The sequence below is a fragment of the Narcine bancroftii genome, chromosome 1, assembly GCF_036971445.1.
Source record: "Narcine bancroftii isolate sNarBan1 chromosome 1, sNarBan1.hap1, whole genome shotgun sequence".
Taxonomy (NCBI): Eukaryota; Metazoa; Chordata; class Chondrichthyes; order Torpediniformes; family Narcinidae; genus Narcine; species Narcine bancroftii.
Window position 1 is genome coordinate 196,449,250 of NC_091469.1, and position 103,272 is coordinate 196,552,521.

General features: G+C 41.0%; 1 protein-coding gene across 5 annotated transcripts; it reads right to left on the reverse strand.

Annotated features, from left to right (window-relative positions):
• Positions 1-7,121: 7,121 nt before the first annotated feature.
• On the reverse strand, positions 7,122-72,945 carry gsna (gelsolin a). 5 transcript variants are annotated; one of them, XM_069887409.1, is made up of 19 exons: positions 72,839-72,939; positions 72,189-72,254; positions 48,594-48,796; positions 46,358-46,512; positions 45,017-45,178; positions 37,509-37,658; positions 36,564-36,653; positions 35,102-35,234; positions 33,867-33,955; positions 33,368-33,583; positions 32,116-32,249; positions 30,634-30,724; positions 27,464-27,493; positions 22,747-22,917; positions 19,667-19,841; positions 19,048-19,169; positions 16,009-16,086; positions 14,099-14,159; positions 7,122-7,488 (listed from the first exon to the last, which is right to left on the reverse strand). In XM_069887409.1, exons 3-19 carry the CDS (start codon positions 48,784-48,786, stop codon positions 7,316-7,318), a joined length of 2,223 nt encoding a protein of 740 aa, XP_069743510.1. In that variant the 5' UTR covers positions 48,787-48,796; positions 72,189-72,254; positions 72,839-72,939; the 3' UTR covers positions 7,122-7,315. The 5 variants fall into 5 exon arrangements, with proteins under 5 accessions (XP_069743510.1, XP_069743500.1, XP_069743521.1 ...); XM_069887399.1 differs by lacking the exon at positions 72,189-72,254 and having other exon boundaries at positions 72,839-72,945; XM_069887420.1 differs by lacking the exons at positions 72,189-72,254; positions 72,839-72,939 and adding an exon at positions 71,954-71,975.
• Positions 72,946-103,272: the final 30,327 nt, after the last annotated feature.

Genomic DNA, 103,272 nt, shown 5'->3' on the forward strand with positions numbered 1-103,272 from the left:
TCCATGATTTAATGGACCCAAAATATCTACCAGAGGGCAGCAGGTCAAACAGATGATGACCAGGATGGTAAGGGGTCTTTCAGGATTTTGGCTGCTACTGAGGCAGCGAGATCTGTATAAATCCCTCAGAGGGGGCAGTGTGCAGCCATATTGTTAACCATCTGAAGGTCCCTCTTGTCTGCTGCCGAGCAGCTGGCAAACCAGTCAGAATGCAGTAGGCTAACACACTCTCGATGGCGCAGCAATAGGACACCAGCAATTTCTCCTGCAGTTTGATTTTCCTGAGAATCCTCAGGACATGGAGTCGTTGCTGGGCTTTTTTAACTACTGCAATGGTATTGGTAGTCCAGGAGAGATCTTCAGTAAAGTGCAGACCCAGAAACCTGAAAACAGTGACCCAATATATTTTTCCTGCCTCAACCACCTGCTCCAACAGTCCATTCCATACACCCACCATACTCTGTGCAAAACAAAATTATGATGCCAAATTTATGGTTATAAATCAGATCAAAAGTGAATATTCAAAATTATCATTTAGGTATTAAGGGTGAATTAAGAGTAGATTTAGAATTAGAATTTAAGAAGTCAGTTGATATTAATGACAAACATTCAAAGAATTTATCAGCATCCTCAATGAGTGTGTGAACAATTGAAAAATAATAATGGGACAAATGATTCACTCATGACGAACTAGGGAGATTAAGGACAGTATTAGATTGAAAGCAATTTGTAACATTGCCAAGATAAATAATCAGCCATAGAAATGGCTGGGTAATATTTCACAAATGAATATTTGTAATTATATAACTGAGTTTTTACTATTGTCTCAAATAGAGAACAAAAAATGTCCCATGGAGAAAATAATAGGAGAAATTCAAGTGCAGCACAAAGAACTGGCTGCAGCTTTAAACAAATATTTTGTAATGGTCTTCACTGTAGAAGCAAAATGGTAGAAGTCAAACAAGGGTCAAATGACAGCGAGGAACAAATCAGATACTTTGGATTGCCAAGTTTATGTTTACCATTAAACATCCATTGACACTAAATCTACTCAGAAGAACACAATGCCTGCACTGATCTCCACCTGCACATTCCTATCAGCTAACTATTCCTCCCCCCACTCACCCCCCCACCCCCCCACCCACCCCCCTACATGCTGGGGGCAAATCAATGGCCAATTCATTTCCCAACCTATCTTGGGTAGTATGCATTTGTGTGGCGGGGGCTTAAAAGAGATGTGCAGGAAAGGATTACCCCCTACCCAAGTACTATGTCCCAGGAATGGGCTGCCAGGGTTATTGGCAGAAGTGACAATAAATATTATAGAAATATTTAAAATGCCCTTAGCCATGGGTGAGGTGCTGGAGGATTGGAGAGTAGCTCATGTTGTTCCATTTTTTTAAAAAAAGGCTCCAAAAGTCACCCTAGAACCGACAGATACAATAGCAGCATTTAAAGGGTTTCTAGACAGACAAACAAATATGTGGAGAATAGAGGGATATGGACTAAGTAAAGCAGCAGAGCTTTAGATTCATTTGACCATTGTGTTTAGAGCTGACCTTTTAGGCCAAGAGTACTGTTCCACAAGTACACCAAGAGGAAATGCAAGCATGCAAACTCCACACAGACAGCAAATAAAGTCAGGATTCAGCCAGGTCACTGGCAATGTGAGATGGAAGCTCCACCTGCCATCAGGACAGTTTTCCAATTATCACCAAGGATTAGCCCAAATTGTGGAAAGAAGCCAAAATACTTGTGGCTGAGTTGTGGACAATGTCAAGTTGTACAGCAATAATATTTGCAATCCTCCGTCAACTTGTTCATTGTGGGGAAATTGCTTCAGCCACATACCCACTTGCAATTTTTATTTTTAAATGACATCTGGATTACTGTATGCAGGCAGGACAGAGGCACAATGAAGGGGATGCAGTGCAGACTTACTGGTTGATGAAAGAATATTGAAATGGCAGGTAACAGGATAGCCAGGGTAACTCTTGTGAACCAAATGCATGTTAGTCTTGTAATTTGACACAAAGTGAGCACTGACTCACTGGATCTTCCAATTTTACATGGCGTCATCTTTGACTAACAGCGAGGAGGATGCTCCCTTCTCACTCCACATATCTAACCTATTACATTCTGGTTCCATTGAGAAATGCCACCAAGTATCCTAAACTCTGTGCAGGATATGAATATCAGTGACTTTTCCCAAAAATCAGTCTTAAGTGGTATGATGGCCCATCATAGAAGGCAGTGAAGAAGATCCCATATTGTTGTGGCTCTGTAGTCACTGTAGACCCAAGCAGGTTTGTTTGACATCCAGCTGAGACAGCATTGCCAAGGTTGTGTAGACATCATGGGAAAACTGCAGTTGGGTCCATTTTAAAAATGCACCATCAGAAAGGAGAAAAAACCTTGCTATAACCTTTAGAAATTGAACCTAATCTGAGTGTTTGTTTCAGTGGCCTATGTTTGTAATACACCATTGTGTTACAATGGTTATTGCATGTGTTATTGCATGTGTCCAATAACAATGTGTTATTGTACCATCTTTGGTACAATAAAAGATCTCAAGTAAAAGAGAAGGCACTCCCCCATCTCCTTCCTTCGGACTCCCCAGCCCCTTCCCTTCTGTCTCTTATCAGATCTTTACCCTTCTTGGTCCCTCTGCCCTCACCCTATCATTTCTCAGTTTCTTTCTCCTCCCCTTCCACATGGATCCACCTATTATCTTACATTTTATCCTGTGTTCCTCTCCCCACCTTGTTATTCAGACAATTACCCACTTGTTTTTTTTTAAAAAGGGAAGGCCAGAGTTTAGAAATCACCCCTTCCTCAATTCCATACACAATATGGATCCACCAGGAGTCCTGACAAAGAGCATTAGACTGGTATGGTTTCTTTCCACAGCTGCTGCCTGCCCTGCACCTCATTTCAGATGGGGCACCACCTGCAGTTTTGGTTTTCAGCTATGCCTCTCCCCCATCCAAGAGCATCTCAGCCCACCACATGTGGGAATGGGAAGGCAAAATATCATCAGGGTGGGTCAGTATGGTGCTCCCTCAACAGAATGGACACTGCACCTAACTGACAGGTAGACCCACAAAATAAAAACATCCAGCCACTTGATTCAAAACTAAGAATGCCAGCTCATACCTTTGGATTATTTTGCTAAACAATGCTCACTTGTTGACATTAGGTTTGGGATATGGTACCTACACAGCTGAGGCCAGCTAAGCAAATAGGAGACGATTATCCCGCAGCCAGAATCACAAGGTACAAGAGAACTAGGTCCATTAGCCCATCGCATCTGCTCCACCATTCTAATCAAGAGGTGATCCCACCCACTCCCCAGCTTTCTCCCTGTAACCCTTGATGCCCCAACTGATCAAATACCAGTCAATTTCTGCCTTAAGTACACCCATCTCACTTCCACAGCTGCCTGTGGCAACGTTCCATAGACTCACGACCCTCTGATTAGAGAATTCTCGGCATTTGTTTTAAATTGACTCCCTTTTATCCTGAAAATTTTCCCCCTTGTCCTAGATTTGCCTACCATGGGAAATATCCTTGCCAAATCTACTCTGTCCAGGCTGTTCAGCACTTGAAATGCCTCCTTGAGATCCTCCCCATCCTTCTGTACTCCAACGAATGCAGTCCAAGAACCAGCAAATATTCCTCATATACTAACCCTTACATTCCTGGTAGTATTCCAGTAGATCTTCCCTGAACCCTCTCCAGTGCCAGCACGTCTTTTCTCAAAGATAGCTGTTACAAGTCCAGGGGACCCCAAAACCCAGCAGCAATAGAAATTCACCAAGACAAATGGTTACTCATTTAATTTTCTTTAAATATTAAAATAGGATCAAACTTTAACATTAACATAACCTAACTTAACCCCCTTCTAATTCTAAGTGCACGTGTATGTAATGTGTACATGTTCAGGAAAGTTATTTGCTTTAATAGTCCAGTCATTCACTTCTCCAAGTTCACCGGTATCAGGCAATTCTTACATTGTGCAGAGAATTTAACATTTATGAATCTTCACCAGGCTCTGGTGTTTAAAGGTAAATGGTTACTGCTCAGGAAGGTTCTTGTTGGTTTCAGAGAGATATTTGTTGCTCATTGGACACACACAAACTGATACCCTCCAGTCACTTCACTGTCTTGCCAAAGAAACCTGCCCCATCATGGGTTTTCCAAATGATAACCTCTTCTTCCTTGTTTCCCTTATTTCAGGAGAAAAATTCTACCCAGCCATTTCCTTTTGTAATGACTACAAGGGCTTTCAACAGGCTGAACTCAGAACCTATCTTGTCATGTTGCAGCCTCCAAAAGCCACCGCAAAACTCTCTCAGAGAAACTCTGTTTTGTCTTTTTATTTCTCTCTCTAGCAAATTCCCCACTTATAAAGCCGCATATTATGCCAATATGCGGCTGTTGGGAGGCCACTTGAATGTGCAGGAGGTTCCTGTGAGGCGAACTTTGTAACCCTCCTCTGACGGATAATCGTCGCAGCACAGTGGTACCCCCAGCCATCTGAAAGTGGCTGCTAAGGGGATGACAGTCAGCTGGCAGCGCCTGACAGTTCCCCTCCCAGCTGCCCCTGCCCCCGGTGCGGGACGTCAGGGTAGGGGCAGCCAGCGTGGCCTGTCAGCACGGGGATGTACCCACACTGATCCCGCTGACCTGCTCTCTCCCAACAGCCCGATATCAGTCCCCACACCGTAGGGAGACTGGTGCGGACATTAGTAGTTGGAATGGCCTGCACGGGCTGTAGCGGTTTGGGCTGGCCACCCCGACCTCTGCATCCCGCGTCGCCCACCCCAACCCAAGCAGCCCGCCCCAACCCCTGCAGCCCGCACCGCCCGCTCCAACCCCTGCAGCCCGCACCGCCCGCTCCAACCCCTGCAGCCCGCACCGCCCGCTCCAACCCCTGCAGCCCGCACCGCCCGCTCCAACCCCTGCAGCCCGCACCGCCCGCTCCAACCCCTGCAGCCCGCACCGCCCGCTCCAACCCCTGCAGCCCGCACCGCCCGCTCCAACCCCTGCAGCCCACGCCACAGTGTGGGGACTGATATCAGGCTGTTGGGAAACTGGAGCAATAGGATCAGTGTGGGGATGTCCATGCAGCTATCCCAACTCTGACAGCCAGCCATCCCAAACCTGACAGCCTGAAGAGACAGGAGCCGGAGTATGCTCAGAGGTGCATCCCGTGCAGCTGTCCTTTCAGGTGGCTAGCGCTGCGCTTTTAGCGCTGCCACCTGAACGACAATTCAATGGGCCGCTTCCTCTACAGGCGCATTCTTAGCGGAGAATGCAGCTGAAGAAGCCTTCTGTCTGCAAAACCACATTACCCCTCTTAGAACAGCAAACTGCAACCAGACAGATTGCTGGCACCAGAATCAGTTTCTGCCTGGCCATCTGTTGTTTTAAAGACAACAGTCCATTTACTCCACAACATCAGTCCAATTAACACCTATTTATGAAGTCTCCATAGACATTCTTCAAAGTTTCTGTAAACACACTGTGGACAGGAAGTCTCTCTTTCAGCAAAGCTCTTGCATTTTAAATGAGATGTCTTTTGTGAAGTGTTACTGTCTGTTTGTGAAGTGACCTACACTAAACCCCCACAATATATCTCTTTTAAAGACAAATTCATATATATAAAATATAATATAACCTGTAACACAGCACCAAAAACTACACATTACTTCGTGAGGTCTCACCAGTGCTTTATAGAGTTTCAACACTACATCCCTGGTCTAGTATGCTATCCTTCTGGAAGTGAAACATTCACCTTCTTCACCACTGACTCAACCTCGGAATTTTGAATTTTCTCCCCCATCTAAATAATAGTTTGCCCTTTTATTCCTTCTATCAAAGTGCATGACCGTACACTGCCAACATTATATTTCATCTGCCACCCCTTTGCCCATTCTCCTAATCTATCAGTCTCTCTGCAACCTTTCATTGTCCTCAGCACCCACCTCCTCTACCACACAATTTTGGCATCATCTGAAAATTTAGCCACAAAGCCATCTATTCCCTAATCCAAATCATTTAGATTCAACGTTAAAAAGAGCAGACACAACACTGATCCCTGCGGAACACCATTGGTAACTGGTAGCCAATCAGAACAGGATCCCTTTTACTGTTTCCTTTCTGACCAGCCAATGCTCTGGTTATGCGAGTATCCTTCCTGTAATTCCCTGGGCTCTCATCTTGTTCAACAGCCTTATGTGTGACACCTTGTTGAAGGCCTTTTGAAAGTCCAAATACACAACATCCACTGCATCTACCCTGTCTGTCCTACTTGAGATCTTTACAAAAACATTTACAATAGGTTTATCAGGCATGATTTTCCTTTAAGGAAACCTTGCTGACTTGGGCCCATCTTTTCATGCACCTCCAGGTATTCCCTAAACTCATCTTTCAATCGACTCCAGCACTAATGTCAGGCTAATAGGTCTACAATTTCCTTTCTACTGCCTTTCTCCCTTATTAAACAGCGGAGTGACATTTGTGATCCGCCCGTCCACCACAACCATGCCAGATTCTTTACCAATGCCTCCACAATCTCTAGTTTTTAAAAACTTCCCAGTTCTCCATCTTCCCACTAATTTCTGCTTCTTTGAATGGTGTCAGGTGCTGCTTGGTAGCTAACCCTCTTGCCTTCAGTTTCAGAATCTGCTCAGAGACAATAGCAAATCCTGGGCTAGTATCTTCAACTCCATTGCTGTTTCCCCACCACAATGTGAAGATTTATCCCTTGAAAAGGACCAAAAAAATCATTTCATCAACTTGTGTTAGTTTGTGATAATTGGTAGTCTCATTCAGTGACTATATATTGTTTTTAAAAACTTATTTTTATATATAAAGTCATAGTAGCGAGACATCCCAAAACTATGTGCTTCCATAGTCATCATTCAACCAATCATTTATGGGAGCTTTCTGTTCACATATTGGCTGCCAGATTTCTTGATTGACACCACTAATACTCAACTTGATTGGCCAGAATGTGTTTTTGGATGTCACAGGTGATAGAAGCTGCATTCTTGTTTTAGTGAAAACTAACACCAAGTTCAAATTAATCCAACAGAAAAAAGACCCCACTCTGCTCCAGACATGTCAACCTTTATTTGGGAAGCTCACTACACCGTTAAACAAGTGACAATGCATGTCCTAAACATTGCACAACAAAAAAGAAAATCACATGGAGGTGTCAGCAGTGCTCGTTGCTGAAGGAGCCATTTCTACAAAGCCCCGTAAAGCGAGAAGGAAAGTGCAATCCACGGGCAACATGCCCAGTAGTTTATGCCACCTCAAGGTCAGCCATGGACCGCTGGAGGGGATCAACACTCCAATAATCGTTATCCCATCCCAGGAACCAGCCAGTAAATGTGGGTGGTTCGAAGTCCTGCTTGACAATGATAATTGGTGTCCGCTTGTCCCTGTTGGCTGGGTCAGTCTCGATATACGCTTTGGCTAGAAAGTTAAAACAAGAAAGACAGTTACCAAACACATTTCACATCAATACTACTCAGCATGGAAGAGATAACAGGGATGTAGCTCCTGGAGAGGAGCACCAACTTCACTGAAACAAGGGGGTGACTGATCATTTAGAGATGGATTGTAAGAGCATACTCTTCACCTCCACTTCACAGAGTTGAGCTTCTGGATTTATCAGCTGTTGCAAACTTCTGTAGATGGTGTTCTCCATCATGATTTAATTGTAGCAATTTGAATCAAAAAGTTTCAAATTTAAACCTCAATTCACTTCAAAATTCAAACCTTGGAACAGGCATGCTAAAGCTAGCCCAAGCCAATCTACAATGTTAAATGGTGCATTTGACCACATCATTAATCTTGGTTCCAGTGAATGATGAACCATCAACTCAAGTTTGCACTCGTCTCCATCATAACAGATTTTATGCTACAAAGCTTGTATTAAAGTGACCACAAAAACCCTGCTGACGCTCACTCAAAATGCCCAATTCCTGTACATGGGGACACAACAGAATTTAAAAACTCTTTCACATTACTGCAAACAATATCCTCAAATGGAGTTTGAAATTACAATAGGAACAGAACCCAGAGGGGGGTGTGGCAAGATGGCATAGAAGAAAGATGTGTATTCCACTTCTCCCCAGCTAGATGATTAAATACCTGCTTTTTCAATAGTATAAAAGTGGTTAAAAATAAGATTTACGGTTATTTAAATAACCGTGCTTTATGATGGCATCCAATGTGAAAAAACTGAAACCTCCGTTTCAGAAAAAACTACCATATAAAAGTGCAGAAGAATTGAGGCCTACCTGCATAGCTGACCCCACGGATTCGTCGCTGGGAGTCTCCAAACCTCAAAGGACTCCAGCCCGTTCGAGTCTGACTCCGGCGCTGATCCTGCATCCGCAAGATGGCGCCGGCACATTGGTGAGCTCGGCCGTTGCCGACCCGCGTTCACGTGAAGCCGTGAGCGCAGGCGGCATGGCCAATAAGGGTACCCGCGAACTCGCTGGGCTGCCCAGTGACACGCAGTGTAGCGTCGGAGGACACTTCTGCACGTCCGATGGCTTTGCCTGGCCTGCGTGGGGGATCGCGGGTCCGAGAGCTGCTGGAGAAAGTCTGGGCTGTGGGGGAGCCCGAATGCCGCCGTCCCAAAGAGGTCGGGGTGCCGGCATTGGGTGTCCAGATCCGCAGCCGTTCAGCCAAAGGACCTACGATGATTGAGGAAGAAGAGGAACTTACCTTATTAGAATTCGTCCAGGAGGAGCTTGCAGTTAAAGAAGGTGGATCTCAAAAAATGTAAGTGGAATCTGGACTGGATTTAGTCTTTACTGTTTTGGAAGGGATTGCTTGACAAATGCATAATATGTCAAAACAAATATCAATTCAAATGAATCAAGGATTTATGGAGATGAAAATAAAAATGAATACTTTGTGTGATGAAATGTCAACTGTGAAACAGGAAATGACTGTAGTTAAAAGTGATATTAATAAATGTATAAAATCAGTTGATGCTGTGCAAGATAATTTTAAGAAAATTGAAACCTTTCTCTGAGTGTCAAACTCAGGTAGAACGTAATAGAGAAAAAATGGAAAAAGTGGAAGGTTCTTTTGTAGATTTGGGGATTCAGAAAAGAGATTTAATGAAGAAGATTGATTCATTGGAAAATCAAAGTCGAAGGAATAATGTGAAAATAGTTGGTCTCCCAGAGGACATTGAAGGTGCTGACCCTATAAAATCTTTCAAGCACTGGATCCCAGAGGTGCTGGGTAAAGAACTTTTCCCTTAAGGTTTGGAATTGGATAGGCCTCACAGAGCTCTGAGAAGAAGACCACTTCCAGGACAAACACCGAGAGTTGTTTAAAATATCAAGTTCGAGAAATGATTTTATGTACAGCAGTGCAGAATGCAAGGCAGAATTGATCTCCATTAATGGTTCAACATAATAGTGTTTTTTAATGCTGATTTGAGTCAAGAGGTTATTAGAAGACGACGAGAATTCAATACAGCTAAAGAGGTTTTGTGGCGAAAAGGCTACAAGTTTGCTTTTCGTTATCCTGCAATTTTGAATGTTTTCTATGGAAATTTTCAATCTCAATTTTTTGAGAATGATCATGAATCTTTGGTTTTTGCTAATTCTTTGCCGGAATTGCGAAGAAATGGGTGTTCTCCTCCGTTATCTCCTAAGAGGAGAGTAAATGGAAATGGACATGGGAATGGAAAGAATGGAAAGAAAGAAGAGTTGACACAAAATCTTCTTGATGTTGAAGATCCGGAGCAGTCGTTGGGCTTGGAATCATTGGGCTGAATATATGGATTATATTCGATTGTGTTTGATTAAATAATAAATATGTATCTGGCTGGGGCGGGGGGGGGGGTGGATGACACTGAAAACTTTGATAGTCATCTGCCGCTAGTGGGTTCACCACACCCAGATTTTTAGGGTATTACGACCTTTGGGTGGTTTTTAAAAAAAATTTTGAGGGGATTTTTCTTTTTTGGAAGTATTATAGAGGGGAGCATTATTTTGTAGTGTGTAAATATATTAGTAGTTTAAAAAGATGTCTAAATTGAATTTTGCAACTTTTAATGTGCAGGGGTTATATTGGCTTATATTAAAAAATGAAAATTGATATTGCTTTTTTAGAAGAAACACATTTGACTGAGAAAGAACATCTGAAATTGAAACGAGATTGGGTTGGTCATGTTTTTTCTTCTTCTGTTAATTTTAAGGCAAGAGGAGTAGCGATTTTGATTCATAAAAATTTCCCATTTGAATTGGAATCTTCAGAGGGGTATGCTGGCAGAGTATTAAGAGTGAGCTGTAAAATTTTTGCTGAATCTTGGACTTTGTTGAATCTTTATGCCCCTAATATAGATGATGAGCGGTTTATTTCAGAAGCTTTTTTATTGTTAACTCAAACTAATGAAAATGTTTTAGTTGGTGGTGATTTTAACTGTGTTCTTGACCCTTTACTGGACAGAAATCCAAAAAGTACAAGGAAATCAAAGATGGAAACACAAATTAATGCCTTAATGAAAGATTTAAATTAGGTGGATATTTGGAGAAAAGTTAATCCTACAGAGAAAGATTTCTCTTTTTATTCTTCGAGCCATGATTCGTTTTCTAGAATTGATTTATTTTTGTATCATCACATTTACAAGGTAGAGTATTACGAGCTGAATATAAAAGTAGAGTTATATCAGATCATTCATTATTACTTTTTTCCTGTAAAAGTTCGGAGGTAGTACGTCCGTCGTTTAGATAGAGGTTTAATGTAATGTTATTGAATAAACCAGAGTTTGTTACTTTTGTTAAAGGAACAGAACCCAGAGGTGGGATTGGGGAGTCCTTCAGCTGCCATTCTTAAAGTGAATGCAAATTAACTGGTACAAAAGTTGTTGCCAAATTCTTCAAATTCCCCAAGTGAAATTTAGGGAATTAAAACAGAAACAAAAATCCCCACAAAACTGCAGGGGGTCCTTCTGCAATGATAATGACTGGTTTGCAGCGAGGATCGAACATACAACACACTCCTAGCAATCCCTGTCTACACCAGTGCCCAAGGTCCAAAGCCTGTCAAATAATCCACAACTTTATGCCCCCTTCCTCCCCCCCCCCCCCCCAAAAGGAAATGGGCAATAGGCATTGACAATTATTTTTATATAAGGTACTTGGAACACACCAACTATTGTTGTTCTAGAAGTCAGAGACAGTAATTAGTTGGTTAACCCTGCACCTCTCAATTAAAATTCAATTTAAACACAAAGCAGTGGCCATGACACCAGATTGCTGCAAAGACCCAAATTGCTGATATCCTTCAAAACGTCGGTCACAATGGTCTAGGTCTAGGAAGACATTCTATGAAGAACCAATGGCCACATTGACGGATGAAAAAAATAAATTGTCAGCCTCATCACCCACTGGGATGAGAATTACAGGGACAACAACATGGCCACTGTACACCAAGGTTTACAGCAAGAGAAAAAAGAAGCTGCTCCAACAGATCTAGGATTGGTTGGGCCCAATATCACACTGGGCAATAGAGCATTAACCCATCACAGTAATGCTTACAGGATCATCAATTCCATGGTATTAATCTCAATAAAAATGGAAAACAAATCAGCAATGTTAATGTGCAAATGTAAAGGAACCTCTCTGAGCTACGCTGCAGGGTGCTAATCATTCCGATGAGATAAATGCCAAGCTGCACTGGTGACCCCAAATCAACAACTAAAACCAAAGCCACAAAACATCAATAATTTAAAAACGACAACTACCAGTCATCTACAATCACTATATTATGAAAAAGGCCAAGTTCACACATTAAGACATCTCCAGTAGCAGTGATCTGCTACACCACAATGAAGTGGAGGTGAAGAGTATGCTCTGGCATTCCATCTCTGTGCAGCCCAGTGGCAAACCTTATATCCTGCTCAAAAACCACCTGCTGCCAAAACAAGTTGCATTCATTTTCAGTGCCAAATGTGTCATTTATTCACTTTTGATCCTATTCAGAATCGATGGCCATCAAACCCTATCACAGTTCATTTCCAGTATCTAAAAGCATTTAAAACCCACCTAAAAATTCACCAGTCTCTCTGGCCAATTCAATCTCTGTTTAAAAGCAAAACTACTGAAGTGTCAGAACACAGATGCTGTTCAGTACAAAATGATACATTTACCCACATCTGCCAGATCATCCAGTTCGATAAAAATCTCAGCCACCCTAACATTGAACACTTGAGTTCAATAACAAGGGAGGAGGCTATCTCAGCACCCTCTCCCAAGTGTCAATACTGTACACATCTCTAGAACCCAAATAAAATCGACTGCGTCTGATGGAGCTTTGAGTTGGCGCTCATTCTGCACTTGATATTTGCAGTCAAATCAGAGAACTCAAATACACTACAGCAAGAAAGAATCTTTCAGGTTGCTTGGAAAACTAAAAAAAAAATCAATCCTTTTCAAATTTTAATGATGCCACATGGGGTAGAAGATTGATGAAAACTGTGCCTTCCCAATTACTCAATCAATCCTCTACATTTTGGAGGCTGGGAGGAAATGAGAACGCCCAGAGAAAGCCCACGCAGATCACAGAGAGAACGTACAAACTCGCTACAAACTGCACCGGATTTGAACCCAGGTCCTTGATGTAATAGAGTGTTAAACTACCAGAAGCTGCAGGAGCCACTGAAGCTGTTTCAATGGCTTACATTTAACATACAATGTTGTGCTGTATGGAGAGAGAGAGAGTGAAAAGCTTTACTGTGGGTGCTATCCAGGCAAGTCAACTTGTACTTCACACAGCAGGGAGTACAATAACAAAATAAAGTGGAGTGCTCTCTCACAGCTCCCATGACCCAGATTTAATCCCAACTTTTATTCCAATATGTGGAAGGTGCACATTTTTCCTGTGTCTACACAAATTTCCTCCCATCTCCCCATGAAACATTGGTTGTTTAATTACCACTAAATTACCCCTGATGTTAATGGCAGTGGGCATACATCAGTGTGAGAGAGATTGAGATTATAGGGCAAACAGCTTTATTGTGTACCATCATAGACTGAAATGGAGTCTTATTTTGAAGGAAATAACACAAGACAAATGGAGAGAGAGAAAAAAAAATCAACTCAAACTCAGTGGATTCCAACAAGTCTGTGGAGATATAATAGTATGTATGCATTTCCCATCACTTCTGCCATAGGTTTTACAAAGGTTTCATAGCTTTCATGCCCACCAAAACACAGCCATTGTTCGGAAATCCTCCCTCAGGTCTATCATGGACACACATCACTGGTTAAACGCCAGTGGATTTCTGAGGGTTGGATGCATCCACACAGAAGGCTCCTTCCCGGACATTGCTTCTGCTCAGAATAGAGTATCACAGGATGGAGCCACGCAGTCCATCGGATGTGAACCACATCCTGTTTAGTCTCACCCACTCAACAGCCTGCCCATCCTGTTTGCTTTTTGCAGAGGGATCATTTTCTTCATACTTACAGACGGCAAGATTCAGGCTAGAACCATCATACTAAGAAGTTCGGAACAGCTCTCCCCTCACTCCTGGGATGAAATAAAGGCCCCCACCATGCAGATATTTCAACTGGGCAGGCACAAAACCCATTTCAGCCAGGCATCACTTCGACGGTATCCCAATCAGTGATGGAAGAACATCCAACTGATCACTACACACACACACACACACACACACACACACACACACACACTAATAATAAATTTATAGTGCCAACACATCTTTAGGATTTGGGAAGAAGCCAGATCATCGAGAGGAAACCCATGCAGTCACAGGGGAATTTGCAAATTCCACTGAGTAAATGCAAATCCCTGGATTATTAAAATGTTGGAAGTGGCTGCACATTCCCAAGGGCAGCAGAGCCAGTGATTAGACTCCTGGATTTCTCCTCCATGGCATTGAGTGTTCAGTGCTGATAGACACCTCATTCCCCAATGCCCGCCACCTTCCCCACAGTGACCATCACCACACACTAAGTCAATCTCTCCAGAAGGACAATGACAAAAGGAGGATGGAAAAGCAAACTGGAGTCAAAGGTGGAGTCCTCACCTGACGTCAGGGCCTCGGTCTTTTCCTCCTCGTGTGCATCCTTACCGATCCAGACGAAGACCTGGAGACAGGAGAGCAGAGAGGAGATTACAACTAAATCAGGGAGACTCCTGCAGCCCCATACCTACTCCAGACAGACCAACTCAAAATAAAATGCAGACAGTACAGCCTGGTCTATCCAATTTTGTGCAATACAGAGTTTCTCCAGCCCTTGTGTGTTGTGCACTACAACAATGGTTCTCAACCTTTTTCTTTCCACTCACACATCACTTTAAGTCATCCCTATCCCATCAGTGCTCTGTGATTAGTAAGGGATGGCTTAAGGTAGTATGTGAGTGGGAAGGGAAGGATGAGAATCACTGCTCTAGACCCAATTGTTACTGAGATATTTTGCTTGAGAAAAATGGTCATTGGCCCATTTCCTTTGGAGTTATGAAACCATGCACATAATGAACCATTTAGGGACGATTAAAACAATGGTTTTCAAACTTTTTCTTTCCACCCACATACCACCTTAAGCCATCCCTTACTAATCACAGAGCACCTAAGGCATAGGGATTACTTAAGGTGGTATGTGAGTGAAAAAAAAATTGAGAACCTTAAGCCCTACAATCATAGCTTCTGCAGACTTTTCAGTGTAACTCCCTGACTTCTTTGCTGGATGTTTAACCAAGATGTTGTTGCAGCCAAGTACAGCGTCAATTATCTGCATCACTTCAATGTGAAAATGCAGTTCTAAATTAGGATACAAACCCCTTCCAAAAGGAACAGGAAAAGATTACAGAGGGTGGTGAACTCCATCAGCGCCATCACACGCATCGGTTTGCACTCCATCGAGGACATCTACAAGAGCCAGTGTCTTAAGAAAGCAACCTCAATCCTCAAGGACCCTCACCACCCAGGCCATGCCCTCTTCTCACTGCTACCATTGAGGTGGTCCAGGAGCCTGTAAGCAAACACCCAGTGGCACAAAGACATCATCTTCCCCTCTACCATCAGATTTCTGAATGGAAAATGAACCACAGATATTACTTCGCTTTCTCTTATTTTTGCACGGATTTACTTATTTTTTAAATGTAATTTTTAGCAGTATTTGCACTGTGATACTGCTGCAAAAAAAATTTCATCACATGTTCAATAAATTCTAATTCTAACACAGCATTGCAAAAAACACAGGGTCATTTCATTTGTGAGCCAGCTTTAAACGGACAGTAGTAAGGTTCTATTATTGTATGTCTTTCCCAAATTATTTCTATTTAGTGGGCTTGTGATATCATGTGACACCACTATATATCAAATCACCATCCCAATACTACAAAGGCTCCAAGGAGAGCAGCCCTCATCACCCACTCCTCCCCAAAGGTCCTCTCTCAAGTACCCTCCAAAACCTTTTGATACTGGCAACTTCCATTTCTACCAGCCCTGTAGGCAGCTCGTTCGAATGAGAGGTTTCTTCCCCAACATCCTCCATTGGACAATTACCTCCATCTTCAAGTCAGGATCTCAACCTTAACCAATGAGAAGAATCCCCACAGCCAAAATGCCCCACCCTCGAATCATATTTAAGGGATAGAAAACATGGCAGTGGATACACTGATACAAATTCTACAGCCCACTGAACTTGCAAACAGAAGATCTTTTGATGTAAAAACTATTTAAACCAAGTTCTCAGATTCACTGCCAAGTTCTGATGCAAATACAGCTCCTTCCACGTTGGTTTCCAAAATGTCTTGCACAAATAGCTTGCAACAGCTTTGTTGGTGAGTATAGATCAGATCCTGTTCATTCCCATTCCAATGTTGGTGCACCTCCTCCTCAAAGCAAGTCCACTCACTTCCAGATGGGGGCACTTTCAAACTCTGTCCCACATGGGGAACAAATGCGCCTCAAGAATCAACAGTGAAACTCACCTGGTCCCACGTATCAAGAATCATGACATCATCAGTGGCCAAGTCATCCTGGGTCTGCTCACCAGGAACCTCCTCGATCTGAGGGAGCAAACAAAAATCGGGTGAGATGTTACAGGCCAATCAAGCACAGATGTTTTTCCACTGCTGTCTAAAGCTTCTTGCACTCCTCTAATGGAAAGACCATCCTCAAGTGTATTACTGTATTATATCACATGGGATAACCTTATGCCCATATACAGTAAAGCTGCTTTTATCTGGAATTCAAGCAACTGGCAACCTGGAGCAGCCAGCAGTTGCTCGAATTCCAGATAAAAGCAGTTTTACTGTATGTGGTCATAAAGTTAAAATATGGAAATTTAAAATCAGCATGCATTCACCAGAAAATTCACTTCTCTGCATCTAACAATCCCTATAGATGCCAGATATCAAGGGTTTTACTGTACTGGTCAATAAACTTCAAGCAGATACACAGGGTGAGACTGCTGGCACCACCACCAGAGAGCACAAGAGACTGCAGACATTGGGAACAAAAATTGCAGAAGAAACTCAGCATATCAGCTGACTTCTGGGGTGGGGGGGGGGGGGGGGGGAGGGCAGTCAATAGTCAACTCTTCAGGCCGAGATTTTACATCAGGGCTATCCTGAGCTACCGAGTTCTTCCAGCACATGTCAGATCCTCCATTACGACACAATTCCTGTTCCCTTCAAATTCATTGATCAAAGTCACTTCAAATTTATTTGCTGCAATTGTTGAATTGTCAGGCAAGTTCCAAATACACCCACTTTATTCCAACAGGAGAGGAATTTAAACCCCCGGCCTCAAACTAACACCAATACGCAACAACATTCACAAATCACTTACAAAACTCTTCTTGAATAGAAAAATCGAGATGTGTAGATAAGGTAAATGCAAGGAGGCTTTTTCCACTGAGGTTGGGAGAGACACAAACTAGAGGTCATGGGTTAAGGGTGAAAGGTAAAACGTTTAAAGGGAACACAAGGTTCCTTACTTGAGGAAGGATGCAATGGCTTTGGAGGCAGTGCAGAGGAGGTTCACCAGGTTGATTCTCGGGTTAGCCTATGAGGAGAGATTGATACATCTGGGACTATACTCACTGCAATTTAGAAGAATGAGAGGGATCTTATAGTAACATAAAATTATGAAAGGTATAGATTAGATAGAGGTAGGCAAGATGTCTCCATTGGTAAGGAAGTTCAGAACTAGGGAACATAGCCTCAAGATTCAAGGTAGTAGATTTAGGACCAAGAGGAGGAGGAGCTGCTTTTCCTAGACTGTGGTAGACCTATGGAATTCGCTGCCCATTGAAGCAGTGATGGCGACCTCAGTAAATATATTTAGGACAAGGTTGGATAGAATTTTACAAAGTAGGGGAAATTAAGGGATATGAGGAAAAGGCAGGCAGATGGTGATGAGCCTATAATCAGATCACCCATGACCTCATTGAATGGTGGAGCAGGCTGATGGCCTACTCCTGCTCCTATTTCTTATGTTTATAACTTCTTCATTGAGTGTGGAAAAAGCTGCCAGCACAGGTATTGGAAGTGGGCTCGATTTCAACATTTAAGAGTTTGGATAGGTGCATGGAAGGGGATGGTCCAGGTCAATGGGACTAGGTTGGATAAATAGTTTGGACAGATTAGATGGGTGGAGGAGAATGTTCTAAGTTTCTGAACCAAGTATGGATTCAATCATACAGCATGGGACAACGATAGCTGGGAGTCTGATATCCCTCCTCAGCCAAGCTCTCATTAGGGCCAATGACTTCACAAGGCAGTTTTTTTTAAAAAAAACACTGGGTATCAGTTTCTACCCAACATGAAGGTGAAACTGAAAGTATCCGCTAATTACATGTTAGTATCCAAAATAAACTTTCAATCAAATTTTCAAATCCTCAATTGTCAAATTGAGAGAACCACTATTAAAAGCAATTGACTACTATATTAGTCAAGACTCTTTGGGGCTGCACATCAGAAATAAAAACAGAAAATGCTCAACAGATCAGGCAGCGTCTGTGAAGAGAACCCGAACAAGGGTTCGACATGGACAGCTGCTCATTTTCAATTCCTCAAGCAGCTGTTTTTACTTGTTCCATAAATATGACATGAGAAGACAGACAAGAGATGTAGACAACACTTATTTAAAGAACAGTAAACATATCCAAATACGACTCTCTACTGGCATCAGCTTATCACACTGGGCTCACCTCTCGCACCAAGTTCCAAGAGGCAGAGTTTAACTATTCCCAGTGAACATGAGAAGTTTAAAGGGAAGCAGGTACCTGGAGCCTCAGGGAGTGGACAAAACATAACCCAGTGATTTTGATACTGAACCAAATAGTTGGATAATGGATAATCAGAGATTTATTGAACACTGAATGGAAATAGAGTGAAAATTTACTTTCCACAATTTCTTTCGAGTTCTCTTCTAATTTACACTCCCGTTCATTTGAGCCATTCAGATTAAAATTTCCCATCCAAGTCAGAGCGCCTCAGTGGAGAGGTTCATTACTCCCCTCAGTGAACCCTCACACACTAGACTCTGCACCAGTCCTGCTGCCTGCTTAATATCAGTTGCTTAGTTTTTTTTAAAAAATTGGTTATTATCATCTGACTTTAAGTATATAACCAGATGAAATAACATTTCTCTCGATCACAGTGTACACACACACACACACAATAATTACATATCCAGATAAAGATAAAACAAAATAAATATTTTGGGATTATTTATTCGGTTACAGGATACCATTCAATCTCACAACCTGTGGGAAGAAGCTATTTCCCAGCCTGGCAGTCCAGATTTTGATGCTCCTGTACCTCCTTCTTGAGGGTAGTGGGTTAGAGATACTGTGTGCAGGATGGAAGGGTCCTCAATAATTCTTTAAGCAAAGCTCCTGGTGAATGTCAACAAAAGAGGGAAGGGAGACCCCAGTGATGTTCTCGGTCCTCAGTATTGACTCTTACAGCAGACACAGAATTCACAGAACCCCCAAAAGGAGCAACGCAGGTCAAACTTACAATGAAATGGCCAGTTTTGTTAGAACAGGCAAAGAGACGAGGAGGATGGACATCCAATTTGTTCTGTAGTCGTGGCGATGTGCGATAATCTGCTTTCCCTCCTAAAGTATCCCAAAATTCATCTGCCGTCAAAAGAAAAACACCAGGAATATAAAACGGTGAGAGAGGGAGAAAAAGAGGCACTCAAACAGCCTCAACCACTTCCTGGGGAAGACGCACCCACAAGCTAGGGGTTGGTCATTAGTGATGGAGAAAGGTCGAGATTTTAGAATCCCCAGCTCTGAGGCCACTGGATTATCCTGTTGACAAGCAGTTTCAGAGCCAAGATTGAAAACTGATGGACATGTGGCTGAGAGAATACAAGAGTTGGACCAGTAGCAGTATTCATGGCAATATCTGTTAAAAGGCCTTAAAACCCTATTTCTGCTCCTATATTATACTTACATACAAATATAAAACAGCCTGGATGTTCTGCTTACAGAAAGTTAATTCACCTTATTGAGCCTCAAAACAAACCAATCACCACCAGTATCTATATTCTTAAAGGTGGGGTGAGGACCACAGCACGGTAACCGTCAATGGTGGAGCCAGCAGTAGGCCCAGTTTGCCTGCACCTTACCTGTCTCGCTGCCCTCAGCTATTTCAGACACATCCACGCCTAGGATGTCGAGGAGCTGCTGAGCCCCCTGTTTCTCCATGTCCGTGGCTCCCTGACCGACCCACATGAGGGAGAAAGCAGGAGTCTTCAGGACAAAAACATCATTGGAATTCAGGTTGGAGGCAGTAGCGTCGACCTGTAGGGGAAACTGAAGTCAGTCATGGCAATCAGCCCCAACCCAGCCCACGCACACATTTCCTGAGACACCTGTCTTTTTCAATATTTTTATTGGATTTTTACAGAAAGAGTACACAAGTAGAAGCTATTAATCAGATATAAGGAAAATACAGAAATCATACAAATAAAACGTACAAATTCGTAAACACTTAAATAATTACAACATATGGCTAATTGAAAAAGATAAAGTAACTATTACACTAGACTACAAATCCTTCCCTTCTGAGGTTTTAAAAAAAAAACCACAAACTCACAAAGCAAGATCCAAGTGCCAATCACCTTTGACTGGGTTCCTGCTCCTCCAGCGGAGGACATGCCTCACTGCATGAATGGACAACTATGACCCACTTGCGTTCAATGGAAAGTAGAACTCAAGCAATAACCTTGAGTCGCTCAATCAGTGATATCCTGGAGATTAACTTCCAATTTACAGCCGGTTAATAACCCTGAGTCACCTTGAGGAATATAGATAAACTGTATCTATAAGTATTTATTGTGCTTGTTACGAGCCCAGAGGAGCCCAAAAATCCAGCAGCAATAGAAATTCATCAAGACAAATGGTTATTTAAACAAAAGTTACTTTTAATTTTCTTTAAACATAAAAACAGGTTCAAACTTTAACTTATTACTATTAACATAACCCCCTTCTAATTCTAAGTGCAAGTGTATGTAATGTGTTTATGTTCGGGAAAGTTCTTTGCTTTAATAGTCCAGTCATTCACTTCTCTAAGTTCACCACTGACAGGCAATTCTTATACTGTGCACAGAATTTAACATTTATGAATTTTCACCAGGCTGAGAAGTAAACGGTTACCACTCAGGAAGGTTCTTGTTGGTTTCGGAGATAGGTTTGTTGCTCGTTGGACACTGAAGTGACTGATTCCCTCCAATCAGTCACTTCAGTGTTCTGCCGAAGAAACCTGCCCCACATTGGGTTTCCCAAATGGTAATCTCTTCTTCCAGGTCATCGGTCACCAGAGTTCCTCTTGTTCACCTTATTTGAGGAGAAACACTCTAGCCAGCCATTTCCTCTTGTAAGGACTGCAAGGGTTTACAACAGGCTGAACTCACAACCAGTCTTCAAAATGGGGTTTTCAACAAGCCTGCCAGCTTACCATGTTGAAGCCTCAATTGCAGAACCGACTTCTCTCCCTTACTCAGAGAAGAAACCGGTTTGTTCCTTCCTCTGATCATAAAAACCAGAACCCCTTCCAAGGCTCCAAATCCAATCCTTGAAAGATCTTTATCAGCACTTGAGCCTGGACTTTGTTCCATTTGCACCTTCTTCTGAAGTTCCTTCCAAAGCAGTTTCATTGTCTTGCAAAACCACTGGTGCCTGAATGCCTGGCTTCAGCAAAGCTCTTGCATTTTAAATGAGATGTAAATTGTAAATATCTGTTTGTGAAGTGACCTATATTAAACCCCCCACCCCCCACAATCTCTTTTAAAAACATATTTAAATATACTATAAAATATGCTATAACCTGTAACAGGCTGAAATCTCCCAAACATGGCACCATAGTTTGATGTCTTTTCTTTCAACTTTTATTGGGGGAGAAAAAAATGAACACAAATAAATAACTTGCTCCAAGACAACAACTTTTTCTCAGTGCCCCAAACAGGAGGAAGTGCCCCTCCATAGGGGATCATAAGCAGGGCACGGCAATGGCCATGGTTTGGATTAAATGCCCGCACACACAATTCCAACAAAGCAGAGGTGAATCTGGGGCTTGGGGAAGAGATGGGGATATCCATACAGTGGACAGAAGGGAAAGCGGCAATGATGAGATTTCAACATGTTTTCTGTTGGGGGACCTTGTGGTCAGCTGATTGGTTCACACCAGGAGTAACACCTGAGGATGGACAAGGTTAGGCATCCAAGGATAAAGACCTGTAAATATTTCTTACCTTTCAGGACCCCCTAGAGTAATTTAAACTACTGAATAAACATTGTATCCAATGTACACACAGGAAGCTTGTACAGAGAAGAATTCAGTTGTGAGACAAATCCCTTCAGTGATGCTGATGGAGGCGAGATTGGACACCAGGCAAGATTCTTCTACAAATAGTGCAAACATCACAGTATAGTGCAAGATTCATTCAGAAGAACTGAATTGTTTGTTGTTATGTGTATCAGGGCACAGTAAAAACAAGTTTGTTTCCTGCTATACAGGCAAGTCAACCTCTGCACAGTGCAGGTAGATATTGTGTCAGAGAGAAAAAGTACTGTTCAACAAAGAACACATCATCTGGGTTTATTCAAGTGTCTGAAAACAAAAAACAGGAAAGAAATGGTCTTTGAATTGGGTGGAGTGCACAGTTTTCAAACTAGCTTATATATCTTCTGCCTGAGGAAGGGAAGGGGATGAAGAAAGGGAGTGACCAGAGTGGGATGTGCCCTTTAATACACTGGTACTCTTAAGGCAGTGGGAGGTGAAGATGGAGTTGATGGAAGAGAAGTTGATTTATGCAACAGCCTGAGCTACATTCAGAGCTCTAGTCCACTCGAACATTTGAACCATCACACCATCTGAACCCTATCAGACATCAATTTGATGCTAAGCTAACAGGGTTGGGCTGGTGTCCACATGGGAACCAGCATCCTTTGGAGAGGCTTAGATGTCCCACCAAGACATCTCATGAGTGGCGAAGCATTAGCCAAGCACTGCTACAACTCAAAATCAGTCAAATTGCTTGTAGCAAAATCAGCTGTTTTAGAGAGAATAATATTTTCAACATACTAACAGAAAAAAAATAAGTTTCTTACCAAATTAAACAGAAGCTAAGATCACTGCTCCTCCCCTCCACTTTCTGAGAGTGCCCTCTCCAGCAAATCAGGAAGGTAGAAGCAAACATTAACCAACCTCCACTGCTCTGGTGGATCCACAGCGGCTAGCCCGAACTTGGAACAAGCGATTGTCTGCTGGGGTACTCTGGCCTCCATCCCTGGAAGTCCCACCTTGGTATACAACCAAAGGCTTCCCGCCAAACATGCTCATCAGGTGAGCGGGCTCCTTCCCCTGCACCACACGCACCTGTTCAGGAGAGAAACAGAGCTTACTGGACACAGGGAAGAGACCAAACTAGGTATGGGGAACTGACTACAAATTTGCCGATGACACCACGGTTGTCGGCAGAATCACAAGCAGGAATGAAGAAGTGTACAGGAGGGAGATAGATCAGCCTGTTCAGTGGTGTCATGCTAACAACCTTACTGTCATCATGAGCAAAACCAAGGAAATTATTGTGGTCTGTAGGAGAACACCAATCAGTCTTCATCAAGGGTGTCAGCAGAGGAGAGGGTCAAGAACTTTAAATTCCTGGGTATCAACATCTCCATGGATCTGTCCTGGAGTCTCCATGCCGATGAAATCACAAAGGCAGCTAGCTCACCAGTGGCTATAATTTGTGAGGTGTTTGAGAAGATTCAGTAGGTCACCAAAGACTCTAAAAACTTCTACAGGTGTACCATGGAGAGCATTCTGGCTGCTTGCATCACTGCCAACTGGGATGCCAACTCTCAGAAAAAGAAACAACTCCAGAGGGTAGTTAATTTGGCCTGCAACATCACGGGCACCAGAACACTCCATCGAGGAAATCTACAAGGGGCAGAGTCTTAAAAAAAAAAAGCAGACTCTATCCTCAAGGACCCCCAACCACCCAGGCCATGCCCTCTTCACTCTGCTACCATCGGGAAAAAAGTACAAGAGCATAAAGACAAGCACTCAACAGCACAAGGACAACTTCTTCCCCACTGCTATCAGATTCTTGAATGATCAATGAACCAAAGACACTGCCTTACGTTGACTTTTCATGCACTATTTTTATTTAGGAAAAAGGTGGTTTATATGAATGTTTACACTGTGTCGCTGCTGCAAAACAATAAATTTTGTGACTTGTTCATGACAATAAATTCTGATTCAGATTCTGATCTTGACCATATACATTTCAACCCATAGACCCAATTTGTCCCACTATTAAAAAATGCGCCATATGCATTTGTGAATATTTGGGTATATATTTATATTTCTCCTCTTCCACTCACCCCCCCCCCCAAAAATCCCCGACCGCCCCACCTCAAGGCGGTAACTTATACTTTGTTGATGCATCTCACCATCTGGGTAGCTGCAATAAGAATTTCAGTGCATTTGTAGATTATACTTGTGTGCAACAAACTCTCATGAATCAGATATTTGGCTGCACCACTCCATCCCATTCCTCCAACTCTTGGAACTGGGTGCCTTGAGCTGCATTGTGCTTTGTTAGTTAAGGTTTAATCAAAAATCGAATGCACAGGATCTCAGGTGAAACAACTACGGTCACTAGGCAGATTCAACTACTTTTAGGAACCCACTGCCACCCACAAAGACAATGAAGCAATCAATCTATCTCGACAAACACCCACACATCTTGGGGGGGGGGGAATGATGCAGGATGAAAACAGAGTACACCAGAGTGACAGCGAGAATGTGCAAACTCCACACAGACAGTACTGCTGGTCAGAATTGAACCCAGGGCACTGGAAAATGAAAAGCAGATGCTCCACTGGCTGCAGCTCTGAACTCCAAGATCTGTTCCTATCAACCAAGGCTCAGGTTTACAAATCATAAAGTATGAGATCCAATTGATTGGAGGCCAATTAATTCAATGCACAAATTTTCTATTGCAAATTCAACCAAAGCCTTGGGTTCTGTAACTAAAGGGGAAACAGCACGTCAGTTTCCTTGTATGAAAATTAGAGTTTTGATGGACCCTCCATCACCCTCTGCTGGAATAAAATGGCAAAGAAGTCTGCAACATTTGTTGGAATCTTTATCAGAAATCAATCAGAGAACTTTAAAATGCATAAAAAATGCAGGAGAAACTCAGCTGGTCCCACAGCATCCACAGGAAATAAAAGACAGTCAACGCATCAGACCCTTAATAAAAAGGTGCCCCTTTCTCCAATTCATGTTCCTCTCCTTCCTCTCTCCCCCTTTTTATTCGTGTATCTATCCATTTTTCCACATGCCCAACAAAAGATTCATGCTTGAAATGCCGACTGCCTTTTACTTCCTGTGGATGCTATGTGACCTGCTGAGCTTCTTCGGCACCTTTGTGGATTGCACTCGACCCCAGCAGCTGCAAATTTTCTCGTTTCCCTCTAAAATGAAGCCAGTTTTCCACATTTTATTGAAATGGATGATGGCGCAGTCACTGGTTTCTGCTCATTTTCATTTTCCCACAAAATCACAAACAGATGCAGCGCCCCAGTTTTTGCATACGTTGGAGTTCATGCAGTTTATCTACGGGTCTGTGTGATGGCCTGACTTCATGGATTCAAAATACTCCATGCTCCATCTAGTGGAAATAGCATACAATTGCAGGCATTGGACAAGCGACGCTTATACAAGGCCATCCCTGCAGAAAGGAGGATTTACTGCAATACGATTAATTATGTGCAGACATAGTGATGCTATTGGGCAACACAGCCACACTAGCCCATTTCTCAACACAAGTCAGAATCACATGTCATGAAATTTGTTTTGCGGCAGCAGTATCGTGCATTACAAGTACTGCACAAAAATGCAATGGTTTATAAATACAATATTTAAAAATAATTAGTGCAAAAAGAGAAAAAAAGTGAGGCAGCATCTACAGCTCATGGTCTGTTCAAAAATCTGATGGCAGAAAGGAAGAAGCTGCTTTTGCAACGTTGAGTGTTAGTCTTCAGATTCCTTTGGCCTCCTTCCTGATGGTAGCAGTGAGAAAAGGACATGGTGTGGGTGGTAAGGGTTTTTGATGAGAGAGGCATGCCTCACTCTGTCTCACTCTTGAGACATGTCTCTTAAATATGTCCCTTATGTCCTAATTGTAAAGGAACCAACATTCAGAGGCATTTGCAAAACAAACTCTGATCAAAACTCAAATTAGAAAAGCAACTATACTTCTAATGCAAGGGTGGTCACAGCATTGGGCAAATCCTCTGGAATTTTAAGAGTGGTATGCGCATAAAAAGGGAGGTGTAAAAGCTCAAAAAGGAGGACAAATCTCCAAATCCTTCTTGCTTCATTTCTTTAATTCCTGTGGTATTAAAAGCAAAATTAGTATGTTCAGTAAATAAAGTTTCCCATTTGAGTAACCAGGAGGAAGATGAAGTTGTGTTCTACACTAAAACACTGGTGGATTCCAGATGGAACCTCCAAACACCAGACATCCCAGCCAGTAACATTTGAGGGAATTACATGCAAGTAAATAAAAGTCTCCTGGCATTAACTCCTGAGAAATCAGCCGTTGCAACAACCTGAATATCAATAGTGCCTTTAACCTGGCAGAATGCACCAAGTTGGAGTGTTACTCAAACAGCCAACTGTTGTCCTAAACACCACAGTTAGCACAACGTTATTACAGAGCCAGCAAGCCAGGTTCGATTCTGTCACAAGTTGGTACGTTCTCCCCATGACCTACACTCCAGTTTCCTCTCACCCTCCAAATACGTTAGGGTCGGCAGGTGAACGGTGCAGCCAGATAAAGCAAGTAAGCCTTGTCAGTAATGTGGATATTCAGGAGTCAGAGTGGATTAGGTTGCCAATTCCAGGGACTGGGGCCAAGCAGAGGAAAGCCGAACCAGTAACTGTGGTGTGATAAAAGCTCAGAATATATAGGGACTGAAAGTGGGACTGCAGAGCGAATGATCAAGGAGATAGTGAGCGAGAAAACTCATGAAGAGAAAGGCAAGAATTTTGCAACGATTCGTACAAGTCAGTGAGTGTAGGGGTTATGAGGGAAATTTTATTTACAACACGGTAGAAGCAGATTCTGCCACTGAAACCTGAGCCATCCAAATACAAACCCTGTATGTTTAAAAGGTGGAAGGAAATTAGAGAATCTGGGGAAAACCCACGCAGACAATGGGGGAGAATGTACAAACTCCTTACAGAGAGTGCCAGATTCGAACCCGGGTTGCTGGTGCTATGATAGCATTGCACTAACTGCCAAGTTAACCATGCCACCCTGAGGGGTCGGGTCATGGGCAGTAGGAAAGAGGAGACCACCATCAATCTGCTGGAAACTCAAGGCATGAGTGAGGTTTTTGGCTGGAAATTAGAGAGGGTGGGGAGGTGGGAAGATCAAACAAATCAGGTCAATTCAGGAATGGCCAGCAGTCAGACATGCTCAGATGCTTAAAATATTTCAGGGGTCGAGTCCAGAGTTGGAGATGGCAGACTAATCATGGAGGCAAACTAGGGCAATGGAGGGGATGGGGTCATTGCCAAGGAGAGGGAGCAGTCAAGAGAGAGATGGAATCTTGGGGCAGAGGGAGGAGTCACAGGTACAAGTGGGTTGACGGCATCTCTGCTCAGTCTCGCCAAAGAACCCATGGAAAGGCAAGAGGTGGAAGAGAAATTCATTCTTCTTCCATGACACAGGCAGAAATCGGAGAGAGGCATGCAGACACCGTTCACTACTCTAGGACATCACTGTGAATCAATGCTCACTTTGCATGCAGCAGGCAGGGCACAACTCAGAAGCAACATTAACACTCAAACACTTCTATCACCACCTGCCTCACCCTGTGACCTACAGCACAAACATCAATACCTGGTTGACGATTCGGGAACCATCAGGTCCCTGTGGGAATGAGGAATTCAGTCAGTTACTGACAGACTCCACTTCAAGTGGACATTAGATTTAAAAAAAATAAAACCAGATGTACTCAGGCCTGCCCAACTACTCCACTGGATCATGGCTCATCCAACTTACCCAACATCCAATTTCCTGCCTTTAGTCATACATTTTTAATCCTCAAGGAAAGTGAGTTCCAGCTTTGAACACATTTGAGATTTTAGCTCCACAGCATTTTGGGGAAAAGTAATTCAAAGAACACATCCATTTGAGAAAAGAAATTATTCTCCCATCTGAAACTGATGCCCCCCATTCCCACTCCGTGCCCCTCAGTCCAAGACATTTTCCTGGAGGACAACTCCCAGTATTTATTTTCAAGCAGCAAGAAAAACTGCTGACAGAGTCTGAACATGTAAACAGACACAGCTGGGTCACACACAACGTTCCCTCCCATTTTAGTCCCACGCTTCAGCATTGCATCCATTACCACCCTGTCCATGTAGTTAACCAAATGTTTCTTAAAGGAAGCTAACAAACATGCCCCCACTACTTTGTTTGGCAGCTCGTTATGTGCCCACCACTGTCACCATAACCTCATCTCTGCCCTTCATGATTTTTATTTTTCTTTGGCTTGGCTTCGCGGACGAAGATTTATGGAGGGGGTAAAAAGTCCACGTCAGCTGCAGGCTCGTTTGTGGCTGACCAGTCCGATGCGGGACAGGCAGACACGATTGCAGCGGTTGCAAGGGAAAATTGGTTGGTTGGGGTTGGGTGTTGGGTTTTTCCTCCTTTGCCTTTTGTCAGTGAGGTAGGCTCTGCGGTCTTCTTCAAAGGAGGCTGCTGCCCGCCAAACTGTGAGGCGCCAAGATGCACGGTTTGAGGCGTTATCAGCCCACTGGCGGTGGTCAATGTGGCAGGCACCAAGAGATTTCTTTAGGCAGTCCTTGTACCTTTTCTTTGGTGCACCTCTGTCACGGTGGCCAGTGGAGAGCTCGCCATATAATACGATCTTGGGAAGGCGATGGTCCTCCATTCTGGAGACGTGACCCATCCAGCGCAGCTGGATCTTCAGCAGCGTGGACTCGATGCTGTCGACCTCTGCCATCTCGAGTACCTCGACGTTAGGGGTGTGAGCGCTCCAATGGATGTTGAGGATGGAGCGGAGACAACGCTGGTGGAAGCGTTCTAGGAGCCGTAGGTGGTGCCGGTAGAGGACCCATGATTCGGAGCCGAACAGGAGTGTGGGTATGACAACGGCTCTGTATACGCTTATCTTTGTGAGGTTTTTCAGTTGGTTGTTTTTCCAGACTCTTTTGTGTAGTCTTCCAAAGGCGCTATTTGCCTTGGCGAGTCTGTTGTCTATCTCATTGTCGATCCTTGCATCTGATGAAATGGTGCAGCCGAGATAGGTAAACTGGTTGACCGTTTTGAGTTTTGTGTGCCCGATGGAGATGTGGGGGGGCTGGTAGTCATGGTGGGGAGCTGGCTGATGGAGGACCTCAGTTTTCTTCAGGCTGACTTCCAGGCCAAACATTTTGGCAGTTTCCGCAAAGCAGGACGTCAAGCGCTGAAGAGCTGGCTCTGAATGGGCAACTAAAGCGGCATCATCTGCAAAGAGTAGTTCACGGACAAGTTTCTCTTGTGTCTTGGTGTGAGCTTGCAGGCGCCTCAGATTGAAGAGACTGCCATCCGTGCGGTACCGGATGTAAACAGCGTCTTCATTGTTGGGGTCTTTCATGGCTTGGTTCAGCATCATGCTGAAGAAGATTGAAAAGAGGGTTGGTGCGAGAACACAGCCTTGCTTCACGCCATTGTATTTATTTTCAAGCAGCAAGAAAAACTGCTGACAGAGTCTGAACATGTAAACAGACCCAGCTGGGTCACACACAACGTTCCCTCCCATTTTAGTCCCACGCTTCAGCATTGCATCCATTACCACCCTGTCCATGTAGTTAACCAAATGTTTCTTAAAGGAAGCTAACAAACATGCCCCCACTACTTTGTTTGGCAGCTCGTTATGTGCCCACCACTGTCACCATAACCTCATCTCTGCCCTTCATGATTTTTATAGAGCTTAATAAAATCTCCAACCTCCTGTGCTCCTGGGAAAACAGGCAAGCAGTTAAAAACAGATCATTTACATTCAACACAAAACAGGGAAGGAGATCTAGTCTTCAAAAAAAATCTGGACTGCTGGGAGAGAGGAAAATTTAACTCGTGAAAATTGAAAGTGACCCAGTCGCAACATTTAAACTGGGAAATTTCCAGCGTTTTATTCCCCAACATCTTCTGAATGTTACTTTTACAAGTGTTTATTTCCATAAATTGACCTCCAACATATGGATCTTGTAAATGCCAGTTTAGTTTGCCACCATCTTTAACGATGGACATGTCCAGTGACTACATTACAGTGTAGAGGACATTTGGCTAAATCCTAGCATTCCCAGCATACAATGATAGATCAATAGAGCAGTAACACTCCACTGCTAGCAGCCTCACACTTCACCCTTCGTAATGGACACAGAAATAGCTCAGAATTGAAACGCTAGGATTCTTTCGACTACCACTTATGGCTGGGTGTAATGCAGAAAAAAAAAATCTGTGGACAGAAAGGAAACCTTTGGCCAAGATAAATGAAGTCCAAACAGTGATTGGTTAAATTGGCATGAGAACTAATTCTGGCCACTTGCAAAGAGAATTCAGTATTTGACTGGTTGTAGGCAGCCCTGCCTGTCTCTAGCCAGACAGGCAAGTTTCATACAAGACGCCTGTGAACTGAATGGTTAGTGCCAGCTTCGCTGAATATGGAGATGCACAAAAAGAACAGTGTCTCTGTGGAAATGCCTGGCAGGTAACCAAGCATGTGAATGAGGCAGTTCTCGTGATGATCTGCTGTACACGCACACACCCCCACAAAGTTCAATCATGGGACTGGGACATCACACAAACAAGATCACACAGTCTGCTTATTGTTCTGTTCAACATTTCCCCAAGGATTGCTCGCACAACATCAAAGAAAAAAAATGCACAGTTCCCATTTTAAACGCCTTCCATTTTGAAGGAATTGATCTGGTGCCTATACCCGGGGTTGTGTGCTTGCCCAAGGTCAATGATAAAGCGAACCCTTGATGAAGATTAGCACTTACCTGAACTGGACCACCCCCCAGCTCCTCGTCCAGCTGGGCAGTCAAGATGGCAGAAGCCCCAATTTCATCCTGGGAGGAATCATTTCCCTGCCTGGAAAACAAATCAACTAATTTAGCTAACCTCATCTCACTGGGCTTGTCCTAGAGAGAAACAGAGCCAAAGCACTGCACTCCTGGAGATGCAGGACAGAGAACGAGTTAGCACCAATGGCCAAAATACTTCCCCCCCCACCCCCGAAGAGTCTTGAACCCCCCCCCCCCACCCCCAGGAGAGCTGTGCACTTGAGTTTGACAAACATCATTCTTTCCTCATTGTAACAGAAGCTAACATTGGACAACGAAGATTTTGCTTCCTGAATACTTTTGGGTTTTTTTTTGATTTTGGGCTGCTGATCACAAAAATCTCTAAGATTTTCCTACCACATATCGTTTTTTAAAATATAACCATTTTTGTGATTTCCAGTCATATTCATATTTCAAGTCTACTAGTATATTGTCCACAAGGCAAGCTGTTTTGGTCAGTCCAAGCCTGCCTGGGCATGCACTCAGCATAGGTGCGATGCAAATGTCGTCTGAGGCCTGAATATGCCTAGTTAGGATAGATGTAGACAGGCTATGAAAGCAGCTCACATATAGAGATGCTGTGCAATACATTGAGATAGACTGAACATATGTTGATGCACATGTTCTTCAGGCATAGCAAGTGCTCTTAATAATAGCATTTAATGTCTTCAGAAAGATTCAATGCAACAGGAATGTCTCTTCAAAGTTGCAACAGCTGCCATTCATTCTGTTGCATTTGTGGTGAGTACATGCTTAATGCTAAATTCAATAAACATTAATATAATGTTTCTCCAACTTCATACGTGATACAGCAAATCTGAAATTATCTCTGTGTTCAGCTTGAGGTTGTCTATCATAATCTCCAATTTTATTTCAGGAAGCAACCCTTTTTGAAAAAATTTGTTGTTCAGTGTAATTAAAACTTGCTCAGGTCTCAGCACCGTTCCAGGACAAAATGCAATGCCCACAATACAGACAAATTCTGTCTATGGATCCAAATCGTTGGCAAAATGAAACACTGCATTTGTAAATTAGTTTCAATCTGGCTCATCTGATGAGACAATGACAGATTAATGGCACTTACATCTGACTGAACAGACTTGTACCCTTCTTGCTGGAGGAAAGTGAGACCCTCCCGTCAAGTTCATTATCATCTGACTGCATACAATCAGACAAAACAAACATATACAAATACTAAAGAAATAAAAAATACACACACAGAAATAATTTACTCTTTTCATTCAAGAGGCCCAAGGTTACAGGGTACCATTAATCAACCTCACACCCTGTGGGAAGAAGCTATTTTCCAGCCTTACAGACCTGATTTTGATGCTCCTGTACCAGGACTGCCAGGTGGGGAAATACCTAGATCCTTCCAAAGCATTTACAGAGGTCATATAAGGCATGTCAACAGCTCACCAGAAGTAGATCAGGTAGCCATGTCTCCCACTAAAGGTGTAGGCATACTGGATAATGTAGCAGTCCCCTCCATAGAATTGGCCATAGGTGCTTAGATCCACAGGCACTTTGTCATTGCCTTCAATGCGCCAGATCTGAGGAGATCAGTAATAACGCAAACTGAAACAACAAAAATCCCATTTAACCCCCTCCCCAACCAAAGACATGCAACCCCAGATCCCCACTTCTTGATCGAATGGTCAGTTTTTTCTTTAAGGAGTCAGTCTTGTTCACACAAGCAACAAACCACACATCCTGCTGAACAGAGGAGGTACCAACCTTTGCTCGCCCTGGAGGAAGTAATGTCATGAGACCAGACTAGGTATGATAAAAGAATGAGTAGGTTGTGGTGGTGGGGGAAGAAAAAAAAACACCAAAAAATTTTTTTTACGTGCTCCTACTTGGAGGCTACAGTGCAGGTGGTTGTGAGGGAAGAGAAGCACCAATGATAAACATTGGGCTTCCTGCTTCCAGGATCAGTGAGCACAGGGCAACTTCAGATTGGACAGAGATCCCCTTCTTCACTCGATGTGACATGCCTAATCGAGAGCTACTTTAGTTCTGCACCAAGGAAGGTTAGGTTCTGGAAGACTAGACACATCAAAGTGGTAGACTCCACAAGATAAAAATAGTCATATTGCAGCGTAGCTCTATGGGATATTTTACCACGTCAAAAAGACGCTCCAAATACATTCCTACTTGGGCCAATTTCCACTCAGAGAAGAGGCAGCCGTTTCCATCATGGGCTCGTTTTGCCTAACTTTGGTGCTGGGACATCTGATCTTTTGCACCACCAGTGGACTTTCTGCAGATTTTGTCCATGGACATGGGTGCCAAGGACCAACGCAGTTGGCTAGCAGAAGCAGTAAAACCCCAAATGAATGAGGCCACTGAGTAAAAAAAAAGTGCAGGTCATTTTTGTAACCATTTAATTCATTTGACCAGATGATTTGTCAAAAAGGCCAGTGAGGCACCTTGGGGCAGAGCTTCCTGATTAATGACTGGAAGCCCAGATGCTGCCCAAGTTGATCAATACCTGGGAGCTGACAAATTAGAATCCTCACAAGTAGAGTTGCAGATCAAGTCAAGACCTGGAGCTGCCACAACACAGCTTGGGAAATGACCAGCACAAGCTCCAGGGAAATCTGACCTCTTCTGAAGCAGCTGACCTCTTCATTTCTGATTGTGACTAAGGCAGTGGTCATGTTCTCACCATTTTCTCTCCGGACCCATCGTCCACCATCCCATACTGGGCAGCCATGGCTCGAGACTCATGCAAAGTCGAAATGTCAAAAGGCACTTTCTCAATTTTGGCAATTTGCCCAGAGATGTAGCAGGTCCCCATTCCCTCTGTCTGGTATAGGTCAACCCAGTTCTTGAAGAACTGCTTGAAGAGTGGAGTCTCACCATATTGTGGTAGGACCTGAACCTGAGGAACACCAAGGAGGAGGGTTAGCACAATATCCTGCTTATACCCTGGGAACATTGCACTCAGAGAAAAGAGGTTACTTACACAGTTAGAAAGAGGAAATTCAAAATGATGCAGGGAACATCATGGTGAATAAATTGCATTTCATAGCTACCCGTTGGTAAATGTAAATACAAAATCCTTCCTTGCAGCAGGCTCAACTTTGAAGAGGAGTATTCTTGAAAAGTAGGTTCACAGCCCTAGTCTTGTCTACATTTAACCAAGTGTTGCCAAAGCATCTTACCTGGGTATGTTTGGGATATCCCATTTTGGAAATAAAATCTTCAGCACCCTTCAAAGCAGCTTTGCGCTCTTCTTGATCTGCATTTTTACCTTTTGCAATTCACAAAAGAAATAACATTAATCATCGTCAGACAGCATTCTGCTGAGGAACATATTCTCAATGGCTTCATTTTGTACCAGTGATCCATGCACACAAGTAATAACCCACCAAAGCCAGGGATCAAATTTCCATGTGGCTGTCTCAAGAACATGTTCAATGATGACTGGCAGAGGTGTGCTTAAGGAAGGCCATAGTTCTTCCCAAACTCCCCCGGTCCTTAAGGACCCAATGGTATTTTTAATTACTTAGAAGATTGAATATAGGGCTTTACATGCTGTTTATTGGTCTTTAAATGCATTTGAGCATGTTCTCACAGAGTACATTGATACGCTTTCACTGGGGTGTGATAAAGTCTGCAGATAACACTGCTGGTGGTGTGGATAGCGACCTCTAAAGGTCGGATCCAAGCCTACAGCTTGGATTTCAAAATTTGAGAGAAATCTGGACTGGTACATGTATGAAAGAGGTATGGAGGATATGATCTGGGTACTGGGTGATGGGACTAGACAGAAAAATAATTTGGCACTGACTAGAAGGGCTGATGGATCCATTTCTGTGCTGTAGTTTTAACTATTCAAATATAGTTGTAATTGTTTTTATAGTGTGTTCTTTTTTACAAAGTACTGCAGCAGGTATTTCAGTGAATATACACATGACAATCAATTCAACAATTTCAATCCTGGTGCCCAGATTTTTGGTTGTTATTCCTGTGCAACTGTTGGGTTATTATATTTTTACAGTGAGCTGACAAGGACAGCACAGAAACTAAAATTTAAACCAAATAGTCATCAGATATTCTCAGTATTTTTAAACACAAGTTTCCTCATCACATCATTCACATTGTTTTCACACACTGACCTCCATTCTTGGTATTCTAAAGCTGCCCGGCCGGCAGGTTAAAATACCTGCCCCTCTCTGGATTCTTTTGGTTAACTCATGGCCAGGGACAGATCCATGGACGCAGTCCAATTTTTTAAGTCAGGGTTTTACCCATACTATCCATTTTCCCCTAAATTTGGATCCAGAAAGAATTGCAAAAAAGTTTGATGCTCCCCCCCCCCCATAAAATCTCGTTGTGTATTTGGAAAAAAAAACACACACACACATATAGCATTCGTTGAAGAACTGGCTCTCACCTTTCCACACAAAGATCATTCCATTCGATCCATTGTCCAGAATGAAGCAATCTTCAGATTGCAGCATGTACTGCTTAAATGGATTATCAGCAGACACAAGGGAAATATCCACTCCTCCAGAGATGTTTGAGACCTTCAGGGAGAGGGCATCAAGAGTGTTAGTCAACATTTGCCAATATTTCATTTCACAGAAGGAAATGAGTAATCTTTAGGATGGAGCTTTGCTCGCCGTTTATAGGCCTTGCAAGCATTTTTCAAATTTGGACAAGTAAATCAGAGAAAGGTACAGTGCATAAAAAGGATTTGGGATGCAATTCTACATAAGCTGGCATCAGAATCTGCGAGTCGGAATCCATGAGTCAGGAGTGGGAACAACCAATACATCACAATTCCGCTGAGACTACATTCAACAAACCTTGCCAATCTAGTGTCCAAACAGTCCCTCTGGCCAAGATCACCATCCATTATAAACTAGGTGACAAAGGTGGTCAAACTACAGTGAAAAATTAAATCTCTGAAAATACAGCACAGGGTTATATGGGAAAGAAGAGAAAGAAAATTTTATTAACATTAGCAACAATATCATAACTGGGAATAGTTGTATCCACAGAAGTGACAATATGGATTGTCTCTACAAAGACTAGGCTAAGTAACTCAATGTCATCCAAGCATTAGACTCCAAGTCTTCATGGAGTTCAAAGAGGCTGTCACTGCTACTCTGGAGGCAGCCAGCTCTCCAAGACTACATAGTGTGATCCAAATAATGTTGCAGATACTTGGCTACACTAACCTATTCAATCAGAAGCCAGTTTACAGAAAGAGAAGGAGAATGTTGCAGTACAGAAGGTTGCATGAAACAAACTGGCAAAAGAACCTCACAGCCTGCCCAAGGCAAAGCCAACATCTCCTGAGCAGAGATCCCACGTACCAAGACATTTAATAAACTTCAAGGGAATCAGTTAACAGAGGCTGCCCTGATCACAATTTTAAGACAAAAATTTCTCCAGAGAATTGAAAGAACAGATTCCAAGAGAATTTCAAGTCATTCAATAGATTCAGAGGCTGAGATGGACTGATTTTTGAAGACAAAAAACAAAGCAGACTGGAGTCTAAGCCAAGATAAAAATCAACCAGGAATTTAATTAAACAGTGGTGCAGGGTGAAGGGGAAAGGTGGTTCTGTCCAGTTCCAGGACCTCACATCCTCAGATTGGACACACTGATCAATTGGTCACATGTTCGGAAGCCCTGTTGCAAAACTAGCTCCCTGCTAGCTCAGTGAGAGGAGCACCTCGTGGACTGATGTAGAACTGATTGGACCAGCTGTGTCCAAGTTTCACCTCTCTTCCCAACCACGTGAACAGTTGAGCCCAGGTTGGCAGTTGAGGAAAATCTACAAAGATCCATTTGCTTACCTTATTTCTAAATCATTTTTGTACATTTCTAAACGTCATGCTTTGTACCTTGTACAATTTAGCCAGTTTTCTATTGGAGGCATCAGCTTTAATATCGTTGTCTGATCTTTCAGAAAGGTCAGGCTTTGGTCCAAGAACCTTAAAAACAGAGAAATTTTAAAGTCACAAACCTGAAATGCTTAGAGCCAAATCTAAAATTCATCAATTGCATCCCTGCATCTTACTGAATTATTCCCCACCGTGGACCTAATCACATGGACATTTCACCTTGGAGACTCCACATCCTGAACAAAGGGCCCAGAGTTCAACAGAATATAAAGTGATGGAGGCACCCTCCTAACCTGGGCACCACAGTGGCACAGGCAGTAGAGACCCAGGTTCTATCCCCACCTTGTGTGCTGATTATGTGGAGTTTGTGCTTTTGCCCTTCTTCTGGGTGCCTCGGTTTCCTTGAACATCTCGAAGATGTGCAGATTGGCAGCTTAATAATTGACTGTTGTAAATTAAACCCAGTGTGCAGGCAGGTGGTAGAATCTTAACTCCCTCCAGTAAGCGGGAAGAATTAAAATAAAAGATCAATACAAATCTAACAACGCAATACTATTGCAGCACCAGTGACCTATTTCAAATTCAGTGTCTGTGCAAGTTTTCTCCAGATGCTTCGGTTTCTTCCCACGGGACAGAATTTGTAAGTTAATTGGTGCGTTTTTGGTGGCACAGGCTTGTGGACCACAACGGCCTGTTACCACGGTGTATGTCCAAATTTAAAAAAAATAACATTTAAAGCAGCCTTTAGTATTCAAACCTATTAAATATTTTGTACAATACACAAAAGCACTGGAGAAAGTCAGCAGGTCTGTATTTCACAATGAGCCAGACCTTACTCAGCAGTGACACCTGCTGGTACCTCAGTCAACTACAAGCTAATGGCAAAGATTCATTTTCTTTAACAGAACTCGAAAAGGCCTTAATATTTTAGACTTCAATCATCACCTCAATCAGCCTTTCTGGCTCCCTTCCTTCTTCTATTATCCTCACATGGCCACGACCGCTCCTTTCATTGTCACGAATACCCTTGGCGAATTGTACGGCCTTGAGCTGTTCAAACCGATTTGATTTTGAACCACACCATTGTAGGATTTCCTGAAGCATGCAATACAAAAGAGGAATATTACAAGGTAGAAAGAATGAAGGTAGCATATTCACTACACAGGACCAATCATACACTTTACATTTGTAAAAAAGATTTTTGCTTACACTTTGTCTATGAAGTATTGCCAAGGGATAATGGCATTAACCGAGGATTAAGTCCCATTGTTGATCAAGGATTCTTTGGCTTGGCTTCGCGGACGAAGATTTATGGAGGGGGTAAAAAGTCCACGTCAGCTGCAGGCTCGTTTGTGGCTGACCAGTCCGATGCGGGACAGGCAGACACGATTGCAGCGGTTGCAAGGGAAAATTGGTTGGTTGGGGTTGGGTGTTGGGTTTTTCCTCCTTTGCCTTTTGTCAGTGAGGTGGGCTCTGCGGTCTTCTTCAAAGGAGGTTGCTGCCCGCCAAACTGTGAGGCGCCAAGATGCACGGTTTGAGGCGTTATCAGCCCACTGGCGGTGGTCAATGTGGCAGGCACCAAGAGATTTCTTTAGGCAGTCCTTGTACCTCTTCTTTGGTGCACCTCTGTCACGGTGGCCAGTGGAGAGCTCGCCATATAACACGATCTTGGGAAGGCGATGGTCCTCCATTCTGGAGACGTGACCCATCCAGCGCAGCTGGATCTTCAGCAGCGTGGACTCGATGCTGTCGACCTCTGCCATCTCGAGTACTTCGACGTTAGGGGGTGTAAGCGCTCCAATGGATGTTGAGGATGGAGCGGAGACAACGCTGGTGGAAGCGTTCTAGGAGCCGTAGGTGGTGCCGGTAGAGGACCCATGATTCGGAGCCGAACAGGAGTGTGGGTATGATAACGGCTCTGTATACGCTTATCTTTGTGAGGTTTTTCAGTTGGTTGTTTTTCCAGACTCTTTTGTGTAGTCTTCCAAAGGCGCTATTTGCCTTGGCGAGTCTGTTGTCTATCTCATTGTCGATCCTTGCATCTGATGAAATGGTGCAGCCGAGATAGGTAAACTGGTTGACCGTTTTGAGTTTTGTGTGCCCGATGGAGATGTGGGCATAATACAGCATTATTAACACAGCAAAATGGTCCACACCATTTTAGAGGGTTAAAGAAATCACTGAAACCATACAAGGAAATGTTAAGCTGGACATTCAGAGGGAGAGTTAAGATCTTAAAGAGGAGCAAGAAAGCAGATTATGTATTTTAGAGAGGAATTCCAGAGCTGGCTAAAGGCTTGGCCATTAACAATGGGACAACACCAGAGGAATTGGACTTGGGTACTTCACTATAGAAGTCCCAATAAGACATAGGGCAGCCAGTTAGCTGGGCAGAACACAATGACTGGACCCACACTCTGGGCTGGTAACGAAGGAGAAGGCCTAATTAGATATTAGAATCATTCCCTTTCCACACCATAATGCATTTGAATTGCAAGTAAAGAGACATTCGCAATACGGGGAGCGTAAAACCAACAAAATCTTTGACTGATGGGTGGCACGATTGGCATAGCAGTTAGTGCAATGCCTTTAGAGTGCCAGCAATTGGGTCTGGGGTTCGTATTCCTGTAAGGGGTTTTAGGTTCTCCCCGTGTCTGCATGAGTTTACCCCAGGGGCTCTGGTTTCTTCCCACCATTCAAAACATACCAGGAAAGTAGGTTAATTGGGTATAAATTGGGTGGCATGCACTTGTGGCTGAAATGGCTGGTTAGTGTGCTGTATGGCTGAATTTTAAATTTAAAGATAATTTAAATTTAATTAAAAAAAAGATTTCTACACATGGATGCTGGCAAACCATGGATGGCATTGATAAAAGTGACTTTTCAGAGAGGGAAAGTTTGCAAGGTCAAGGAGTGGGTTTGCCGATTTCATTGGGGGCATGGAAAACAACATGTTCCAAGTGAATGATGAAAGGTGAATGGGAGCATAGGATACTCATCCTCAAATCACATGGGAGACTAGCAAGTAGGGTACTGTAAGCTAGCAACACATTATTCCATTGTTAACTAATGAATGCAGACCAGAGGCCAGTTTCTCTGCAGCACCACCTCCAGATGAGCAATGAAAGAAACGTCACAGAAGAGAATAATCAGTTAACTATTTAGTGAGCTGCAAAATAAAACTGAATTTAAATAGAAGACAGTGAAATGGCAAGCCAGTCAGTCTCCTAGTCACTACAAGAGAAATATCAATTCAAATGGAGTCAATATTATTGACAAAATGAGAAAGAGGATTTGATGCCACTCAATTTGTACAAATGGAGTATAGGGCCAAACCTTCTCTGCCCCCAGGATTCTGAACACTGGCAAACTCCAAAACCCAGCAGTTTTTTGGGTAGATGACATCTGCTCATCAAATATGCTTTTTACACTGCCGCTACATAACGAGAATTTCTCAGAAAATTCCCACAACGCTGGCTGCGTAAAAAGTACCAGGTGGGAATTAGAAACCAATTCCCATCCAGAATTTTTCCTGTGGTGGCCCTAGACATTTTTGCAGCCAGCCTGCAGTCTAAACTGAACTGCAGGCTGTCCGTAACAATATGCTAATGAATATGACCAACCACCTTGCTCCTAGCCTCCGCCATACATTTTCCCTGGCCATCCATCGCACCCCCCTTACCTCCCTCTAGCCATGCGTCACTCCACCTCCACCCCTTCCCCCAACTAACTCAACACAGCAGCAGGGGGCAGTGCAGCTGAGCCCCAAGTTCACCAATGCAATGACAGCTCAATGCAGGAGTGAAGGCTGAATTCATTACCCATAATCCCCCACACAGCTGGAACTGCTCTGCCAGCGCCAGGGATACATGGAGTGGCTCCACCTGCATGGGGGTTATGGGTAAGGAAGATGGCCATTGACCCGCAGTGAGCCAGCCGCAGCCAGCTTCTCTCCCACCAGTTGCTCAGGGCTGATAGTCACCTTTCCACTGAAGGCAAGAGATGGAGGGGACAGGGATGACAGGGTCATTTTTAAAACTCAGTTATATTTGGAAGCAACTTTCATGGCAAAGAGAGCTGCAGAATCCCCCTACGGAAGAAGTCTTTAAAAAGAGTTCATTCTGACGTGGTGTTTGAGCTGTAATGCTGTATTGTGCATTTAATGCATTTGCACCATTTGAGATGTCAGCGATGTCTGAGCTAGTTTTACTTTAAAATAAACAAAAACGCTAGTGATATTTTTTTTTAAATGGTCTTTGTTGAGTCCAAGATTGCGACGCAGCAGCAGCCCAGAGTGTCCTCTCCAGACCTAGTGCTACTGTAACTCTAAGTAAAGCACCGTGCACAATTTTTAAATTGGAAAGAGATGGGCGGTAGAGCATCATGAGACAACTGCTGCATTATGGAAATTCCCAAGCAATAACAGACCTTCAGGAGGAGGAAGCTGTGCAGCCTTGACTGCTGTGAAGATCAAGTCTTTACAGTGGGGACGAGGCCTTTAGTCTTTAGCTTTGCTGTTGCTGGCGGCTGAGGTTCCATGAAGGGTGTGCCGTGGTGTCTGGAGCAGCAGTGTGGTATGCCTGGTTTGGGTGGGGGGGGAGGGGTCCTAGAAGTTGCAGGGCCCAGTGGCCCTTTCGAGTTCCTATGGATTGTGAGCTGTGTGGCAGTTTCTTCACTCAAGCTATCAGACTTTTAATAGCCAGAGTCTATTATATTTCTGCAATCCTGGTCCAAGATGGCAGCATGGCAGCAGCCCCCAGTGGCCTCTTCGGAGATGGTGGCAGTTTCTTCACTCAAGCTATCAGACTTTTAATAGCCAGAGTCTATTATATTTCTGCAGTCCTGGTCCAAGATGGCAGCATGGCAGCAGCCCCCAGTGGCCTCTTCGGAGATGGTGGCAGTTTCTTCACTCAAGCTATCAGACTTTTAATAGCCAGAGTCTATTATATTTCTGCAATCCTGGTCCAAGATGGCAGCGTGGCAGCAGCCCCCAGTGGCCTCTTCGGAGATGGTGGCAGTTTCTTCACTCAAGCTATCAGACTTTTAATCGCCAGAATCTATTATATTGTACCTTGTCTCGACTGTGCCTATTGTCGTTTTTTTATTAATTACTGTATTGTTGCACTGTTTTATTTATTTATTTAGCTTGATCTTGCATAGTAATAGTGTCGTCTTACGCTTTTTTTGTGTAGCCTCATGCTATTTATGTAGCGCCATCGTATGGGAGAAAATGGTCTCTTTTTTTTAAAAATTGTGTACTGCATTTGCAGTTTGGTTTTAAGATGACAAGTAAAGGCTACTTGAACTTATTTATCTAAATTCATTTAACACCCACATGCCCCCGTTTTGTGTGATTTTGCTCAATTTTGAAACATCGCAACTACTTAAAGGGACCGCCATTTTAAAATGACTCCGAAATCTGGAAGATTCCATACAACAGCAGGTGTCTGGTCCTGACGATCCCGGATAAAAGGTTAGACATCTGTACAAGTTGAATTTTAAGCAACTCATTAGATTAATTATTTTTTTTTTTTTTTTTTTTTTATAAAGGAGTGCACAAACCCCAATGTTCTTTATCCTAGTTGATCAGTCAACACCCAGTGCAAAAAAAAGACATTAAAAACTGGGGATGGCATGGTTAGTGCAACTCTATTACAGCACCAGTGACCAAGGTGCAAATCCTCCACTATCTGTAAGGAGTTTGTACATTCTATCGTGACCCCATGGGCTCCTTCCCACGTTTCAAAGATGTTCAAGGTTAGTTGATTAATTGGTCACATGGGTATATTTGGATGGCGCAGGCTCATGGGCTAGAAAGACCTTTGCCCTGCTGTATCTCAAAATTTAAAAAAAATTAAAACAGGTATTGGAGTGGGCTTTTTCATACCTTGGTAAATGGTAAAGGAGCTAATATATGAGTGATGGATTCCTGGCCTCAGGACACTTATCAACCATAGGGCAAGCTTAGAAAGCAGAAGTAATCACTTTTAACAGGTCCAAGCACAAGTGATAAACAAATCAGTCATCCAGAGATGGCTGCAGAGGCCTGGATTCACGGATCCACAAAGGAGTTAGGAGTCAGGGTGGGAAACAAGTAAGTCATTGGCACCAGCAAGATTACTCAACTGTTCTATAATTATGATTTTAAAAGTTAATTTCCTAATTAACAGGAAAACCCCTGCTACCTGGCATCCATGAGGATTGGTAGATGCTAGATCAATGAATTTTCTGGTTGCTTGAGATTGCGTGCTGCATGGATTGGCAAACCAATGGTGAGGCATGTCAATTTTAAAAGTTCTTTATTTTTTAAAATCCATTTATTTTCCAATTTTTTTTGCTGTTTGCTTGAACTCCAAATAATGTGGATTTTACTGTATATGTAATCACTGGCCACCGAGACAGAGGTGCACCAAAGAAGAGGTACAAGGACTGCCTAAAGAAATCTCTTGGTGCCTGCCACATTGACCACCGCCAGTGGGCTGATATCGCCTCAAACCGTACATCTTGGCGCCTCACAGTTCGGCGGGCAGCAACCTCCTTTGAAGAAGACTGCAGAGCCCACCTCACTGACAAAAGACAAAGGAAGAAAAACCCAACACCCAACCCCAACCAACCAATTTTCCCTTGCAACCGCTGCAACCGTGTCTGCCTGTCCCACATCGGACTTGTCAGCCACAAACGAGCCTGCAGCTGACGTGGACATTACCCTTCCATTAATCTTCATCTGCGAAGCCAAGCCAAAGAATTAGAATATGATTTTCTGTATGAGTGATCAGATTTTACCAACAAGATCAAGAAACTATTTCCCTTTTCCAAACCCCACTATCCAATGAACATTACAGCAGGGCTGTTAACAGCACTGAAACACAATTTAGAAAATATTTCTGACATTTGTGGAATTTCTTTGACTAACCAGTGGGTTTGAGTTCAATGGTAACTAACTGCAGCCTGCAAGTTTTTATTCAATGGAAAGTTCATAGAATTACAATGCAAGACAAGTTCCTCCATCCAGCTTTTACCCTCAGGTGTTGGCTCCAACTATCCTTTTGCAGGCAATGCTACATTCAGTTTGCAGCTTTTAAAGGTCACGGCGGACAGATTAGGGGTATCGTTAACACAAGTGGAGGTCGTGGTTAATCTCTCACCCAAAGCATCACCCTGGGATTTCACTCAAGTCTGACAACATTAAGTTTAGGTCATCAATAGATTGAAACAGGTGGAGAGGAGATTCACCAGGATGTTACTGGGAAAGGAGGGGATGAGAGGTGGCATCGACTGGGGTCTTTATTCCCTGGAGCAGCCATTCTCAACAGGGCCTACAGTACATTTCAGGAACCCAGAGATAGAATTCAGAAGTATGGAAGAAACCAACAAAACTTGACTTCTTCATAGGGAAGGGGGCCCATAAACATTGAGCAGCACCCTAAGGGTGTCATAACCAGAAAAAGGTTGAGGTTGGCTGCCCAGGAGCATAAGAAGATGAGGAGTGTTCTTACAGAGGCTTATAAAAATCATGATACCCATGGGATGTTCATCATTATATTCCCCAGGGAAGATGACTTCAGAACTGGAGACCACAGGTTTAATGCAAGAGGGGAGAAGGTCATGAAAAGCAACTTTCCCTCCCCCAACCCCCACACTCAGAGGGTGGTCCATATTGGGAACAAACTGCCAGAGGAAACTTCAGAATCACATGCAGTTCTGAAATTCACAAGACAGACTTTTGGATAGAAAGGGCTTAGAAAGATATGGACCAAATGCAGGCAAGTGGGGCTTGCCCAGAATGACACCTTGGCTGGTGGCACAGACGAGTTGGGCCCTGAAGGGCCTGTTCCATGCTGTTTGACCATAACCAACTCTACAACTGGCAAAATGGCAGCTGTCTGATGGCCTTTCATGGCCTTGGTGACCACACCTCAGCAGAGCGTGATCCCTTCTGATCATTGGGCTCCTAATACCTGCTCAGTCAATCAACAAAGGGCAATTTTTAAAAAAACAACCTTATCATCGCTTTCCTGCAATAGTTTAATATCTCAAATCCCTTAAAATTCAAACATCAATCGCTATCTCAAATTCATTCTGTGAATGGTTCTTTATAGCCCTCTTTTATGCAGGGAATTCCCAAGGTTCATCACGTCCCAGCCAAGAAATGCTGATCAGGTGAGCCATCACTGTCACAGGCAGTGATGCAACAATTTTGCATCCACTCAGCTAACCTCACAAGGAATTGGAAGGTTTAATTTCAGTCCTCTGGGATGTTAACTGGTGCCCATATAAAAGTGCAAGTTTATGTTCAACAGGTGAGGAGAATGCTTTGGGCATAGACATTGGTTATTTCCTCTTCACCTCTCCTTTTGTAGAGTGCAATTGTTAATCATGGCGCCTTCTCAGTAACTAAACACAAAATTCCCAATTTGGTTCCAAACATCAGTGAATGGTGGTTGTGGACTCACATCTCCCAGGTCAACGATGAAGCAGTCTCCAGAATTGAAGCTGTCCCAAGACAATGGGACCTCCAGTGCACGTACAACCCTGCGGCCCTTCAGATGGAGGCATCGCTGCACTGTTACCTCATTGGGCACCACGTGGGAGAAACCAGATGCAACTCCACCAGCCTGCAGACGTGAGAAATACAGTAACAGTGGAGAAACCAAATTAGAAGTGAGTTTAATGCATCAAGGATCCTGTCATAAAAATGGCAATATCCAGTCACATTAAACAGCCTAAATGAATAACTTTTATTATAAAAGCAATGGCTCCCAACCATTTGGCGATAGTTTTAAAAGTATCCACTACCCTTAAAAAAAGTTTTTGATGAAATCTTTGCATTTTCAGTTGGTACCAAACCCTTTTTATGCATTTTGTAATATTCCCATCATTACACAAGGAAATGTCATGTTCAACAAGTCAATTGAGTAGCCTACACCTTCCTAGCTGTCAACTTTGATCTCACATCTACAAACATCACCCTGCATTAAACATTCAGTGTCTGCTTACAACACTGGACAAGAGCTGAAAGATTGAATCAATAGGGATGGGTCTCCAATGGTTACATTACAGGCAGAATGGTCTATATCCATACTGTTCCACCTTCGAGAACCACTGGAAAATTTCATCCAACATTTATTGTCAGCAGGTTTAGTAATACATGGCATAAAATATAATTTTTTTAAATGTTGCATTTCATTTTTAAGACAATATATACAGTAGAACACCAATTTAACGCGATCTGATTTAATGCAAATTCGGATACAACGCAATGAGTCATTGAATTCGGGCTTCGGGCTGCCACCAGGAGTGAGTACAGGTGTTTGGGGCTCACAGGGAGATTCATAACCAGGTAGAAAGTATAAAAGTACCCACATCTATGCCATACCTAGAACACTTATTTTGGCTTACAACATCTTTCTGAAGTGTACATCAATTCCATTAGTTTTGCTACTTCACACATTAAACCTGTTAAAAGTTCACAAACTTTAATAAGCAACAAAATATGAGAGAATTTGTTCATCGTTCATCTGTTGGCATTAGCAGTGTACAGGCAGTTAGTGGAGCTGGCTCAGGAGATTGAAGCCCAATAACAATCGAGGTCAGGTGGAGTCCCTTGAAACATCTCCCCAAGAGGATCACCATAGTAAATACTATGGCCCTGTAGATTAAAACTCACCCCAGCACAGCAACAAACTCCACCATTGGCTCATGGAAATAACACAAAGAAAAAAAAACATGATCATTGCTCAAATAGTTGGAAACAAATCAGGCCTGCTGTTGATTGTTTTGTGCCAAATCCTCACCTTGTACTTGATGCCAGACTTGAAGTTGCCAAGGAAGACATTTGACTCATGACCCTGTCGCTCTCTGTACTGGATGGGCTTCCCATCAAGATAGTCATCCAACTGCACTGTAAAGATGGCGGCTGCTCCCATCTCATCTTGGGAACACAAATCTCCTGCTCATAGAAAAGAGCTTTAAAACACACTAACAAGCCAGAGATTACAAGTTCTTTCATTGTGAACTACATAACCATTTAAAATCTTTGGACGACTCCTTATCAAAATGCCACAATAGGAAGATGTAGTCAATCAAAAACAACTTGCCTTCAATAAAATCAAAGCAATTCAAAACCATTAAGGCAAACTGTTCTCATCTGGACTTCTGCTCACTGAGGTCGAGACTGATTCATGACATTTTTCACAGGACAACTAGGTTTATACTTGAAGATTGTGGAGATAGAACAGGAAATGACACAAAAGCAGCATTGGTATCATCCAATGTAATTTGTTATTAACCCATAAAGAAAAGTTTGGATGGATGATCAGAAGCTTGGTCAAAAAGGTAGACTTTAAAAATGAGCATTTAAAAAAAAATAGAAGGGGTTTCAGAAAGAGAATTCAGGAAAAACCCAAAAATAGCCAAAAAAAAAATTAAGCCTTCCCAACAGGATGTGCAGTTGATCAGAATAAAAAGGAGATCTTTCAATGAGTTGTGGGGCTAGGGGGAGAAAACCATGAAGAGATTGGGAAACAAACACACACTTCAGTTCCATCCTGCCCTGCTGACTACCCCTTCCACTGGATAACAAGAGCATCTGTCCAAGTAATGGGATGAATTCAAGATGACAATCTCTGCCATGAACAACTCCCATTGATTGGCGAAGATGATTTTTAAAAAACCCACACTCATTAACCAGGATCTGAGAGAACATTGGGAGTGGGAGCCCTCATCAGAAGTTGTGAGCAGCAACTTGCTCATCCTTTGCAAAGTTTTATATTGAGGGATGGGATGAGGGGAGGATACCCTCTGCCACATACTGATATTCAAACCCTCTAGTCCAGGGGTTCTCAACCTTTTTCTTTCCTCTCACATACCACTTTAAGTAATCCCTGTGCCATCGGTGCTCTGTGATTAGTAAGGGATTGCTTAAGGTAATACGTGGGTGGAATGGAAAAAGTTTGAAAACCACCATTTTAATTATACTTAATTGATTCATTAGTTGCACAGTTTAACAATTGGGTCTAGAGCAGTGATCCTTCCCTTCCCACTCACATCCCACCTTAAGCAATCCCTTACTAATCACAGAGCATGGATGGCATAGGGAATACTTAAAGTGGTATATGTGAATGGAAAGGAAAAGGTTGAAAACCACTGCTCTTGTCTGTGGCCAGGAGGGGATTTTTGGAGGTGGTTCAGAAACTGGAATTTCACCTACCTGGGAGGCTCCAGCATGGACGACTTTAGATGCATCTGTTTGTTGTACTTAAGAGGACAATAATCATATTTAAGTGTGTAACAGTTGAATTTTGTGGACAAATTTTTAGGGAAAAATTTAGGGGGTCGACGATGATACACATAGTACTACACGAGTTCCTGTGTTGTTCAAGATAATGGGAGCTCGGATGGGTGTGAAGCCAGTCGGGACAGGGTGATAATTCTGTGTTCAGGGAGTCGAGAGCTTGGATGGGCGGGCAGGTGGGGGACTTGGCAACAGTCCCTGATCGAAGTGTCAGCAGCTCAGTTAGGCGGGGGCCTTGCTGAGAGTTCTTGGTTGAGGTGTCGGGAGCTTCTGAAAGTGGACAGCTGGGGCCAACTTTTATACAGCATTGACTATTATACACGTATATACGGTAAATGTTTGTGTGAGAACAAGTTGAAAGTCTACTGCTCTAGTTTACTTGTACATTTGCTTCATATGCAGACACAGGTTCACAGTTATATCTAAAATAAACAACTTGACCTTAACTGGAATTTGATGCAAACACACTTAGTATTTGAAAACTGCCGATGGAGATATTTACAGCCTGGAACTTGAACCCTCGAGCTGGACCTAGATCCATACTCCCAAGTGATTTAATTTCTTGCTCAAAGTTGACACAAATCCACCAGCTGTGCATCCAAAATTCCATGGTCCAGCTCTTCAATGAAACAGCTTAGGCCACCTTTTTTGGAATGATATTTGTCAGAGGAAAGTGCCAACTACATGAAGATAGCAACGGGGTTGGAAGCCAGTGTGGTGCGGAGAGCTAAACTCACCCAGCCAGAAGTGCAGATCGTACTGCAGGTTTCCCGAGCGCTGTTGAATGGTGCGCATTACCAGGTAGGCATCTCCAATGAAGAAGTCTCCATAGAGGTGTTTGGGCACAGCCACAAGGTCCAGCTTTTCCAGCCTCCAGATCTGCAGCCCAGGCTTCTTTCCAGCATTTTCAAATTCAGGATGGTAAACCATTGTGGAAAACCTGAAAGAGATCAACATTGTTCTTTTACTTCTGCTCAGTTATGAGAATAAACAAAATCTTAGCCAGCCTCTCAAGTCCCAGATCTGTGCCATTCCAGATCAAGTCAACAGGCAAACTTGAAAATAAAACATCTAGAGACTGATTCTCTGAACATGGGCACTGTATATACCTGGCTGCCAAGGTTTGCATGTCTGTTCCCTGAACAATCTGCTCATGATGGACAAGAGTTAAACTTCAATGGCAAGGAGATATTGATGATTAAGCTCCATTGCTCACCAGAGCCAGGAATAGTCTCCAAGGAAATTCTGGCTTGCTTTGGAGTCGGTGCAGAGGAGGTTCACCAAGTTGATTCCAGAGATAAGGGGTTTATCCAACATGGAGAGATTGAATCACCTGGGTCTATACTTATTAGAATTCAAAAAAATGAGAAGGGATCATACCAAAACAAAATTATGATAGAAAAAAAGGTTTCTTGCAACAATTGGGTGGCATGAGCTTGTGATCCTGAAGGGTCTGTTATTGTGCTGGATGTCTAAATTTAAATTCAAACTAGGGATGCAGCCTCAAGATTCAGGGAAGTGGATTTAGAATGGAGATGAGGAGGAACTGCTTCCCTCCCCAACTGCCAGAGTGTAATTCTCTCCCCAGAAAGAGAATACCTCATTAAATAGAGTTTAGTTAGATTTTTGCATGGCAGGTGAATTAGGGGGAAAGCAGGGGATAGGTGGAGCTGAGTCCGTGACCAAATCAGCATTGATCTATTGAATTTTATAGCAGGCTCGACCGACAGTCCAGACGACCGACTTCTGCTCCCATTTCTTGTGTTCTCATGACAAGTGCAGGAAACACATCAAGGGTGTTCATCAGTTTGACACACCCTTGGTTCCTTGCCCATGTAAAATGCAGCTCTACCCTGGAGACTAACTACAAAAAAAACTTTGATTTAGACTGGGGTTTCAGTTTTTATTCTCTACTTCAGCAGGCCTCGGAAACAAGTGGGCGCAGCTTCCGAGTACTGTAATTTAAAGCTGAAATTTGGCACTTTTTCAGGGCACAAGATCGGGAGACTACTTCACCCACTCTGTCGGTAGGTACATTACTTCAATTTATCTCACCATTCCCATGTCTGTCTTCTGCCCCAGCCACTGCCCAAGGGAGGCAAAACATAAACCTAAGGAACAACATATCAGTCTTCCTGGATGTTCTTAAACTCTGTGACACTAACATGGATTTTTCTAATGGGCGACATGGCTAGCGTAGCAGTTAGTGCAATGCTGTTACTACGCCAGCGACCTGAGATCGACTCCAGCACTGTTTGTAAGGAGTTTCTATGTTCTTCCCACCCATCAAAATGCAGCAGGGTTATAGGTCAATTGGGTGCAATTGACCGGCTTGGGCTCATGGGCTGAAAGGGCCTGTGATCATGCTACAAAATTAACTAATTCCCACCTCCATTTGGTTCCACTGTTTCAATCTCCTTCACTGCTTCTGTTCTTACTTCTCTAACCTCCCCCCCAGTTTACTCTCCTTCTACCTTTGACTCCACCTCCTTCACCTTCTATCTAATACCCTATTACCCCTTAACTATTTCTCAGCTTCCTCTCCCCCCACTTTCATTCTTTAATTTTGATGAAGGGTCCCGACCCAACACATTGACCAACCATTTCTACCCACAAACACAGCTTGATTCTCAATGGTCTATCAAATTATGAGGCTCTGGGAGGTTGGAGAGAATCTTTTCCTCAGAGTAAAAGTGTCACATTTTAGAGGACATGTGCTTCAAGTGAGGAAGTTTAAGGGAGATGCATGGAACGAATGTTTTTACAATAAGTGATGGGTGCCTGCAACGGGCTGCAATGAATTGTGGTGGAAACAGATACAATAGTAGCATTTAAGAGACTTCGAGATAAACACTTGGATATGAAGTGAAACACTAAAGTATGCAGACACTGTGATTGTTGTAAATACACACAGCCTGCTGGAGGAACTCCGAATCCACAGGAGGTAAAGATTTTTTTTTTAATTTAAAAAAAGTCGAGACATACAGCACAGTAACAGGCCATTTTGGCCCACAAGTGTGCACCACCCAATTAACCTACGCCTCTGGTATGTTTTGATATATTACTGACATTTCAGACCTGAGCTCTTCTTCAAAGAATAAGCAAAGAACAGGAAGGTGTCAGAAATAAAAGCCACTTTTAGGCGTTCCCAGAAAGATTATGCGCCGGCAGGCGTGATTAGCAGAGTTCAGCTGGCAAGTTTAGGTGGCCACGGAGTGGACGCCTTTCTGGCACTTGAACATGCCAGCTGACTGGTAGCCGTCTAGGAGTGAAAGCCCATCCGAGCTCCCATTGTCTTGAACAATGTGTAGTAGTATATTCAGTCTCCGCTGGTACAACAGCAGTTAACAGCAATGCATTTGTAGTTCTCCAGACAGAATGCTCCTGTGCCTAGCTCTGGAGGGGTTGTACATCAATATACTGTATAAGCTGGTTTCTCAACAAAGCAAACGAGTCTAAACACATGGCAAGCACAGGGGCTTTAAACAGAGGAGGATGGCGGGAAAGAGTCTGCTTCTCCCTGTTAAAAACCTTTCACCTGTCCCATTTCTAACCTTGTTACAATGAGTCTGACTATGAGGAACAATGCTGATTTAGGGAACAGGAATTCATGACCTCTGAGAATGTGCTCAATACATGGCCTATCTTCAAAACTAGCCCAATTATGCGTAAAAACCTCCCATCTGTCCAATTTGTGTTTTTTAAAATATATAAACCGGAAGGGGCGCCCAATTTCAGTGCCAAAGGCACTATTTTACCTCGCTATGCCATTGGATGAGATGTTGATCCTCCAATTCGTGGGTGGTCTCAGAATGATAGTGCACGACACCATGGACAGGCATGTCAGTAAGGGAAAGGGGCAGGGTATTGAAATGAGTAGCTCCTGTAACCAGTGCTCCCACTGTGGTGTTCTCTACAATCGGAGAGACTGGACGCAGGCTGGGAGCTTTGTAGAGTACTTTGGCTCCGTCTGCCGCAATAGCGGGTATCTCCCAGTGGCCACCCATTTATATTCTCCATCTCATTCCCTTACTGACATGTCTGTCCATGATCTCATGGACTGCCAAACTAAGAACACCCACAACGGGGACTGCCACCGTCCACAGCACATTTAAGGAGAGCCACAGACTGACGTCATAAAATTTTTTTTTATGTAGTCGGTAGGTGAGAAGTACAGAAGAAACCAAAACTTGACTGCTTCACGGGGAAGGAGCCCATCACCAAAAAAGGTTGAGAATGGCTGCTCTAGGTGACCGGTTGAAAAGGCAAGAGGATGTTACCTACTTGTTTTCCATCTTCTACCAACTGACACTTTAGCAGTGCAATTACAACATTCCCCAGACCACAGAAAATCCTCCTGAAGAAATGAAGCCACACACACTGTGGAACAGCATGTACTTTATTTTTGGTGTTGGGGGTAAGGGGGGGGGGGGGGGGGTGGGGGGAGGTGAAGGGAAGGAAAAAAGCAATTTTAAAAAAATCTATTTTCTCCACACACGCTTTGGGGAATTTCAACAGTATACCCTCCAGATATTTTGATGCAAGTTACTTAATAGAATCAAGAGGTGACCTCTACATTTTTGGTCTGCAGCCTTTTTCAATATTGATGGTGTCCGTCTTTGCCCTGCTGCCAAATACAAATCGACAGGACACAGTCTCAAGTAGCTTCAGACAACTAAAATTGTGATCATCCTTTTCCAATCCTCAATTACTGCTTTCCAATGAATTTCCAGTGGCTTGTTGGATAACACATCCAGACACCCATCTGGGCCTCATCCAGTGGCTTCAACCCAAATTACACCAATTTACCCACCAACCCTGTATATGTGGGCAAAACCCTTGAAGGTCACGAACAGAATGCACAAGCATTAGAACCCAGGTCGCTGGAACTCTAATACCGTTGCATGCCTACAAAAATCAACCTTTCATCAACAACTCATCTCAAAAGTTCACAACTGAAAAATGTACTCTTATTTGAATGAAGTTATTTAATCTCTTGTAGAGACAAACTCAGTCTGCCCACAGGGAGGTTTAGAACATCACTCCAGAATTCTATTATACCTGGACAATTTTAAAGTTATTTCAATTAAAGAATTCCCCTCCCATCAGCTACTTGGAACTCCATACTTTCCAATCAACAGCCCTGAAGTCTATCATTGAGCTCAAGGCTATTTCAAATGCCAAGCTCAAAGGCACTAGCAGTCTCTGTAAGCCTGTCGCCTTGTCAATAGTCAAGATTAATCTCGTGGGTCCAGGGATCATTTTATACAGAGCCACCTGTTCATCTCTCTGGGGAAACTGTGGAGTAAAAAGTATAACTGTACTGAATTCAATTCTCCACACAGAGGACAATCTGCAAGTTCCATTCTGAACAGCCAAGAAATCAATGCAGCAAGACAATCTCTCTCAGGAAGACTCCAAGCATGAGCTTCCTCCGACAACTGCACCATGGACATTGCTGTTTTGTGGACAAAATCTCAGAGTGACATTTTAAGAAATGCCAAAGGTGATTAAAATTTTAATATCAGATGACTTTCATGCTGGGAGATAGTCAAACTGGAGTCACTTTGGTTTCTATAGCAAGGAATATGAAGAATCAAAGCCACAAACCAATGCAAAGCATAATATTTTATGGCAGGAAGCAAGTGTGCTGTGAGGAAACTGGATTTGGATTCGAGCAATAATACAATTGGCCATGCACTTTCTGCAAGTGGACAACAGGTCAACATTCAATTTAAAGGTGCTCACTATAAACACAAGTTGCAATGTGGTGGGACACCACCGGCCTACTGCAGGGGGCAACCTCTGTACCTGCAGGAGTGTAAGGGGACAGAACAACACCTGGCCGACTACCAATCAGTCGGCCTGAATGTCAAGCCCCACCCAGTTGGGTGTCAATCACCCTCCGGGATACAAGCCTGCACCGGCCTCCCTAGGCCTCACTGAGTTGCTGCAGCCACAGCCAGCCTGCCTCTGTGGAAGTTTTTGTGGATTAAAGTCTGTTGTTCAGTCTTTACCTTGTGTGTGTCTGATTCTGTCTAACAGCTTACCACATGCAATAACTCCAATGTACTGAAAGTGGAGGATCTACTTTCAGTTCAGTACAAATCAATCCTGCTCCAAATCAGTGACACCCCAGTAGAACTCAGACAGAAGGATCCTCCCAATGCATTTTCAAAGCTCATACCATTTCTACATTTACAACTTTCAAATAGCTGCCTGGCTACTTTTTTTTTTTAATTTTTTTTTATTTTTCACACTATGAACCATATTAACCAAAATACACACAAACATTTCCCTCTTTGTCATTTATGACACATATACAGTGTCATTTTCTCCCCTTTTCCCCCCTCCCTTCCCACCCACTATACATTCAACATATACAATAAACCCATCAAACAATGTCATCACACAATGAAAATAAACAAGAAAATTGTGTCATCTATTTTTACACACTGGGTGAGTTCATTTCGTCTTCTTCTCATTCTATCATTTTAGGGGGTCCACAGTAGGCCCTCTCTGTTGTGTTCCATGTACAGTTCCCAAATTTGTTCGAATACTGTGACTTTATTTATTTATTTAGATCTTCCCAAAACTTTTCCACTTTCTCACATGCCCAAATTGCATGTACTGTTGTTCCCATTTCTTTCTTACAGTGAAAACATCTATTGGATACTGTTGGGTCCCATTTTTTTTTAGCTTTTGGGGTGTGATATATAGCCTGTGTAACCAATTATATTGTATCATGCGTTACCTTGTGTTTATTGTATTTCTCATAGTTCCGGAGCATAGCTTTTCCCATTTTTTATCTTTATGTTTAGATCTTGTTCCCACTTTTGTTTGGGTTTACAGCTTATTTCATCATTCTCTTTCTCTTGCAGCTTGATGTACATGTTTGTTATAAATCTTTTAATTATCATTGTGTCTGTAATCACATATTCAAAGCTGCTTCCCAATTTGTCCTTTAAGTAGGTTTACAGTTGGTGGTATGCAAACATTGTACCGTGAGTTATACCATATTTATACTTCATTTGTTCAAAAGATATTATTTCCCAAAAAACAATTTTCTATTCTTTTGATCCCTTTTTTCTCCCATTCGCTAAAGGAAAGGTTATCTATTGTGAAAGGGATTAGTTGATTTTGCATCAATAATAATTTTGGTAGTTGGTAATTTGTTTTTTCCTTTCTACGTGAATCTTCTTCCAAATGTTGAGCAGATGGTGCAGTAGTGGTGAACTTCTATATTGCACCAGTTTTTTTATCCCACTTATAAAGTATAATTTCTGCTACCTTCTCCCCTATTTTATCGAGCTCTAACCTGGTCCAATCTGATTTTTCTCTTGTTCGATAAAAATCTGATAGATACCTTAATTGTGCTGCTCTATAATAATTCTTAAAGTAAAAGCTGTATGCCCCCTTGTTTGTACCATTCTGTTAATTTATCTAGTGCTATCCTCGGTTTCCCCCCTTTCCATATGGATTTCCTTATTATTTTCTTTAGCTCATTGAAGAATTTCTCCGTTAAGGGAATTGGTAATGATTGAAATAGGTATTATATCCTTGGGAAGATATTCATTTTAATGCAATTTACCCTTCCTATCAGTGTTAGTGGTAAATCTTTCCAATGTTCTAAGTTCATCTTGTAATTTCTTCATTAATGGCTGATAATTTAATTTGTATAGATGGCCTAGATTATTAACTAGTCTAATACCTAGGTATTGGATTGCTTGTGTTTGCCGTTTAAATGGTGATTCTTTCTTAAATTTTGTGAAATCCGCATTATTCATTGGCATCGCTTCACTTTTATTTGTGTTGATCTTGTACCCCGATATTTCTCCATATTCCTCCAATTTCTTATGTAATTCTTTTATTGATAATTCTGGTTCTGTTAAGTATACTATGATGTCATCTGCAAATAGACTGATTTTATATTCCTTCTCTTTTATTTTTATCCCTTTTATTTTATTTACCTGGCTACTTCAACTGCACAATTCCTACCCCACCCCCCCACCCCCTACCCCCCACCCCCCACCAAAAAAAAAGTCCTTCAAGTCATTCGGAAGAACTCTGAATGACAGAAGTCATGCAAGGGTTCAGGTTTGTTGAGTCTCTCTCCCTCAAATTGCATTTATCTCAATCATTTTGTGTGGCGCCTCTGCTTCAGCTGGCACATTTGGTAAATGTTAGTTTAAGTGTGACTGATAATTTTTTTCCCCACTTTTTTTCTTGATAAATCCTTAGAGTAATTGAATTTCTTCCTGGAAATGTAGTTTTGTGCTGCCAAGCATTGGAGAGTTTACTGTCATTTACAAACACAATTTCCTGTGCATTTCTATTTCCTTGTATGAGCAGATCATTATCCAGCCAAACAAACCCTTTCAATATTTTAAGACCCACCCTTCTCTACAGAAAGACAAAATACAACCTTTGCCTCACACGAGTGCAAGGAGTGGTTCTCCTTTTTTGTTTGAATATTTATTAAATCATGGGGCATAATAGTGATACATACAATTAATGAATAAAACAAAAACAATTCAAAAAATACATACATGATATTTCAATAAACTAGCCCCCTACAACCCTCCAAACCCCCTCAACCTACCCCCCCAAAAAAAGAGATCAACCATAACAACAGAATTCATTAATTAACTCCCATGGATTGGAATGCAGCCAGGGGTTCAAAAACTCAAACCCATATAATCCAAATAAGGGCTCTAAGTTTTACTATTAAAAAAAATCATGCAAATTATACATCTTCTCCAATGGAATACAAGATCTCATTGCCAAATCCTATCTCTGAATATTCAAATCAGTTTCATTTTTCCAATTAATTGCCAAATATTTTCTAGCTACAGCTAATGCCAATCTCAAAAATGCAATTTGAGATCTATTTAATCTAATTCTAAGATCAACCTCTTAATATTACCTAACAAAAATACTAAAGGATCTAATTAAAATTTCACTTTCAAAATAACTTCTAAAAGTTCAAGTCTATTCCAAAAAGGTTTCACTGTTTCACAGAGGAAAGTAGAATGTAAAAAAAAAAACAACCTACAACCTTATGACATCGAAAACATAAATCTGAAGAGAAAATTATATTTCCTTAATTTTTCTGGAGTAAAATATAATTGATGAATAAAATTATTATGAACTAATGATACCTTAAATTTATAATTTTAGTCATACTATCCCTACATAAATTCATCCAATCATCCTGAGGAAACAAGTCTACCCAAATCTTTTTCCTATTTCAATCTAGATTTATGTAAATCAACTTAGGCATTTAATTCTGTAATAAACTGTACATCTCAGATACAAATCCCTTCTTACCACCCTCAGTAAGTAAAATTTCAAACTTAGACCATCTAGGTAACCATAAAGTACATCCAAAACTATAACAATAAAGCTTTAAATTTGATAATAAAAAGAATATTTCTCTTTCATTCTTTGAAGAAATAAAGCATCCTGCTTCATAACAATCTTACATGAATTTAATACTTTTTTATCCCATAACTTCAAAAGCTGATTATTAAGTGTAAAGGGGAAAAGCTTATTTTGATACAAAGGAGTTTTGCCTGAAATCTTACCTTGAGTACCCATAACTTCAATTAAAAAAAAATACCATAAATCCATTAAGTGTTTCAAAACAGGTAAATTATAATTACTCAATAACTTTGGGTTCCATCTATAAATAAACTGATCCATCCTCTTCTCACCAGCTTGAGATAATTCAATATTACCCCATATCAAAGGAAGAAGTGGTTCTCCTCACTGTTGTTTGCTAAAGATGTTTACTAATCATCCAGGAGCTCACCTGTGGCATTGGAGTACAACCTGTTCCTGTAACGAACTGCACAAGTGGAAAATAAAATTGTTGAGAAGTTTTGTCATTGTTTCAAACAAATGGAATAACAAACATCACCTGAGGAAAAGTCAGACTGTCTCATTCTGCTGCAACATCAGCTATGCCAGAGGTATGCATACAGCTAGGAGGAAAGAGTGTAAGTTAATGGAAGCAAGCCAGGAACCGAATGCTCAAAGCCACCCTGGCACTATTCTGGCACAGCAAGCCCCAACACCAGGCAGAAAGCATGGAGACAACCAACCACCACCTGATGATGAGTCCCATTGCCTTTACATGAGAAATCTGCCATAGATCAGCACAAACCACTGTGGGATGAATATAGAAACTAGGCAATGAAGCCACTTGGTGCTAGCAAGCGAGTAAGGATCTGGCTCCAGTGGAAAACAATGAGCACAAACAGAATTGGGCAGAAGCAGCTGCCTCATGAAGAAATGTGCCCCTTTACACAACCAATACTTGCATACAACAGTGGCACTGAGCAACAAGGATCATTTGTTAACAGCACAGATCCAGGCCAAGTAAAGGAAGAAAATCAGAGACCAACAGGATCAATGTCAATGCAGGGGGAGAATATTGATGAACATACTTCTGAAAGACTAACTGAAGACAAGCAAGTTAAGAGTGCATAGGCACAGGAGCATGGCTGTGCAAAGGATCTAGACATGTTTTGGGTGAGCTCTCCGTGAAGAATATTAAAAAGACTGTTTAAAAGTTTAAAATTAAGAATTTTTTCAGTGAATGAACAAAATGAACACTAAGAAGCCAAGACAGCAAAAAGAAAAAAAAAACCAGAGGAGACACCAGTCACGAGTCAACCAGGAACATCAAGTAAAAGCCTGAAAGAGAATGGCACAAAGGCGGCCTTGGGACCAGTTGAACCCGGCAGCGCTGGGGGAGGTATCCTGGATAAGATGGAGACTTTATGCAATCATTTCATGGCTATTGAAACCACAATGAGAGATATGTCAGAGAAGATGACTGAATTTAAAAAGAGGCAATTGAGGATTTAATGCAACAACTGGGCCAAGAGAAAGTTGACTTGGTTAAAATCCAAAAAAAGCTGAAAGCTTTAGAAGAGGATGCAAAGAAATGGGACTTGGATAAGATTAACCACATGGAGAATTTCAGCAAACACCATAATGTTGAGATTATTGGTGTGAATGAAGGGACCGAAAGGAGAGACCCAGTGAGCTTCTTTGAAACTTGGATCCCACAAGTGTTGGGAGAAAAAAAATAGAACAGAAAACTACAAATAGAAAGGGCTCATTGGACCCTTGGACCCAGAAGACCTGATGGGCAGCAACCACAGCCGGTCCTGGAAAGACTTTAGAGTTACCGGGAACGAGAAGTGGCTTTAGGAGCAACATTTGATTACTCCAAGCAACACAGTGGCCCATATGAGATTGATGGTGGAAAAGTGTTATTCTTTCAAGACTTTAACCCAACTTTCATTAAGTAAAGGAAAGAGTAATGATGATGTAAAAAGGCAACTGCAGTCAAAGAATAGGAAATACTCGATGATACGTCCTGCGACTTTGAGTGTCAAAGTAACGGATGGAAATTGACATTTTATCAAGACCAAGGAAGTAGAAGAATTTCTAAGATTATGAAAAGATTAAAGATATCGAACAAGAAGATTAAGAAGAATGTTTACAATGGGATCAAGTAAAATTATTGAAATTTGCACAGAGAGCTCAAGAAAGACCGACAACTTGGTAAAAATAGTAGCAGGGTGGAGGCTCCAGTCTAAAGGGGATAGTGGCGCCAGGAGAGGAGCAGTTTTGCAAGATGGCACTAAGACTTCATGGGCTTCCAGGATTTTTTTGTTACATCACCATCAGAACATTAAAAAGGGGAAAGATCACTATATTACTTGAATATTCAAAAAGGTTTTATTATTGAACAATATTTGTTTAAGAACTGGTATGGATAGAATGTTAAAGTTTATTAATCTGAATGTTAACAGGCTAAACAGCCGATGAAAAAGGGTCTTGGCACACTTTAAAAGGCTAAAGACAGAAGTATTTTTCTTGCAGGAATCACACCTTACTAAATTGGAACATGCTAAATTAAAAAGAGTATTGGTGAGGCAAGTAATATCATCTTCTTTCAGGAGTAGCAATTTTAATTAATAAAAATGTACCAGTAATTGTAGAAGATGTATCGACTGACCAAGCCAGAAGCTTTGTAATGGTACATTGTAAAATTTATGCAGAATCCTGGACGCTTATGAATATTTATACTCTAAATTATGATGAAGCCTTTATGAAGGATGTCTTTTTAAAAGCATCAGAAGGTAGACAAGATATATTGGTCCAGGGGTTGGGGGCGCGGGGGAGAATTTAATTTTTGTTTGGATCAGATTGTGGATAAATCAGCAAGAATAGTAACAAGGGCAATAGTGACACCATCGTTTATAAAAGATTTAAATCTGATTGATATTTGGGGGCAACTCAATCCCAAAGAAAGAGACTACTCGTTCTACTTAATGGTCCATGACTCACATTCGATTGTTTCATTATAAATGCAAGCTATGGATTGGCTCAGTATAACTTCCTACACCAATTATATCTTGCACCACAGAAGCTACTTAAGTCGAAATCTGAAATATCAGAAATGTGTTCTAGATGTGGGATTGAAAGAGTAACGTTTTTAATCTGCTACATGGTCCTGTATGAAGTTGAGGCCTTTTTGGCAGGATATTGCAGAAATATTAACAAAGATAACAGGGGTGGCCTTCGCAGATGATACAGCACTTTATCTTTTGGGTAATTTTATTGAAATAAGTAATAAATTAACTAAATTCCAAATTTCTTTTATCAAAGTAGCTTTAGCAGTGGCTAAGTATATTGCAACTACTTGGAAGTCTAACTCTCCATTAGCACAATGGATTGCAAAGATGAATAGTTGCATACCTATGGGGGGTGGGGGGTGGAGGAAAATCACATACAATCTAAAAAACAAGTATGATAAATTTGTTAAGATTATGGCAGCCATATCTGGTCAACATAGGGGCCCAGTTATAATAACAACAGATGCTGGTACAATATAAGCAGATGTGACTTCCCCACATAGCATAATTCTTTACGGATGGTAAAAGTGTGAGCTCTGACAGTGAGTGATTTTATATTTGGTAGGAAGCTGGGGGGGATGGGTTTTTCTTTGTTTTTTTTTGTATGAAAAAGTTTAATAGAGAAATTAAAGATTTTACTATGTATATTTTTTAAAAAAATGAAAAATAACATTCAAAAAAGTGTTTAGGCACAATGGGTTCCTCTTGTGGAGTGAAATGTCATCCTGTGTGAAATGTACACTCAATGTCATTTCAAATGACACATGGGCTGACACACTAAAGGATAGCAAGGCAACTAAAATACTGGAAGACTCCATCTTTAGCTTTGCTACCTTCAATGTTTTTCTTTGAGTTAAACCATACATGTAAGAAATCAAGCTGGTAAGCAACACATGTACTGCTCAGAAACGAACTGGTGCCTCAGGAGGCTTCAAACCTAATCCCTCTGCATATATTAAAATAGGCATCATGCAAACCTCCACAAACAAAAAGATCATGAATAAAGTCAGCCTCAGGCTTGCAGCTGATCAAGGGATTCACCAGCCAAAAGTTTAAACATGCAGGGAGTTCTGAAAAGATCTCAAAATAAAAGGCTCATGTAATCAACGTAAAGGAAGACATGCATTTCCTATATTTAATTTTTGTACAAGTATATTTGAAATAAAACATCTTGAAATGAGCTCAAATACATTAAAGTATCTATTGGTGCTTCACACAGAGATGGTATTAATAGATTAGTAAAAGAAATGCCAGAACTGTTCAACTTATAATGCAATTACGTAATTGAATAAGTTTGGAAGCAAAAAAAATCATGGTGACTGCAAAACACTATTGTAATTAGAAAAAAGGATTCTTCCCTCTCCCCCTCCCCCCCGAATGCTGATACGATTCAGAAAGTAACTCATTACAACCAAAACATATACAGCAAACATACCTGTGTGGTGGTACACCACCGGCCTACTGCAGGGGGCAACACCTGTACCTGCAGGAGGGTAACGTCGGCCTACTGCAGGGGGCAACACCTGTACCTGCAGGAGGGTACCGTCGGCCTACTGCAAGGGGCAACACCTGTACCTGCAGGAATGTAAGGGGACAGGACAACACCTGGCCAGCTGTCAATCAGCCGGCCTGAAGGGATCAAGCCCCACTCAGTCAGGTGTCAATCACCCTCCCGAAGCTCACCCAGAGTTACTGCAGCTACAGCCAGCCTGGCTCTGTGGAAGTCTTTGTGGATTAAAGCCTGTTGTACAGTCTTTACCTTGTGTGTGTCGGATTCTGGCTAACAGCGCACCACCACCTGCAGTAGACAATACAGCAGGGCAAGGGTTGGAGGGCGGGGGTTGCAGAATCTAGAATAAATGCTGGCTCTTATTACAGTACACAAATTAAACTCATGGAATTTACTCAGCCTGTTCGTAATTAGCCAAAAGGAAATTCTTGGCACAAAAAAAGTGGCTTGTTAATGACACCTATCATTATCCCACTGCAGAATGAAACAAATGCCAATAATAAACAGAAAATGTTGTAAACACTTGGACAGGCAGCAGCTGGAGAGGGGAACAGATTCAACACTTTAGATGAAGGGTCATCAGAAGCATTAATCCATTTCTCTCTCTACAGTTACTGATTGACCAAGGATTACAGAAGTCTATTTGTATTTCAAATGTCCAGCATTTGACCATAGAACTCGTGTAAAAAAAACAAGTCTTATGGGACTGATTCAGACAAACTAGGAAGCATTTCCACTTGCCTAGAAGAACATAGAACATTGATGAATAGTTGCCTGAATTGTTCTGATCTTGATTTATGCTCCAAATATCTTGCCAAGAAAATGAACATTAAAATAATGGGTGGAGGCATGGCAAGCTGGCGTAAGAAATAGACGTGCCTTCCAGCCCTCTCCCGACTCTTTGGCATTGTTTTGTCTTTAAATGCCCGTTAAAATCTTTTAAAGGTTAGATATAGTTAGAGCTGTTAAATTAGTTTCCAATGGTACAATTGTTGAAAAAAAGCAAGAAAAAATGGCAACAGATCATTAAGAAATTACATTTTCCGAAGATATCAGAGCCTACCTGTTTACAAGAAGCCAGGACTCAGAGTGGAATGGATCCAGGAGGAGAAGCACAGGAATCAGCAGCGGAGCTCCATTCTTTGCCAGAAGGGCTCTTTAAAAATGGCGCCTGGCAACCCTTAGAACAAAGGGCTAGCCGGGCGCGTGTATTTCAATCAACACCCGCTATGAGCGCTGTTACAGAGCCTTTGACAGCTGAAACAGCTGGGAAGCCGCCAGCTGAAGGTTTGCAGTTAAAGGGACGTCCACTGACTGATGCAGCGGTGGCACTGCGAAGTGCACCACCTGAAATGAAGATTTCTACAGACTTCAATGTGTCAGAGATGCTTGACAGAATATGGCTTGGGGATAACCCTCGCCATCAACCTCCAGATATTACTGGGGAGGTTATGGCAGGGGTTTCTACACGAAGTCACACTGCAAGAAAAGCAGTTAAATTAAGGGAGGGAATACAAGACCTTTTGGCTATTCAGAAACAACAGGTCCCTATTGTGTCTGAATCTACTTCAGTGGATAAGCTTCTTAAGAGTCTTGAAACTAAGTTAGCTATTACATTGAAAGAATTTGCTAAAACTTTAGATCAACTTGATACTAAACTTAATACCTTGGTGGATATTAATATTCAATAGATGGCTGATTATGGAGCTTTTAAGCTTAAAACGAGTGAAAGACTTGATTTTTGTGACCAAGGTTTAGTTGAGGTATAAGATCAATTACAAGATGTCAATAAAACAATTGAAACTTTACAAATTCAGAATAAAAATTTAGTGAAAAAGGTTGATTATTTGGAGAATCAATTCAGACGGAATAATATAAAAATTGTTGGTTTACCAGAAGATATGGAAGGATCAGATCCAAGAAAATTTTTTACTGAGTGGATTCCACAAGTATTAGGACAAGATAAGTTCCCGGAAGGCTTAATACTGGAACGTGCTCATAGAGCTTTGAGAAGAAAGCCTTCTTTTGGACAAAAGCCACGACCTGTTTTGGTTCATTGTTTAAATTATGATAGAGAGACAATTTTGCGTGTGGCCATAAGAAGTGCACAACAAAGAAGATCTCCTTTGATGGTTCAGAATTATTGTGTTTTTTTAAATCCGGATTTGAGTCAAGAAGTTATGTCTCAACGACGTGAATTTAATTTTGTGAAAGAAGTGTTGTGGAAAAAAGGTTATAAAGCAACATTTAGATATCCTGCGGTATTGAAGATTTTTCAAGATGGTTACCAACCAAAATTTTTTGATGATCCTAAGGAAGCCATGGATTTTGCTCAATCATTACCAATTACACAATTTCAGGAAAGATGTAGTCCTCCACGGTCCCCAAAGAAAGTGGAGACACAAGATGGGAATCGAATTCCAAGGAGAAATAGAAATAATGGTGGTCGAAGTGATAAAGTTGATTAAAAAAATAATAATGAAAAGAATTTTTTTTTCTTTGAGAAAATTTTAAATAATGATGATAGTTTAAGTGAAACGTGAGTTGGGAGAGGGAGCTGGGTGGGCACTATTTTCCAGAAGTCATCAGCTACGTGCGAGTTATCTCACACCCAATATTTTGTGGGACTTACCGCAATGAGCGGTTGACCCAGGAGGAGGTAGCAGTTGCCTCCTGCCTGGTTTTTTTTTCTTATTAATTTTTGGATTGAGGAGTGAAGGTATTTTTTCTATTTTTAAAATTTTTTTAAAATATTTTTTTTTCTTTTTTTTGTAGTTCTAGGAGGGGATAAGGGGAGGGGTGTTTTTTTTTCTTTCTTTCCTTTTTTTCTCCTTCTCTTTTTTTTGTGTTTTTTTAAGTAGTGTTTAAATTTAAATTTGTTTTTTTTTAATATTTACAATTTTAATAACTTTATTAAGCATAAGAAAGTATTTGATTGTTTAAAAAATTAAAAGTTGATGTGGTTTTTTTTGGTAAAGTTTATTTAGTAGATAAGGAATATTTGAAATTTAAATGTGAATGGGATGGATAAGCTTTTCATTCTTTCTTTAACTTCAAGGTGAAAGGAGTGGTAATTCTGGTGTATATTATTTTATTATTTTAGTTATAGAACGAAGGGAATAATGGCGAAAGTTATAAATTGAATTGTACAATTCTTAATGAGGCTTGAATTTTGTTTGTGGTTTATGCTCCATTTGTTAAAGATATAGTTTTTGTTGTAGATGTGTTTTTAATATTTGGATATGTGAATTTTAATGTAATGATTGGGGATATTTAAATGTGGTATTGGAGCTTTTATTGGATAAGTATTCAAGAGTAAAAGGGAAAAATGGTGGAAGAGTACTAAAATTGAATTGTACAATGCTTAATGAGGTTTGAATTTTGTTTTAAGATGGTGGTTTATGTGACTAATATGATGATAGATGTGAAGTTAGTTGATATTTGGTGAAGGTTTATTTCTATAGAGAAAGTTTTTTTTTCATCTTTTTTTCATGCTACAATTCTTTTTTAAGAATTGATTATTGTTTAAGAATTTTTGATAGATAATATTACTAATTTTTTTATATTAAGTTTGAGTTAAATACATGTTTTATCTTGACTCCGTTTGTTAAATATATGCATTTAAGTTTGATTTAAATATGTTTTTAAGTGTGATATCTTAGTATTAATTACTTTTCTTTTTGTTAGTATTTTAATCTGTTATGTTTTTGTTTTTTTTTGTAAGTGGGTTTTTTTCTTACATTTATTACTAACTTTATTAATTCTTCACTCTTTATTTTGGGGTGGGAAGGGGGGTTGGACTAATTTGAGTTGGGTTATTAATGTTGTGTAATAATTATTGGGGGGGTATAGTTTATTTAGATTACTGATGCTGTATTGTAATTCCATTATCTTATTCTTAATTTTTTTTAATCTAATCTTATATTTTATTCATGTTATAAAATCTTAAATAAAGTTAAAAAAAATATAATGGGTGCATAAAGAGGAGTTACACATCAATGAAGCATAAAGCTGGTGCTTGTCCATTGGGCACTCCGTAGAATTGCAACTCTCAAGTTAATGCCAATTTATTGCACTGAAATTTTTAAAAATCATTTCCCCCTCCAGTGATAAACTTCCAATATCATCTTTCCATCAAGTTTGCATTTTATGTCCAACTGGCATCAAATTAACTTGTTCCAAATCACTCTTGGTAAGAACTCTTCACTAGAGATGTACAGTGGCTTACCTCGGACATGTTTCCCCCTACCTTGGTCTGGGTATCCCCCCCACTTATAACAGTCAGTTAATTTTAAAAGTCCACGTGTGGGGGAAGCACTTATTCTAATGTTGAACTCTTTTGCCAAAATGTAATAAGGCCATTAATTTTTCAGAGTACAGGAAAACGTGGCACCATCAAAAAGCTAACAGCTATATTCCATTACCCAGGTGCATCCTTTAAGTTTTTTTTCTTCAACTTTCCAATTGGTCCCTGTAGCTTTGGAGGAAAACAAGTCTACGAGACTGGGCCCTACAATGGGAGATTTCAAGCATGGTGAAACTGAAGCACATGGTAGTTAAAGGGAAAACTCAGAGGGGTTCAAAACTATTAACAAAGAAAAATAGAACATTTGCCAATGACAGGAAGCCACCTATTTAAACAAGGGAGAAGGCCCCATCTCCTCCCTTTACCCTGACATTGCAGTGGAGAGAGAATTTGGAACACAGTGGATGGTGGAAGCAACTTCTATAAAAATGGCACAAGTTGAACACCATTAAAGCTGGTAAATGTTTTGAGATCTTCGGGCAAAAAGTGGGATTTTCCTGCATTACTCCATGTGCAAACCAGCTCTGCCATGATGGCTCAGTTGGACTCATCATGCTCTGCAATTTTCTTTTCACCCGACCAGTCTGTATTACGTTATAAATAAGAAGGTTCCTCCACCCCTCAAACCCAATTTACTAATATCATCTCCATCTGCCATGCCAGGAGCTGCCATAGCAATGCAAAATTTTTAAATTGATAATTCGTGCTCAATTGTTTGAAATTTACTTTCAAGTCCAGTTTCAATAAGCAAGGGCAAGGGTAGTCTCGAGAGGAGATTGGAATCCAGGGATATGCAGGACAAGTCACAGGTGTATTTTCATTACTTTCTTTCCACCTACTTCACTACAACCAAAACATATACAGCAAACAAACCTGTGTGGTGGTACACCACCGGCCTACTGCAGGGGATAACAACTGTACCTGCAGGAGTGTACCGTCGGCCTACTGCAGGGGGCAACACCTGTACCTGCAGGAGTGTACCGTCAGTCTACTGCAGGGGGAAACACCTGTACCTGCAGGAGTGTACTGTCAGCCTACTGCAGGGGGCAACACCTGTACCTGCAGGAGTATACCATACCTTGATGAAGGGCTCAAACCTAAAATGGCCGTGACATATTTTTATCTTTGTTATATAAAGGAAACTGTTTGGCCAGCCGAGTTTCTCCGGTATTGTGTTTTGACGATATCTACTGAATTTGAACAGCATTACTCAAGTCTCTTTCAAGTCTGAAGGAGCTTTATCCAATTAACCAATATGCTACGTAGAGCAGTCATCTGGGATGGTGGTGCAGGTGTGTCCAATTAATTGCAGAATGTGAATGAGAAAAAAAAACTCCATCTCCTTTTAATTGTATCCAATTAATTGCAGAATGTGAATGAGAAAAAAAACTCCATCTCCTTTGGTAAACCCCCCCCCCCCCAAAACAAAATGAAAAAAGCATTCCATTTGTTTCTGGGTTCTCTGCAACGTTTTTTTAAAAACTGTAAATAGTGCTATTAAAAAGACAACCTTTTGTGCAGAGGAAGTCTTTTCACCCCCTCCAAGTGTTCAAGGTATTTAGACAAATTACATGAATAAACAAAGAGGAAAATATCTGGATTTGCCAAAGTAATCAATCCAAATGGTGTGCTCCATTTACATCCAATTTGAATGCAGTTAAAGCTGGATTCTACACAAGAATTTAGAGAGGAGGTTATGAATGGGAGTGAATAAAAAGAGGGACGGAAATGGAATCATAGTCATGTTGAAAATGACCTGTTAGCTCATCAAATCCATACTGTCTTCCTCCAAGGAAATCCAGTCCCATTTCTCTGCAAGTTAGTTCCCATCAAGTAGCCATCATATTCCCTTCTTGAAGGCCTGACAGAATATTTCGATGAAACTGAAGGCAGGAAATTCTAATTCTAAATACCCTTTGCATGGAAGTTTCTTTGCCCATTTCTATTTTTTAATCTTTCATCAACTTTCAACTCATTGCATAGTCCTTAAAACATCTGCTGGACTTGGAAATGTTGATTTTTCTACCCTTCAGCAAGTCTCTTCCCTCCATCAAAACAAGCCCAACTTTGACAAAAATTGCTCTATCATCCATGGATCCAGCCCAGGTTTTTTTTTTACCTTTTTCTCTGGAATCTTCACCTCCATCCTGGTGTAGTAACCACAGCTGAACTCCATACTTCAGCTGTGGAATGAGTAATTGGGCAGCATCAACCCAACTTCTGCTTTCATCCTCTGCCTCCATTTATTAAGCCCAGGGTCCCCTTTACCTTCATGGTCAATATGCTGTCTTTCAAAATATCTCACCCCTTATTTCAGAACACCCACTCATTCTACAACCTACTGCCACCATCCTCCTCACCAATTACCACCTCTCAGGCTGGAGTCACCCACCGAAAAATTTCCATTTTGCTCACACATATTACAGAGGTGATAGTCGTCATTTATAACATTTTACAATCAGTAAGGACACAGCTAGTATACAGTTTTGGGCACCACTAAAAGGAGAACAAAGCTGCACTGGAGAGGAGATTCACTTAGCTTACAGCATTTCAGTTCTGAGGAGCTAGGTTTATATTCCCCTGAAAAAGGAGGATGAGAGACAAGATGGCCACCTGACAGGAGGAGTACAAAACTATGAGAGGCACTGATGGGGGAGACAGTGCAAACTTTACCATACCAGACCAGTCCAAATACAGAGGGCATAGGTTTATGGTACAGAGCAAGGGGTTTGGAAGTGATCCAAGGAAGTGGGTGGCAGCAAAGCTGAATGCACTGTCCAAGAGCGTGGTGGAGGCAGGAAGCCTCAACTACACGAGCACATGAATCACAAGATGTTGAAGGTTGTGGACCTGGTAAGTGGGATTAGAAATGATAGGTACGATTATCAGTGACATGCCAGGGAGAAGAGCCTATATTTGAAGTGCATGTGCTTCCATTTGTGCTGTGTTCTTGCACTATTCAAGTGATTTATGGCCCCTTTACTTTCTCCGCCTACTAATTCAGAAACTAAGAAAATTTAAACACCAGCAGTTTCAAGTGAAATATCAAACAATATTTTGGAATCTGATGCCAATTCAGATTGATGCAGTTTTCTAACCAACAGGCAAATTCCTAAACAATTATCCTATCCTCGGTATACCTATTCAACAAGGCTTCAATAATTAGAAACATCTGTGTGCATATACAAAAAAAGCACTCAAGTTGCTGGAATGTTCAAAAGGCAAAAGACTCTCAAAATGTTGGAGAAATTCAGTGGATCAGGCAGCATCCACATATGGCAAAGAACAGTCAACCTCTCAGGCCACAATATTTCATTAGGAAAGGTTCATCTCCACTTCCCCAGTTATGAACAGATGTAAAAAACCAATTTATTGAAGTAACATTTCTGCTTTCTCTGTGTTCAAAGTCAACTTTCCACAACTTCCTCTCCCGACATAAAGAATCCCTTTTTTGGAATACCAGCAAACTAAACTCCACTTATACCAGCTATAGGTATAATATATTATGTGACATTAACATTTCATCCTGTCTAAATAATTTTGCAGAAAAGATTCAGTTGTCCAGCAGTGATACTCACCTCACTTCCCAAAGTATAACACTATTTTAAAAAAGTTAAATGTGCAACATGTATTCTGCCCCATCAAATTAAACATGTTTATCAATCATAATTAATTGAATTCACAGGTTATTATTTGATTTAATGCAATCTTCCTGAGACACAAACTTGCAACTGGGAGATTGGCTTTAAAAGATATTTCTCCTTAAAAAGGATTTTAGAATGTTCCTGTAAAATAAATGAGGATGAGAATAGTTTTACAGACAAATGTGTAACTTCTTTAAAACTGGAATAATGAGAAAACTTGGCCTCCATTCAGAAAGTTAGTGACTTCAAATTTTTGAGAACCACTTCCATGTGGAGTTAAAAGTTATATTTTTCTCTTTTTTAAAATAAAATGGAGGAACTAAAATAAAGGAACTTGAGGAAACAATGGACTGTTCAATAAAATTGACTCATTCAGATTAAGAATGGGGAATTTTGGGGGTGGAGTGGATTGACAGGCTTCAAGTCAAAGTACAATTTTACTGTAAAATGCAGTTTATAAATTTATTTTGCTATCTGGGTTATTGATCAATTATACTTCCACCACAGAATGGTGGAGAAATGGCACTTTTACAAAATAGATTCCCCTGCTTCAAGAGATTTATGAAGACAGAATCACATCCAATCATGCGAATGAGGTGGGCTCCACATTACGCCCTTCCTCCGTACATTTCATTCAGCAGAGATAATGATTCAGATTTTGAAGAGGAAACTGTGCTCTGGATCAAAATGGGATCATACTTTGCACCTATTTTGCAGCTAATGTTTGGCAAGACTAGTTTTTGCCAATCAGCAGATGACACAAGCATGTAAAATTATACTCCTGTCCCCAAATGCATTCAGTTTTACAGCACCTGGGAGTGATAATTGCCCATCCTAGTAGTCTCTGAAGAGGGCCACATTGGAGAGATCTTGTCACACAAACCAAATTAGCAGATTTCTTTTCCTGAGAAACTTAAAATAGAAAATCTATTCATGATAAGATGTTTTAAGGGTTTTAATTAAAGTATCAGTATACTTTCACAGTAAAATTTGACCAGGAGTATCCGGATTAATTATCAATTACCAATTCAGAAATTTAACCTCTATGGCACCCTCAAACGAACACTTACAACAGCAATGGATTGCAAGAGCCAGTGTACAAGGAAGATTGCCACACTGACTCAATATACCATAGGTGGTATTTTCCAGGGCAACTTGGCAACCCCTTTCACGGAGACTCTTTCTTTAACATCAGAAGAATAAAGTAAAGCCTGTCATCAAGTATTTTTTTTTTTTTAAAACCATCAGAAACTTGAGGGGGAAATAAATAGCAGGCTGAAACCCTAATAAATGATTACTTTATTGAAACAGGAAAACAGCCATTTGGGACCAGTGACAAAATATTTGTTGGGGACAAGTACAAAGAGGCAATATCAGGGAACATCCATTGTTTTAGCAAATATGACACAACTTCTTGACAAAGAAATCTGGAAGAACTCAATAGGAGTGGGAGAAAAAAAATGGCTGAGGTTTCAGGCCAGAATGAAAGATAGCTGGTAATAATATGGCCAGGAGACGGTGGAAATTAGTGAACGAGGGGAGAGTGAAGTATGACAGAGACAGTTGCCAGACCGAAGGGGAAGAGAGACAAGACGAGAGGATGGAAGGGGAGTCATACTGAGTGGGCCTAATAATCCTTACAGGGAGGGCAACAATTCGCCTGCACCTCCTCCACTGCATTTGGACTCCCAACGTTGCCTCCTCTGCATCTGTGCTCTATCCACAATGGACATCCCAAGCTCCTGGTCGCTTGTCATTTCAACTCCCCCTCCCATTCCCACCCCAACCTGTCCGTCCTTGGCCTTCTCCATTGCCAGAGTGAAGCTTCATGTCAACTAAAGGAAAAACTCCTGATTTTGTCTGAGCACAACTTTCCAATTTCAGGTAACATCTCTTCCCTTCTCCCCTGAACCATTTCTGTCCACTTCCCACCCTTTCTGAACTCTGCACCCCCAAGATCCAGGTACAGCTGTCCTTCCCCCAACACCCCTTCTCATTATACCCATCACTCCAACCCTTCCTGTCAGCTCCTCTTCCACCTCACCCCCTTGTTTCCTCGCCTCCCTGCCTTTTGACTGGCCATTCAACTGCCCCCGTCTGTCATCCTTCACCCCTCCCGGGTTCACCAATCCCCCACGGTCCCGCCCAAATTCTCCCACCCGGCCCTTATTCCACGAGTCGTCTTCCCTGGCTCTGGCACCTGGGTTCCACCCCTCAACGTCGACACCTCCTGTTGCTCGATCCGCTGCGTTCCTCTCGCAGGCTGTGGCCAGGAATTCCACCGTCTCCCGTGTCTAAATGTTTTTTCCAACCGTGTCAATGGAACTTCAAGTTTCGGGGATTACATTTGGGTGTTTATTATGTTCAATTGCCTTCGAGAGTAAGTGCCGTTACACAATCGAGTTATTACGGTCGTAACATGGAAAATAACTCACTGTTCGGGATCATAAATGATGAGCGAATTTTGCCAGCCGGACACACCCAAATCACTCGATTAATTCCTTTGAAACAAATATGGAAACGCGAGTATGAAAGGGGAGGGGGATCGGCCAGTTTAAAGGAGATTATTCTTGCATCGACTGAGAGTTAGTCATCGACAATTCTTCCCAATGACTCACACAGCCCAAGGATTCACTGATCCACAAACTTTGCTGGTACCGTTCAAAGTGGTCAACTTTTTAACCAACCATTAAAAAAGTTTAAATGCATTAAAAGTAGTCTTTAACCATTTAAAAGACAATTGCAGGGGGGGAAATGCGGCGATTTTAAGTTGTGAGCTCAGGTCAACGCCCACCGATAAAATATGGAAAGTTGCAAAATTAACGGCTTTAAAATAGTCCGCGAATGGGCCATCGCTCGCCTATTTTCTGGCGTGTGGGAAAGGGTCGATGTTGAGCCAGAAACTCCGATTCGGCACCCAATGGTTTCGCATTTCAACCCCCCGATTGGGTCAGGAACACACGCCTTGCATTCCCGGGAATTCGCGGTAGGAAACGCAGACTGCATGAAGCAAGCCAAGGAGGGGCGACCATTAATACAATAGATGTTGAGAGAGAGAGAGAAAAAAGCACGCAGCCTCTCTTACCCAAGAACCAGCTCATGCAACTGAGATCAAGCCCAATCTGGCCGCCCCTGATGGATGATGGAGTCGGATCTGCCGGCAGAGTCCCGCCCTCTCACTTTTCAGTCCTTTCTGCAGTCCCTGAGCGGTCAATCAAGCGAGGACGCCCTGGGGGGGGGGGGGGGGGGCAGTGCGGAGCGGAGGAAATTACATCGGGAACTGCAGCCTGCAGATTTCAGGCAAAAGTTTGCGGCCTCCCAAAATAAATCCATTTCAAAACAGTTCCACTCTATCCTTCCCTGTGCAATATTCCAGTTTGCTGAGAGAGAGAATAAGAACACAAGAAAGAGCACAGGAAGTGAATGGGACACAAGAATGTTAAAAGATGCCGGGGCCGTGGCCTTTCAGACTCGGTCCCTTTGAGAACGCTTGCAATGGTCGTGGTGAGGTCAAACGTTTTAAATGTCCAAGATATCGCTCAAGTGACATGATGAAACAACCCTTTTCAGACACCCCTCTTTTCTGTGCAAGTTAGTCTAGCCCCTGTCTGAAATGATCTGCGGGCTCAATTTAAATGGCAAAGAGGGCCACCATGCTGAATGTTTAAAGTTCATTACTCAGATTGATTCACATAAAACTTTTTTCATGATTGATTGTCGTCATAAACGAATAACAAAATCGATAGAATGGACTTTAAAATAATTGGCAACTCGGCTTTCCAGATTGGTAGTTAATAGAAACAGGGTCAAGGAAAGTACTGAGAAAGGATACTTTCCCACTACTCATCAAGGTGATCATATTTGTTTTCTGCTTCTTCTCAATTTATAATCAAGATTGCTGAATATCGGTTTAATACAAAGGGAACATTAATTTGTTATTGTGCAATAGTTTGGAATATCTTAACCCAAAAAAAAGCAAGAGAACTTCAATGCAACAAAAAGCCACAGGACACATCCTACAAGGGTATTGAACAAAAAATTTCTCATCAAATCACAAAGGAAATGAGATGAAATTAGAATAATGGAAAAAATTACATATGTTTCGCATGATAATTATAATTTTTTTATTAATAAGTGGCTGTTATACTCAGAATATTTACATTTCAATTTATATTGACTAGATTTTAATATGTATATTTAACTTTAATATTCTTTTTTAATGGCTCTCCTTAGGAGAGTTGGCTGAAGGGGGGGATTCTTTTCTTTTTATATATATATATATATAAATATATATATATATATAAAAACGTTCATGGTCATGTTTAATTGCTGTATATGTCATATATTATTTGCTTTTTGAACGAATAAATAAAGTTTTTAAAAAAAAAATCAAATCACAAAGAAGATGCTGACCCAGGTCACCAAAGACTTGGTCAAAGTAGAAGGCTTTCTTCAGCAATGAAATTGTTGGAAAAGGGACTGAGGGCCAGCAGGGTGAATGAGGCAGAAAATTAAAAATGGACCTCCAGTGGAATTGAAATCCTCATGAAGGGGTTGGGCTTGAAATAATGACTGTTATGTCCCTGTGTTACTTTGGGAGGCTTAGTAAATAACTTAGCGATGCAAGATTCAAATAACAAAAGAGACTTTACTTATTGATGCCTGTCATGATAATGAATATGTACCAGAAGTCACGTGGTAGGAGAGGGAGATAAGAGCACAAGCAGGAGAACAAAGGAAACTGGAGAATAAAGACTCGGAGAAGTTTACCTGATAAAACTTGTGTTCGATGTTTTATTAACTTCACATTTCGGGCCACAAATGTGACATTGGCGACGAGGATGGAAGAAGCTTGAAGAAAATTAAAGACTAAACAAGATTACAGAGGATTACAGACAACTTCAAGGTGATAAGAATTTTCTCTTTGCTTCAGTACTTTTGGGGCTGGAATATTTCCTCATGGCTGGAGCAGACGGTGACTTTCTAACACATAGTGGAATTGCTCATTTTGACCCAACGGGTGATGCAAGCACTGTAAGTGTGAAGTGGAAGGCATGGCTGGAAGAATTTGAATCCTACGCCGACAGTCGTGGCCTATTTCTAGATACCGGTACGGTTGAACAAAAAGCGCAGAGAAGGGCGTTACTTCTTTTCACTGCTGGTCCCGCTGTTCGGGAAACATTTAAGACACTTTTGAAAACTGGAAGAAAGGATGAGTACCGGAAAGCGGTAGATGCATTAAATGCACACTATGTAGTGACACCGAATGCTACATTTCAACGCCATTTGTTTCGGAGAACGAGACAAGAAGATGGCCAGACAATTGCTCAGTACGTGACGAGACTACGCCAGCTAGCTGTTGGATGCAATTACATGCCAGCTGATTTGGACAACCAATTACTGGATCAAGTCGTACAGCACTGCAGATCAGATAAACTCAGAAGACGTCTACTGGAAAGAGGGAGTGAGTTGGAACTCACCGATGCTTTAACCATTGCTGCTGCATTAGAGGCTGTTGAAGGGCAATTTCATATCATCACCCTGAAAGACAACTCAAGCCAGCAAATTAAGAGGCTCTCACATCGCCATAACCAGCCAAGATATACGTTGACACAGGACGTGGAGTGTTATCGATGTGGAAACCGAGGTCACTTTGGAAAAGACCCATATTGCCCGGCCAAAGGCAAAGTTTGCAGAAAGTGTGGAGGTAAGGACCACTTTGCAAAGAAGTGCAAAAGCAAGTCCAATGCAGACCAGAAGAGGAAGAGTACAACTTCCAAAGGCAAAGCCTGGGGGAAAGGAAAGAATCCTGGAAAGAAAGATACCATTCGCCGGATAGACGGTGACGATGATGATGCCCAGGAGGGACAGAGTTGTTACCAATTTACGTTGAATGATGTACATCATGAGAAGGTCCCAGTGATCATTGGTGGAGTGACAGTGCAGGTCATTGTAGACTCAGGCAGTGACAGTAATGTGATTGATCGACATTTATGGGAGAAGTTGAAAAGGAAAAAGATCATCTGTACCTCAAAGAAGTGTTCCAAGAAACTGTATCCATACACAGTAACCAAGCCATTGCAGACCATTGGATGTTTTACTGCAACTGTTGAAGCTGGAGATAAGTACACCGAAGCAGAGTTTATGGTCATAGAAGAGAGGGGAGAACCATTGCTGAGTAGAAGCACAGTGCAAGACCTGGCAATACTTCATATTGGAGCTTGTGTCAATTCAATTCAGTCATACGAGGATATGAAGCAAGAATTCCCCGCAGTCTTCCAAGGAGTAGGAAAGCTGAAAGGTCAACAACTGAAGCTAGCGGTAGATGAAATGGTCAAACCCAAGGCACAACCAATGCGCCGAACTCCGTTTGGACTTCATGGGAAAGTCGAAGCCAAAATTAAAGAATTGATCGAACAAGACATTATTGAACCGGTGGAACATTCGACACAATGGGTTAGCCCAGTAGTGATTGTGCCCAAACCAAAGGGTGACATAAGACTATGTGTTGACATGAGAATGGCCAATGAAGCTATAATTAGAGAACGACACCCTATACCAACAGTGGAGGAAATACTTCAAGAACTAACTATCAGCAAGGTAATCTCAAAAATTGATCTGAAATGGGGCTATCATCAATTAGAGCTGGATCCAGGTTCCCGAGATGTAACAACATTTGTGACTCACTGTGGATTGTATCGTTACAAGAGACTATCGTTTGGAATTAATGCAGCTTCGGAGATCTACCAGTATGAAATCCATCGAGTGATTCAAGGCATTCCTGGAGTTGCCAACATTTCTGACGACATCATAGTCCATGCACCAACGAAGGAAGAGCATGACAAACGGTTGAGGCATGTACTATCTAGACTACAGGAGGCAGGCCTTACCGTGAATGGAAACAAGTGCCAGTTCGGTGTGTCAGAAATGGACTTCATGGGACACAGACTTACACGGGAAGGACTAAACCCTGCAGAGGCCAAGGTGAAAGCTATTGCAGAGGCACGTGCACCTCAGAACGCAACAGAGGTGAGGAGTTTCCTGGGATTGGTCAATTTTTGTGCAAAGTTCATTCCTAATTTCGCTACAGTGGCAGAACCACTAAGGAAACTAACCAGGAAAGGTGTAGCATTTCATTTTGGATCTGAGCAGAAGAAAGCGTTCACAGCGCTGAAGCAAAGCCTGACAGATGCAAAAACTCTTGGATATTACGATTCGGCGGCATCAACCAAAGTCATAGCGGATGCCAGCCCGGTTGGTTTAGGAGCCGTGTTGGTCCAGATGCATGATGGAGGACCAAGAATCATTGCCTATGCCAGCAGATTGTTATCAGATGTAGAAAGAAGATACTCTCAGACAGAGAAAGAAGCACTCGGACTTGTATGGGCCTGTGAGCGGTTCCATGCATATTTATACGGCATTGAATTTGAACTCATCACAGATCATAAACCATTAGAGGTGATCTGTGCACCTCGATTCAAACCATGTGCCAGAATAGAGAGATGGGTATTCAGACTACAACCCTACAAATATAAAGTAATCCACATTGCAGGGAAAACAAACATTGCTGATCTGCTGTCCAGATTGGTGAAGGATGGTGGTCCACAATCCAAGTCAGAATTGGGAACAGAAACAGAGAGCTTTGTACGCTTCGTAGCTATTCAGTCGACACCGATAGCTGTGACTACGAAGGAAGTCGAGAGAGAATCTGAACGTGATGCAGAACTCATGGAAGTAAGAGAATGCATACAGAGTGGACAGTGGGACAAGTGTACTCACAAGGCTTACATTCCCATTAGAGACGAACTTTGTTCCATCGGACAGTGTGTATTAAGAGGTTGCAGATTGGTGATACCGCAAAGATTGAGACCGAAGATCGTATCCTTAGCGCATGAAGGACACCTAGGTATTGTTGGTACCAAGCAAAACCTCAGGACCAAGGTATGGTGGCCAGGTTGTGATAAAGACGCAGAGAAATTTGTTAAAACTTGTCACGGATGTCAAATCACAAGTAGGAGTAATCCGCCAGAACCGATCCGGAGTACGCAACTCCCGACAGGACCATGGATCGACGTAGCTGTTGATTTTCTTGGACCTTTACCGACGGGTGAATCAATTATGGTAGTGATAGATTACTACAGCAGATACTATGAGTACGTGGTGTTGAAGTCCACAACCACTGAAAAAACAATACAAGCATTAGCAGAGATATTCGCAAGATATGGATTACCTGTTACATTATACTCTGACAATGGTCCACAATTCATTTCAGAGACATTTGCAGAATACGTGAGGACCACAGGTATCCACCATCATAAAGTAACTCCGAAATGGCCGCAAGCCAACGGAGAAGTAGAGAACAAAATCAGTCCATTGAAAAACGATTGAGGATTGCACACGCAGAAGGACAAAATTGGCGAGAAGCATTGCTATCTTATGTGGCTGTCTATCGAGCAACGCCTCATGCAACCACTGGAAAAAGTTCTGCAGAAGCATTTTTTGGGAGAAAAATCCGCACAAAAATGCCAGAAATAAAGGAAATCCGAGACGACCAGGAGATGAGGGACCACGATGCTGAAAAGAAAGGTGCAGCAAAGCTGTACACAGATTCGAAACGTGGAGCCAAGCACTCAGACATCATGCCAGGAGATAATGTTCTAGTGAGGCATGAAACTGGTGGTAAGCTGGACACACCTTATTACCATCAACCCTATACTGTCGTATCCAGAAGTGGCAGTATGGTGACAGTCAAGTCTCCGACTGGAGTCCTGTATAAGAGAAATGTATCAGGTGTAAAAAGGTACCAGTCCAGAGATACATCGAGCGAAGAGGTTGAAAGGCCAATACGAGATGCTGAAACTGAGAGACCTGATGATGTTCCAGAGGCATTTACCAGCACTCCTGATGAAGTGACTAGAGCGCCAGAAACACCCGAATCCGTGTCGAGCAGTATTTCCGACGCTGAGAGTGAACAACCGAGAAGCGACTATAATATCGCAGGTAGGCCGAAACGAAACCGGAAAGCGCCCAAACGATACGAAGACTTTGTGCCATAGTTTTAATAAGAACTTTGGGACAGTATTTTAATCTTATATCATAAAGTGCATGTATGAGTGCTGTAGGAAGTAAATTTTATGTAGTTGAGTTATAGTATTACCATTAGTTACGATGTTTGTAAGTTTCCAAGGGATATTGGTAAGTGAAGGTAAAGTTTATTTCTGATTAAAGGAGGGATGTCATGATAATGAATATGTATGAGACGTACCGGAAGTCACGTGGTATGAGAGGGAGATAAGAGCACAAGCAGGAGAACAAAGGAAACTGGAGAATAAAGACTCGGAGAAGTTTACCTGATAAAACTTGTGTTCGATGTTTTATTAACTTCACATTTCGGGCCACAAATGTGACAATGCCTTCCACCATTTCAGGAAACTCTTCACACTCCTATGCACTCCACAGTGCTGCACTAGTTACTACAGTAAGAAGGGTGTATTCTTGTAACACAGTTACAAAACAGTTCACATTATCCTGACTATTTAACATCTGTCCTTCTCAAGATAAAGAAAAAATTAGTGTTCTTTATCACTTTCTTTCCAGTGCAACTGAAGTAACTGAACTTGTACACTTGTTTACTTACACAACTATTTTTAAATAGTTCTTACCGATATCGCACTGGCGGCAGTATGTTGCTTCGCCATCTTGTGGATTTGGCTGCGACCATTGGGCTCTGTGTTGGTGGTACATGTGTAGGTGATGTAGCTTGTTGAGCTTCACCTACCAACTGCTGAGTTGATGTTTTCGTATTAGTGGTTGTGGTCTCTTCACTTGAAATCTCACTTGGTATTGGTGTTGCAGGCTTTTCTTGTATTAAAGCTTTCTGGTTCATCACATCTTGTGTCAGGTGGATGTGAATTCTGTTCCTCCTCAGCTAATTGCCAGAGTCTGTCTTGATATGTTTGCTGGGAATCACGTTTTCAACATTGGATCTTGAATATGCTGCCCTCTGAACAGTTTTGGCAATGTTTGTTCACATTTGTGATAATGCTGTTGTCCTCCTTCTTGCGTGTCAGCCAATCTTCTTCTGGTTTCCTCCTGGTCTTCTGGAGGGTATATTTAGTTTGGCAGAGCTGTTTTAATTCTCCTGCCATTTAGAAGTTCTGCCATGGACTTCATGTCAGTCTTTAAAGATGTTGCTTGTAATGATAGAAGAGCTAGGTATGGGACTTCTTTTCTTTCGTGACACTTAACTAGTGTGCGTTTCACAGTTTGCACTTGGCTTTCTATAAACCCATGATCTTTGGGGTAGTATGGGGATGATGTAGTGATAACAATCCCATATTCTGCAGTCAGCTTTCTGAATTCATGTGACGTGAACTGTGTTCCATTGTCAAATATTACTTGCTCGGGTATTCCTTGTTCAGCAAATAGCGCTTTCATTTCTGAGGTGATAGTTGATGCTCTCAGGTCTTTCATCCTTTTGACGAATGGAAACTTAAGAGTAGTAACAGGCTATTGTTAAATACCATGCTTGATTCTTGGTGAACAAGTCTGCTCCCACAGTGTGCCATAGCCTGGCAGGTACTTCTGTGGAAATCATTTCCTCTTTGTTATGTGTTTCTGTTGATCCTTTTTAATTCCTTCTTCGTCTGGATCTCCTAGTTGACAGAGATCAACTGCAACTCCTGGCATTGCTGGTCAGTCTGTACCTACCACGCAGAATGTACAGAAGATGTTCTTTTCCTTATGGCAGCCATTGATCTTGGCTCACCCTCACTGCTTGATCATGGATCCACCTGTTTCCAATGCACCGCCTTTTGGATACCCTTTTATTATGTTCTCTGGGAACATCTGGCGGTAGAGTCTGAGTGGAAGGATGTTGCTTTGTGATCCAGTATCCAGCTTCAACTTTAGGTTAAATATCATAGGCTTGTTCTGGATTGTCTTCTGTATTTGGATCCTTGTGTGCAGCTCGCTTCCTTCTTTCATCTCACCCGACATCTCGTGAAGGTGTACGGATTCTGTGTCCAGTATCTGGGTGTTGGAGCCCTCATTGTCGTTTCTTTTTATGTGGTGGATCTTCTGCTTGCCTTTTCTCTTCACTTGTATTACTGTTTTCTTCATACCAGACGAACCTTCGCCCAGTGGTTTGCTTCACCACAGGTTCTACATTCAGAGCCGTATGTGGGGCATTGTTTCGATCATTGAAAGGGTTTTGTCTGCTGCACCTCCTGCAGGTCTTGGGGGATTGCACTTTTCCGATTGTGTTCTTTATAACATTAACCCTTCCTTCCCTTTGTTGTGGGTGGGTTTGCATAGATAGGGATTTCATTTGCATCCTTGTGGCTTCGAAGGCTCTGGCTGTGTCTATAGGTTTGGCTAGTTTCAAGTTATCCTTCCCTGTAAGAGACTTTTGGACTTTGGGATGGACACTCCCTCATATTAGTTGATCAACTAATCTTTCCTCTATATCACACATGTCAAACTCTGGCCCGCGGGCCAGATTTGGCCCACGATATAATTATATTTGGCCCGCAAGATCATATTAAATATATATTAGAGTTGGCCCGCTGGCCACCGCGCCAGTATAGCGCATGCACACTGAAGATGAAAATGAAGACGCCGGAGGTGTGGAGGGATCTCAGAGTCCCGAATCCCGGGGATCGGAGCACCGCACTCAGCCTGCCCGGCTCTCGGACACACAGACGCAGCTGGAGTTGGGGACCATCCTCGCTGGGTCTGCGCTTCAGCGGCGACGCCGGACCGAACGTCTTGTTGACGATGCCTTCCCCCTCGCTCTGTGCGCGGCGGACCCTGCCTCCCGATCCTTTTGTTGGAGACGAGCCCGGCGCCGTGAGATCGCAGTTTAATCCCTCTCCAACCATGGGAGGGGGGTGGGAGCAACACGCTCTTCTCAGCCAATTCCTCCACCGCCCCGGACGCCAGCATTTCAACGGGGGGTTCGGGTGCCTTCGTCAGGCGACTGACCTGTTGGTCCAAGACAAGGGGAGAGTGTACAAACTCCACACAGACAGCACCTGAACTCGGGTGAACGTGGAGCTGCGACCCCACATTCCACATCAGGACTGTGTGTAAGATTGGGAGCAGTGAAACGGAAGCTTATTTTGTTCCTGTGATTTAAGCCTTTCTTGGGGTGGGGGTGGGTCCTTCTCTGACCACTTGCCTAACAATGAACCTAATCAGATGTGGAGTTACCACAATACAACAGTTCTCAACCTTTTTCTTTCCACTCGAGTCCCTGTGCCATTGGTGCTCTGTGATTAGTAAGGGATTGCTTAAGGTGGTCTGTGGGTGGGAAGAAAAAGTTTGAAGACCACTGCTTTAATCATCCCTCATTGACTCGTCATGTGCACGGTTTCAGAACGCTAAAGGAAATGGGCCAATGACAATTTTTCTCAAGCAAAATATTTCAGTAACAATTGGGTCTAGAGCAGTATTCTCACCCTTTCCTTCCCACTCACATCCCACCTTAAGCAATCCCTTACTAATTACAGAGTTCCGATGGCATAGGGCACACATGTCAAACTCTGGCCCGCGGGCATATTTGGCCCGCAAGATCATTTCAAAAATGTATTAGAGGTGGCCCGCTGGCTGCCTCGCCAGTATAGCGCATGCACATTAATACAACAAATCCCCGAATGCATTGGCGTCAGCCTGCTAATTGCCCCCACCTCCTCTGTTTACGTTGCAGGGTCTCACCGTGGACTCTGGTTTTGGGGCCTGGCCGGTGTCAGGGGAAGCCAAGGCCATTTCCCAGCGCCCGGAACCGGAGGCCTCGGGCCTGACCTCGCCAGGACCGTTGCCCACTCCCCCTCCCTGCCGCAGGCCGACCCGCGACTCATGGTGATGGGGCCGCTGATCCGCCGAGATGCCACCCTGCAGCGAGAGCTGATGCCCCCGCACTGTCGTTGTCCAACCCGATCGCCCGCAAACCCCGCCCTCCCGCACACAGGCCTGAGTAAGTATTATGAACTTTAATCTCAGGATAAAACGATCTTCCAATATATATTCCTGGTTAAAAATGGTCCTGCACCTGGATACAAGCTCATTAGGCATAAAACCTGAAAAGTGTGTAAATCAAAGGATATCTGTACCAATGGAAAAAGGGCATGGCAAATAACCCTGCTAGAGTTCATGCCCACAATCAGTCACCCATTTGATTGTTTCAGGAATCATGTTATTCTCCCACATTCTCAATAGCCCTCAGATTTTACTATTCGACAGCACACTAGCAACATTTGACAAATCCTCTATAGAGAAATATTTATTGAATATTTTATTTCACATTTGTTAATGCTTCTGGAAAGAGTTTATCCAAAACTATTATTAAACATTTATTTTAATAAGAAAAAGTTTAACATTACATATGTTGAAAGAAGAGAAAACATGCAAATGTTGTTGAAAATTTTCAATAAATATTTAGTTCGGCCCTCGACTTAGTCCAAGTTTTTAATTTTGGCCCTCCGTGAATTTGAGTTTGACACCCCTGCTCTATATCCTTAAATCTGTACTTTTGCAGCAACAATTTTTAGTCTAGTGAGGAAGTTATCAAATGATTCCTCAGTGTCTTGCATTAAGCCTTGAAATTCATAGTGTTTAATTCAATGATTAGACCTGGATTCAAGGTGAGAAGCAAACTTTGCAAATATCTGCTCTGGATCATTTTTGTCCACCTCTGTAAGCTCCCAACTATTAAATAAGTCAAGGGCTTGCTCCTCTGTCCAGAGAAGTAAATAACTGACCTTCTCCTCTGCTGTTGCATTTTTAAAATTGCTTTTGAATGGTAAATTGTACTTCTGCTAAAACTTTTTAAACAATTCAACAATGTCTTCAGCCTCCCCGTCCATCACTGGGTGAACTGCTGTTGCTCCACCCATTTTTTTCTAGAATTGTTTTTTCTCTTCTTCCCCTTCATATTTCAGTGCCTTACAATCAATTGTATGGCTTTATTCCTGTTCTCTTATACCGCTGTCACCATGTTATGTCTCTGTGTTACTTGGGAGGCTTCTTAAATAACTTGGAGATGCAAGATTAAAATAACAAGAGACTTTACTGACTGATGCCTTACACCATCTCAGGAAACTGTTCACACACACTCATATACATATACATACGTCCCAGGGGTGCACAACAGTGAGAAGGGTGTATTCTTATGCGGTTACAATTGTTCACATTATCCTGACTATATAACAGACTGCCTTTTACTTCCTGTGGCTACTGCATGACTTGTTCAGTTTCTCCAGCATGTTTGTGCACGCATTCGACCCCAGCATCTGCAGATTTTCTTGTTTAACTCCTGTGGTTCAGTGTCACATTTATTTCACTAATTACTCCTGTGAGATACCTTACTTGGGATGTTTTACTGTTTTGAAGGTACCAGAAAAATAAATCAATTACTCGTGTTAATGTTAATTCTTCTATCTGCACTCCAAAAGTAGTTCACTGGATGAGAGAAGCTCTTTTTTCTGCTTCAAAACTTGAAAGTGACTCAGATTTTGGGTTTTGAAATGCCTTCGTGTAAATCAAAAGGAAAATAAACACTGGTATTTGTTTGGCCCCTATCATAAAGCTCAGCAGATCATGGACATTATTTTAAGATGTGCATTGAACAAGAAAAGGGATTATTGATTTATTTTTCATCATGTCCTGCTTTTTTATCTAATTCTTTTCAACATGCTGAGTTGTAATGATCATTTCTCATCTCTCTACAATGTTCTGTGGCAATGCTTCCTCTGAAGGTCTAGACTGAATTTATTTGAAGATGTTTACTCTTTATGATGGGGTCATCCAGCAGCAGTTTATTTCTGATGATTTGCATCACTCATGAGTCATGCCAAAGGCTATTTTTAGCGATACTGCGGATTCAGTCTTGGTTCCTGCACTGTATACAGTGTGCACCCTACAAGAGAAAGTAGGGGAACGATAGCACAGGGTATAGCACAGGAGATCTAACTGATGCTGTTGGCCTGCGCTCCTCCCCCTAGCTTTTTAGTCAGGAACCTGGCTGTTTTTTTGTTCATACCTTGACAAAGGGCTCAGTTGCAAAATGTTGGTTATATATCTTTGCCTTCACTGCAGGACCTGCTGAGTTTTTCTAGCAATTTTGGGCATTTACTACAATCACAGCATCTGCAGGCTTTCTTGTTTCAGTCCACCTCATGTGTTTACCAGTCACTAATGGGACTGATTCATATTGTATTTTTCTCAAGAATTTTGTGGTCACCAACATGGAAATTCAACCAGAAGTTATTGGCTTTCAACCAGATATTCCAGACAAAAACAGATTTTAATTTTAAACCAATGGAAATAGTTTTAACTAAAGGTAATCAAAATGATTAAGCTACTATTTAAATTATAAGTTTATTAGAAGAAGACAAATTATAAGAATAGAAGACTAATTATAAGAATGAAGTCTGAACTATGAAGCCCTTATACACACCCAAATAATCGAATCCCAACATTCCTTGAATAATTATGAATGTATTTATCAGTTTGCAATTTTTTGATGAATTTTGGTCTCTGAGATTATTGGTCCTTGAATTAGGCAACTGATGCTGATATGGATGTACAGCATACACATGTCTCACACAACATTTCACTTTAAAATGTGAAGCTTTACGCATAACATAGGAAAGATAGCAAGATTCAGTTTATTGTCAGATGAGAAAAACAATGCCAAATTACACAAAAATCGCCTTTTATCTGCTGTAAGGCAGACGGTTTCACCATGGCCAGAAATTGCCTGAAGCGCATCTTAGTCAGAGAAAGAAAAGCAAAACACACACACACACACACACACACACACACACACACACGCAAATGTCCCCCCAGAGTCACCAAGTGTCTGTGGATTCACCTCCAGCACTTCCTCAGCCTCCGAAGCCAGCCACACAGAGTCCAGTCCAAACCATTGGCAAATGAGCTTTGTTAATAAAATTGTAATGGGTGACTTGTCTGTTTCAGATCCCAATGTTTTGATTCTGAATTAATCAAACTTTGAGGGAGAAAAGGCACTTTGAGTTATGGGTAATGAGAGTTTATTGTCATATATCTGTACAATGCTCAGATACATAAAATTCTTACTTGCAACCACACAGATACCTAAGATACACTGACAATAATATAAATTAAATGAGAATAATCCACCTTGAAAGAGAAAAATAAATAATACATTTAAAATGAATAGTCAAATAAAGGGCAGCATGGTTAATGTAGTGTTTAGTGCGACGCTGTTACCATGCCAGCAACCAGGGTTAAAATCTGGCATGGACTGTAAAGAGTTTGTACATTCCCCCTGTGTCTGTGTGGGTTTCCTCCTACCCTTCAAAACGTACAGAGGTTGTAGGTCAATTGGCTGTAATTGGGCGGCACGGGCTCATGGGCTGGAAGAGCCTGTTACTGTGCTGTATGTCTAAATTGAAAATATTCACAGTTGAGATTAGTTCAAAAAATAGTGATGTTTGAATGATGCCGACAGATCTTTTGGTGGTCCTAGTGTAGTTTAGGGTCCGGGTGATATGAGGAGGTTCAAGAGGTTGACAGCAGTTGGACAAAAACTCTTCTTGAACCTTGAAATGCTGAACTTCAGTTTTCTATACCATCTGCCTGAAAGTGGCAGTGAAAAGAAATTGTGATTAGGCTGATGGGAATCCTCTAAGATGTTGGCTGCATTCTTTGTGTATTAATTCTGTAATTTCTTTTCCTCACAGAAATCGCTTTCAGGTGGCCACAAAGCCCGATTGTAAAGCCACACAGAATACTCCTGTGCGGCTGTCGGGTGGCCATCTGAAACCGGAAATGCTGGCCAGGAGGGTTACTTACCTAACCCTTCTCTGAGAGGTATAACTATCCTGATCGGAGTATTGATTATGGCAGCTGAAAGCGGCCCGGGCTGCCAGGGGGTGGGCTGCTGACGTCGCGGTGACGTCATCAGCCATCGACTCCTGAGACAAGGAAGCCAGACTAAAGTAGACTTCTTCAAAAAATTTTTGCACCCTCTCCTGCTGCCGATCTCCCCCCCACCCCTCGCTTGCCCGACTCCTGCTGCCGCTCTCCCTCCCCCACTCTCTCCCACCCGACTCCCGCCGCTGGTCTCCCTTCACCCCCCCCCTCATCTGCCCAACTCCTGCTGCCGTTTTCCCCCTCCACCTGCCCAATTCACGCTTCGGGGGTGGGGGGGGAGACCGGCAGCAGTAGCGGGAGTCGGGCGGGTGAGGGTGGGGGGGAGGAAACCGGCAGCAGGAGTCGGGCAGGTGAAGGTGGGTGGGGGGAGACCGGCAGCAGGAGTCAAGTCATGCCTGAGTTGTTTGTCAGGCATGGCTTAACATGCTGCTATGACGTGAGGTCAGTGTGGGTGAGACTAGGCACCTGTCCGGAGTAGCAGCTTTTGCTGCTAGGTGGCTAGCAGTTAGCTGGCATGTTTAGGTGCCAGAAAGCCGTCCATTCTGTGTCCACCTAAACGTGCCAATTGAACTCCGCTAGCTGTGCCTGCAGGCGCCTAATCTTCTATCAGAACACCTAAAAGCAGCTAGAGATGTTTGATTTTGTTGGATGTGTCAAATTGCACCAGCAAATTAGGTGGTAGGTGGGTGGGTGATTGTGGTTAGAAGGTGGGGAATAGATTCTCCCTGATCTACATAATGTCTTAATTTGGCCCATTGTCTCTGTGCCAACTGAAGAATAGGTCTTCAGCTGAATGCCACTTTCAAATTTATCATTCACAATTTTGTATGTAACAGCAGATCAGTCCATATACAAATACTAATTTCCTGTTATGAGGGTTTTCTCCTTGGTGGCTTCTGAAAGAGATCACAGATTTTTGTAAGAAATTAGAGCCAAATTCAAAGCAGAGGACTGTTCACCAGAAGATATGCGGGGAAAAATGGTGGCATTTTGGATCAACCAGGGAAAGCACACATCCATCTTCAAAGACGCATACACCCAAGCACATGCGCACACATATACAGATATTTTAGTTGACTGTAAATTATTCAAAAAGACTTACCTAGTTGCACATGGACAAATTGTTTCCATATTATACATGGTTTAAATGTTGAAGTTGAAAATATATCTTGATATATTTCTATGCTTTTAACATTGGGAATTATGAATTACAAAAGATAAGAATATCAGTTATAATTAATATATGTTAACTATCAAGCTCTAAAACATCTTTTGGAATGAGGTGTGATTTTGAGCTGTAGTTTCATTAGCTTTTTTCCTTACTTTTGTTATTCTGTAACTTTATTCAAATAGACTTTTCAAGTTAATTATGGAGAAGGATAGGTCTGAGCCTCGGGTTGAAATTCTAAGTTGGAGAAAGGCCAATTTTGAGGAAATTAGAATGGATCTAGAGTGCATGGATTCGGATAAATTGTCATTGGACAAGGATGTGCAAGTTACGTGAAGACCTTTGAAGGTGAAATTTTGAGAGTATAGATTTTGTATGTTCCTGTCTAGATTAAAGGCAAAGATAGCAGGCATAGAGAACCTTGGTTTTCGAGAGATATTAGGGTTCTGGTTCAAAAGAGAGAGGTGTACAACAGGTAACAGCAACATGGAGCAAATGAGGTACTTGAGGAGAATAAAAAATGCAAGAAAAACCTCAGGAAAGAAATCAGGAGGTTAAAAGAAGATGTGAAGTGGTTTTGGTGGACAATGTGAAGGAAAATCCTTAGGGTTTCTAAAGTATATTAAGAGCAAAAGGATAGTAAGGGACAAAATTGATCCCCCTGAAGATCAAAGTCATCCATTTTGTATGGGGCCAGAAGAGATGGGGAAGAGCTTAAATGGCTTTTTTGCATCAGTATTTGCTCAGGAAATTGTCACTGAGTCTAGGGAAGTAAACAAATAGTGAGGTCATGGACTCTATTCAAATTAAAGAGGGAAAGGTGCTTGTTGTCTTAAAGTAAATAAGGGTGCCTGACAAGATATTCCCTCAGACCTTGAGGGAGGCTAGTATAGAAATTGCAGAGACTCTAGCAGAAATATTTAAAATGTCCTTAACCATGGGTGTGGTGCCAGTGGTAGCTTATGTTGTTTTGTTATTTAAAAAAGGCTCCAAAAGTAACCCTGGAAATCATAGGCCAGTGAGCTGGATGCCAGTTAATAGGTAAATTATTGGAAAGTGTTCTAAGAGATCAGATATACAATTATTTGGATAGCTAGGGACTGATTATGGATAGTCAACATTGGCTCTGTGCATGGTCTCTTTCTCTTTGGCTTGGCTTCGCGGACGAAGATTTATGGAGGGGGTAAAAAGTCCACGTCAGCTGCAGGCTCGTTTGTGGCTGACCAGTCCGATGCGGGACAGGCAGACACGATTGCAGCGGTTGCAAGGGAAAATTGGTTGGTTGGGGTTGGGTGTTGGGTTTTTCCTCCTTTGCCTTTTGTCAGTGAGGTGGGCTCTGCGGTCTTCTTCAAAGGAGGCTGCTGCCCGCCAAACTGTGAGGCGCCAAGATGCACGGTTTGAGGCGTTATCAGCCCACTGGCGGTGGTCAATGTGGCAGGCACCAAGAGATTTCTTTAGGCAGTCCTTGTACCTTTTCTTTGGTGCACCTCTGTCACGGTGGCCAGTGGAGAGCTCGCCATATAATACGATCTTGGGAAGGCGATGGTCCTCCATTCTGGAGACGTGACCCATCCAGCGCAGCTGGATCTTCAGCAGCGTGGACTCGATGCTGTCGACCTCTGCCATCTCGAGTACCTCGACGTTAGGGGTGTGAGCGCTCCAATGGATGTTGAGGATGGAGCGGAGACAACGCTGGTGGAAGCGTTCTAGGAGCCGTAGGTGGTGCCGGTAGAGGACCCATGATTCGGAGCCGAACAGGAGTGTGGGTATGACAACGGCTCTGTATACGCTTATCTTTGTGAGGTTTTTCAGTTGGTTGTTTTTCCAGACTCTTTTGTGTAGTCTTCCAAAGGCGCTATTTGCCTTGGCGAGTCTGTTGTCTATCTCATTGTCGATCCTTGCATCTGATGAAATGGTGCAGCCGAGATAGGTAAACTGGTTGACCGTTTTGAGTTTTGTGTGCCCGATGGAGATGTGGGGGGGCTGGTAGTCATGGTGGGGAGCTGGCTGATGGAGGACCTCAGTTTTCTTCAGGCTGACTTCCAGGCCAAACATTTTGGCAGTTTCCGCAAAGCCATGTTTAACCAATCTTTAGAGTTTTTTGAGAAAGCTACCAGGAAAGGTGATGAAGGAAAGGCTGTGGATGTTGTCTCCATGGATTTTAGTGAGGCTTTTGACAAAGTTCCACATGGGAGGTGAGTCAGGAAGGTTCATGATGAAGTAATAAAATGGATTCAACAATGGCTGGATAGAGGTCTGTGACTAGTGGTGTGCCTCAGGAATTGGTGCTGGAACCATTGTTTGTCATCTACATCAATTATATGGATGATAATGTGGTAAACTGTATCAGTAATTTTGCAGATAACACTAAGATTGGAGGCGTTGTGGACAGTGAAGAAGGTTTTCAAAGTTTGTAGAGTGATCTGGACCTGATGGAAAAATGGGTGATAAATGGCAGATGGAATTTAATGTAGACAAGTGTTAAGTGTTACATTTTGGAGGGACAAACCAAGAAAGGACAGACACGGTAAATGAGGAGTGCGGTAGAACAGAGGGATCTGGGAATACAGATATATAATTCTCTGAAAGTGGAGTCACAAATGAATAGGGTTGTAAAGAAAGATTTTGGAAGATTGCCCTTCATAAACCAAAGTATTAAGTATAGGAGTTGGGTGTTAAAGTTGTACAAGACCAAATTTGAGGCCTAATTTGGAGTATTGTGTGCAGTTTTGGTCATCTAACTACAGGAAAGGTATCAAGAAGATAGAAAGAGTACAGAAAAAAATTACTTATATGTTTCCAGGACTTCAGGAACTGAGTTATAGAGAAAGGTTAAACAGGTTATATCCTTATTCACTGGAGCGTAGAATGAGGGGAGATTTGATGGAGTGTGTAGCATATAGGCAGCTACTGGTATTGGAGTCCAACCTGGGTCCTATGTGAATGTCTATATCATTGTCTAGTAGAAGAGTAATTGAGTACTGTTTGATGTTCTCCCCTGTTTGTTTCCTGTATGTTCATTAATGTTACCTGTGATTGTAACACTTGTGTCCAGCTCATCTCTCTGTGAACCCACTGAATTTGATACTCTTCCAAACACAACAATGTGGCATGTTGTTGAATCCTCAATCAAACTTCTACAGGTGCACTGATTTTCATCATGGCCTGATTTGGTAATTCAAGTACCCAGGAGCACAAAGAAGGCTGCAGAAGGTAGCAAAAACATAGCCAAGTCCATCATAAGTTCTGATCTCCCATCCATTGAAGAAAACTCTGTGAGGCGCTGCCTCAAGAAGGCAGCCAACATCATAAAGGATCCCATAACCCTGGTAACAACCTCTTCCTGTTGCTCTACCTTAAAGGAGAAAGTACTTTTCCAATAGTTATTGTATATACTCTTGAATTTCCCCTGACTACCCAAATCATAAACTATTCTGGACCCACAATAAGATCTGTCTGCACTATTAATGCACCACTTTTTTTCTTGCACTACTGTAACTGTTAATATTGATTATCTTTTTTATATTTATTTTTTGTTTTTTTGGAAATTTTATTTGCATCAAAACAGAACATTAAATCAATGAAATAACAGCTTGCAACAATACAAAATGATACAATAATTTTAAAATATTTTCTCCAGAACCCCAAAGTAAAAAAGATAGAAAGAAGGAAAGAGTACCTAAACCTATATATTTAATATTATTAGCATATACTGTATTTATTGACTATTTTTCATAATTATTAACTGAGAGGAGTGAGTAAAGTGGAAGATGTGGATGGACTTTTGTTCACGAAATCCATATATGACTCTCAAATTTTATTAAAAACTCTCAATTTGATTTGTTTGACTGTAAGTAATTTTTTTCTAAAGGTATACAATTTTGCATTTCAATATGCCATCCATCTATTTTTTATGATTCTCCATTTTCCACATGATCGATATACATTTCTTTGCTGTCACTATTGCTAAACTCAAAAAAATTTCTTGATATTTATCCAACTTCAATTTCATACCAGCTTCACATATATTTCTAAGTAAAAATATTCTCAGATCTTCTTGTATCTTTGTTTTCAAAACTTGTCTCAAATACACTCAAATCCTTCCAGAATTCTTCCATGTTTACACAGGACCATACCAAATGTAAAAAGGTCTGAAACATTTATCCGAAGAAGTAGAATCAAATCCATTTAATTTATGTGGAGTATAATATAATTGATGAAGAAAATTGTATTGAACCATTTGGTATCTAACATTAACCACATTAATCGAGATCATATTTCCTCTTGAATTTGTATATTTAAATCTTTTTCCCATCATAGTTTTGATTTATACAAATCCTTTTTTTCTTAGTTTCTTGTAATTTTATATAAATATTAGTAATAAATTTCTTAATAATAAAAGTATCTGTTATTATATGTTCAAATTGACTTTGATCTGTAAGTCTCAAATTTGCTTCCAATTACTTCTTTAAATACAATTTTAATTGATAGTATGCAAAATTTCTATTATTTTGTATGTTATATTTATCTTTTAATTGTTCAAAAGTAAAAAAAATCATAAAAGACAATTTTTTATCCTCTGAATGCCTTTACTGAACTAATTATCAAATAAAGAATTACTTAAAGTGAAAGGAATAAGTTGATTTTGTACATTTTAGGTAATTGATAGTTTTTGATTTCTTTCTCCACATGGAGCCCATTCCATATTTTCAATAGTGCTTTAAAATTGGTATTCCCACTTTCCCTTTAAACATTTCACTATTCCATTTATACAGGTACACAATCCTTCATCCAGAAAGTTTGGGGGACAGTGTGTTCCGAATTTTGGATTTTTCCAGATTTTGGAAAGCCAGATTTAAGCCAAGCCGAATTGTGCTGCCGTATCCACCCCCACCCCCTTCTAGTCGTGCTGCTGTCTCCCCCCTCGCTCGCCCAACTCGTGCTACCGTCTCTCTCCCTACTTACCGGATTTTGGTGCTTTCCGGATTTTAGATGTCCGGATAAAGGTTTGTGTACCTATACAAAATTTGCTCTGGAGTAGTTTCCCCAATTTTATTAATTTCAATCTGAACCCAAGCTGTTTTCTCACCAATTTGATAGCAGGAGGACAAAAATCTTAATTGGGCTTCTTTATAATAATTTTTTAAAAATTCAGTAATCTTTGTCATCCCGAATCAAATTTCCATGTTAATTTTTTGAGACCAATTCTTAACATTTTCCTTTCCAAAGAAATTCTCGTACATTTTTATTCAAACTCCAAAAAAACATTTCTGGAACAGAAATGGGTCATGATTGAAACAAATATTGTATTCTTGTAAAAAATATTCATCTCAATAAAATTCACCCATCCTATTAACATTTTTGGTCGATCTTTCCATCTTTTCAAATCTTCTTCTATCTTTTTTAATAACGGTGAATAATTTGAATAAATTATTAAAATTTCTTATCAATTTTTATTCCTAAGTACTTAATTGCTTCTTTTTGCCATTTAAACTTTGTCATTCTCTTACATTGTGAATAATCCATATCAACCATAGGCATCACTTCACTTTTATCAACATTGACTTTGTAACCTGATAATAATCCATACTCTATTAATCTTAGATTTAGTTTATTAAACAATATTTCTGGTCTTATTAAATATATTATAACATCATCTGCAAACAAACTAATTTTATGTTCTTTATTATCTATCTCAAAACCTTTAAATTTTTTTATCACTTCAAATTAATTCTGCCATCTGTTCTATTGCTAATGCAAATAAAAATGGTGATAGTGGACATCCTTGTCTATATAATCTTTCTTACAAAAAAGGTTTTGATATTTGTCTATTTGTAACCACTTTAGCTTTTGTTGATTTTTCAATGCTTTTATTCAATTTACAAAATCATTTGTAATCCAAAATGTATTTAGAACTCTAAATAAAATGTCCCATTCCAATCTGTCAAATGCCTTTCCTGCATCCAATGCAACCGCTACTGCTGGTTTCTTTCTAATCTGTGCTACATTTATCAAACTTAAACATTTGACTATAATATCCTGCCACTTGTCTATTTTTAATAAAACCAGTTTGATCCATATTTATTAATTCTGGTAAAAATTTCGCTAATCGATTAGCTAACAATTTTGATACAATTTTATAGTCCATGTTCAATGATGATATAGGTCTATAAGAAGAAGGTTATAAATATCTTTTCCTTTTATTGGAATAACTGTTATTAATGCTGTTTTAAAAGATTCTGATAGGTCATGTATTTCTTTCATTTGGTCTAATACACTCATTAATACAGGTACTAATAATTCCTTAAATTCTTTATAAAATTCCGATGGGAAACCATCTTCACCTGGCGCTTTATTATTCTGCAATGACATCAGAGTCTCATAAACTTCTGTTTCAGAAAAAGTTAGTGTAATGGAAGATTCTAACCTGTTTTTTTAAACTTGCAGCTCTGGGTTCTGCAAGGCTGAGAACCTGCTTGTGTTTTAGAATCAGCAGACATAAGCTAAATTCCACCAAGGGGCCAGAGATGCTGTTATCTGATGAAAGGACATCTGTGTACCAAGAACATTTAATCTTCCTGCTTGTTTTGGTCACAGACTGTCAGAGACCTAGCCTTGATGCAAAATAAACCATTGTATTCAAAGTGATAAGCTGAAAATTATGTTATTCGTTAGAAGCCTAGCATGCTAGCTTGCTTGCTTATCTTTCTTGCTGTGCTGGGAATAGGTGCTTAGGTTAGCAGTTTTTGGGTAATATAAGCCATGGTCCCGCTGCTGAAGTTTGAGACTCTCCGAGAGGTGGCAACATCTCTCAGCAAGAAGAAGAACTTCTGGAGTCCAGCCAACGTCCCGGTCAGGGGAGGTAGAGAAGCTGCTACCGGCGCCCTGACAACCTACTACAAATGTGCAGTCGTTGCCTCGCTTCGGCAGTTGGGACCAGTCCAAGCGTTGATAAGTATAGTTGGGAAGGGCTTGCATATTGTAGTGTGAAATCAGCTTTTGAATTTGTAATAAACATTTGTATAAACTGAACTGCTCTCAGTGTGTGTGTCTATTTTCTTTCGGTAGTTCAAACACTGTGACCAATCTAAAACGAACAAAATGAGAGGTATAAGTTTACCCAAGACAGTTAGATAATTCTAATTTTTCAACTTCATCAAGCATATGCAATTTAACTTGTCATAGATAGTCCTCTATTTTATTTTCATCTTTCAAAGATTATGATTGATACAGTTTTGCATAAAAATCCTTAAAATTATCATTTATTTCCTGCATTTTATGTAATTTGACCTGTGTTTTTCTTTTTAACAAGTATTGTTCTACAAACTTTTTCTGCTTTTAATTGCGATGCTAATACTTTATGAGCTCTCACACCAAATTCATAATATTTCTGTCGTGTCCTCATAATATCTTGCTCCACCCTACAGGTTTATATTGTATTAAATCTCAATTTTTTTAGGGGCGTGTCATGTGATGACATGAGGTTAGACTGTAAATCCCTACTCCTCGAAAAAGTTGAAAGAAGTGTCAAAAAAGTTAGCAAAATAACAAAAATAGAAGGAAGAAGTATTGTAAGACCTGCAAAATGGCATCAAAGAAAGAAAAGCCAGCCATAACAGTACAAGAAACTGAGCAAGAAAAAGATTGAGATAAGGAAGTAAGGCCTATCTTGAGGAAGGATCCAGGAGGTGTTCTTAAGGGGAGATAAGCCAGGAGCCAGGGAGATCTTGGAATCTGCAGCACATGGTTTCTCTAGTCAATAGCCACCTGACTTGGGTAAAGATGTGAATCTGCGCAACTGAAGAAAATGAAAGAATAATTTATTTCTGCAGCAGAAATGAAAAAAATACATAGAATCTTCCCAACAAGTTACGAATTTTATAATGGCAGAAATAAAAAGACATGGAGAGATTGTAGCTGAAAACAAGGCTTTTACGAAGAAAGTTGATAAAATGATGCAGAAGGTTGATAAAAGATTTGAAGTTATGATGAGAAAATTAAAGGAAATGAATTTGAAATTCAAGGCATTAAGGAGCAAATTAAAGTGGCAGCTGCAACAAAATGCTAGTTAATGCAGAAAATAGACTTTTAGAGAACTTCAGTAGAAGAAACAACATAAAGATTATTGGACAAAGAAGGTGATGAAGGACAAGAAATTTAAAAAGTTTTTCCAGCGTTGGATTCCACAATCTTTGGGAGTGACTGAATTTCAAGGAGACATTGAAATTGAGAGAGCACATAGAGCAATGAGACCAAAGCCACAGCTGGACCAGAAGCCGTGCCTGATACTAGTCAGATTTCTTCAATATGAAGTATGAGATAAGATTTTAGAGCTGGTGGCAAAGTAAGCAAAAGAACGACAGTCACCCATGATTTATAATGGGAATAAGATTTTTTTTTTAACCTGATACAAGTTTTGAGTTGTTGAAAAAGAGGAAAGAATTCAATGCAGTTAAAAATGTGTTATGGAAGAAAGGTTATGCTTTTATCTTAAAGTATCCGGCAGTTTTGAAGATCTTTGTTCCAGAAGGGAGAAATGGGCTTTCCACGGAACCTAACAAGGCAAAGGTGTATGCTGATTCATTGCCTGAAAAAGCAAGACAGGTGGATGCTGATACTTGAATGTATTATCAGATGGAAAAAGTTTTGCTGTAACTGGGGAAAAAAAGTAATATTTCAAGAGAGTTTATGGGGAGGAGGGTTTAACCTTTAAGTGATTTATATATATTTTAAAAGATCTATGAGAGAATTAGAATCTATGATTAAAAAAATAGAATAAAATTGTTTGGTATATTGAGTGAGTTAGTGGGGACCATGAGCCTGACCACTGCAAAGTCATGTGGATGAATGTGATTTGGATCACACCCCAAATAGATAAGGTGAATAGAGACATACAACGTCATGTGCCTTGGTGGGGGGGGGGGGGTGGGGGGAAGTTCTTCTTTAGTTCTTATTTCTATCTTTTCTTATTTTATGCCTGGTTTAACTAAAGTTACTGTAACATATGCTGTTATTTTAGTGGGAGTGAGAGGAGTGGGAAAGGGATAGTCAATGGACAGTAGATTTAGTATTGGTACTTAATGGCAGGAAAATTGAATTTTATTAGTATTAATTGAATTCAGAATCCAATAAAATGGAAAATAAATTGTTAAATTATATGAAAAAGATTAAAGTAGATACAGCTTTTTTGCAGGAAACTCTTTTGACTGAAATAGAACATGGGAAGTTAAAAAGAAATTGGGTTGGATCTGTATTGGCTTTTTCATTTAATTCAATATTAGCTATATTAATAAATAAAAATTTAACAATTAAAATATTGGATACAACTATAGATAAAGCAGGGAGATATGTAATGATTAATTGTTATATATTCATTAATTAGACATTAATCTACACCAAATGTAGATGATGGGAAATTTATACAAGATATTTTTATGCAATTATCATGTGCCCAGGGGAAAATAATAATGAGTGGAGATTTTAATTTTACTTTTGATTCAAAACTATATAGATCAGGTGGAAATATTGTTAAAAATAAAGTAGTTAAAATCGTGACAGATTTAAGAATGAGATAAGACTTGTTGATACTTGGAGGAAAATTCATTCTAATGATAGGGATTATTCTTTTTATTCTTTTAGACATAAGATGTATTCATGTATTGATATGTTTTTTAATCTCTACACAATTACAAGCTAGAGTTCAGATGATTGAAATTCAAGCAAAAATATTAGTGGATCATTCAACTTTAGTGATGTCAATTGTGTTGGAAGAAGAACAAAATGTAGGTTATGGATGGAGGTTCAATACAATACTTTTAAAGAGGAACAGAAAGTTTTTTCAAGAAATTAATGAACACTCAATAGCAAATAAATTTATTATATGGGACTCTATGAAAGCCTATTTAAGAGGACAAATAAGTTACACATCTAAAATAAAGAAGGAATATTTGAAAGAAGTAGATCAATTAGACAAAGATATATTGTATATGAATAGTGAATGATAAATACATTCAGGTGTTTTTTCATTTTTCTCTCTTTTTCTTTGGGGAGGAGGAGGGAGGGGGATAAAAAGAAAAAAATATAATTTTGTATCATTTTTATTACATTGTATTGTTATATGATGAAGAATTATTGATGCAAAATAAAATTAAAAAAAAATTTTTTTTTGATTCCAACAATGTTTATTTCTCCTCATTTTTTTGCACATGTAATTCCTTTTCTAATTGCATTATTTCTTTTTCCAGCTGGTCTACCTCTTTCTTTATTTTTTTATTATTTATTATTTTTTATTTATTATTCCTTCTTTATTTTTGAAGTATAACATTATTTGACCTCTTAAATAAACCTTCATAGAATCCCATATTAGAAACTTACTCATTACTGCATTATTATTAGTTTCAAGAAAAAAAATTATCTGTTGTCTCATAGTCACAAAATTCTTTTTTCTCTCAGTAATGTTGCATTTAATCTCTACCTCTAAGCTATCTTTTGTTCTTCCTCTAATAAAATTGATAGAATTAGAGGTGAATGATCAGATAGAACTCATGTTTGATATTCAACCTTTTGTTCTCTAGATTGAAGCTGTGCAGAAATTAAAAACATATCTATTCGTGAATTTGTTTTATGCCAAAAAGAATAAAAAGAATAATCTCTTTCACTTGGATGGATTCTTCTCCAAATATCTACTAATCCCACAACTTTCCTGATATCTATTACAATTTTAGCTACTTTACTTTTCATCATTTTATCACCTGACCTATCCAATTTTGGGTCCAAAGTTAAACTAGTCTCCTCCAAATATAATTTTTCCTTTAGCGTTTGGTAATCACAAAAAAAAATCCTGTATAAATTTGCCATCATCTACATTAGGTGCATCTACATTCATTAAAGTCGACTGTTCTGAATGTATTTGACAATTAACCATAACATAACCTTCCTGCTGATTATATATTTTACTCCTCAGAAATTAAATGAGTGGTATCCAACAGCATCGGATCGATGCTTTCGTTGTAAACATTACATGCAATTTGGACATCTTCAAAAGTAAAAATTTTCTTAGAAGATCTAAACCTAATATTAAACAAAATCAGAAAAAAATAATATACCAAAAGATCCAAATAAATAATATAAGAGACAAAAAATTGGGACTAAAATCAGACAGAGCCCAAATAAAATTTTACTATGATAGCACTAGCAGTAGCCAAAAAATTGTATTATGACAACCTGGAAAATGGAAACAAACCTTAAAATACAACAGTGGTCATACAGAAATAAACAAGTGTATTCCATTAGAAAAAATTACAATCTGAAAGACAAGTGTACATTATTTGAACAAATTTGGGAACCATACATAAAATATGTCGGAGAATGCCGACCACAAACCTCCATCTCTTAAAACGACATGATTATGGGCACAATAAGATTTAAATATGTGAAAGTGGACAATACGACTTCTTTGTTTTTTGTTATTTCTTCGCTTTATTATTTATTGGTTTTTGAAGGAGAGTGGAGGGGGGAAGAGGGATGAAAGGAGGGAAGAGGAAATGTCACTGTATATATTAGTGACGATCATTTGTGAATGTTGTTATTGATATGATTCATAGTGCAAGAAATAAAAATTAAAAAACCATAACATGTGCTGTATCTATAATTGTGTCCAATATTTTTGCTGGTAAATTTTTATTTATCAATATCGCTGTACCTCTTGCTTTTGAATTAAACGAAGATACCAATACAGTTCCAACCCAATCTCTTTTTAATTTTTCATGTTCTTTTTCTGTTAAATGTGTTCCTTGCAAAAAAAGCAATATCTATTTTCATTTTTTCATATACATTAATATTTTTTTCCATTTTATTTGGTTCTGTATCCAGTTAATATTAATACTAATAAAATTCATATTTCCAGCCATCAGATACCTTTATTAAATCTACCAGCCATTCATCTTTCCACTCCCATCCCTCTCATTTTTATAACACTGACAATATATTTTTAAAATCTCCACTCATTATTATTTTCCCCTGGGCACATGATAATTGCATAAAAATATATGTGTATTAAGAAGAAAAAAGAAAAAAAATGAAAAAAGATAGAAATCTCCTTCCCCCCCAAGGCGTCTAAAGCCTTGATCTATTCGAGTTGTGATCGAAACCACACCTCCCTCATGATTCCGCAGTAGTTAGTTCTACACTCCCAACTAACTGTTGCATTAATATCTATACATTCTTAGCCATTTATAAATCTTTAGCATAATTATAGATCTTACAGGTTAAAGCTCTCCTCCCCATTAATCTCTCACGAAAAAAAAAAATTATTTTCCCCTCTCTATAGTACCAACTAAAATCATTCAGTATTATATTTCATTTCAAGCGTCACCCACTACTTGTCTCTCTTTTTCAGGCAATGAATCTGCGAACACCTTTGCCTCATTAGGCTCTGTAAAAAAAAACCTGTTTCTTCCATCTGGAACAAAGACTTTCAAAACTGTTGGATACCTTAAGACAAAGGCATAACCTTTCTTCCACAATACATTTTTAACTGCATTGAATTATTTTCTCTTTTTTTAAAAAAAAAAATCAAAACTTATATCAGGGTAAAAGAAAATCTTATTTCCATTATAAATTAATGGTGATTTTTTTTTCTCTTTGGCTTGCTTAGCTGCCAGTTCCAAGATCTTTTCTCTCACTTCATAGTGAAAGAATTAGACCAGTTTCGGACGTGAATTCTGATCTGGTTGTGGCTTTGGCCGTAACGCTCTATGAGCTCTCCCAATCTCAATGCCTTCTTGAAATTCAGTTACCTTCAAAGATTACAGAATCCATCGTTGTAAAACCTTCTTCATTTCTTCACCTTCATCACCTTCTTTAAGTCCAACAATTTTTATATTATTCCGTCTACTGAAATTTTCTAAAACATCGATTTTTCTGAATTAGCTGATCTTCTGTTGCAGCTGCTTCAGCTTGGATTTTCTTCATCTGTTCCTTGACATTCTGAATTTCAAATTCACTCCCTTTAATTTTTCTTCTTCCACAACTTCAAATTTTTTATCCACCTGCTGTATAATTTTTCCATCTTTTTTGTAAAATTCTTATTTTCAACTAAACTTTCTCCACATTTTTTAACTTCTATTAATAACACCAAAGATTGCTGGAAGCTTTCCATTTAATTTTTCATTTTAGCTGTAAATACATAAGTCTCTTTCATTTTTCCACCTTTTTGGCCTCAGCTCCTTGTTCTGGACATATTTTTCATTCTTCTTGCTCCTCTTCCTGTTCACTGGAGCTGGAAGCTTCTTGTGTCTTTTTTAAAATTGCCTTTTTTTTGTGCTTGCGCATGCACAGACTCACTTCTTCACCCATAACGGGCAGCCATTGTCGGGGGAGACCTTGTACAGCAATGTCTAAGGTCTCCCCAGCTCTAGGCTTGTCTCCGCTGGCTCCTAACTTTCGGATAGCTCCAAGATCCTTCTTCAAGGTAGGCCTCACTTCCTTATCTGTCTCTTTTTCTTGTTCAACTTCTTGTGTAGTTACAGTTGTTTTTTTTTCTTTGGTGACATCTTGAGTTATTTGTTTGATCTTTTGACACCTTTTCCTTCTATTTTTTTCAACTTCTTCAAACTTTTTAAGCTTTTTTTAACTTTTTCGGAGAGGGAATATACAGACTAACCCCACATCATTAAGTGGCACATCCCTCATCTTTTTTTATATTTATTGATGAGTTTATTGTCATATACATTGAACAATGTTAATCGGCTTCAGAATTCTTACTTGCTGCAGCCAAAAAAGTACTTAATGAGGAAAAAAAGTACATATTAAATTAAAAATAGAAATAAAAACAAAAAGAATGCTAGTTAATAAATAGTTACCATTGGGCAAAAGAAAAATAAGTTAAATTAGTGTCAGCCAGTGGTTGTCAACCTTTTTCTTTTCACTCACATACCACTTTCCCTATGCCATCGGTGCTCTGTGATTGGTAAGGTGGATTGTGGGTAGGAAGGGAAGGTTGAGAATCACTGCTCTAGACCCAATTGTTATTGAAATATTTTGCTTGAGAAAAATTGTCATTGGCCCATTTCCTTTGGAGTTATGAAACCGGGCACATAACGAGTCAATTAAAACAGTGGTTTTCAACCTTTTTCTTTCCACCCACATACCACCTTAAGGAATCCCTTACTTATCACAGAGCACCTGTGGCATAGGGAATACTTAAAGTGGTACGTGAGGGGAAAGAAAAAGGTTGAAAACTACTGGACCGTAGACAGGCTTTTTGTGATGTTGGAGCAGTCTATAATTAGTCCATTGAGGGAGGGTCAGGAGCCTGATAACCAGTGCAAAGAAACTGTTCTTGAAACTAGAAGTGCTGGTTTTCGGCCTTTTGCGCCTTCTCCCTGAAGGTAGCTGAGAGAATAATTTATAATAGTTGCCACCTTTTTGAGGCAGTGCCTCAGAGAGATGTCTGCAATGGATAGGTAGGTTGAAGCTCGTGATGGACCTGGCTGTTTGCTCTGAGCATTTGCATTCCTGGGCACTCGAATTACCAAACCAAGCTGTGATAGAAACAATCAATATACTTTTCATAGTACACCTGTAGAAGTTTATCAGACGACATGCCAAATCTCCTCAGACTTCTTAGAAGATAAGGCATCAGTATGCCTTCTCCATAGTTGCTTTGATGTGCTTGCTCCAGAAAAGGTATCCTGAAATATGGACTCCCAAGAACTTGAAGGTACTAACTCTCTCCACCTCCTCTATTCCATCAATTATCTCTTTCTGTATGGTAATTTTAAATTTAAACATACAGTATGCTAACAGCTCCTTCTGGTCCATGATCCCTTGCCCCCTGTTATGTCTCTAGAGTTACTTGGGAGGCTTCTTAAATAACTTAGAGATTGAAATAACAAAAGAGACTTTACTTACTGATGCCTTCCACCAGCTCAGGAAACTGCTCTCTCTCACACTCACACACACACATGCACACACTGTTACGGGGTACATTTTATTTTATATTATATATTAATATGTCTTTAAAAGAGATAAATTGTGGTAGTTTAGTGTGTCAATCACTTCACAACAGACATCTTATTTAAAATGCATAAGCAGAGACTTCCTGTCCACAGTGACTTCACAGAAACTTTGAAGAATGCATATGGAGGCTTCACAAGTAGCTGTTCATTGGACTGATGTTGTGGAATAAATGGACTATTGTGGCAGCACACATCGCTTGTTGTGAACTAGCCCTGCTTGTATCGCCACACTGACAAGGAAGCTGCGAGAAGACGACGCTGTTGGGGGACCTCGTTGCCTCGTGGTTTAGGCCAGGGTGTGCACCCTGGGTGAGCGTGGTGACATCACCGCCGACACGGGGGCGGAGCTCACGCCACCCTTAAAGGGCCCGCGCGAAGTGTGAATAAACAATTCATTTGAAACCCCCAACA

Coding starts and splice junctions, on each gene's coding strand:
- gsna (XM_069887399.1), bottom strand. CDS start 48,786: ATGGTTTACCATCCTGAATTTGAAAATGCTGGAAAGAAGCCTGGGCTG. Junction 46,513..48,593: donor CGATCTGCACTTCTGGCTGG/GTGAGTTTAGCT, acceptor TTCTATGAGCAG/GAGATTTGTGTTCCCAAGAT. Junction 45,179..46,357: donor AGTCTGGCATCAAGTACAAG/GTGAGGATTTGG, acceptor TCACGTCTGCAG/GCTGGTGGAGTTGCATCTGG.